We start from the raw sequence: 123,831 nt of genomic DNA, 5'->3' as shown, positions 1-123,831 counted from the left end.
GCCACTTAAGTTTGTCTATTTTCACATAGCATTATGTAACTGAGACTAATCCTTGGAAAAATGCCATGTTTGCTTTGCAGTTCCAGTGCTGCCTGTTCAGCAACATTTTTTCCAAACATAGCTTGCCAGAGCCACTTCTTTACAAGAAATAAATCACTTTTAATGTTAGGGAGAGACATATAAAGTTTATTAAAATACAGCTTGACAATCACTGTGCAAGTAGAAATGAAGATTAATGGTGGCAACAATGAAGGAGCATAGAGAGCAACGCATGAGACACTCTGGAGATGGCTCACTTTTCTTGGCATGAAATTTACAACTCCTTTATCACTTGGTTTATTTTAGCTGAATCATGAAGGTGATCTTTCCAGTAAGAAATAAGGGGAAAGTAGTTTAGGCAAAGGAAACAGCAAGAACAAGAGTATGGTCACAGAAAATCACATGGCAATTTTGATGTCACAGTGCAATACATGTGATTGCAGAAAAGGACATGCATCTATCTCAATTTCTAGTTCAAATACAAGACCCCACTTTCATCTGATATTCTGCCATCTAGATATAATACCACTGAGTTGTGTCATGCTAAGCAAATGTAACTGTGGATTACACTGTGACTTGAAAAAATGCTAGACAAATTTTTCAGAATATGATTAATTAGTGAGCACTTTGTTGATCAGGTAGGTAATTAGAGCCAAATGTCAGTGACTGTATATCAACTTAGGTTTTTATCATTTTTGTTTTTTAAATATTTGAGGGGCAAAAATGAAAGGATACAGCAGCTGTTTTTAAGCAGGTTATTAGGTGCCCTTGTGTATCAATGCCAGGTCTCTCAGCAGGGGGTGCAGAAGTTACTGGGTCTTCTGAGACCAATAATGAAGCTTATTTTTAACTCCCTCATGAACCTACTGAATAACAGTGTCCATTCAGATCCTTGACCTACCTTTCCTAATCAGCATAATTCATACTTTTACCGGATTAAATTTAATGAAGAACTTTTTGAGTGTCATCAATGTCTCAGTTACTGAGCCATCTTCTGCAAATAACACATTGATCCAGACAATCTTTACTTCACGGACCTCACAATTTGTTGGCATATAGGGAAGTGGGAAACTTTCATGAAATAGGTAGAAGTACATTTATAGATGAATGGCTAAAGAAGATGTTTTATATATATGTGTGTGTGTGTGTGTGAAATTTATGGAGGATAAATTAGGAGTTTTGGATTAACATATATACACTACTATATATAAAGCAGGTAAACAACAAGGACCTAGCATATAGCACTGAGAACTATACTCAGTATCTTTTAATAATCTAGAATAGAAAAGAATATTCATGTGTATATTTATGTATATAACTGAATCACTTTGCCGTACATTTGAAACTAACACATTGCAAATTAACTATATAACAACTTTTTTTAATGGTTACTTAGAAAAAGAGCTGTAGGAATGTTCTGTACTTGAAACTATGGGAATTGCTGACATGTTAAGAAAACACTGGAAAAATCAAACCTGAGTAGGTAATAATCAGGTAAAAGATAAGGAACAGAAAGCATTAAGGCCAGGGATGTAAGAAATGGGGACTTCCTTGGTGGTCCAGTGATTTATACTCCATGTATCCAGTGCAAGGGGCTCAGGTTCAGTCCCTGGTGGGGGAACTAAGATCCCACATGCTGCATGAGGCAACCCAAAAGTGGAAAAAAAACAACAACCCACCAAGAATAAGAGCCTGTCCTATCAGAGGACTGTGATCTGCTGCCTAGGAGCAGAGGTGTGCATTCTGCTCGAAGAAGAGGTTAAGGAGAGGGGCCCACTCTGAAGACTTTGTAGCTTATATTTTGAACATGAGGCCTCAAGTAAAAGATGGTGAGGATGAACTGACAGATTTAAATAGACATGTGGGTAAAAATGAAAACAAAAAAGAAGTTATTGTCCATCAACTAGGTGAGAAGTGATGGCTATCTGCCCCGTGTAGTGTCAGGAGGGAAGGAAGAACATGAATGGGACTGAGTGGTGGTAAAGGACTAGACAGGTTGAAGGGACTGTCTGGCTGTGGGAGGCGCAATGGAGGGAAATGAGAATGACCTGTAGGCTTTCAGTTGAATGGAAACAAGGGAATTATTTCTGAGATAGGAGATCATGGAGAAGAATTTTGAAACTTAATGTGTAAATGGTGCAGATGTCCAGAGTTGGCATGCTGGGATGTGGAGACCACAAGCTAGCTGTTGAACATGCGTTTGGTCTTGTGGGTGTGGAGTCAGGAGAGCAGTTGAGTGGTTGTGCCTGAGGAAAGCCTGGAAACACCATGATATAGCAGTGACTGGTGCCAAGTACCTTAAAACACGTCTCAGTTCAGTTCAGTTGCTCAGTCGTGTCCGACTCTTGGCGACCCCATGAACCGCAGCATGCCAGGCCTCCCTGTCCATCACCAACTCCCGGAGTCCACCCAAGAAGTGAAGTGAAGTGAAGCCGCTCAGTCGTGCCCGACTCTTTGCGACCCCATGGACTGTAGCCTAACGGGCTCCTCTGTCCGTGGGATTTTCCAGGCAAGAATACTGGAGTGGGTTGCCATTTCCTTATCCAGGGGAACCAAACCCATGTCCAAAACACATCTCAGGTTGCTCTTTTCATTTCTGAAATTTTGTGAAAGCTGCAGGGATAGAGGAATGTCGCTGCTACAACTTTAACCCTCTACTTCCTCCTACCTTTCCTCACTGAGACGGAAGGTGGCAGGAGCGTCCTCTGAGAGGCATCTTCCTCATGCACAATCCAGTATGAGCGATTAGAGAGTGAAGAGCCGGTCTGCAGGGATAATCAGGGGTGCTTCTTCCAGCTGAACCATACCTCTTAAAAGTCCATCTCTGAAGTTTCTGAAACTACTCAATCTTTCCCTGGAATAATTGCACCTAGCGAGCCGCGTGGGGCCACGCTACTTCCGGTGAGCGCAGGCGCTAGGGGCGCGCAGGCAGTGCAATGCCGGAGCTGGAAATGCCATAGAAGGGAGAGAGCACAGACTTGGGTCGAGGTCTTAGGCAGAAGTCACAGAGGCGGGAGCACAGGCTGCCATCACGGTCCAAGAGGAGGGCTGGCTGAGAATCCAAGTGAGAACGCGTGGTCAACTCGAACTTGGAGGAAGAACAGACAGGGAAGCCCAGGATGGCCCCGCCCTCCCGTCCCCGCGACCTGGGCTCCCTGACGTCTTTGGAACCTGGTCACCGGCTAGTGTCACTGACCATGAAGAAGGTCGGAGAGGTAGGAGGCTCTGTCTATGAGACGACACGAGGAGCATCTTCCTGGACAACTAGAGGTTGTGATTGACCCTGACCCATGGCCACCCTGCCTCGATCCAGACTTTGCAGGGGTCACATTTCTTCCATTAAGTTTTCCTCTGCATACTGGCCCTTGTCTTCTATTTTTGTCGCTGGTATCCTGCTCCTTAAAATTTCCTCAATAATCTCAGCGCTTGTCCGACATTCTAGCAGCAAAGAAATTCTAATTAGCAAAAAGGATAATCAGACACTGCTTCTCTTTCGATCCCTCTTGCTACTGTAAATTAGATCTCTTTTGAGGGACAATCCTCCCATTCCCAACTTCTTTAATCTATGCAAAGAAAACATAGCTAATATACAGTGCAATTAAAACAACAAGAACAGTATTCATTCCTAGTTACTGTTTATTTTTCATATAGAAAGGAAAATCAAAGTAAAAATAGGCTATTCTTATTTTCCAAGTATATTTATGTTTTTGAAAAGCTAAATCTGTCTTATATATGTGAAGTACGACTATTTTCAGCTTTTAAAAAGTGCAGAAAAATAATAATTAAAAATTTAAGTTCAAGACGTAACCATTTAGGATATAATTCTGTCTTTTTGGGCTTCCCCGGTAGCATCAGAGGTAAAGAATCTGCCGGCCAATGACGAGACACAAGAGACATGGGCTTAATCCCTGGGTAGGGAAGATCCCCTGAAGGAAATGGCAACACATTTCAGTATTCTTGCCTGGAGAATCCCACGGACAAGGAGCATGGCAGGCTACAGCCGTAAGAGTCAAATAGGACTAAACACAACAACACACTGTCTTTTTATTATTGTTTGGATTTTAATCAATTTTATTAAGTTTAGTTTGATTTGTAAAAGGGGAACTATCTCCTCACCCACCATAAAATTATTAAATGAATATTAGATCCAATTTATTAGATCATATCCTGAAATAACTCACCTGCGTATGAGTGCGTTCTTTTTTCTTCTAACAGAAACACCATGTCTTATAATGACCATTTAAAATGAATGCATATAATATATAAAATATGTATTTATTATAGCTAGACAAAACATTTTGTAAAAAATACTTCACCAAAATTTAAGAAGAAAAGAGACTTCAGGCTTTATTATAGTTTTACTATACACCACATATCCTCTTTTTACCCTTAACTTAGTCTTGTCATCTGTCTTCTGTGGGCAAACATTGTCCCATGTTCTAAACGCCAAGTTTCATTGACTGGTACCTCCCTTGCTTTGCTAGCAGATTTACCATGGTTAAGATGTAATAAACATCTTATTTAAATGAAAACATTTAATAGTAAATATGCACTTATTTCAGTTAGACAAAATATTTTAAAAAATGAGCAAAATTTAATAAGAAAGGAAGTTCATTATTTTGTTATAGACCACGTTTCCTTTTTCGTCTTCACATAAATTGCATTGGCATCTCTAAAATAAATATTGTCCCTTACCAGGTTATTTTTAAGCTCCTGTAAAAGCAAAGTAGGTAATTATCATTTAATCAAGTAGAGACAGGAGAGGAGTGAGAGGAGGAAATGAATGTTTATTGAGCATCCTTTATGTTTAGCAAGCATTGTAGGGACATGAAAATATTTACAAACAATCTGCATTAAACTGGAAGATCAGCTGAAGTATCATAGAGTTATTTATAAGTCATTAGCACCAGAAATACAGTAGATTTATCTTTGACATGTGGTATTAGATAATATCCCTCAGTTCCAACTCTTCATGACCTCATGGACTGTAGCCCACCAGGCTCCTCTGTCTGTCATGGGGATTCTCCAGGCACGAATACTGGAGTGGGTTGCCATGCCCTCCTCTAGGAGATCTTCCCAACCCAGGGCTTAAACCCAGGTCTCCTGCATTGCAGGCGGATTCTTTACCAGCTGAGCCACCCGGGAAGCCCATAAATGCTGGAGTGGGTAGCCTATCCCTTTTCCAGGGTATCTTCCCAACCCACAAATCAAACTGGGGGCTCCTGCACTGCAGGTGGATTCTTTACCAGCTGAGCTACCAGGGAAGCCCTTATAAACAATCTTCATTAAACTGAAAGATCATTTCAGTTGAAGTACCATAGAGTTATTTATGTCATTAGCACCAGAAATACAGCAGGTTTATCTTTGACATGTGGTATTAGATAATACCCCAGGCTTCCCAGGTGGCTTCAGTGGTAGAGAATCCACCTGCCAATGCCTGAGATGCAAGAGACTTGGGTTTGACCCCTGGGTCAGGAAGATCCCCTGGAAGAGGAATAGGCAACCCACTCTGCTGTTCTTACCTGGAAAATCCCATGGATATAGGAGCCTGGCAGGCTACAATCCATGGGGTCACAAAGAGCTGGACACAACTGAATGACTGCACACACATGCACACATACAATAGATGATACCTTGGTGGCTCAGAGGTTAAAGCGTCTGCCTGGAATGTGGGAGACCTGGGTTCGATCCCTGGGTTGGGAAGATCCCCTAAAGAAGGAAATGGCACCCCACTCCAGTACTATTGCCTGGAGAATCCCATGGAGGGAGGAGCCTGGTAGGATACAGTCCATGGGGTTGCAAAGAGTTGGACACGACTGAGCGACTTCACTTTCACTTTTCACTTGTTTTACAGCGTCTGCAAGTAACTATGGAGTCAATGATTTTTAGTCTTGTTATAGTTACTTACTAGAATATTTTCATAAGATTTTAATGGATATTCAATTTTGGCATCAAAATAAAATAATAAAAATAATAAGGTAAATTTTCACTGAAATCCCAATTCAGAACCAGTATGGAAAATTTTTTATGGAAATAAAGCTATCTTATACCTGGTTCTCTTGAAGAAGAAGCTGTAGAGAAAAACAGACTGTAAGTCAAAATAGGAGGAGCCAGTTAAAACAATTGATATATTTCTAATTGTCAGACATATTGTATTCTGAATAAATACTGCAGGCACTGAGGAAAAACTCTCTCATGTATTATACTTAAGATTTTGTTTGTTAATTGTTTGTTCACATACTGGGTGTAATAATATACTTTAATTATTTCCTATGATTTTTTGAACATATAGCCCAACAATAATATATAATGTTATTAAACATTTGCAATCTTCAGAATCTTTTAATTTACACACCAATAATATACAAAAAGATCTTCATGACCCAGATAATCATGATGATGTGATCACTAATCTAGAGCCAGACATCTTGGAAAGTGAAGTCAAGTGGGCCTTAGAAAGCATCACTACAAACAAAGCTAGTGGAGGTGGTGGAATTCCAGCGGAGCTGTTTCAAATCCTGAAAGATGATGCTGTGAAAGTGCTGCACTCAAAATGCCAGCAAATTTGGAAAACTCAGCAGTGGCCACAGGACTGGAAAAGGTCAGTTTTCATTCCAATTCCAAAGAAAAGCAATGCCAAAGAATGCTCAAACTACCACACAATTGCACTCATCTCACATGCTAGTAAAGGAATGCTCAAAATTCTCCAAGCCAGGCTTCAGCAATATGTGAACCGTGAACTTCCTAATGTTCAAGCTGGTTTTAGAAAAGGCAGAGGAGCCAGAGATCAAATTGCCAACATCCACTGGATCATGGAAAAAGCAAGAGAGTTTCAGAAAAACATCTATTTCTGCTTTATTGACTATGCCAAAGCCTTCGACTGTGTGGATCACAATAAACTGTGGAAAATTCTGAAAGAGATGGGAATACCAGACCACCTAACCTTCCTCTTGAGAAATCTGTATGCAGGTCAGGAAGCAACAGTTAGAACTGGACACAACAGACTGGTTCCAAATAGGAAAAGGAGTACGTCAAGGTTGTATATTGTCACCCTGCTTATTTAACTTATATGCAGAGAACATCATGAGAAATGCTGGGCTGGAAGAAACACAAGCTGGAATCAAGATTGCCGGGAGAAATATCAATAACCTCAGATATGCAAATGACACCACCCTCATGGCAGAAAGTGAAGAGGAGCTAAAAAGCCTCTTGATGAAAGTTAAAGAGGAGAGTGAAAAAGTTGGCTTAAAGCTCAACATTCAGAAAATGAAGATCATGGCACCTGGTCCCATCACTTCATGGGAAATAGATGGGCAAACAGTGGAAACAGTGTCAGACTTTACCTTTTGGGGCTCCAAAATCACTGCAGATGGTGACTGCAGCCATGAAATTAAAAGACGCTTACTCCTTGGAAGAAAAGTTATGACCACCCTAGATAGTATATTCAAAAGCAGAGATATTACTTTGCCGACTAAGGTCCGTTTAGTCAAGGCTATGGTTTTCCCTGTGGTCATGTATGGATGTGAGAGTTGGACTGTGAAGAAGGCTGAGTGCCGAAGAATTGATGCTTTTCAACTGTGGTGGTGGAGACGACTCTTGAGAGTCCCTTGGACTGCAAGGAGATCCAACCAGTCCATTCTGAAGGAGATCAGCCCTGGGATTTCTTTGGAAGGAATGATGCTAAAGCTGAAACTCCAATACTTTGGCCACCTCATGCGAAGAGTTGACTCATTGGAAAAGACTCTGATGCTGGGAGGGATTGGGGGCAGGAGGAGAAGGGGACGACCGAGGATGAGATGGCTGGATGGCATCATGGACTCGATGGATGTTGAGTCTGAGTGAACTCTGGGAGATGGTGATGAACAGCTAGGCCTGGCGTGCTGTGATTCATGGGGTTGCAAAGAGTCGGACACGCCTGAGTGACTGAACTGAACTGAACTGAACTGAACTGAATATTTTTGAACTTGTTCAAATATAAAACCAATATAGGTTTGAAAATAATCTTCATCAGTTTTTCTCTTCTTTTACACATGACTGTTGGGGAAATCAGTCTTGAATATTCATTGGAAGGACTGATGCTGAAGCTCTAATACTTTGGCCACCTGATGTGAAGAACTGACTCCTTGGAAAAGACCCTGATGCTGGAAAAGATTGAAGGCAGGAGAAGGAGATGACAGAGGATGAGATGGTTGGATGGCATCACCGACTTGATGGACATGAGTTTGATCAAGCTCTGGGCGTTGGTGTTGGACAGGGAAGCCGGGAGTGCTGCAGTGCATGGGGTCACAAAGAGTCAGACATCTGAGCGACTGAACTGAACTGAACTGTGCTATGCTGAGTCACTCATTCATGTCCGACTCTTTGTCACCCTATGGACCCTAGTTCACCAAGCTCCTCTGTCCATGGGATTCTCCAGGCAAGAATACTGGAGTGGGTTGCCATGCCCTCCTCCAGGGGATCTTCCTGACCTAGGGAATGAACTCTCATCTCTTACTTCTGCATTGGCAGGCAGGTTCTTTACCACTAGCGCCACCTGGGAAGCCTCTTACACATGACTAAACTGTAGTTAATATATCCCACTGATGCTTTACATTGGGAACTGTGGAATTAGCACACATTATCAAGTGGTAATCTTGTCATTTTGTTCATCTGTTTTTAAAATATTCTAGGTTATTTTGTACAGTTATTAACAACAAAAATTCTTTTCTAATCTCATGGTTATACTTGGATGTTATTTGTAATAGAATATGAATATAAAGGGCTATTTTTGATGTGTTCCATACTGATTATTTTTTGGCATGAGCTTCTGCTGTTTCAGCGGGCATAGGTGGATCCACTTTAGATGTGTCCTAACAGTAGATATCCACTTGCAAATAGAGAGTTCCAGAACTTTAGATATTTTTGATAAGTTGTATGCTGTCATATTATAAGTGGAGTATATTTAATATCATATAGTTTAGATTTTATATCATTTTATATAGTGCTAGAATTTTTGTATCATTATACATAGTGCTAGAATTTCCTAGCTCTTGACCATTAAAATAGGTCCTTTTGAAACTCCTGTCTTTTGAAATTACATTATATGTCATGAAGCTTTTGATTCTTATATTTATCAAAAGAGTTTTAACTAGCGATAGCAGAACAAAGTCACAGTTTTGGCTTTGAACTTATTTTTTGTAGGTAATAATATATTTGACATTTTTTTATGGGTCTTCATGGTATTCTGTGCATTAATTTAGAATTTATACACCTTTATGTCTTCTGCCATCTCAATGAACTAAATCAACAAAATAGATTTACTGATTCAACTTGATATTGAGTACTTGTGTGCTAGTTCCAGAAGAAAGTATAAATGAATTGGGAAAAAGAAAAGACATATAAATCCTTCAAGTGCTCTGTTTTCAAGAAAGTGTACTTCTAAATGAAAAAAATGAAAATGATACCTGTGACTATCAAGACGTTTGATATTAGTGTTACTGACCAGGGTTCTTGGCCTCCTTAATCAATAGAAACTGATAAGAGGCCAAAAAAGCAATTCAGGCGAGGCATTACTGGGACCCCTGCTGCAGCAGAGGGAGAAGGCAGTGGCACCCCACTCCAGCGCTCTTGCCTGGAAAATCCCTCGGATGGAGGAGCCTGGTGGGCTGCAGTCCATGGGATCACGAAGAGTCGGACACCACTGAGTGACTTCACTTTCACTTTTCACTTTCATGCACTGGAGAAGGAAATGGCAACCCACTCCAGTGTTCTTGCTTGGAGAATCCCAGGGACGGGGGAGCCTGGTGGTCTGCCGTCTATGGGGTCACACAGAATTGGACATGACTGAAGTGACTTAGCAGCAGCAGCAGCAGCAGCATAGAGGAGAGAGAACAAGCAACAAGTTCCTTTGATTGCTTGCTCCCCAAGGGGGTAGGCAAGCGGGTTCCTTTTATGGAATGAGGGTGGGAGTGTGTCCAGGGGTCCAGCTGGAGTGGAGGCTTACGTGCTTTGCCCACCCCTTTGGTGGTGGCGTGTGTGCAAGGGGCATGCACAGTGCTCCTGTCTCTTCAGAAGTGACAGTTGGATTTTTGGTCTTTTTGTATCTTATTGTTCATAATTTGCCCCAACCACACATGTGTGCAGTTATTTTTAGTACCTTATAGTTTCTTTATATTTTGTTGCCTGAGGAGACATTTGCCTAGATTTAAGCACTGCAGCAAAGGGCTCCAGGTCCCAGTTCCTAGCCTTTTCATTAATAAATAGTTTAGGGATTTTAAACTGTTCTACTGCTGTTGATCTTGTTTTCATGTTAGCATTGTATCATTAGAGTTGTGTTGCTTTAATGTTAGTAGTTGGTGTTTTAATGTTATAGTTGTGCCTACTTACAGATTTAAAGGGGACAGATCTTGGAAAGAACTTATGGAAATGTTAGAGATAAGAAAATGTCTCAAACTCACATTGTGTGTTGATGTTGGAGAAGGGTTAGAATCATAGGAACCCAGTAGTCTCAAGAATTGGTTGTTGACTGAGTAAATGATTAAAGTTGTTATTCTGTCAAGCATATTAATTATCCAGTATGTACCCAATCCAATTTGAGTGAAACAAATGATGTTTATGAAATTTTTTGTATCTGAATTATTGTGGTCAGTCTATCTTTAAATGAAAAGAATGCTCATTACCATCTTTTCACTGTAATCCTAAAACTTCATCACTGCAAAACACAGCTGTGCTGCTACTTTGACATTTATTATATTCTATAGTTTTCAGTCATTATCATTAAGAATAGGTCATGCTGATTTATTAAGGCAAGCTGAACACTATTTAAATAATAAAGTTTAAAGAGAACATAAAAAAGATTTCCTGGTTAAGGACTCCCAGAAATCTTCTTGTGTTATATCCTGTTTCTAATAGTGAGTTACTAACTTGGTTTTAAGAAATAAGATCTAAACATGCCGATTTGTTTTTCAAAAAAATTCTTCATTCAATTTAGATATTGTCCTCTATCATCTACAAAATACTTTTATTACAGTCCTTTATGGCACATGCCTTTTTCACTATTGCCTAAAGTAGAAACAGCCACTCACTAGAAACAGCTTGTAGCTCTAAGAAATAATAGACAGAAAATTCACTTCCCTGAAACTAGACTGAGGATTTTCTTTGGTCGTTAGGAAGAAACCAAAGGCTTCACTTTACTATTAGTCTCTCATTAAAACCATTGCTCAACATGACATAATTTATAAGAAGCCGCATGTTTCCTCAACATGGCAATTTTTTCAGTCTCCTTTGGAAGTGAATTATACTCATCTGTTGCTTATACTGAGATGTACTTCCTTTCTCATTCAGACTATTACAACATGAAGGATGAAACAGACACATTCACTGTCACCTAGCAGCAATGGGCTCCCCTACATGACTGGTTGCATGTGAACTGTCAGTGTTATATAAGCAGTGTTATCCTCTCTCTCTTTAGAAACTCCCCTCAACGCCAACTCCACTCCCCTCGCAACCTCCCCGCCCCATGCCTTCTGCTTGCCTTTTGTCTGTGGAATACTTTAGCCAAAGAATAAATTTAATCAGAGAAATGAGGAATGCAGAAACAAAGGAAAACAATCAAAGGAGACCAAATAAAAATAATGTAGTCATTAAGCATAGTAAAGGACATTTAGCTCCTTCTCAAAGACTAAATATAATAGTGTGAGCCATATCCTGTGAGCTGTCTTATATGTACTGAAACCCCAGATGGAAGAAGTTAAGTATATGATGACCAGACTGTACCCAGGACATGAGCTGCCATAATTCTCAGAATTGGCCTCAAAGAAATGGGAAAAGTGGACCCTGGAATTAAAGGTTAACTAATTTGGAAAACTCAGCAGTGGCCACAGGACTGGAAAAGGTCAGTTTTCATTCCAATCCCAAAGAAGCAATGCCAAAGAATGCTAACTATCACACAATTGCACTCATCTCCCTTGCTAGTAAAGTAATGCTCAAAATTCTCCAAGCCAGGCTTCAGCAATACATGAACTGTGAACTTCCAGTTGTTCAAGCTGGTTTTAGAAAAGGCAGAGGAACCAGAGATCAAATTGCCAGCATCCGCTGGATCATGGAAAAAGCAAGAGAGTTACAGAAAAATATTTATTTTTGCTTTATTGACTATGTCAAAGCCTTTGACTGTGGGGATCACAATAAAACATGTAAAATTCTGAAAGAGATGGGACTACCAGATCACCTGACCTGCCTCTTGAGAAATCTGTATGCAGGCCAGGAAGCAACAGTTAGAACTGGACATGGAACAACAGACTGGTTCCAAATAGGAAAAGGAGTATGTCAAGGCTGTATATTGTCACCCTGCTTATTTAACTTATATGCAGAGTACATTGTGAGAAACGCTGGACTGGAAGATGCACAAGCTGGAATCAAGATTGCCGGGAGAAATATCAATAACCTCAGATATGCAGATGACACTACCTTTATGGCAGAAAGTGAAGAAGAACTGAAGAGCCTCTTGATGAAAGAGAAAGAGAGTGAAAAAGTTGGCTTTAAGCTCAACATTCAGAAAACTAAGATCATGGCATCCAGTCCCATCACTTCACAGCAAATAGATGGGGAAACAGTGGAAATGGTGGCTGACTTTATTTTTCTGGGCCCCAAAATCACAGCAGATGGTGACTGCAGCCATGAAATTAAAAGACACTTACTCCTTGGAAGGAAAGTTATGACCAACCTAGACAGCATATTAAAAAGCAGAGACATTACTTTGTCAACAAAGGTCCATCTAGTCAAAGCTATGGTTTTTCCAGTGGTCATGTATAGATGTAAGAGTAGGACTACAAAGAAAGCTGAGCGCCAAAGAGTTGATGCTTTTGAACTGTGGTGTTGGAGAAGACTCTTGAGAGTCCCTTGGACTGCAAGGAGATCCAACCAGTTCATCCTAAAGGAGATCAGTCCTGGGTGTTCATTGGAAGGATCTATGCTGAGGCTGAAACTCCAATACTTTGGCCACCTGATGTGAAGAGCTGACTCACTGGAAAAGACTGTGATGCTGGGAAAGATTGAAGGCAGGAGGAGAAGGGGATGACGGGGGATGAGATTGTTGGATGGCATCACCAATTTAATGGACATGAGTTTTGGTAAACTCCGGGAGTTGGTGATGGACAGGCAGGCCTGGCGTGCTGTGGTTCATGGAGTCGCAAAGAGTCGGACCCAACTGAGTGACTGAACTGAACTGAACTGTACCTAAAAAACCAAGATGATGCTAGTCAGACCACTGATGACCAGTTTGAAGATGACTATTAAAGATGAATATGCTGTTTCTGTATATAGCCTCCCCCCACCTCCATTTCTGTCTATAAAAACTCTTGCCCCACTGACTGTCAGTTAGCGAGGAGGTGGCCTTTGGACAGATGTCTACCCTCTCGCTTGCTCAGTTGCTGGAATCTGAAATAAAGCAAACTTTCCTTTCCATCAATCTGGCCTATTTATTGGCTTTCGGGCAGTAAACAGCCAGACCCTCACCCTTTTGGTATAAATGTGGCCAAATAATTCTGATTTGTGGGATAATTTTTGAGATATTTAGTCTATAGACCCAGAAAGACAAAAATGCATATGTGTGCATAGTCATGCTTACCTAATGAAGCTGATTAGACTTGTATTTTCTCACTTATTGTTCAGTGGCTAAGTTGTGTCCAACACTTTGTGACCCCATGGACTATAGCCTACCAGGCTCTTCTGCCATGGAATTTTCCAGGCAAGAATACTGTAGTGGGTACCACTTCTTTCTCCAGGAGATCTTCCTGGACCAGGAATCAAACCCATGTCTCCTGCATTGGCAGGCAGATTCTTTACCACTGAGCCACAAAGGAAGCCCTATTTTCTCACTTCCTCACATGAAAATTTTCATTACAATTTAAAATTTAACACTCCCATTTATCGTGTTTATTGCATGCCAGGAATGGAGGGGACATTTCGTTCACTATCTTATTTATCCCTCATTACAGCCCTGTGAAGTATTAATTGATCACCTTATGTTACAAATGAGAAATCTAGGACAATGCTGGGATTTCTAGCACAAGTCTGCCCAACCACAAAGTCTGTATTCTTAGCTGCTATTTGATCAACTAAGTTCTCTTCTCAAATCAAAGAAAATATGTTAGTGAAAAGTACATTTGGGCAGTGACGTCAAGGAACATGTGTGCCAGACTTACCCAAGTCATGATTTTTGACACTCCATTCTCCTACCCATAAAATGAGGACTTCGCTCCTGAGCAGAGGTTGCTGATTGGCAGCTGTACCCTGGAGTTGTGTCTTTGGTTTGACATTCTTTATTGTTTGTTTTTAACTAGTTGTTGGCTTTTAAAATTAGAGTATTTCATAAACATTCAAAAGAAAAAAAGAACGAAAGAAGAAAAATGCTTGGTTATTGTGAAAAGAGACCATCTAGCATAATAGGCCCTTCTCCCCCAAAGAAAAATAGGCCCAAATTTTGTTAGTACAATAATCAGCTGGTGATAGCATCTCCTCTCTCTGTGTCGTCAATGCCTTTTCATGCCCTAGTCTCCACTTCTCATAGTAGTCTTGAACTAAACCACTGTCACACATTACATTCCCTGCTCTGCCTCTGTTGACATCTGAGTATGTACCCTGTCCTCAAGCCGTTATTTCCCAAACTATACTGTGCAGAGCTGGTGGGTAGGGCCCAAGATTTCCACGCAACCTTTAATCAAAGACTTTGATGAACATTATTTTTGTTTAACTTCTTTAAAAGAAATTATTTTAATTGGAGGTTACTTTACAATATTGTATTGGTTTTGCCATACATCAACATGTATCTGCCACAGGTATATACGTGTTCCCCATCCTGAACCCCCCTCCCACCTCCCTCCCTGTACAATCCCTCTGGGTCATCTCAGTGCACCAGCCCCAAGCATCCAGTATCATGCATCGAACCTGGACTGGCGATTTATTTCATATATGATATTATACATGTTTCAGTGCCATTCTCCCAAATCATCCCACCCTCGCCCTCTCCCACAGAGTCCAAAAGACTGTTCTATACGTCTGTGTGTCTTTTGCTGTCTTGCATACAGGGTTATCATTACCATCTTTCTAAATTCCATACATATGCATTAGTATACTGTATTGGTGTTTTTCTTTCTGGCTTACTTCACTTTGTATAATAGGCTCCAGTTTCATCCACCTCATTAGAACTGATTCAAATGTATTCTTTTTAATGGCTGAGTAATATTCCATTGTGTATATGTACCACAGCTTTCTTACCCATTCATCTGCTGATGGACATCTAGGTTTCTTCCATGTTCTGGCTATTATAAACAGTGCTGCGATGAACATTGGAGTACACATGTCTCTTTCAATTCTGGTTTCCTCGGTGTGTATGCCCAGCAGTGGGATTGCTGGGTCATATGGCAGTTCTATTTCCAGTTCTGTAAGGAATCTCCACACTGTTCTCCATAGTGGCTGTACTAGTTTGCATTCCCACCAACAGTGTAAGAGGGTTCCCTTTTCTTCACACCTTCTCCAGCATTTATTGCTTGTAGACTTTTGGATTGCAGCCATTATGACTTGTGTAATGGTACCTCATTGTGGTTTTGATTTGCAGAAGAGCTAACACCTATCCTACTCAAACTTCCAGAAAATTGCAGAGGAAGGTAAACTTCCAAACTCATTCTATGAGGCTACCATCACTTTAATACCAAAACCTGACAAAGATGCCACAAAAAAAGAAAACTACAGGCCAATATCACTGATGAACATAGATGCAAAAATCCTCAACAAAATTCTAGCAATCAGAATCCAACAACACATTAAAAAGACCATACACCAAGACCAAGTGGGCTTTATCCCAGGGATGCAAGGATTCTTCAATATCCGCAAATCAATCAATGTAATACACCACATTAACAAATTGAAAAATAAAAGCCATATGATTATCTCAATAGATTGAGAGAAAGCCTTTGACAAAATTCAACATCCATTTATGATAAAAACTCACCAGAAAGCAGGAATAGAAGGAACATACCTCAACATAATAAAAGCTATATATGACAAATCCACAGCAAACATTATCCTCTACGGTGAAAAACTGAAAGCATTTCCCCTAAAGGAACAAGACAAGGGTGTCCACTTTCACCATTACTATTCAACATAGTTCTGGAAGTTTTGGCCACAGCAATCAGAGCAGAAAAAGAAATAAAAGGAATCCAAATTGGAAAAGAAGTAAAACTCTCACTGTTTGCAGATGACATGATCCTCTACATAGAAAACCCTAAAGACTCCACCAGAAAATTACTAGAGCTAATCAATGACTAGTAAACTTGGAGGATATAAAATCAACACACAGAAATCCCTTGCATTCCTATACACTAATAATGAGAAAATAGAGAAATTAAGGAAACAATTCCATTCACCACTGCAATGAAAAGAATAAAATACTTAGGAATATATCTACCTAAAGATACATATTATTTTTAAAATAAATTGTTTATCTTAAAAAATAAGCTTAAAAATCATTTATCTTGAAGACTTTTCCAGCTCTAAAATAGGTAACTCTTATTCAGCTCTAACTAGAATATCTTTTCTTATTATTGTGCAGGTAAGAAAATACAGAAATTCTAAGAAGGTTTAAAATGTTTCTGTAAAACAAAAAAATCATACATTTAAAACTAAGGAAGAAATAAACAATGTGAGTGGTAAGTAGTTGTTAATAATAATGTATACTATCTTTTCATTACCTGTGAGAGATCTGCAAACTATGGCCCACAGGTCAAATCTGACTGATGGCAGCCAGTTTTTGTGGATAAAGTTTTGTTTCAGCACTGTTATACCCAATCCTTTATGTTTTGTCTATGACTGTTTTTACTTTTTAATGACAGAAGAGTAGTCTCAACAGAGATTGAATTGTCTGAATTTACTATCTGCCCCTTTATAGAAAAAGTTTGCAAAAATCTAGAGAAAAATCTGGGTGATACCCATAGAGCAGAATGGTTCTGGCTCAGCTGGGACTAAGTATATAAATTTGCTAGAGTTAAGTGATGATTAAGACACTGTTCTCCACTAAATTTCTAATTGATACATTTGCTCTGTCACAAATAACTGAATAAGATATCTCAGTAACTGTGCTTATAAATAATAAAAATATACAGAACATAGTACTATCAATTCTCTAGCATTTGATAGGCATTATGCTAAATACTTAATTTTTAATACTATCATAATGATAGGCACTAGTATATTAGTTATATTTTCCAGATAGTTTAAGTTGCAGACTTTTTTTGTTTGTTTTAATAGCAGACTTAATGTTACATTTAAACTGAGGGGTCAATGTAACAATGTAGTCCCAGGGAATATAGTGGGAGGCAGATTCTTACTCAGCCTTTAAGTTAGAGAAGGAAATGGCAACCCACTCCAGTGTTCTTGCCTGGAGAATCCCAGGGATGGCGGAGCCTTGTGGGCTGCCGTCTATGGGGTCGCACAGAGGCAGACACGACTGAAGCGACTTAGCAGCAGCAGCAGCAAGTTAAAAGGAATTTGCTGGAGGTGTATTAGCTAAATAAGGGGAGTATAGGAGAAGAAGAGAAAAGAGAGAGAGTGAGGATTTACAAAGGCCATAGGCAATCTCTAAATTTCCTGATAATTTCCTCTAATTTTATCTTCTTCTCCCCTGCAGTAAATAGATATAGATAATGAGATTGCACTGATAAGCTGCATGAAAAATAATAATACTAAAAACAGCCCAAGCCTCAGCTATTTGTTGAACATGTTCAAGTGCCATGTATGATAAGACCTTACATATGTGGTTTGGTTTAATCCACAAAGTAACTTTATTAGGCAAATACTATTAGCCCCATTTTACAGATAAACAAAGGTAAAGAGAAATGTCTTACAGAGTTACTAGATGGCAATGGGAAAGAGTCAGATTTTCAAATGATGTGCTCTCATTCCAGAAATCATCTTAACTGCTTCACCTTGTTCAGCCTCCTCAGTACAATACGGTAGCTCTCAGACAGCTGACTTCCCATGTCAAGAACTGAAATTCTGTAAAGGACAGATGACATATATACACTGCCATGTGTAAAACAGACAGCTAGTGGGAAGCTGCCGTATGGCACAGGGAGCTGAGCTTGGTGCTCTGTGATGACCCAGAGGACTGGGGTGAGGATGGGCAGGAGGGAGGCTTAAGAGGGAGGGAATATATGTATACATATAACCGTTGTACAGCAGAAACTAACACAGCATTGTAAAGCAATTATATTTCAGTAAAAGAAAACAAGGTAAAATAAATTTTGTAAAGGTGGGGACATGCAGGCTCAGAGAATCATTGCCTGTTTTGGAGCCTTTCGTTGGGCAGAATTGTGATGCCAAGTCCCTTTCTGTGCATCAAGCAGGGATTCCCTGATCCAATCAGCAGCAACCAAGAGTCAACATATTCAAACATTAGGAAATCAGGGGGAAGAATGTGACCATCAATTAGAGATTCTTGGATGCTTCTCAATTTAGGTAGTCATTGAATTATTGACCTCACTTTAGAAATCAAGAAATTAATTCTCTGAACTGTTAAATAACTTCCCCAAAGTTGTACAGCTTTAAAAATATCAGATTCCAACTTTGAATCAAGGTTGGTCTAATCCAGTAATGTTTGTTCTTTTTTTCACATCATGAAAAATTTAATTTCTTAAACCTAAAATATCAGAAAATCCAGGAATTTAACTAAGTACACTAAAGTCTTTGGTTTTTCTTTTAAGGTCTAAGCATTATTTGAAGTCTAAAAGGATTGCTAATAGATTAATCATTCATGAAGAAAAGTTGCTCAAAATTTCAAAAATGTTGACAGTAATTTTCATTTGCAGTATTCATAAAAGTTTGGGACGCTTTCACAAATTGACTTAAAATTTGTCATCCCAATTTTGTACAAACAAATCTTTAAGATGTTTTACTTTTCTTCACCTAAGATCAAATAAAATGCACTGACATTTTCAAGATAATCCTTTCTAAGTCATGCGTTAAGTATTACCAGTGCTAATTAAGCTTCAAAATTGTCATGGAAAAAAACAAAAGACATAATGTCTGATCAAAATATTTCTGAGGATTTTTACATGTACAACCAAAGACTTACTCAAATGTTAATAGCAGCATTATTCACAATGACCCCAAAGCAGAAACAACTCAAAATGCCCATCAACTGCTCAATGTATAAACAAAATAGCCTTTTCATGAAGATGGCGCCGAAGGCGAAGAAGGAAGCCCCTGCCCCTGCTAAAGCTGAAGCCAAAGCAAAAGCTTTGAAGGCCAAGAAAGCAGTGTTGAAAGGTGTCCACAGCCACAAGAAAAAGAAGATCCGGACGTCACCCACCTTCCGGCGGCCCAAAACGCTGCGGCTCAGGAGGCAGCCCAAATATCCTCGGAAGAGCGCCCCTAGGAGAAACAAACTTGACCACTATGCTATCATCAAATTCCCCCTCACCACCGAGTCAGCCATGAAGAAAATAGAAGACAACACCACACTGGTGTTCATTGTGGACGTCAAGGCCAACAAACACCAAATCAAACAGGCTGTGAAGAACCTCTATGACATTGATGTGGCCAAGGTCAATACTCTGATCAGGCCTGATGGAGAGAAGAAGGCATATGTTCGACTGGCTCCTGACTATGATGCTTTGGATGCTGCCAACAAAATTGGGATCATCTAAACTGAGTCCAGCTGGCTAATTTCAAATATAAAAGTTTTCACTATTAAAAAAATATATATACTGTATTCATGCAATGGAATATTATTTTCCAATAAAAAGGCATAAGGTACTGACAAAGCTACAGTACAGATAATATGAAAAAGTGAAGCCTGTCACAAAAGAACATGTATGATTCCATTTATATGGAATATCCAAAAAAATAAAATATGTAGAGACAGAAAGGAGATTAGTTGTTGCTTGAGACTGAAGATGAAAAAAGACTATAAATTGGCATGAGATTTACCTTTAGAGTGATAGAAATGTTCTAAAATTAGATGGTTATAATGTTTGTGACCATGTGAAGTCACTTGGTCATGTCTGACTCTTTGAAGTCCCATGGACTGTAACCTACCAGGCTCCTCTGTCCATGGGATTTTACAGGCAAGAATACTGGAGTGGGTTGCCATTTCCTTCTCTAGAGGATCTTCCCAACCCAGGGACTGAACCCAGGTCTTCTGCATTGCAGGCAGATGCTTTACCATCTGAGTCATCAGGGAAGCCTATAGTGTTTGTACAGCTCTGTGAATATGCTACCATGCATTGAATTATGCACTACAAAAACAGGTCAATTTTATGTTATGTAAATTAACAATACATCCCAATAAAACTATTAAAAAAAATGAGTTTGTATCTTACAGAAATCCAGCTTATTTCAAATTGGACTAGTGTGAATGTTTTGGACAGTTAGACAAAAATGAAATATACTGACATCTATTAGGTTGCTTTGTAAATCTATCCATTTCTTAAATAATGGAATTACTGCTCCAATATTATCAAGCATTCTCTCTGGAGTTAAAGAATTTAACTAATTACATATTACAAGTTATAATCATGAGGCTCAAAATGCTTTGGGATTTAGAAAAGGATGACTATATAAATCATATAAACAAAAACAGAAATGTCACATAGCTTTACCATCTGCTAAAACATTTTATTTAAGGCTTCCAGAAGAATCTAAATAATATACAAGTATAATCATGACACTAGCCAGACATTTCAATTATAAAGGTGTTGTATAATATATACTTTAGATGCAAGCATTATTGGTTATGTATATGAATGGCTATTGAAAGGGAAAATATACTTTTCCAACTCCCATTTAAAGTAATTTTAGTATTTGAGTCTCATTTTTAAACCACATTGTGGAAGACAGTAAGTTGAAACAAGATAATTTTCATATTAAAATAATGATTTTTTTAAAAGCTGCTTTTATTTTTGTGCACCAACCAGTCCATCCTAAAGGAGATCAGTCCTGGGTGTTCATTGGAAGGACTGATGCTGAAGCTGAAACTCCAATACTTTGGCCACCTCATGCGAAGAGTTGACTCATTGGAAAAGACCCTGATGCTGGGAGGGATTGGGGGCAGGAGGAGAAGGGGACGACAGAGGATGAGATGGCTGGATGGCATCACTAACTCGATGGACATAAGTTTGGGTAAACTCCGGGAGTTGGTGATGGACAGGAAGGCATGGTGTGCTGCTATTCATGGGGTTGCAGAGAGTCGGACACAACTGAGTGACTGAACTGAACTGAACTGAACTGAAATGATGGAACCAGATGCCATGATCTTAGTTTTCTGAGTGTTGAGCTTTAAGCCAATGTTTTCACTCTCCTCTGTCACTTTCATCAAGAGGCTCTTTAGTTCCTCTTCACTTTTTGCCATAAGGGTGGTGTCATCTGCATATCTGAGGTTATCGATATTTCTCCCGGCAATCTTGATTCCAGCTTGTGCTTCCTCCAGCCCAGCATTTCTCGTGATGTATTGTGCATATAAGTTAAACAAGCAGGGTGACAATATACAGCCTTGACATACTGCTTTTCCTATTTGGAATCAGTCTGTTGTTCCATGTCCACTTCTGTTGTTTCCTGACTTGCATACAAGTTTCTCAAGAGGCAGGTCAGGTGGTCTGGTATTCCCATCTCTTTCAGAATTTTTCACAATTTATTGTGATCCACAGTCAAAGGCTTTGGCATAGTCAATAAAGCAGAAATAGATGTTTTTCTGGAACTCTCTTGCTTTTTTGATGATCCAGAAAATGCTGGCAATTTAATCTCTGGTTCAGCTTGAATATCTGGAAATTCAGGGTTCACGTATTGTTGAAGCCTGGCTTAGAGAATTTTGAGCATTACTTTACTACTATGTGAGATGAGTGCAATTGCGCGGTAGTTTGAGCATTCTTTGGCATTGCCTTTCTTTGGGATTGGAATGAAAACTAACCTTTTCCAGTCCTGTGGCCACTGCTGAGTTTCCCCAATTTGCTGGCATATTGAGTGCAGCACTTTTCACAGCATCATCTTTCAGGATTTGAAATAGCTCCACTGGAATCCCGTCACCTCCACTAGCTTTGTTCATAGTGATGCTTTCTAAGACCCACTTGACTTCACATTCCATGATCACATCATCATGGTTATCTTGGTCTTGAAGATCTTTTTTGTACAGTTCTTCTGTGTATTCTTGCCACCTCTTCTTAGTATCTTCTGCTTCTGTTAGGTCCATACCATTTCTGTCCTTTATTGAGCCCATGTTTGCATGAAATGTTCTCTTGGTATCTCTAATTTTCTTGAAGAGATCTCTAGTCTTTCCCATTCTGTTGTTTTCCTCTATTTCTTTGCATTGATCGCTGAGGAAGGCTTTCTTATCTCTCCTTGCTATTCTTTGGAACTCTGCTTTCAGATGCTTATATGTTTTCTTTTCTTCTTTGCTTTTCACTTCCCTTCATTTCACAGCTATTTGTAAGGCCTCCTCAGACAACCATTTTGCTTTTTTGCATTTCTTTTTCTCGGGGATGGTCTTGATCCCTGTCTCCTGTTCGATGTCTTGAATTTCTGTCCACAGTTCATCAGGCACTCTATCAGATCTAGTCCCTTAAATCTATTTCTCACTTCCACTGTACAGTCATAAGGGATTTGATTTAGGTCATTCCTGAATGGTCTAGTGGTTTTCCCCACACTCTTCAAGTTTGAATTTGGCAATATTGAATTCATGATCTGAGCCACAGTCTTGTTTTTGCTGACCGTATAGATCTTCTCCATCTTTGGCTGCAAAGAATATAATGAATCTGATTTTGGTGTTGACCATCTGGTGACGTCCATGAGTAGAGTCTTCTCTTGTGTTGTTGGAAGAGGGTGTTTGCCATGACCAGTGCATTCTCTTGGCAGAACTCTATTAGCCTTTGCCCTGCTTCATTCTGTACTCCAAGGCCAAATTTGCCTGTTACTCCAGGTGTTCTTGACTTGCTACTTTTGCATTCTAGTCCCCTATAATGAAAAGGACATCTTTTTTTGGTGTTAGTTCTAGAAGGTCTTGTAGGTCTTTATAGAACAGTTCAATTTCAGCTTCTTCAGTGTTACTGGTTGGGGCATAGACTTGGGTTACTTTGATAATGAATCGTTTCCCTTGGAAACAAACAGAGATCATTCTGTTGTTTTTGAGATTGCATCCAAATACTGCATTTTGGACTCTTTTGTTGACTATGATGGCTTCTCCATTTCATCTAAGGGATTCCTGCCCACAGTAGTAGATATAATGGTCATCTGTGTTAAATTCACCCATTCCAGTCCATTTTAGTTCGCTGATTCCTAGAATGTCAAAGTTCACTCTTGCCATCTCCTGTTTGACCACTTCCAATTTGCCTTGATTCATGGACCTAACAATCCAGGTTCCTATGCAGTATTGCTCTTTACAGCATCGGACCTTGCTTCTATCACCAGTCACATCCACAACTGGGTGGTGTTGTTGCTTTGGCTCCATCCCTTCATTCTTTCTGGAGTTATTTCTCCACTGATCTCCAGTAGCATATTGGGCACCTACCGACCTGGGGAGTTCATCTTTCAGTGTCCTATCATTTTGCCTTTTCATACTGTTCATGGGGTTCTCAAGCAAGAGTACTGAAGTGGTTTGACATTCTTTTCTCCAGTGGACCACATTCTGTCAGACCTCTCCAGCATGACCCGTCTTGGGTGGCCCCACACGGCATGGCTTAATTTCACTGAGTTAGACAAGCTGTGGTCTGTGTGATCAGATTGGCTAGTTGTCTGTGATTGTGGTTTCAGTCTGTCTGCCCTCTGATGCCCTCTCTCAGCACCTACCATCTTTTTGGGTTTCTCTTTCCTTGGACGTGGGGTATCTCATCCCACATGCTGCACGGCCAAGAAAAAACCCCAGAACAATGAATTTAATGAAAATAAAGTCTTCAAAGCTCAAATATCTTAAAAACACATCCCACAGAATTTGTTGATTAGCTGATTGTATTTATGGAAAGTGCATATTAAGTCATTTTTGTTTTAGCAAGCGATCATGATATATCAGATGGTCTTATGTGCACTTGTAGGTTTATTTGCTCTGTTTTTGCTTTGGGAATCAACTTTAATTGAGGAATGAACCATGTCAATGAAGAAAATTTATAAAGACATCTATCTTTCCAATCTAGCTTGGGAGTGCTTTCCTGGGGGACACCAGTTTCTTCAGAGCCCTTATAAAATGTCCATTTTGACTCCTTACACCTCCAGTAGTCAACCATTCAAGACCTGATATGTGACCACTCCCTTTCTCCTGGATGGTATCAATTTCTGCTCTTTGATAGACCTGCTGAGATGTCGACCAAATGTGTTGAGGTATCAACTCATTAATGTTAGCTCCATGTGCTTTTTCTTATGTATTTTTTGCTATAAGGATTGAATCTTGTTACAACCAATTTATAACTCACACTGCAATATTTTAATTTTTCATCAAGGTTAAGTTAATCTGAGGGAGTATTCCCATACTTCTCTATTCTGACAATAATAATAATAGTTAATGTAATGCCCAACAGTCCACCAATTGTTTTTATTCACAATGTTTATAGAAGACAGTCTATCATTATTATTCTCACCATATAATACAGGAAATATACGTTTAGGGGTTAACACTTCTAGAGTCACCTAGATATGAGGTCAGATAGCCAAGTTTTGATCACAGGCAGTCAGTCTCCAAGGTTTGTGTACTTAACCTCAGTAACTTGCAAATAGTAAAATCCTGCCTATTTTAAGTGCCTGAGTTCTTGCCTGCTTAATAGAAGGATTGTGTCTTAATAGAAGCCTCATTTTCTTTATCATTGCATGTGTGCATGCCAACTTGCTTCAGTCATGTCCAGCTCTTTGTGACCCTATGGACTGTAGCCCGCCAGGCTCCTCTGTCCATGGGATTCTTCAGGCAAGAATATTGCAGTTGGTTGCCATGCCCTTCTCCAGGGGATTTTCCTAACCCAAGGATCGAACCCACATCTCTTGCATCTTCTGCACTGGCAGGTGGATTCTTTACCATTGAGCCACCTGGGAAGTCCTTTCTTTATCGTTACCCAGCATTTTAAATTATCATACTCACATTTAAAAAATTTTTTTAAGTGGGAACTATTTTCCTTTTTTAGGTATGTAAGGTAGAAAGAACTTGGGAAAGATATCCAAATTTGGCTTCAAGTGAGGCTTTACCTTCATTTTTTCCCCCTAACTGCTAACCAGTTGGTCCATCACCAGATTTTGAGCATTCCTTTCTTTCTCCCCTGATTTTTTTATGCCTTCTCCACTCTGCACTAATATCTTACACATATTATTTTCAGAAAACTTTCAAGAAATCTCCAAGATCATTTATCTTTGTGCTACATATTAAGATAACTTCAGGTTGACTTGTCTTAAGATGTATCAGCTATTCAGTAAATTCACTGATACTGAATTTCTCTTGTTCACAATACAAATGAATAATAATAAATGTAATAAAAAGTATTTTAATTGAAAAAACACTGTATTAATTATGAGAAAGCTACCCTTAAATTTATGGCTATCCATGTGGATCAAGTGGTAAAGAATCCATATGCCAATGCAGAAGATGCAGGCAAGAGATGCAGGTTCAATCTCTGGGTCAGGAAGATCCCCTGAAGGAGGAAATGGTAACCCACTCAAGTATTCTTGTCTAGAAAATTCTATGGACAGAGGAGTTGGCAGGCTGCAGTCCATGGAGTCACAAAGAATCAGAAGTGACTGAGGATACAAACACATACCCTTAAATTTACTATTTATGAATTTATCTTTTCTTTTATGGTATAAGCACAAGTCATTAGATTTTTTTGGTGATTGATACTTTAATATTTTAAATATTAAATATTTAAATATGGATGTCATCACCGATTCGATGGACATGAGTTTGAGCAGGCTCCAGGAGTTGGTGATGGATAGGGAAACCTGGGGTGCTGCAGTTCATGGGTTCACAGAGAGTCAGACACGACTGAGCGACTGAACTGAACTGAACTTTAATATTTTAAAGGTTGTTTAAAAGAAGATGTAAAATTGACGTATCTACCATGTATGAGAACAAATTGGTGTTTCCACTTTTGTTTTCTCTGCTTCAAAGATGAACCACTGTGGGTCACAGGCCCCTATGTGGCTGTCTCTGAAAGATTCAGAAACATTGCCTCCACCTGGGGAACTCAGCAACTGCCAGCTTGTGCCACATGGCAGTTTTTGTTCAGCACTGTGAAAGACTGCTGTCTTTTTCAAATCCCAGTGTTTGTAAGAAACTGTGAAAAGTTTTTTGTGTACTTCCTACAACCCACTCAAGGATGCATGGGATATTGTGCAGAAGGTGAGAAAACATGTGTAATGCACATGAATTGCTAGTGTTGGAACTCTGTGTTGGCGTGTTTGTGCCATCCTCTGGATGGGGTTTATGAAGCTAATGTAAATCTCAGTAAGATATTTGGTTTACTATTATTGCTAAAATGAGGCTAAGTTTCTGGTTTAAATTGGCCAGATTTGTTAAGGGTTCTTTGCCAAGATGTTTAAATCATCAAAATTATTTGTTAATGTGGAAGTGTGAACAGTTAATATCAGCAATGGTAATGTATATTGATACCATTTATCTTCTAATAATATTCAGTAGGAAGTACCTTTCTCCTTTATGATATTCTTCAGTTCAGTTCAGTCACTCAGTTATGTCTGATTCTCTGTAACCCCATGGACTGCACCATGCCAGGCTACTCTGTACATCACCAACTCCCGGAGTTTACACAAACTCATGTCCATCGAGTCAGTGATGCCATCCAACCATCTCATCCTCTGTCGTCCCCTTCCCCTCCGGCCTTCAACCTTTCCCATCATCAGCGTCTTTTCCAATGAGTTAGTTCTTCGCATCAGGTGGCCAAAGTATTGGAGTTTCAGCTTCAGTGTCAGTCGTTCCAATGAATATTCAGGACTGATTTCCTTTAGGATGGACTGGCTGGATCTCCTTGCAGTCCAAGGGACTCTCAAGAGTCTTCTCCTACACCACAGTTCAAAAGTATCAATTCTTCAGTGCTTAGCTTGCTCAAAGTCATAACCCCAGTCTAACCATTAAGCAAGTTCACATAAACCCAAATTGAAAAACATTCTACAAAACATGTAAATAGTACTATTTAGAAGTGTCAAAATAAAAAAAAAAACCATGAAAGAGTAAGAAATTGTCAAAGATTGGAGAGGACTAAGCAAGCATGAGTAATGAAGATATCCTGGACTGGGTAACTAGAACTTTTTAGAAAAGAACACTCAGGAAAAGCTGGTAAAAATCTAAACAGAGACTTCAGTTTATTTACGAGTACAGTCCTAAAGGCAATTTATTAGTTTTGACAAATGTAGCATGGTTTTTAATAAGTGAACATTAGTGGGCAAGCTGAGATATTTCGAAAAATATTGTGGGTTTTCTTTTGAAAGTATTTTTCAGTACTCTTTACATCATATTTTTTCAACACTCTTTACACATGGTACCTCAGACTGTAAAGAATCGGCCTGCAATGCCAGAGACCCAGGTTCAATCCTTGAGTCGGGCAGATGCCATGGAGAAGGGAATCAGTATTCTTGCTTGGAGAATCCCATGGACAGAAGAGCCTGGCAGGCTACAGTCGATGGGGTTGCAAAGAGTTGGACATGACTGAGTGACTAACATACTTTTTATAAAATTTCAAATAATGTTATCAATTATTTATGTAAAATTTTGCAGATGTTTCAGCGGAAAGAACCAACAATTTACCAACATTGGTGGTGGTGGTGGTTTAGTCACTAAGCTGTGTCCAACTCTTGCGACTCCATGGACTGTAAACTGCCAGGCTCCTCTGTCCATAGGATTCTCCAGGCAAAAATACTGGGGTAGGTTGCCATTTCCTTCTCCAGGGCATCTTTCCAGCCCAGGAATCAACCTGGGTCTCCTGCATTGCAGGCAGATTTTTTACTGACTGAGCTATAAGAGAAGCCCCATTAGTTTAAGAAATAGTGGCAACTGTTTAAAATTAAAAAAAAAAAAAACACAAAAACTTTTACTCTAGAGAATAGCATAACATACAAATAATTACTTCAGCAGAAATTTTATTTTGTTATTGTTTGCACTGAATTTAGAAACTCAGTATTTAAAATTTGCATTTTACAACATGCCTTTAAAATGTAAGAAATATTTCCTGTTTTATTGATATTACTACTCATTCAATTTCTCAAGCCTGAATACTCAGAAGTATTTCCCTCATTCTCCATATTTGAGTCCTCTTACTGGTTTTAGGGAAAGGGAGATGATTGTTATTTTTTACTTTTATTATACAAGTTAGTCAAACATATACATAATTATCCTCTCTGATATGCCAATAAAAGCTTACCTTGAAGTACCATTTAGACTTCACTTAAAAGTCATAGATAGCAAACAAAAATGTCACTTGATCCTCTTAAGAATTTCTTTTTTGTGCTTAGCAAGAATCTGGACAAATGTTCAATAATGATGGTGATTTGGCCACTTTACAATGCCAGGTTGCGGTGTCTGTGAGTGTCTAGGCTCTTCCTGCATGGTGACAGGGTGAAGGTCCAGGTTTAACCTTTTTATCTGCTTTTAGACCGAATAAAATGAAAAACCCAAAGGCTGAAAGAGGGCTGGCGGTAACTGAAACTTGCCCCCTTTTAAGGAGCTTATTTGGGAAAAACCTTATTACAACTACTTCAGATTTCCCTGGCTCTTCTCAGTCTCATCTTCAATGAGACTATGAAATGTTTTTTAATGTGGATATATTTCTACCCCAAACCTACGGTGATTGGGTAGGCAACAGTCAGTCATATTTACCTTAAAAACCATCAAAAAAGCAAAAATTAAGAAAAAAAATCTCATTTTAATAGTATATTCTCATGACTAGGTTTTGTTTCTTATAATTCATATGTCATTTTCACACAATTTATCTACCCTTAGCGATTTTTAGAAGCCAAATAAGAAAAGAAACATTGATTTAAGATTGTAATTGTAAAGAGTGTCATTCAAACAAAAGGATTGAATGCTTTTATTCGAATAATGCATGGAAAAATATTTTTCACATTTTACATAGTTAGCAAAATAGTCCTTGAGCTATACATGAAGAGGCAACATATCAATTGAAAATAGGCTATGAGAAATTAAGATTGTATTCTAGAAAGCCTACAGCACTCATGGAAAAATAAAATAGCATAGCTAATCAACCAACAAGGAGATAAAATGGATCATAAAATATACTGTTTGTTTGAGGCAGAAAAATGTGAAAAGTGCCAATAAGACAAACAGAAAACAACAACATGGTAAATGTAAGCCCTACAATATCAATAATCAATTAAACAAAAATGGTCTAAAATCTCAACTGAAAGTCAGAAATTGTCAAATTGGACAGAAAAGTAAGACACAACTGTGGGCTGCCTAGAAAACCCAACTTTAAAGATTTCTAAAAATGAGGTTGAAAGTGTAAGAATGGAAAAAGATATACTTAGGTAACAAAAATCACAAGGAATATGAGTGGCTAAATTAATAGACAAAGATTATAGAGCAAAGAATATCACATGGAAAGGCAGCATTCATTTCCTAGTGATAAAAGAGTCATTTGAACAATAGAATATAAAAATCTAAATCCTTAATGTACCTAATAACAGAGATTCAAAATATATGAAGCAAACTTATCCATCTTCAAGAAGAGATACACAAATCTATAGTCTATGTTGGAGATTAATACCCATCTGTCAATAATTGAGCATGTAGAAACAATAGCAAAGTGGAGGAGACTAGAAAATCCATGTTATCTACAAACTGCAAAATTGGAGGAGGCTAGGCAATCAGTATTATTCACAAATTGTACATGAAGCATTTACTCAGATATAACACATTCTGGGCCCTAAATTAAGGAAATTAGAATATTGGAAAAAGTTTGAAGTTAATTAATAGAAAAACCTACTAAACATCTATACTGGAAAAGAAAAACAGTCACAAATTAAAGACCTCAGCTTATACACTGAGCCTAGAAGAAGTACAGATGAGACCCAGAGTAAGGAGGAAACGGAAATAATGATCAGAGTGAAAATCACTGAAACAATACACAAAACAGAAAACTCAAGAAAATTAAAAGGTAGTTCTTTGAGAAATTTGAGAAAATTAGTAAGTTCCTAGCCAATTCAATCAATAAAAAAGAGAAGATAGAAACTACCAGTATCAGGAATAACAGACATAATATAACTACAGATTCTACATACATTACAAGAAAGGATTATTATGAATAACTCTGCCAACAAACTCAACATAAATGAAGCAGACAAATTTCTTGAAATACGCAAAATGAAAGCTCATTCAAAATAAATAACTTCAACGATCTAATGTCTATTCAATAAACTGTATTTCTAGTTAAAATCTATTACGCAAAACAAGGAAACAAAAACTCATGCCCAGATGACTTAGGAATTCTTCCCAACATGTAGGGAGGAAATACTACCAATTTTACACAACTCTTCCAAAAAATATAGAAAAGGGACAGCTAAACTTCTGTGCTTGCTGCTGCTAAGTCGCTTCAGTCGTGTCTGCCTCTGTGCGACCCCATAGACGGCAGCCCTCCAGGCTCCGCCGTCCCTGGCATTCTCCAGGCAAAAACACTGGAGTGGGTTGCCATTTCCTTTTCCAGTGCATGAAAGTGAAAAGTGAAAGTGAAGTCGCCCAGTCGTGTCCGAGTCTTTGCGACCCCATGGACTGCAGCCTACCAGGCTCCTCCATCCATGGGATTTTCCAGGCAAGAGTACTGGAGTGGGTTGCCATTAAACTTCTGTGATGTCAGTATTATTCCAAAAGTAAAACCAGATACAGGCATTACAAGAAAACTATAGAGCAACATTCCTCATGAATATAAATACATATGACCAAAAAAATTGCACATGAAAAAAACCACATGGTGATTTGGGCTGCAAATAACAGAAAAGAAGTAGAAATAATGTAAAAAGAAAATCCCAACACTAAGGTTTTAGGATATGTCATTGAATCTGAGGAAGAGTTAAATGGAATCCCTTAGAAAGTGTGGGCAAGAGAGCAATTCCATAATCTTAGCTGTAGGAATCTGCCTGGTGGCTCAGACAGTAAAGAATCCGCCTGCAATGTGGGAGACCTGGGTTCAATCCCTAGTTTGGGAAGATTCCCCTTGGGGAGGGTATGGCAACCCATTCGAGTATTCTTGTTTGGAGAATCCCCATGTACAGAGGAGCCTGACTGGCTACAGTCCATTGAGTGGAAGGGGCATGGGGGATATGGTGGGTTGCAAAGAGTCTGACATGACTGATCAACTAAGCACACACACAGACATTCCTATAGAGCTCCATTATTAACCTGTCTCAGGTTTCAACTCATCTCTGTTTAGTTCTAAATTCTTCTGAGAAGCAATCTGATGAACCTGTCTTTGTTCATAATGTGCTGAACTTGGCATTGGGGTATGAGTACTACCATGACAGGGGTAGACTCAATTTTATAATCCTGTGCTTGACTCTGGAGGAGGCAATTCCTAAGGAAGGGATGTCCAGGTGATTGTTATAAATTTCTGGAGATTGTAATGTTTCATTACTTAATAATGCAGACTAAAATTTAAAATCCAAAATATGAAAGATAAAATTGTTTTAAAGTATGATTCCAAATTATCTTCATTTGATCTCATTCTGAAAAGGGAAAAAAAAGTATTATAAAAGAAAAATGAGAACTAGTAAATCTTAACCTATATTAAAACATACTTCTCAAAAAATTGTCCTCTTAGATATCTATCACCTAACTATTTATCTTATCAGTTGGATAAATCTATAAACCTTAACCTTTTACAGCTGTTTCTGATGCAAATTTATACCCATGTGGCCCTGATGAAATTGAAATTGAAGGTGACTATTTGTAAGTATCAGTTTGTTTTTAACAATGTGTTTATAAACCAATAATTTCAAAAGGTTTTTATTTCCTGTAACTTACTGTATGTGTTGAATTACAGTAGTATCTGACAAATAGTCTAGTGGATATCAAAAATAAAAATCACTCTATTATGCCATTAAGAAATAGTCTTGGAACTGGCAGAGGTATAGAGAGTTGGGTATATTCATGTCCTACAGATATATGTGTATACTGGTAGAATCTTTTCATGAGAAAATCTGGCAATTCATCTTAACAGCCTTAAAAATTAACATGTATTTATTTCGAGGAATTCCACTTTCAAAATCTACCTAAAGAAATATTTAAAGTTAGTTATAGAAGCATTTTTCAAATAATATGAAAAAAATTGTACATATCCAGTTCCTGCTGGTTAATTCAATATTTTTGACACATGCATTATGATAAAATACTCTGTAAACAATATTATAATGCAAGAATACATACTTTCACCTTAGTAGTAGTCTTGGTACTTTGTACCAAACAAGCTTGAAAGATAAACCCAAAAATGTTCATGGTGGTCCCTTCCCAATCTATATTTTTCATTTTCTAATTTAAAATTTTAAAAGTTATTTCAAATGTTTAGGCTCCCTTCCTGTAACAAAAAACTCTAAGTAGTTTGTCTAATAAAATTTATGATGTCTAGCTAATAGGGGGCAGAAATTAAAATTATTTATTGAAACATTAGCCTTTTTGTTGGGTTTGTTGATAAAATATATTGATAATTATATGGTGATATACTGAATGAAAGAGGAATTGTTGACATATAATTAATATATCTGAAAAAAGTATCTTTAATGGTGAAATAGACCATATTGACGTAAAATGAATCAGGATAAATCATATAAAATTTAGATACCAGCTCTTTGTCTTTAAAAAAGTGGTAGTAGAATAATCCTCAAATAAATCACTCTGTGTTGTTTTTCTATGCCCTATTTCATTTGCAAATGGATTTTCCAGTCCATTTTCCTAGTGCTCTCTAAACAAGCAATTGTTATATCTCAAAGTCTCAGTTTGATTAGACCCTGTTATAAGAGAATCAAATAATATCCTTAATAATAGTAACATTAACCGTAAAGTATAATTTTTTCTGTATTATAGATTTGGGTTTTATCATACACTTATATTAAGTAAAATCACTTCTCCCTCTTGAATAAACAATAAATTTAAGCCACTTGTTATGATACTCAGAATATTTGTGTAATTGATTGGAAAAACTGCAGTACAAAGTCACACACAATTTGAGAAAGTAACACTTGAATGAAAATATTGAGTCAAAAGTCAACAGATAAAGCTTCAGGATAAAACAGAGAATACATTATAGCAGGTGCTTTGTTGGAATTGACAAAGTGATAATTGTGCCTTTCAAGCAGAAATAATTTATCTGTTGTTGTTTTTGAAATCTTTTTCTTTATATTTTAGCAAATGTTTTTTGATCTACATTGTTGCAAACAGTGATTAGCTTACCCAAATAGAGGATGCCAATTCATTCAAAAATTAATTTCATGATTTATTTTCTTTTCAGTCATTTGTTATCTCTTCCTAGTAATCATTTCCATAGATAGTTCTTCCTTATTTGGAAATAAATTCAACATTTTTTTTAGTTTATTTAATAGAAAATTTTCATTCAGATATGTAATTTTTCAAAAGCATATATAGTCCAAAGTAGTCTATTATTTCCTTCAAATCTAGATAATGATTTGGCCTAATGTTTAAAATGTTTGGCAAAATATTTATTACTTAGATTAATTTGAAGACGGTTCATTTGTTATTGGGATTTTGTAACTAGATATTTAACAAATAATACTTTAAAATATCTGAAATTATATAAGTTTGTTCCCCTCACATTTAGACTAAGGTCTCAGAATTTTCCAAAATCTACATTACAGAACTGAAAAAATTATTTTGTGATTATCATAAAATTAATTACAGTGAATATCATAGAAAATATTTGTATATTTTAGGACATTTAAAAAATCTTACTTTGAATATTTATCAGTCAGATATTTTTCTCTTTTCTAAAATAGAACAGAAAAAAAATCAAAAGCTATTTTGAAACATTTAGATTCCCCCAATTTAATCTTCAAAATGCCCAGGCATAAAAACTGTAAAATCTTCCTGAGTTCCTAGAGAAACTTTAAACTTTTTTAACCTCAGAATAATGAAAAGAATGACTGCTGTTTAACACTTAATATTTTTCACCCCTGCTGCTGCTAAGTCACTTCAGTCATGTCCAACTCTGTGAGACTCCACAGACAGCAGCCCTCCAGGCTCCTCTGTCCCTGGGATTCTCCAGGCAAGAATACTGGAGTGGGTTGCCATTTCCTTCTCCAATGCATGCATGCATGCTAAGTTGCTTCAGTCATGACCAACTCTGTGTGATCCCACGGACAGCAGCCCACCAGGCTCCTCTGCCCACAGGATTCTCCAGGCAAGAATACTGGAGTGGGTTGCCATTTTCTTCTCTGAATATTTACCACTAACATAGTATAATCACTTCTGTAATGAATATCTCTTTCAACCCAGAGTAATGATGGATTGGGTTATGAGAGTAACTTATAAAAGGGTAAAGCATTTGATTTTGCATTATCATGACTATTTTTATAACAGGAAATTATTAAGTAGAAATATTATTTTATTTGTTCCTTTTTTTTTTAGAAAGGATAATTGCTTAACAGAAAGTAAATTCCTTTCCTTTTCAAGAGCTAGACTTTTCAAGAGTTGTCATATTCAACATGCATTAATACAAGCTTGATAAGCTGATATATTTCTCTGCTATCAATATCTATGAGATTATGAGTCAAAGTAAGAGTATGGTACTTTGCTGATTGCTAGAGAATAATTATTTTTCTAAATGTATTTTACTTTTCCTTAATATAAATCCCTGAGTTACAGTTTTCATGAGCTTTCCCATAACACCTCTTTAAGATGACCAACTACAAATTTTCTCCCACCAGGTCAGCTGTCTGCCTCATTACCATCTCCAGCTCCAGGAAGGCCACAGGTTGTGGCGGAGCTTATTGAGTCCAGGCTTTTCTGTAGGTGTGCTTTTGATGTTTTCCCTACAAACAACTCCATGGGATTTCACATAGCTTGGTCTAGGCTTTCTTCTCAAGAAATCAAAGAAGAGCTGAAACAAGAGACCACAGTTCAGGTATTCTCTCTTTTAGAACTGGATGGTATAAATCTCAGTGGAGACAGGGTATGTTCAAGAAGTTGGATTTTCTTTTATTTTCATAAATGTGTTAATTTTAAAAAATGGATTTTAAAATTGGAAGTGGGGACGAATTGGGAGCTTAGCATTGACACATATATAGTCATGTAAAATAGATAGCTAGTGGGAACCTGCTGCAAAGCACAGGGAGCTCAGCTCAGTGCTCTGAATGACCTAGATAGGTGGGGAGGGGCAGGGAGGTCCAAGAGGGAGGTGATATATGTATACTTACAGCTGATTCACTTCATTGTGCAACAGAAACTAACACAACATGGTAAAGCAATTATACTCCAATAAAAATGAAAAACAAAAATGCTAAAAAATATATATATTCTAATATAAGTTTTATCCTCAGGATATAAAGCACAATGTTTTTCTTTTAATTTTTTTTCTTGGGAGTTGTGCCAACTCCAGTGATAACTGGATTAATCAGTAATCTTAGTGACTTTATATGAGTATCTGCTTTAGTAATTCACTGATTATTATCAATGAACCCTTATTAATTTATGTCCCTTTCTTGTTTTAAAATATAATTTTATTCTGGAAAAAAGTTTCTATTTTTTCAATGATAATATCATTTATTATCCACCTTTAAAAACATCTTAAGTACAAAGTCTACAAAACACTGATTTATGTTGAGGTTTAAATAATTAATATTTTATAGCAGACTTTTTCTCAATTTTCAAGCAAGCTTTTAAATTACTTTTTTCTGTTATATCTTATGCACAATCTACCAAAAGTTAAAGTACTTTAATAATTTATCCATATGTCTTCCATAATTGTGTTGCTAAATGACTATTTGTTAACTGTATTCATAGATATTTTGTAGTGCTTTCATCTTTTTCTTGGAGAACCCACATGTACAAAGTTTAGCCGTCGAAAGCTGAGAATTTTTTGCCAGCATTAAGGTATGTAGCAGTGGGTATAGATTTGAAAGGTTATTCCTCTGGAACTGTGTTTTCCACATTGTGATCTGCAGCTGCTGGTTCCAGAACCACATCACAGACTCCATGCTGAGACCCAAGAGTTTGTACTTTTTGAGAAATAGCTCAAATAATTCTAGTGCCAATGAGCTTTGAGGTCCTGTTACTGAACTAAAGTTGGAATATACTTGCTTTTTTTTTTTTTTTTCAGAAAAAAATTCTGTCTGCCTTGAACCAGAATCATGAAGGCAGACTTCAACCAGACTGCCTAAAATGTGTTGTGGGACGAAACTGTGCCTAAACTCTAAACATTACAGCAACTCCATGTACTCTTCTGTGCATTGCTGATGTATTTAAGGGTTTGGTTTTAATTGATCTTGTTAGTTAAAAAATTCTATTTAGTTTATAGTTTATTGCTATCATCAGCTCACTCAGCAAAACAGGAGCTATAGAGGGGAATGCCCTTTCAAAATTATTATATCTTAGAAATAAATTATATTTTAACATGATTAATTTACATGTTTTCTTAACATCAATTACAACCTGAATTGAGCACTATATCTGAAGATGGGAATGAATACCAGTTGAGGATAGAGAGCACAGTTCCTATTGTTTGTCCTATTGGATTCAGTGAGCTTGATCAGGAGTGCAAAATCTCATTAAAACTGACAACTGTTGATCAAGGTAATATGCTAAATCCATTTCATTACTAGAGTTCAAATAATAACCAATGCTTTTTTCCTTCAGGAAGTCACTGGAGTGCACACATATAATTAATTATATTGCATGTTTACATCATTTTACAACTCAATCATGTTAATAATACTGGGCCAAATTTATGATTGCCAAAGCAATCTATATTGCAGTCCATTTATCCCTCCAGGGCTCAAAGCACAAGTTAGGAAAAAAAGACAATAATAAACAGTTTCCACATTGTTATCTTTCTCTTCCTTCTCTTTTTTCTCTTTTTCCTTCTCCTCATCCTTCCACCTACTCTTCTCTTTGCTTTGTTTTCAGAGATTGAGGGACACACTGGTCTTTAAGATCTTCCAAGTCATCCCTAATGAGGAAGGTGTGATAAGTTATGCTAAAAGTTCAAGCTTATGTAACACAAATCTCATAATGCATTCTTCCCACTCTGCTCTCTAATGTAAGCTCATGTTTGAGATGTTTTGCTTTCAAAGCCTTCCATTTAAATTACTAGTTATAGAGACTGTATGACACGGTCACTGCCACAGCCACAGAGAGAGCTGAAATTCTCCCTCAGAACAAGAGAGGCTATGAGAGGACAAACTGTGTATAGTGGTGATTGGGTTGATTGGGTTTTTTTCCCCTAAGCCTCTGATATTGGGACCAAGCAAGTAAAATATAAATAAAATAATTTTCAAGAGAGATTATAACTCTGTTCATATATTAATACCTTTTTCACCATAGGGCATAAACTTTTATTTACTAAATACACCAAGTGCAATGTATCTAGGTCTTCACATCTATATTATACCTAACTAAATCAGAGAAACAAAAGGATAAAAATGCTAAGAGACTGCCTCATGGGAAGTACTCACCCAGAAAAACAGATGACTATAGAGACAGAAAAAAGAATCAAAAGAGGCTATCCCAACATGCTTGACACTCTACAGGCTTAGGTAACACCCAACTATTTCCTCGGGTTTCAGGAGCACCATAAGCAACACTTTATTTTTAAATACAACCCAGAATAAGAAATTAAACCCTCTCTTTCAGGCTGTTTGACACGTCTACTTCAAGCTATTTGCTTATTGTGTATATTTGCATAATATGCAAATTTTACTAAAGTTTATGGGGAATAATAGGAAGAAAGTAATGTGACTGACATCTTCCAAAATTGTTTTAGGCAAAGAATTCCTTCCAAGTGTACTTTAAAGTATATTTGCCTGCTCTAAATTCTTTCAACATGATAAGCACTGTTAAAATAATACAAAAACAGCCTAAATATATTCCTACATTTTAGAAGTTTATCTGTTATTTGTCAATTAAAAACAATTTCCTTTTTTTCTGGATAAAATTTATTTCATCCTGATATTCTTCATCTCATCTTCTTTAAGTATATTTTCATTATATCTCTACTCCTATAGAGCAGAAGTTGGTGTCTCCTACCTTATTTCTGGGCTTCACAGGTAGAGCTAGTGGTAATGAACTGGCCTGCCAATGCAGGAGACTTAACAGACCGGGGTTCAATCCCTGGGTTAGGAAGATCCCCTGGAGGAGGAAGTGGCAACCCACTCTAGTATTGTTGCCTGGAGAATCCCATGGACCGAGGAGCCTGGCGGGCTACAGTCCATAGGGTCGCAAAGAGTCAAACATGGTTGCACCTCTGAGCACACACATGCAGTATATTTCTAGAAAGACCCCACTGCTTTTTCACAGTCTTAAAAAGAACAGTACTTGGCCCTCATATCATAGACTAGGGGAAATTATGTCTGTGGTCTATCTAAGCAAGATATATTTCATATTCACCTTAGGGAGATGGCTAAGAGTTTAGATGTTTCTGTTATTTGTTATGTATATGGGAAAAGTATATATTCCTAGGGAAAAAAAATGCATGAAGAGAAAATTTTTTCAGGAACTTAGAATCTATGCAGTGAGCCTATCTCAGATGGACTTTGTATTCACCAATGGGATGTGAGAACAAACTTCTTTTATAGCCAGCTTTTGGTGGACTCTATCCATTTTGTTTAGTTAAACAAATTTCTAGAGTTTCTTCCTTCTCTTTTCTTTCCAAATTATTTCTGTGTGTATTTTTTGTTCCAAGGCAAAAAGCATCTCAAAGTTCTGAATATATTGGGACATTTGGACGGTGAAAAGAGACTGAGGATTTATTTCTGGTGTAGAATTACTTAGTTTTGATTTTTCTGTTTTTAAAATGAACTCTGTATCAATAATTAAATCTGCTTGGTGAACTCTGTTTCAGTAATCATTGCTATCCCTCAACAATGGATAGAGAGAATATAAGTTCAAGCCCTAAGATTTATCTGTACCCAAGGCCTAAAAGAATTAGAAAGAAAAAATTAATTATGTTTCATAGTGTTAGAATTACATTGGTTTCTTTACAGAAACAAAAAAAAATTTATATTGCTTCTAAATTATTTCCAAGAGCATATGAATTTATAACCTATGAAAAATAGTAATATGTATGTATATATGTTTACACACATGTTGATTAACTATTTGTAAAGATTAGGTAGAGTTCAATAGCTTTGGCCTATTTAGGCAGAAATTACCAATATATTTTTAAGTAAGAGTAAATAATTTAAGAATAAATTCTGAATTCACTGTTTTATGTTATTATGGATTTTGGTTGGTATTTTCTCTTAGGAAAATTTTCTGTGTATTTTGTTCACTAAAATAGGTGCAGAACAGCTAGGCTTAAATTGGGCACTGTCTTCCTGTCCCGTGGACCTTTACCAGACATCATCCTGTGCTACCGGAACCTGCAGCCAAGCTTTTGTCTACTACACTGTGGTTACAGATTTTTCACAAGATGGGAATAGAGTCACAAATATTGTAGTAGAACCTAGAGTTCATGAGAATTTCCTGTGGAACAGCTACATTTCAGACAGCATCCAGGTTAACAAATTATAAAAATCTTTTTATAAACTAAGCTTTAAAAATATGTGTATTTTATCACTATACCTTATAAACTTTTCATCTCAAAATTATTTAATGAGCTATTTCAGTTTTTAAATGATTCCTACCTTAATAACTATGATAAAACAGTAGCTGATTAAAAATTCACTGAGTTTGTTAGAAAATGTATTGTATATCTCTAAATAACAATTAATAGTAATATTTAGGGAAAATTTCTTTGCTTTTAAGATCAGAGTGAAAGATGTCCCAACTGCTTACTGCTATTCATTTACTGATCCACATATAATCACCTTTGATGGCAGGTAGGTTCCTGAAAGCTTTCTCCTTTGGTAGTTTGTGTTTTTCTTGGATTCTGTTGCTTTGTTTTAAACATTATACTATTATTTTTCTTAGTCCTCTTCACTGAAAGATTAAAAAGGAAGGCATGTATGAACATCACTGTTTTGTTTCTAAATATTTGTTCGTGTGAAATGTTTTTTGCCCTAAAATCTAGTTCTTTTTAAATATACAGAATAATTGTGAAGCTGAGTTTGTAAAAATAAAGATTCTTATAAATACAGTCATTTTAGCTTGACCATTTATTTATCATAATGATTAAATTATCTATTCTAGAGATATGTACTGTATTGCATTTCTACAAGATATTGAAATAATAATATTGAAGGTTTAGGTAAGATGATTAAGCTAACACATATAATTATTTAAAAAATTAACCACTTCTAATTCATTGCAAGGATACTCAGGGGAAAAACTGTTATAGCCATCATGAATACCTGGATGTCTGCCTTTAGAACTTAACGTAAACTGAGCAAAATGACTCAGCAGTAACCTAAACCAGCTTGCTATTAATACCTGCATAGAAGGATTTAAACTCAGTTATATTGTTTTGGGAAATACATGATATTAAGATGTTGCTAAAGAAATAATAAGAATACCTCCTCATTGAATCATAATTTTCTTTGTGATAGCAGCTCATTTTGTCTTTAAAAAATTATAATGTGATCATTAATAAAATTATTTAATATCAGCAAAAAGATATAGAGCCCCCCCACCAATAACAAATGAAATTCCAAAAGTTTGAAAAGGTATTGAAAGTTTGTAGGAGGTGACCCCACATACAACAATCTTTTATGACTAGAATTAACTTCTTTATGATTAAAGCTAAACTTAGAAGCTTTAGTGGAAAAACCTGAAGAAAGCATAGTGGCTATTAATTTGTTATAATTCAACAATATTAGCCATGTAACAACTAAGTGGCAAACCACACTCTAAGTGTTGCAGTATGGAAGTGCACAAGACAAACATCCCCTGACCTCACGAGGCTTACGTTTGTATGGGTGGAGAGAGACATACACGGCAAAGTACGTAGTGTATCTGAGGGGAAAGAAAGCAGTGTCAGAAAGAGAAGGCTGAAAGTCGGACTGACTGAAGTGATGACACAGAAGAAAAATGTACTGAGAGAGATTTGGGTGTTTATTACTACCTTGTTTCATTTAGTAACCTGCAAATAATTGTTGTGATGTATGAAGCTATTAGAATATAGATTTTCCATTCTTGCATCAAAATATATTAAATGCATATAAATAAATTTAATACATATTTAGTTTATAACATATTGTGATATTTTATACCAATTCTTAATGCAGTGGACTTCTGTTAATGATAGGATGTATGATAACTTCAGGAATGGAACATTTGTGCTTTATAAGAGTATGCCACATGATTTTGAAGTCCATGTACGTCAGGGGGACTGTGGAAGTTTTCACTATCCTGTGTCATGTAACTGCGGCTTTGTTGCCAAAGAAGGTGAAGTAGTTACTTTCGATATGTGCAGTGGTCAGCTGCATGAATCACAGCCATATTTATTTGTAAAGAGCCAAGATGTAACCAGCAATATCAAGATAAGCGAACAGTATGTATGATTCTGCACTGTTAAAAGTATTGTTTGTTTTTTTCTGCTGATGATTTTGGATTCAAATCTGAATTTCATCTATATTAAATTAGGTGCTATTATTTTTCCAGTGTTAGTTTTTTTAAGAAAATAACTTACCAATTAACACTGATCTCAGAATACATTTTTTCACTTACCACACAAATAGACACGACAAAGTTAAAACTGTCAAATCTAAAGTGCCTTAAGATTTCAATATGATAACAGTGGATTATTCATAAAAATATTTTTTATAATATCCAATAAACAGTATATTAGGCAGAGATGAAATATATAATTAAGAATAAATATTCAGTAGTAACTATTTTTGAAATGAATACAAATGATTCTGCTTCAGGAATAAACTGGTAGGTACATGAAAGAGATTAGAAAATCAAGAAATAGACCTAAGGTTATATATTTTAAAATAATACTTAATATCTGTGAGCTGATTATTTGCATTTTAAGGTCATCTTCCCTTTATCTTCCAAAAAAGTAAATTCCAGGTGAATGAAATTTAAAATTTAAATGAAAGTAGTAGAAGTTGCCAGGTCCAGCACAGCGGGTGAGAAAGACCTGAAACGGGGGCGAGCACTGTAATGAAAAGACAGACCCCTATAATTTGGCAAGCAGGGAGTCAGGGGGCCATCCTGTTGTTCATGCCAGGGGGACAAAATGGCTCCTTCCAGCCCGCACTTTTATTGGCAGAAGTCACATGAGATCATTAGGGAATAGCTACACTGGGGAGTTTGATTAGCTCGAGCGGCTCTGCTGTTGATCAGGAATACAGGAATAACTTGTTTTGTTTCCATGGAGACGGACGCAGGGGTAGGCAGTGAAGCGGGGCAGAGAGCACTTCCTGCCCCAAGAATGTCAGGTCAGCATGCTTACCAGGACAATCACCAGGACGCGGTTTGCCGCACCCTTGAGTCATGGGGCAGGTTCTGGTCTCTGCTCTGCCAGGCTGCAACAGAAAGTTTAAGTGAATGTTTTTATAGCATTGAGATGAGTAAGAATTTTTAGCATAGCTTTATATATTTGAATTGTCATTAAAAACCAAAATGCAAATCAAAAATGGAAAATATTTGCTACATATATAGAAAGCACTCATACATCACTAATATATAGTCAGCAGTCCAATTAACACGAGCAAATAATATAAATAGGCAATTCACAAAGAAATAAAACTGACTAATATGCCCAGAAGTACAAATAGTCAACAAAAAAATGAAAATGTCAACCTCATTAGTTTATCAAAGAAATGCAGATCAAACACCTCTCATGCAAGACCAAGTGTAGAAAATGTAGTTACAGTCTTTCCAGAGAACATATGTAGTATTCATATATAATAATCTGAACTTATGCATGCCATTTTTTCAGGAAATCTTAGTTCTGAAAATTTATCAAAGTAAAATAATCAAGGATGTGCAGAACCTTAGTGATACTCATTATATTTTTCCAAGAGGGAAAAAGTACAATTAATCAGTGATTAATAAAACCATTTAACCAAAACCCTAAATATAATGTTGTCACATAATAGAACATTTTGTACTCATGAAAATTTTGGAGTAAATGTGGATTTATTGACAGGTGAAGAAGATATTAATGAACTATAGGAGTGGTTTACAAAGCACTTGCATTAAGATATAATAGCTATCTCAGATTGAGTAGTAATGTAAAATTTGTTTGCTTTAAAAATATTTTTCTGCAGTGAACACTTAACTGTTTCCATACAAAGGAGAAAAGTTCTATTTTTCAATTTAAAACTTTAAAAGGGGAAGGAGAGTCAGAGGAACGAAACACAGGTAGTGTGTTTTCAGTGATCTTCAACACAGACATCAAAGCGCCTGACGTGGGAGAGGGGTGATCCGCCTGTGAGGAGGGGTGATCCTCCTGCGAGGAGGCTCATGGATGACATAGGCTCTTAAGATGATTCAAGAAACCCCCTTGCTCCCATTCCCAGTTCCCCAAGCTACTTTCTGGTATAATTTGGCTTCTGATTCTATTTACCTACTGACTGCAAGAGAATACTGATTACCCACAGGAATCCGTTCTCCTCTAGAATTATATTTATTATAATTTATTATTATATTATATATAATATTATATTATATTTATTATAATTTATTATAATTATTATAATTATTACTATATATTATAGTAAATTAATTACTCAGCAGTCTAGCTCTACATGAAATAATTATTATCAGAGATATTATTTTGGAAACATTATCCTCAACATTTCTAGCTGTTTTAGTTGTATAAAATATTTGCTTTAGTGTAAATTATTAAACAAAATATCTCAGTGAAAGGACCAATATGGAGATAAAACTTCAAGATATAAAATATATAAAGATAAAACTTTATATTTTGCTCATTTTACTAATATGCTTAGTTTTTTTTCTAATCGATCTACTCATTATTTTGTCCCAGTAAATTAGAGGAAGACATTAGAAAGTCAATTTGATTCTCATAATCATTAAACCAATAACTCCTGATTTTCCTCCTACTGCCACCAACCTCCTCTTTTCCATCTCAGTAAATGCAAACTTCTTTCCTCAATTGTTCATGTTAAAAAGTCATAGTCACTTTGACTTTTCTTTTTATATCAAGCCTCATATTTGATCCATCAGAAGCAAATTCACCTCTTGTTTCAAAGAATTTTATCTCTTTCCCTGCTACCAACTTAGTTCAAGCCACCATTCTCTCTCCCTGAATTATTTTAGATTCTCTCAAAGTTTATTCTCCATGCAGTGATTCCTTTGAAATGTTAAGTCAGACTGTATTATTCCTCTGCTTAAATCTCTTTGTTGGCGCTTCATCACCTTCAGAGTAAAACTGGCAGGCCCTACTATAGCTTGCTGCTGCTAAGTCGCTTCAGTCATGTCCGACTCTGTGCAACCCCATAGACAGCAGCCCACCAGGCTCCCCGTCCCTGGGATTCTCCAGGGAAGAACACTGGAGTGGGTTGCCATTTCCTTCTCCAATGAATGAAAGTGAAAAGTGAAAGTGAAGTTGCTCAGTCGTGTCCGACTCTTAGCGACCCCATAGACTGCAGCCCACCAGGCTCCTCTGTCCTTGGGATTTTCCAGGCAAGAGTACTGGAGTGGGGTGCCATTGCCTTCTCCGTACTATAGCTTAGAAGACCCTATATAATCTGAGACTCTTCTCTCACTGAACTCATCCACCATTCCTCCATAGGTCATTACTTTCTAGTGTTCTCTAGTGGAAGCTTTACTGTTCCTCATAAAGGCCAAGCCTGCTTCTATCTCAGGACCTTTGAACTTACCACTCCCTCTCACTGACACATTCTTCCACATATCTTCATGACTGACTTCCTTGTCTTTTCTATTCAAATACCATATTATCATAGAATCCTTCCATGGTCATTCTAAATAAAATAGTTTTTCTCACACAACCCCATAGTGTTTATCTCCCTCAATGCATTAATAGTTAATATACTTTTTTCCATTGTTTTGAAAATATACTTTTTCTCCATTGTCTTATATGATACACTTCATATTTATTTTTCCTTTTTTGCTCTCCCATAATGGAATGTAAGTATCAGGAAGGCCAGGACTATTATATTTCCAACATTTAGAAAACAGCAGAAACATAGAAGTTGCTGTGTAAACATTTGAATATATAAAAGAATATTATTTTTCTAAATTTTCATAAATATTTTAGAACTTTAAATACAAATAGCAGGGTTTTTATATCCTATTGCTTTTAAAGTTATATTCACGTAGATCTTGATAGTTCTTAAACAAAGGATTCAATTACTTTTTATACTGAATTTATCTATTTTAACCACCAGATCTTGCTGATAGAGATAATGAATAATCTTACCATGACCAGAAGGAGAGAAATACCGTAAGAAGGTCATTTGACTGTGACTGATAAAGAAATTATTTTCTCCTATGACTGAGAAGTATACCTAAGATTATGGTAGCATGCAGAATAGCAATAATGCATAAAAATATCAACAATACTGGGACAACAGCATGCACAAAATTTGATAATTCTTTCCTAAAACATGTTAAGAATTGTTTCCTAATTTAATACATTGCATTGCTAAATACATTATCTTATTACAAGGGCATTTTTTCATAACCTATTTTTATAAGAGCATTTTTTTCTGTAACGTATCTCTATGACATAAACCAAATGGCAAAAGTAAAACATACGCAGGGTGGCAGTAATTTGTTAATACTTATATTATTTGGTATCAAACATTATTAAAATATTAATTAAACCTGTATAATTGGGCACTGATAATACCTGTAATGCTATTTCTATTGGATTGAATAGTAGGTAGCACTTCTTTTAATACTAGATTACTGTTAACATCTAACAGTTTAATTAATGTACTAAATAATATTGGGGATAGACTTTAAAATATTATTTTACATATGGTTTTAATTTTGGCCTTGAAAATAATTAGTTTTTTCTGGAATTAAAGAAAATATGGTCTATTTTTTAAATCATTTTTTTCTGAAGACAAGGTTCCTGAGATTATAGAATTTGAGAATGCTGGATTCTGTAATATTTGAAAATATAACTGTGTGATGGTGAGAGTTTTGGGTCAAGGCTTCAAAGAATCACCTTCAATTAAATGTGAAGTTACTAAACTGAAGATATGTTAATTATAATGTCAAAAACAATTAAGTTCATGAGTTATTCAGGTTAATTTACTTTAGTTTGGAGTATCAATTAGCAACATAATCTCAAAGGATGTCATATCCTCAGAGAGCTGAACAGGAAAACTGTTAAGTTGCTTAACCATAAAGCTTCTCCATTCCCTAACTCTATTAAACTGTTTTTTATCATTTTTATTGAGGCATTAGCTCACTATTTCACTCACAATAAGAAATTAAAATAATATCAAATGATATCAGCTTCTTTATTGAAATGTAAAAACACGAAGAATGGCGGTCATTTTAATAGAAGATACTGTGCTTTAATTATAGGATTGAGAGATATGAACAATTCCCTTTTACAAACCAAAAAGTTAGGAATAATTGTGCTTATCCTTTGTATTTCCCTTATTATAGATTTCATATGGGAAAATTGCAAAAAAAACAAGCGTTTTTCTTTCTTGAAGCCACATAAGACAGACATGGTCACTCAGTTTGAATATTAGTGCATCAAATTATAATTTATTTTTGATGATATTTATATGATCTTCTGTTTATTTGTGGAATTTTATTTTAAGGAAAGCACTTTAAATTTAGAAAGTACTTATTACATTGGGTAAGCTAGAAGCTTACAATAGTAAATCATAATTTAGTATTTTTTTATTATTTTTCTCTCAATTCATTCTGAGATTGAGAATTTAAGGAGGAAATAACTTTTGTATGTGTCTTTGGAAAATAGTTATACACAAGAATTATGCTTATTTCAAGATTTTATGAGTAGAGCCTTTCCAAATGAGCCATGAAATATTTTAACCTCAGTGAAATAATAAGACATGTAATAGGAAATGTAATATATATTATTTCACTCACTTTAGTGTCACTCAAGAGAGTTGTCAATATACTGTTCTTGGCAGAATAAACCACATGCTATCATCACACCATATCACATCACATCAAATGTGATCATCACACTCCAATTAAGTGATATGATGAGAGAATTTTATAGGTTTATATTCTCTTGGAAAGTACATTTTGTTCTTTCAGATATACTTTTTACTGTGATATTTCTTCTCATATTACTTCCCTCCTCCAAATATCTGATAAAGAGTATACTCTGGAATTCTCTAACTCTATACAGAACTATAGGAAAAATATATATATTCACTAACAAGAACCAAAATTACATACATTAACTATTTTCTTTCTCAACCTGTTTAGAGTGTTTATGTATTTTATTTGTAATACTGTTGGATTTATTAGCATTTCTATTCCATGTTGAATTTCCTTCACACTCTGGTTGATTTTAGTTATATACTTATTTGGAAGGTATGTGATATATTATAGTGGTTCTAATAGTCGATGCCATACAAAAGGTATACACTGCAGAGAAGTGTCATTTTCTTCTCATCCCTGTGTTCCTCTCCCCATTACTCCTTCTTTCCATCCTGTTTCCATCCACTTTCCTAAAGTATCCTTTGTTTTTTTAGTTTATTCTTGTTGTATTTCTTTTGCACAGTCAGTTCAGTTAGTCAGTTCAGTGCTCAGTCGTGTCCGACTCTGCGACCCCATGAATTGCAGCACGCCAGGCCTCCCTGTCCATCACCATCTCCCGGAGTTCACTCAAACTCAGGTCCATCCAGTCGGTGATGCCATCCAGTCATCTCATCCTCTGTCATCCCCTTCTCCTGCCCACAATCCCTCCCAGCATCAGAGTCTTTGCCAATGAGTCAACTCTTCACATGAGGTGGCCAAAGTACTGGAGTTTCAGCTTTAGCATCAGTCCTTCCAAAGAACACCCAGGACCGATCTCCTTTAGGATGGACTGGTTGGATCTCCTTGCAGTCCAAGGGACTCTCAACAGTCTTCTCCAACACCACGGTTCAAAAGCATTAATTCTTTGGCGCTCAGCTTTCTTCACAATCCAACTCTCACATCCATACCTGACCACTGGAAAAACCATAGCCTTGACTAGACGGGCCCTTGTTGGCAAAGTAATGTCTCTGCTTTTGAATATGCTATCTAGGTTGGTCATAACGTTCCTTCCAAGGAGTAAGCGTCTTTTAATTTCATGGCTGCAGTCACCATCTGCAGTAATTTCTTTTGCACAGAGGAAAATATAAATTTCTTCTTTTTTTTCCCCCTATGAATGGTGGCATAATACAGATGTTCTTTTTTACTTTTGCAGTAGTCATTTTTAACAAGCTTTTATCTAGAGCTCCACCCACCCAGTCATTTTCTTCATTCACTCTAAAAGCATCTAGGACTTTACAGAATCCAATTTTTAAGAACTGGATCACTTAAGTGATCCAGAATTAAGAATGCCATCACTTACTAATAGGATTAAACCTAAATTGCTATGTTAGAAACAAATGACCCTTCATCATCCAGCTATTGTCTGTTTTTCCAGGTGTGTACTTCCTGTACTCTAGGAAAATCCTATGCTTTTTCCTGCATTACTGTTTTTTCACATGGTATGCCCCTCCAGGCTTCCTAAATGACACTCATCTATTTCTGCTCCCAGTATCCAAAAGGCAGTCTCCTTTTTCAAGAGAAATGAAGCCTTTTGAAGCCTTCCTTGACCATGCTAGTTAGACTTAGTGGCTTCTTTCTCTCATGACACCTTATTTGAATCTTGGTTACAACAATAAGAAAATGTTTTGTTTTTCTTTCTTCCATGATCTCTTTTTATTAGAATATTCTCATTCCATATGAAAGACAGTGAGTGTTAGTCACTTAGTTGTGTCTGACTCTTTGTGACTCTATGGACTCCGACCAGGCTCCTCGGCCCATGGGATTTTCCAGGCAAGAATATATTGTAGTGGGTTGCCATTCCCTTCCCCAGGGATCGAACCCAGGTCTCCTGCATTCAGGCAGACTCTTTACCATCTGAGCCACTAGGGATTCCATACAGATACTCACAAAATACTGTTGAATGGAAAAGAAAGGGAACCCTATTTATTCTTCATTTGGAGTAGGCTGTCTATACAGAAGAGTGGAGATATCCTCTGTATTCCTGGTCATTGCCTGGAGTCTTGTTTCAACACCCAAAACCAAAATAAGAGTCCATACATCCATCTAAGTGTCAATATCATGACTACCCTCTGATGATTGTTGTCATCCCCCTCTGCTGGAAGGGAACCACTGATTTATCTGCTAGGCTAGACTGTACACAGTCCCTTAAACATGGAGATGTGTTATGAGGCTCACTCTTTCAGCTTCTGCTAGCCACAGACTAGTGTGTTCCTGCCTTCTTTTTCCTGCTGACCTGTAATACTGAAACATCAGTATATTCCTATCTCTGAGCACTTAAAAACATTCCAAGGCATAAACTTTTTAAATATCTGAACCTAAATTTTAGTAATAAAATATATCCTTTTTTCTGTGTTGTTATGTAGCCAGAATATTATTCTTGCTTTACTTCTTTAGACACCAATGCATTTCAATACTGAAAAATAGTATTTAAAGTTTAAGTATGATATGACATTGAGTTACTAAATGGGGTGAATTGGTTAGAATTTATTTAGTTTTAAGTTACATAAATTCAATTGAACTAGCTTGAGCAAAAATGATATTATGAGGAAAATGCATTTTTCACAAAATCCCAAAAGGAACTTGATTGCTGAATTCTCAGGAAAAAAAAATAAATTAAAATTGGGACTTAAACACCATGAAGACTCAGTGTGTCTGCATTTGTATGTGTGTGTATCTGTCATGGTCCTGCTTGTCTCTGTTTATGAGCTTCATTTTTCCCTTTCACTAGGTATTACCTTTCTCCAAGTAATGATAAACATGGCCATCAACAGCTCCATAGCTTTTTATCTTGTAACTCAAGCCTCCAGGTTGGCTCAACATCCTCTACGGTACAAAGTTAAAACATCTGAAATAAGCATTGGCATAGATTTGGTCCACCTATGGACCAGTCAGATGTAGTCAAGGGAGGTGGGTCATGTAGGAAAATGAGAAGCCCTTTGAAAACCATGTATACGGAGGCAGAAAGGGTGGTTTCAAGTAGAAGGTGGGATCAAGAGAAGTGAAGGATTTTCTGGGTAGAAAACCAGTCTGCTATGTGTCCACTGCATTGTCAAATATGTTCCGTCTTGCTACAAAAGTCATTACTTGGGATCCATTATTTATGGCTAATATCGGTAAGTTATTTGATTTGAACCCACAAGAAGTGTGTGAGTCATTAAGAGCAATTTATATCAAATTAGGATGCATATGTATTCTGAATAAAACTGTCAATGTCAGTTTTATTTTTTCATTATGCATTCCATTATACCAGGCATGTATTTTAAAATTAATATTTTGGTTATATGTAACTCACTGGCAAAGCATTTCCATGATCTAACAGAGGTTACTTGATTTTTCATTATGCTTTCAGTTTAATAGCAGTAAATGGGTCCTTGAAGAAGCCCTCTACACATACACTGTTTCTCAAAACAGCAGGACTGTTGATTGTCAACTGCCTGCTGATGTTCAGCAGTTTAGTACCATAGATATGATGGGTGAGAAACCAATCATGAAGTGGCAAATAAAGGTAAAAAAGAAAAGATATCCTCATATTTATAAATAAAATATGTATTAAAAATTTATAATGAATTTGTAAAACTACACTTAGAACAGATTATCTGATTATAGAACTACGTATATCTTGAAGGTATCTAAAGGAAGTGAAGAGGAACTAAAAAGCCTCTTGATGAAAGTCAAAGAAGAGAGTGAAAACATTGGCTTAAAGCTCAACATTCAGAAAACTAAGATCATGGCATCTGGTCCCATCACTTCATGGGAAATAGATGGGGAAACAGTGGAATCAGTGTCAGACTTTATTTTGGGGGGCTACAAAATCACTGCAGATGGTGACTGCAGCCATGATATTAAAAGACGTTTACTCCTTGAAAGAAAAGTTATGACCAACCTCGATAGCATATTTAAAGCAGAGACATTACTTTGCCAACAAAAGTCTGTCAAGTCAAGGCTATGGTTTTTCCAGTGGTCATGTATGGATGTGAGAGTTGGACTGTGAAGAAAGCTGAGCGCCGAAAAATTGATGCTTTTGAACTGTGGTGTTGGAGAAGATTCTTGAGAGTCCCTTGGACTGCAAGGAGATCCAACCAATCCTTTCTGAAGGAGATCAGCCCTGGGTGTTCTTTGGAAGGAATGATGCTAAAGCTGAAACTCCAGTACTCTGGCCACCTCATGTGAAGAGTTGACTCATTGGCAAAGACTCTGATGCTGGGAGGGATTGGGGGCAGAAGGAGAAGGGGACGACAGAGGATGAGATGGCTGGATGGCATCACCAACTCAATGGACGTGAGTTTGCAAGAACTCCGGGAGATGGTGATGGAAGGGAGGCCTGGCGTGCTGCAATTCATGGAGTTGCAGAGTCGGACACGACTGAGCGACTGAACTGAACTGAAGTGAATGATGGTTATAGGTTCAGTAATCCCAAGATAATGACCATATATGATGGAGCTTGTCAAGTTTGTGGTCTCTATGGAAAGGACTTGTGTACTAGAAAGGTATGTCACTTTTCCATTATTTTCACATTTGCATCATAGGTTTTTTTGTTTCTTGTGCTGCTGGAATATTAATGTAGGTTTTTACTTTCATATCACAAATACTAATAGAGAAAAGCCTTTCTCAAGTTTATGTAAGATTAAATCAAAATTGTTCTTCTGCCTATAACTCCTGTTAAAATGGCTGAGTTTCTGCCTTAGAAATTTTGAAGTGACAGGTTGTTTACTCCTGAAACATCAAAACAAGAGGTTCAGGTGGAATTTTCTTTCCTACATACATTTTTAAAGTAGTAATAGTGATTTTCCAATAAAATGCTGCCTCATGGTTACTTAATCTTCTCTGTGGCAAGTGACATGCATTTAGATAAGAGTCTGTAAAATGTGAGGCTAACACTTTCAAAGGGAGTTTCTTGTGCCCTCTAAGCTCATTGAAAAATGCAAATATCTACCACTTGAGGGATAACAGAACAGCACGGCCTGGGCTAAAACTTCTCACCCATATCCTTCTTATATAACCTATATCCAGTCCACTAGGCTTATCAACAGGTTTCTTTTCTATGTCAGTTGCTGATTTAAGTGATACCATGTGCGTAATATCACTTGGCTCTTCAGAACTAAGAAGCATATAAAATAGTTTTCATGTATCTGTTGTTCGGTCACTAAGGCATGTCCGACTCTTTGTGCCCCCATAGACTGCAGCATGCTAGGCTTCCCTGTCCTTCACTATCTCCCAGAGTTTGCTCAAATTCATGTCCATTGAGTTGGTGATCCCATATAACCATCTCATCCTCTGCCTCCCTTTCCTCAGATTTAAAATTTTTTTTTCTTGAGATTAACAATCAGATCACATCAATAAGAAATTTCTGTTTTTGAGAAGTTGTTTGATTTTCTTTCCTCCAAATATTACATTTCCGTATGTCCTGAAATAATTACTTTTCAGATGTTGTTATTCACAGTTGTTTTCACCTCTTGGGGCTATTTTGTTCTCATTTTTGTGCAGTGTTCCAAGTGATGTCAAGGAGATTTGGTAGAATGAGCAAACTTTATATATCCTGGACAAAATTTGATCTTCCTAAGTTAAAAATGATTTCTACATTTATGATTCTTTGCATGTCAGCATCTCTCTCCACTATTTTGTGTAATAGTATCCATTATCAAGTATGGATGACTATGCCAGGGATCTGGTTTAGTCTGGCCATGTTCAAAGGACTAGTGGGCTCCCAGAGGAAGGGAGGATAGCTATAAACCAATCTGATTCTTAGATACACAGGGGCAAAGAGTCTGTTTTAATTTCTTTGTAAATAAAACACTTCCTGTGTGAGTTTAGCAGTAAAAAGATAGAAAGAAAAGTGATGCTTTAGTCCATGTAATTTATAAATTATGTTATAATTGTACACAGGTACAATTATATGCATTTTCTTATTCCTTTCATATTGATCAGTTCCATTAACACACAGAGGAAATTATATTTTGTTTTCTAAGATCCATTTATGATCAGAATATACAAAAAATGTTTTCTAAAGTGAAAAAAAAGTTTGCTAATCAATACAGACTTATAAAATGCATTTGTTGGAATCATCAACATATATGCTGCTTTCTTTTTATGTATTGTGTTTTTTTTTTCCCTAAACACTAACTAGTTGTATCTCGATTGGTGTTTTCCTTTTTAAAAAATCTCCATTAGGAAAATGTTTGCATTATCAATGGACTCTGCTACATTGAAGGGGATAAAAATCTTACCAGCCCTTGTTCAATTTGTAGAACTAAAATTTCAAAATTTACATGGTCATTTTTAGAAAGTAAGTTATTCTTTTTCAATTCAAATATTTAAAAACAATTTAAAATCATGAGTTACATATATGTTTTTTTAAGATGAACACTGTGTAATTTAGGATTTTTCCTAATTGCATAATTTATTTTGCTGCAAGGAAATATAAGATGAAATGTTTTTATTATATATAATGATTGTAGTACAATAGATATGGGATTTTTATTTTAATATGTAATAAAGAACACAAACCAAGCCCTATTATTCTGTGACATTCTGAGCATAATATTCGGTATGGATTATTTCTGGATGCTTTGTTCCACCTAAAAAAACTACCCAAATTATAGTCATGTACCACATAATTTCTTTACTTCTTTATATATAACCGTGTATGATTCCACATAGGTGTTCCTCACATTCTCTTTTTTCATAAGGCCAGGCATCACAAAATACAACAAGATATAATTATTCCCTGGTCCCATGTAATTTTATCTAAGGAGTCATAAAGCCTTATATTTACATAGTGCTTTGTAATGTCACCATGTATGTTACCAAATGTGCAAATTTCATTACTGTGTTAGATCATATGTCAGATGAGTCATTGCTCAGGTGCAAGACTTGGGATACTATGGGAAGACAGTGGAAATGTGGGGAAGTATTTAGTGCAAGAAACAAGAGAAACACAATGTAACTTCTGAATTGGTGTCTGTTTTTAATGGCTTTGGTATGACTGATTCATCATAAATTCACAATGTTCAAAGATATAAGGGGCAATGAATTATCTGTTCCAAGACCCCCATATTGAAAGGTGGGGAAATTAAAATCAGTGAATATTATAAGGACATACAGGGGCAGAATGGGAGTCAAAACCAAAGTTGCTTTCATCAGTGCATTTTCGATGAAAGCAGAGTGTGTCCAGTAAAATAAAAACGAGTGTTCTGTTAAGTCAGTTGGCAAGGAAGCAAACTTTCTTACTATGACAACATAAAAAGATGTTTTAAATCACTTGATGAGCATAAAGGGAACACTGTCCACAACACAGCCATGTTCCCTTAGACTTCATTCCAGTGTGGGAGCCTGGACACAAGAAGGACCTCTGAGGAGCTGAGAATTTGTATTACTAAATGCCTCCCAGTTATTGTAATTGGGGAGAGGAGTACAGAGAGGTAAGCTCAGGGGAGTCAAAAGAACAGTCCCATTACAGATGGTGAGGGAGAAAAAGAAAGGAGGTGCGAGGGAGAAAGTAAAGCTGAAAAGAATAGACAGCGAGGAAGAAACATTGAAAGAGCAAGAAGTGAGAGAGTCAACACAGAGAAGTGATTCCAGGCCAAAGAGGGGAGCATCTTATCTGGGCAATGCAAATGTATTTATGTAATATATATAACCAAAGTGCTTTTGCACTCTCATCAGTTCAATTCAGTTCAGTTGCTCAGTCGTGTCCAACTCTTTGCAACCCCATGAACCGCAGCATGCCAGGCTTCCCTGTCCATCACCAACTGCTGGAGTTTACACAAACTCATGTCCATTGAATCGGTGATGCCATCTAACCATCTCATCCTCTGATGTCCGCTTCTCCTCCTGCCTTCAATCTTTCCCAGCATCAGGGTCTTTTCAAATGAGTCAGTACTTTGCATCAGGTAGCCAAAATATTGGAGTTTCAGCTTCAACATCAGTCCTTTCAATGAACACCCAGGACTGATCTCCTTTAGGATGGACTGATTGGATCTCCTTGCAGCCCAAGGAACTCTGAAGTGTCTTCTCCAACACCACAGTCCAAAAGCATCAATTCTTCAGCACTCAGCTTTCTTTATAGGACACTCTCACATCCATTCATGACTACTGGAGAAAACATGGTCTTGACTAGACAGAACTTTGTTGACAAAGTAATCTCTCTGCTTTTTAATATGATGTCTAGGTTGGTCATAACTTTCCATCCAAGGAGTAAGCATCTTTTCATTTCATGGCTGTAATCACCATCTGCAGTGATTTTGGAGCCCAGAAAAATAAAGTCAGCCACTGTTTCCACTGTTTCCCCATCTATTTCCTATGAAGTGATGGGACCGGATCCCATGATCTTCGTTTTCTGAATATTGAGCTTTAAGCCAACTTTTTCACTCTCCTCTTTCACTTTTATCAAGAGGCTCTTTAGTTCTTCTTCACTTTCTGCCATAAGGGTGGTGTCATCTGCATATCTGAGGTTATTGATATTTCTCCTGGCAATCTTGTTTCCAGCTTGCGCCTCATCCAGCCCAGTGTTTCTCATGATGTATTCTGGGTATAAGTTAAATAAGCAGGGTGACAATATCTAGCCTTGACGTACTCCTTCTCCTATTTGAAACCAGTCTGTTGTTCCATGTACAGTTCTAACTGTTGCTTCCTGATCTGCATACAGATTTATCAAGAGGCAGGTCAGGTGGTCTGGTATTCCCATCTCTTGAAGAATTTTCTACAGTTTATTGTGATCCACACAGTCAAAGCTTTGGAAATGTCAATAAATCAGAAAGAGATGTTTTTCTGGAACTCTCTTGCTTTTTTGATGATCCACTCAGATTTTGGCAATTTGATCTCTGGTTCCTCTGCCTTTTCTAAAACCAGCTTGAACATCTGGAAGTTCATGGTTCACGTATTGCTGAAGCCTGGCTAGGAGAATTTTGGGCATCACTTTACTAGCGTGTGAGATGAGTGCATTTGTGCAGTAGTTTGAGAATTCTTTGGCATTGCCTTTCTTTGGGATTGGAATGAAAACTGACCTTTTCCAGTCCTGTGGCCACTGCTGAGTTTTCCAAATTTGCTGACATATTGAGTGCAGCACTTTCACAGCATCATCTTCCAGGATTTGAAATAGCTCAACTGGAATTCCATCACCTCCAATAGCTTTGTTCATAGTGATGCTTCCTCAGGCCCACTTGACTTCACATTCCAGGATGTCTGGGTCTAGGTGAGTGATCACACCATCGTTATTATCTGAGTCGTGAACATCTCTTTTGTACAGTTCTCCTGTGTATTCTTGCCACCTCCTGTTAATATCTTCTGCTTCTGTTAGGTCCATACCATTTCTGTCCTTTATCGAGCCCATCTTTGCATGAAATGTTCCCTTGGTATCTCTAATTTTCTTGAAGTAATTCTCTAGTCTTTCCCATTCTGCTGTTTTCCTCTATTTCTTTGCATTGATTGCTGAGGAAGGCTTTCTTATCTCTCCTTGCTATTCTTTGGAACTCTGCATTCAGATGCTCATATCTTTCATTTTCTCCTTTGCTTTTCATTTCTCTTCTTTTCACAGCTACTTGTAAGGCTTCCTCAGACAACCATTTTGCTTTGTTGCATTTCTTTCCAAGTGGATGGTCTTAATCCCTGTCTCCTGTACAATGTCACAAACCTCTGTCCATAGTTCATCAGGCACTCTATCAGATCTAGTCCCTTAAATCTATTTCTCACTTCCACTGTACAGTCATAAGGGATTTGATTTAGGTCAGACCTGAATGAACTAGTGGTGTTCCCTACTTTCTTCAGTTTCAGTCTGAGTTTGGTAATAAGGAGTTCATGATCTGAGCCACAGTCGGCTCCCAGTCTAGTTTTTGTTAACTCTATAGAGCTTCTCCATCTTTGGCTGCAAAGAATATAATGAATCTGATTTTGGTGTTGACCATCTGGTGATGTCCATGCGTAGAGTCTTCCCTTGTGTTGTTGGAAGAGGGTGTTTGCTATGACCAGTGCGTTCTCTTGGCAAAATTCTATTAGTCTTTGCCCTGCTTCATTCTGTACTCCAAGGCCAAATTTGCCTGTTACTCCAGGTTTCTTGACTTCCTACTTTTGATTCCAGTCCCCTATAATGAAAAGGACATCTTTTTTGGGTGTTAGTTCTAAAAGGTCTTGTAGGTCTTCATAGAACTGTGCAACTTCAGCTTTTTCAGTGTTACTGGTGGGAGCATAGACTTGGATTACTGTGATATTGAATGGTTTCCCTTGGAAACGGATAGAGATCATTCTGTCGTTTTTGAGACTGCATCCTAATATTGCATTTTGGACTCTTTTGTGGACTATGATGGCTACTCCATTTCTTCTAAGGGATTCCTGCCCACAGTAGTAGATATAATGGTCATCTGACTTAAATTCACCCATTCCAGTCCATCTTAATTCCCTGATTCCTAGCATGTTGACATTCACTCTTGCCATCTCCTGTTTGTCCACTTCCAATTTGCCTTGATTCATGGGCCTAACATTCCAGATCCCTGTGCAATATTGCTCTTTACTGCATCGGATCTTGCGTCTATCACCAGTCACATCCACAACTGAGTGTTGTTTTTGGTTTGGCTTCATCCCTTCATTCTTTTTGGAGTTATTTCTCCACTGATCTTCAGTAGCATATTGGGCACCTATCGACCTGGGGAGTTCATCTTTTAGTGTCCTATCTCTTTGCCTTTTCATACTGTTCATGGGGTTCTCAAGGCAGGAATACTGAAGTGGTTTGCCATTCCCTTCTCCAGTGGACCACATACTGTCAGACCTCTCCACCATGACCTGTCCATCTTGGGTGGCCCCACATGGCATGGCTTAGTTTCATTGAGTTAGACAAGGCTGTGGTCCATGTGATCAGACTGGCTAGTTATCTGTGATTGTGGTTTCAGTCTGTCTGCACCACATTCAAGGTAAGAGAAACCCAAGTAAGATGGGAGGTGCTGATAGAGAGCATCAAAGGACAGACAGACTGAAACCACAATCACAGACACTCTCATACCAAAGCCTGAATTCTGGTACCTGTCAATTTTACATTTTCTAAGAATGGAATCTAATTTATTTGAAATATTTTACAAAATTTGTGAAAGTAGGTAATAGCATTTTTAAGAGTTCAGAACTCATCAAAATGGATCAGTGGTAGCTCTCTGCATCACAGTTTCTCTCTGCATCACAGTTTCTCTTTTCTATGCAGGTTTAAAAGTTAAATGTTTTCTCTGTTACAGAAAATCAACCCCCAGTGATTCAAATTGTGCAATATAGATTACAGACATTTTCCGGGGAGAACTTTGTGTACCATTTCACAGCTTTTGATCCAGAAGGCTCTGACATTCATTTTATCTTGGACTCCGGCCCCAGAGGAGCAAATATATCCTCTGCAGGACTTCTTATGTGTAACAAACCCCCCAGAAATTAACGCTGCACATTAATGATGACTGCAATGCTGAAACTAGAGTCATGATTGAGGTAGTATTTATAACTGTACAAGTTAATAAATAGTCTTAATAGCTACATTAAATTTAAAATAGAAATTGTTCAACACATCATGGAAAATTTAACTGTCAAAATTTTAACTATTTTTTGGCAAATCTGAAACCTTAGAGAAAGTCTCAATTTTATGTATCTAAATTACTAATTCCTAGAGCATTTTCTTCCGCACTTAACCGTAACAATAAAAATGCATTCTTGTCCACCTTTGTGAAAGATCTGTGGTAAACCTAAGATTGCTAATTATGTCCTTTTCTTTCAAGTCAAGTAGTATTAGAGGTTGAATTAGATATCAGGATTATAAATTTAATCACTCAGCTGTATATCCAAAACTAACACAATATTGTAAATCAACTATATTTCAATTAAAAGGGTTATAAATATTAGATTTGAAATAGCTAGTTGCAAATTGTATTTTCTTTTACTTATTTTGTTTTGTATATTCACATGAAACTTGGGATACACTCATACAGAAGTAATGGTATGGAGGACGGTTATGTACTATGTCATGTTAACTAAATAACTTAAGTGACTATTTCCTCTCTAGATCTTGGCATAAGTCAGGTGACTAACTGCTTTCCACTTTTAAGATTTTTATTTTTCCAGTTGTTTGGCTTACATTATAGAAATTGATCATCTTGTGACATTTTCAAAATGTATCCCCAGCATTCATATTTTGGCTATGTTCTTGAGTGTGGGCATAGTTTTATTAAATTATCTTTAAAAATACTATTTTACATTAGATGTATACATATAATTTTGCATAATGTGTGATATGGTCCTATTAGCACATACAAATACATGCTTGTCATGATTTCTCAGATATAAACTGAAGATATTTTACAGCAAAATAAAGCCTTTACTTTTTGTTTATTTTGCAGGTGACTGTGATGTCTTGTGATTGCTTAAATGGGGGATCATGTGTGTCTGACACTAAATTTCCTCCAGGAAGTGGAGCATACCTATGTGTCTGCCTGCCTGGTTTTCATGGAGATCTTTGCGAAAAGAATGTCACTGAATGCCAATTGAACCCCTGTGGTCTTGGCAGATGCATTAGAGGTTTACACAGTTATTCTTGTAATTGTCCACCTGAGCTCAAAGGTAAATTCTGGTTCCTCATGAATGAAATTCAGATGTGAATAAATTAGAAATGAAAGATCTTTGGCTTTCTATGTAACCTACACAGTACTCAAGCAAATGTATGATCTTAAAAGATTTTAATGCACCCCTTAAAATTCTAGTAGAATTCATCACAAATACATTTGCTATCTGTAGCCTTTTTAAAGTGTACATTGCTTATGTATACTCTTAAATTTTTGTTCACTTTTATAGTTTGGCAATATTCTATGTCTATATTGTATTTTGCAGGTTCCTAAACCGTCTAGTCAAGGCTATGGTTTTTCCTGTGGTCATGTATGGATGTGAGAGTTGGACTATGAAGAAGGCTGAGTGCTGAAGAATTGATGCTTTTGAACTGTGGTGTTGGAGAAGACTCTTTGAGAGTCCCTTGGATTGCAAGGAGATCCAACCAGTCCATTCTGAAGGAGATCAGCCCTGGGTGTTCTTTGGAAGGAATGATGCTAAAGCTGAAACTCCAGTACTTGGGCCACCTCATGTGAAGAGTTGCCTCATTGGAAAATACTCTGATGCTGGGAGGGATTGGGGGCAAGAGGAGAAGGGGACGACAGAGGATGAGATGGCTGGATGGCATCACGGACTCGATGGACGTGAGTCTGAGTGAACTCCGGGAGTTGGTGATGGACAGGGAGGCCTGGCGTGCTGCGATTCATGGGGTCACAAAGAGTCGGACACGACTGAGTGACTGAACTGAACTGAACTGAAACACTTCTATCTATATTTGGTAGGTAGAAATATATTTAAATGTATTACTATTGAAATATGATATAGAATAATAGAGAAATTTCCCATAAGAAATATAAAAATTATCATCTAAGAATTTTATTGATAATTCATTTACTTAAAAAAACATCATGATGTAAGAGTTGAAATCAAATTGAAATGTTAGAATACCTGTTAACTCATTAATATCCTAAAACGTCTGATTCCAGAAACTCCAGATAAATATGACTAACAACTTTAATTTCCCAAGGCTTAAAAAAACTCATACCAATATTTTTTAATGAAAATAGATATAAATATTTTTAAAAAAATATATATATATATAAGTAAAAGTCCAGCTATTGAGCTGATGTTTTCCTTGAAGTCATCTATTTTTAACATTTTCCTAGAACTTAGCAGGACGTTTAGGTGTCTTTTAATTTTCTTCAGCATTTTAAAATATCAGTTTTATTTTTGGGGTTATTTTGCCATGCCACACACTACTTTTGAAAGAATTCACATGTTGATTTCTTCATGAATTTTACTGTAATAGGGGTTACCATCGTTAATGACTATGAACATATTCATTCAAATAAGTTGTTAAACATTTCAAAAAGCAACACTTCCACACAAAAATTGTATTGAAGAAAGACTGACTTTCCTAGAACACTGTAAAATTTCAATGGATTTTTATAGCCAATGCTATAACTGGACTGAATAAGTTGTCCTTTAAGCTAAGCAGGCAACCATCCTAATAACTTCTTTAAAAGATCGTTGAGTATTTTTTAACAAAGTACAAATTACTGCTATAATATGGTAATTTTTGCTTTGAAATATTAATGGCCTTCTTAAGTCTTATTTATAGGGTAAAGCTTATATACTTAAGGATCTTGCATTATGTTAAATAAAATCTAAATAATAACCTTATATTTAAATGCATAGTCGATTTTTAAATCAGTACTCTTATTTCCTTTTTTATATGACAGGCTTGGGGAGTTACCAGGACATACATAAAGAGTAAAAGAAATCAATCTTTGATTTGACATATAGTGTTTTTCGAATTAACACTTTGAATTCTCAATGTATATTTTATTTAGGCTAAAGTTGCCAGGAAGATGTTGATGAGTGTGAATCCAGGCCTTGCTTTCCAGGAGCAGAGTGCCTCAATACTTTTGGTTCCTATCATTGCCATTCACATCCAAAAGGATTTTTTGGTGATGGAAAAACAGGTCATGGTAAAAGTCCCCATCTTCTAGCACGATTTTTTTTTTTTTGCTGCATTTAATTAATTCAAATCACTCAGTTCCATTCTCTCTTGTACTCATGCATTCATTCAGTACCATGCACTAAGCTATTCGCATAGGATACAGAAATATATATCTTCTGACCTAATAGGTTAGAGTGTAGTAGCAGGAAATGTAATTACATAGTTCAGTATGATCTGTGTCTTTCAATAAAAGTGTCTAGAGAGAATAGTAGGAACACTACAGGGAATCATGTCTACCTTGAGGGATAATGAAAAGTTTTTAAAGGAAGTATCACTATAGCTGAATCTGATGTTTCTAATCAAGAAAGAGAGAGACAGTCTAGGCAGAGGAAACAGCAGGAGCAAAGGAACAGAGGCATGGACTATTACAGCACACCGTGGGCACTGTGACTAGCTCAGTGTGCTTGGAATAGAGAGGGTAAGGGGGCTGCTACAAAAATCAGGGGTATGAGGTGGACAGATGAGTGACAAACGATGAGAGACATGATAAGGTTTACATCTGAGAAACCCTACCTAAAAGCACTGTGGAGGACAGATCAGTTACAGGTAAGGAACTGTGCAAGTGTGCGGATGGGTAGAAGAGTTAACAATATTACAAACATAGGGCTTCCCAGGTGCCACTGGTGGTAAAGAACCTGCCTGCCAATGCAGGAGATGTAGGAGACCTGGGTTTGATCCCTGAGTCGGGAAGATCCCCGGGAGGAGGAAATGGCAACCCACTCCAGTATTCTTGCCTGGAGAATCCCATGGACAGAGGAGCCTGGCAGGCTACAGTCCATAGGGTCACAGAGTCAGACATGACTGAAGCGACTTGGCACGCATGCAGGAAGGGCGTGAAGATATTCTGACCTAAGATTAGGATGAAAGAGACACTAAAGAAGAAATTTGATTCTATTTCTTCAGACTCACAGACATGGAAAACAAACTTGTGGTTACCAAAGGGAAGAGGGAGGTGGGGAGGGACAAATTAGGGGTGTGGGATTAACAGAAACAAACTACTATACTTAAAATAGACAAGCAACAAAGTATACTGTATGGCCCAAGGAATTACACCCACTGTCTTATAATAACTTATAATGGAGTATAATTTGCAAAAATACTGAATCACTAAGCTACACACCTGAAACTGACACAATACTGTAAATTAACTGTTGTTGTTTTTGTTCAGTTGCTCAGTCATGTCTGACTCTTTGCAACCCCATGAACCGCAGCACGCTAGGCCTCCCTATCCATCAACAACTCCCGGAGTCCACCCAAATCCATGTCCACTGAGTTGGTGATGCCATCCAACCATCTTATCCTCTCTCATCCCCTTCAACTCCTGCCCTCAATCTTTCCCAGCATCAGGGTCTTTTCAAATGAGTCAGCTCTTCGCATCAGGTGGCCAAAGTATTGGAGTTTCAGCCTCCACATCAGTCCTTCCAATGAACAGGGACTGATCTCCTTTAGGATGGACTGGTTGGATCTCCTTGCAGCCCAAGGGACTCTCAAGAGTCTTCTCCACACCACAGTACAAAAACATCAATTTTTCAGCACTCAGCTTTCTTTATAGTCCAACTCTCACATGCATACATGACCACTGGAAAAGTCATAGCCTTGACTAGACAGACATTTGTTGACAAAGTAATGTCTCTGCTTTTTAATATGCTGTCTGGGTTGGTCTTACCTTTCCTTCCCAGGATTAAGCATCTTTTAATTTCATGGCTGTAATCACCATCTGCAGTGATTTTGGAGCCCAGAAAAATAGTCAGCCACTGTTTCCCCATCTACTTCCCATGAAGTGATGGGACTGGATGCCATGATCTTCATTTTCTGAATGCTAAGCTTTAAGGCAATTTTTTTCACTCTCCTCTTTCACTTTCTTCAAGAGGCTCTTTAGTTCTTCTTCACTTTCTGCCATAAGGGTGGTGTCATTTGCATATCTGAGGTTATTGATATTTCTCACAGCAATCTTGATTCCAGCTTGTGCTTCCTCCAGCCAGGCGTTTCTCATGATGTACTTTGCATATAAGTTAAATAAGCAGGGTGACAATATTTAGCCTTTATGTGCTCCTTTACCTATTTGGAACCAATCTGTTGTTCCATGTCCAGTTCTAACTGTTGCTTCCTGACTTGTATACAGGTTTCTCAAGAGGCAGGTCAGGTGGTCTGGTATTCCCATCTCTTTCAGAATTTTCCATAGTTTATTGTGATCCACACAGTCAAAGGCTTTGGCATAGTCAATAAAGCAGAAATAGATGTTTTTCTGGAACTCTCTTGCTTTTTCCATGATCCAGTGGATGCTCGCAATTTGATCTCTGGTTCCTCTGCCTTTTCTAAAACCAGCTTGAACATCAGGAAGTTCACGGTTCACGTATTGCTGAAGTCTAGCTTGGAGAATTTTGGGCATTACTTTACTAGCATGTGAGATGAGTGCAATTGTGCAGTAGTTTGAGCATTCTTTGGCATTGCCTTTCTTTGGGATTGGAATGAAAACTGACCTTTTCCAGTCCTGTGGTCACTGTTGAGTTTTCCACATTTGCTGACATATTGAGTGCAGCACTTTCACAGCATCATCTTTCAGGATCTGAAATAGCTCAACTAAAATTCCATCACCTCCACTAGCTTTGTTCATAGTGATGCTTTCTAAGGCCCACTTGACCACATTCCAGGATGTCTGGCTCTAGGTGAGTGATCACACCATCGTGATTATCTGGGTCATGAAGATCTTTTTTGTACAGTTCTTCTGTGTATTCTTGCCACCTCTTCTTTTTTAAAAAATTTTACTTTATTTTACTTTACAATACTGTATTGGTTTTGCCATACATCAACATGAATCCGCCACGGGTATACACATGTTCCCAATCCTGAGCTCCCCTCCCACCTCCCTACCCATACCATCTCTCTGGGTCATCCCAGTGCACCAGCCCCAAGCATCCTGTATCCTGCATCGAACCTTGACTGGTGATTTGTTTCTTATATGATATTATCCATGTTTCAATGCCATTCTCCCAAATCATCCCACCCTCTCCCTCTCCCACAGAGTCCAAAAGACTGTTCGATACATCTGTGTCTCTTTTGCTGTCTTGCATACAGGGTTATCATTACCATCTTTCTAAATTCCATATATATGTGTAAGTATGCTGTATTAGCGTTTTTCTTTCTGGCTTACTTCACTCTGTATAATCGGCTCCAGTTTCATCCACCTCATTAGAACTGATTCAAATGTATTCTTTTTAATGGCTGAGTAATATTCCATTGTGTATATGTACCACCTCTATGACCCACCTCCCAGAATACTGGAAATAAAAGCAAAAATAAACAAATGGGATCTAATTAAAATTAAAAGCTTCTGCACAACAAAGGAAACTATAAGCAAGGTGAAAAGACAGCCTTCGGAATGGGAGAAAATAATAGCAAATGAAGCAACTGACAAACAACTAATCTCAAAAATATACAAGCAACTCCTGCAGCTCAATTCCAGAAAAATAAACGACCTAATCAAAAAATGGGCCAAAGAACTAAATGGACATTTCTCCAGAGAAGACATACAGATGGCTAACAAACTGATGAAAAGATGCTCAACATCGCTCATTATCAGAGAAACGCAAATCAAAACCACAATGAGGTACCATTTCACACCAGTCAGAATGGCTGAGATCCAAAAGTCTACAAGCAATAAATGCTGGAGAGGGTGTGGAGAAAAGGGAATCCTCTTACACTGTTGGTGGGAATGCAAACTAGTATAGCCACTATGGAGAACAGTGTGGAGATTCCTTAAAAAACTGGAAATAGAACTGCCTTATGACACAGCAATGCCACTGCTGGTCATACACACTGAGGAAACCAGAATTGAAAGAGACATATGTACCCCAATGTTCATCGCAGCACTGTTTTTAATAGCCAGGACATGGAAACAACCTAGATGTCCATTAGCAGATGAATGGATAAGAAAGCTGTGGTACATATACACAATGGAGTATTACTCAGCCACCTCTTCTTAATATCTTCTGCTTCTGTTAGGTCCATACTATTTATGTCCTTTATTGAGCCTATCTTTGCATGAAATATTCCCTTGGTATCTCTAATTTTCTTGAAGAGATCTCTAGTCTTTCCCATTCTATTGTTTTCCTCTATTTCTTTGCATTGATTGCTGGGAAGGCTTTCTTATCTCTGCTTGCTATTCTTTGGAACTCTGCATTCAAATGGGTATATCTTTGTTTTCTCCTTTGCTTTTTGCTTCTCTTCTTTGTACAGCTATTTGTAAGGCCTCCTTAGATAGCCATTGTGCTTTTTTGCATTTTTCTTGGGGATGTTCTTGATTCCTGTCTCCTATACAATGTCAGGAACCTCGGTCTATAGTTCATCAGGCATTTTGTCTATCAGATCTATTCCCTTAAATCTATTTCTCACTTCCACTGTACAAACATAAGGGATTTGATTTAGGTCATACCTGAATGGTCTAGTGGTTTTCTCCAGTTTCTTTAATTACAGTCTGAATTTGGCAATATTGAGTTCATGATCTGAGCCACAGTCAGCTCCCAGTCTTGTTTTTGTTGACTGTATAGAGCTTCTCCATCTTTGGCTGCAAAGAATATAATCAATCTGATTTTGGTGTTGACCATCTGGTGATGTCCATGTGTAGAGTCTTCTCTTTTGTTGGGAGGGTCTTCTCTTTTGGGAGAGGGTGTTTGCTATGACCAGTGCATGCTCTTGGCAGAACTCTATAAGCCTTTGCCCTGCTTCATTCTGTACTCCAAGATGCCTGTTAATACAAACTTGGATCTTTTATTGTTGCTTGTTGTTTACTTAGTTTGTTGCAGACACAAAAATCAATAACTATAAAAGTAAATAAAGTGCAGTTCTTATTCTTGAAGTTCTTAACTAATGTAGGAAAGAGACACATATGTGTGAAGAACAACATTCTAGGAAAGAATACAGGTGGTTGACATTGATTGAGTGCGTGAGTGTGACCATAGGAACATGTTAGGTCTGCTGCCATAACAGAATACCACAGACTGGGTGACTTAAACAGCAGAAATTTGTTTTCTTTCAATTTTGGAAACTGGAAGCTTGAGATGAAGTTGACAGCAGGGTTGGCTTCTGGCTTCTCTCCTTGGTTTGCAGATGGCTGCCTTCTCACTGTCACCTTACAGGGGCACTCTTCATGTGACTCCTTCTCTAATGAGGACATCAGTCCTAAAGGATTCATGCCCTATGACCTCATTCAACTTTATTCCTTAAAAGTATCTCCAAATACAGCCACATTCAGGATTAGGGCTTCCATGAATGAATTTTTGGGAACACTGTTCAGTCCCTTAGAGAAGCATCTGCTGAAGAGGTGATGTTTTAAGCTAGTTCTCTGATCTAATTTGCAAGGAGTTCAATGCACATTTTTATATGTTGTTATTCACAGTGCTTTGCTTTTATAAGTTTAACTATGATCTGTTTTTCATGTATACATTTATAGTTGAAATACACTTTTTAAATGAATTTACTGCACATACTGTGGTTGTCACAAGGTCTGACAACAGTGTAACTAAGGAAGAGGATGGTATATATGCCAATTAGAGACAGAGGAATGTTAAGCCAAAAAATGGAAATGCCTTTATTAAGTAATTATTTTAGTTAGACTCTAATGACATGTATTATCTCTCATTTGTTTTCAGAATATTCCCATATTTACCTCTCAGGAATTTTTATTTTCAAAAAGTTCTTCTAAGATTATATATGCAGATGACACCACCCTTATGGCAGAAAGTGAAGAGGAACTAAAGAGACTCTTTTTTTTGGGGGGGGGAATATTTGAAAGATAATTTATTTTATATTATATAATTCATTTGATAATATAAGAATGTCTGTGCTGTGCTTAGTTGCTCAGTCGTGTCTGACTCTTTGCCACCCCATGGACTGTAGCCCGCCAGGCTCCTCTGTCCATGGGATTCTCCAGGAAAGACTATTGGAGTGGTTGCCCAAGCCCTCCTCCAGGGGCTCTTCTCAACCCAGGAATCGAACTGGGGTCTTCTGCATTGCAGGTGGATTCTTTACCAGCTGAGCTTCTAGGGAAGCCCATATGAATGTCTGCTGCTGCTGCTGCTAAGTCGCTTCGGTCGTGTTCGACTCTGCGCGACCCCACAGACAGCAGCCCACCAGGCTCCCCCGTCCCTGGGATTCTCCAGGCAAGAACACTGGAGTGGGTTGCCATTTCCTTCTCCAAAAGAGACTCTTGATGAAAGTGAAAGAGGAGAGTGAAAAAGTTGGCTTAAAGCTCAACATTCAGAAAACTAAGATCATGGCATCCGGTCCCTTCACTTCATGGGAAATAGATGGGAAACAGTGGAAACAGCGTCAGACTTTATTTTGGGGGGCTCCAAAATCACTGCAGATGGTGACTGCAGCCATGAAATTAAAAGACGTTTACTCCTTTGAAGGAAAGTTATGACCAACCTCGACAGCATATTGAAAAGCAGAGACATTTCTTTGCCAACAAAGGTCCATCTAGTCAAGGCTATGGTTTTTCCAGTGGTCATGTATGGATGTGAGAGTTGGACTGTGAAGAAAGCTGAGTGCCGAAGAATTGATGCTTTTGAACTGTGGTGTTGGAGAAGACTCTTGAGAGTTCCTTGGACTGCAAGGAGATCCAACCAGTCCATTCTGAAGGAGATCAGCCCTGGGATTTCTTTGGAAGGAATGATGCTAAAGCTGAAACTCCAATACTCTGGCCACCTCATACGAAGAGGTGACTCATTAGAAAAGACTCTGATGCTGGGAGGGATTGGGGGCAGGAGGAGAAGGGGATGACAGAGGATGAGATGGCTGGATGGCATCACTGACTCGATGGACATGAGTTTGAGTGAACTCCGGGAGATGGTGATGGACAGGGAGGACTGGCATGCTGAGATTCACGGGGTTGCAAAATGTCAGACACGACTGAGCGACTGAACTAAACTGAACTGAAGATTATATAATGCATTTTACAGATTATCCTTTTTCTTGCCAATCTTTTGAATTCTCTTGTTTACATTCTAGATAAGTGAGTCATATTGTATTAGAAACAAATTATACAATTATTTAAGGTGATTTTAGAGAAACTTCGGGTTGGAAGTGATCATTCCAAACTTATATTGTATAAATTTCTGGTCATTCATCATCTACTCAAACCCTACTCAAATGTGAAACTGTTTCATAAGACCTTTTCTTCTTCACAGTGCTTTCTTTATAACTCTTCTTTTATTCAGTAACACTCTATTATTCTTGCATGTTTCTAATTACCTTTCTTTATGCCTTTGCATACTATGATGTCAGCTGTTTATCTTCCAAGATATTATTGCATTTGTTCATTTTGCAAGGTATTGTTAATTATTGCAATATAGGAAATCTATCCTAATTTTAAAGTTATTCATGTACCCAGTTGCCTTATTTAACACTCTATTTACACTCTTCTATGGTTTATTCTTGTCTTGATTTTGTCGGTAAAACATAATATTTTTTGCAAATTGTGAGTTTGTCTCTATTTACTTTTTTATAGTAACTAAGATTTAGTCTAAATTTATGATGTACCAACACTAAGAAAATATTTTAATACATTATTTCATCTGATTCTCATAATAGTTATATATAGTAACTCATTTCCATTTTACAAATGAGTAAACAGAGGCATTGATGGGTTAAGCAATATGTTTACAGAGTTCTTAAATTTACAGAGGCAAAACTTGAACTTGAGCAATCTAACAGCCTTCTTCCAGCTCTCAAATTTATGTTCTGACTGTAGTGGCTGGGACCTCTGGTGCAAAGTGTGCAGGAATGTTTCTTAATGGTTTTAGTGGGAATTCTTCCATGTTTTGCCCCTGAGTATGATATCACCACAGGTTTCTGTTAGAATTTTCCTTTTATTGGTTGCTTTCTCAAAATTCTCTGGTTTTAAGTCAGGAGTGGGTTTTACATCTTATCAAATGCTTTTTCATCATCACTATGTGCTATAACTTCTGTTCCTTGGATTAACTTCTTCAGAATGTTTTAATAATTTTCTTTTCTATTTATTTAGTTTTGGCTGTGCTGGGTCTCTGTTGCTGTGAGGGCTTTTCTCTGGTTGTAGAGAGCAGAGGCTACTCTCTAGTCATGGTGGCCAGGCTTCTCACTGCAGTGTCTTCTCTTGATGCAGAGCAGTCTCGAGGGCTATCAGGCTTCAGTAGTTGTGGTGTGTGGACTCAGTAGTTGCGGTTTGTGGGCTTTAGAGCATAGGTTCAATATTTGTGGTGTACAGGCTTAGCTGCTCCATGGCACGTGGGATCTTCCCGGAACAGGGATTGAACCCCTGTCTCCTGCATTGGCAGGCTGATTCTTTATCACTGAGCCACCAGGGAAGCCCTTTCAGACTATTTTTTTTTAACAAAAAATGGATGTATCAGATTACTTTTAAACATTATACTGATTTTTTCACTTATACCTTAATACAGTTATGTTAGTTGAGATACACGTGTATTTGATCCTGATGTGATAATTAACTACACAGCTGCACTTGATTTATCCTAAATAATAGTATTTCATTTTAAATTTCTGTGTGTTTAAAAAAAAATGCTGACTATAAGATTATGCCACTCTGATAAAATGCTGATGTTTCATCTCTTTGTGCACGTTGCAACAGTTTTGCAAAATAGTCTTTCCTTGAAATTTGGTAAAAAAAATTTTTTCCATTAGATCAGCTGTCCTGTCATCATTTTAGGAGGTTATTTTAGATTGTTTTTCTATTTCTTCCAATGTAATTTTTCTGTCATCTACTCTATCTCTTCTTCAGTTAATCATTTATATTTTGTAAAAACTCATTGAGATTTCAAATTCTTAGTTTAAAATTGTATGTATTATTATATAATTTAAAATTATTTTATGTATCTTTCCTGTTTTCTTATCTACAGAGTTGTTTAGTTTTATCTTTCCATTGTTTGTTTCTGGATAAAACTTGCCAAAAATCATGTTTTTCCAAATAATCATTGAAATTTGCTTTTCTCTTATCTGTTTATAACTTTTCTTTTACTTTTTGTTGTTTTGTAAGAGTTTATTTTGGCCCCTGATCCTTTACATAATGTGTACTTGAAATTATCTATCTTTATGGCCTACCTTATCTATATTGTCTTTTTATGCAGAAATATTAAAATGTTATACAAATACTTCTATACTGCTTCATATTCTGTTATCTTGTATATCTAAATATAAGTTCTCAGAAGGCAGGAATCATGTGTTGACTTTTTAATGCTGCAAGACTCCTAGAATAGCATTTTTACATATAATAGACTTTAAAATTTTTTTTTAATTGAAGTATAATTGCTTTACAGAATTTTGTGATTTTGTCTTATATCAACAAGAATCAGCCACAGGTACACCACGTCCCCTCCCTCCAAGACCTCCCTCCCATCTCCCTCCCCATCCCACCCTTCAGTCTATCTCAGAGCCCCTGTTTGAGTTCCCTGAGTCATACAGAAAATTCCCACTGGCTATCTATTTTGCATATGGCATTGTAAATTTCTATGTTACTCTCTCCATACACCTCCCCATCTCCCTCCTCTCCTCCCACCGTGTCCATAGGTCTGTTCTCTATGTCTGTTTATCCACTGCTGCCTTGAAAATAAATTCATCAGTGCCATCTCTTCAGATTCCATATATATGTCAATATATGACATTTATATTTCTTTCTCTGACTTACTTCACTCTGTGTAATAGGCACTAGTTTCGTCCACCTCATTAGAACAGATTCAAATGCATTCCTTTTTATCACTGAGTAGTATTCCATTGAATATATGTAACACGGCTTCTTTGCCCATTCATCTGCTGATGGACATCTAGGTTGCTTCCATGTTCTAGCTATTGTAAACAGTGCTGCAGTGAACATGGGGTACATACGTCTTTTTCAGTTTTGATTTCCTCAGGGTATATGCCTAGGCATGGGATTGCTGAGTCATATGGTGGTTTTATTCCTAGCTTTTTAAGGAGTCCTGATACTATCTTCCATAGTAACTGTATCAGTTTACATTTCCACTAGCAGTGCAAGAGCGTTCCCTTTTCTCTACACCCTCTCCAGCATTTATTGTTTGTAGACTTTTTGTTGATGGCCATTCTGACTGGTGTGAGGTGCTATCTCATTGTAGTTTTGATTTGCATTTCTCTAATAATGAGTGATGTACATGTAATAGACTTCAAATGAAGGAATGAAATACCTAATGTTAAATACTACAGAAAGTGTTAGTCACTCGGTCGTGTCCAACTCTTTGCATCCCCAGGGACTGTAGCAGGCAAGGCTCCTCTGTCTGTGGAATTCTCCAGGTAAAAATACTGGAGGGGGTAGCCATTCTGCTCTCCAGGGGATCTTCCCCACCCAGGGTTCAAACCCAGGTCTCCTGCACTGCAGGCAGATTCTTTACTGTCTGAGCCACCAGAGAAGCCCTCTGTAGGTAGAGCAGAACATTAATAAATATTATGCTGTGGCTAACATTTCTTTTTCTTTTTTGGTTGTTTAGCCATAAATTTACAGCAACTGTCAACAGAACATTTGCTACTTGGTGCGAGCTCAATCCACAGTCCTGCAACTATGAAAATGTTCTTGGCTGCAACCAACAACATCTCACTGCTGCTGCTGCTGCTGCTTAGTTGCTTCAGTCGTGTCCGACTCTGTGCGACCCCATAGATGGCAGCCCCTCGTCCCTGGGATTCTCCAGGCAAGAACACTGGAGTGAGTTGCCATTTCCTTCTCCAATGCATGAAAGCGAAAAGTGAAGTGAAGTTGCTCAGTCGTGTCCAACCCTCAGGGACCCCATGGACTGCAGCCTTCTAGGCTCCTCTGTCCATGGGATTTTCCAGGCAAGAGTACTGGAGTGGGGTGCCATTGCCTTCTCTGACAACATCTCACACTTCTCGTTAAAACCAGTTACAACTCAAATTACTCATTCAAAGAAGGCTATTTCCCATCAGATATCAGATTTTGAACATGTGTCTCATACCCCTAGTGCAAACCATGGTCTGGAGGAGTTGGCAGCTCCTACGAACAACCATAGTTCTTTAAGCATTAACCTGAACAGTTCTCACGGTAAAGTAAAGGATGTTACCCAGAGTCTCATCCAAACAGAGGCAGGTCTGCCCAAGGTTACATACAGTATAAAAGGATAGGTTTACATCCTCACTTACTAGAGCCATCACTGTTTTGTCAGAAAAGCCTGGATTAACCAAAAGATCAAGTTGTGCTGAATCCCTTTGCTTTCTTGGTGTTTCCTGTGTGCCAGCCACAGATGGTCGCTTCCAGTGTGGATGCTGCCCCTTTGGATATTACGGAGATGGTATCACTTGCAGAGGTAGTGTGACAACTCTTCAAATGGCACAAAGAAAACTATCTAGCTCACTTTTAAGTGCTTAGGAAGATACACTTTTCTATGTATTAAATTTTGTTTACTCCATTTAGTTCACTAACTTCTATTCATTTTATTTATTATTTGGGTATATTCTCTTCACATTTCAAAAAAATTAACACGTGTTTCTCAAATTTTTAATAATGTTGGTATTAAAAACATTATACTATACAACACATTACAAATGTAAGAATTAAGTACCTACTTGTCCTAGGGCCTTTGGAAATATTTTGTTTCAACTATGTAATATAATCCACAAGGACTCAATGTACTAAGTATTATTTTTCCCATTATACAGAAAAGAAAGCACAACCTTACAGGGCCAGCTGACATTCCTGGTAGCAAGCAGCTAGATATGAAATAATGGTATGAATAACACTGTGGTCTGGGTTTTTTTCAGCTCACAGATCCTGCGTTATTTGTATAAATTAAGTTTCTCTATAATTCCTCCAGCTCTTAAGAATGAAACAAGTTAGGAATCACTGTAATTTTGAAAGGATTGTTTACTTCTTTTCACAATCATCAGCATAGTTTTCTTTGATACAAATAAAATTTCTGGCTTAGAAGTTACTTTCTAGTGTTCATATTGTCTTTTTTCTAATGTTTTGATTTGTTTGAGACCAGCTTAAGCAACAGAGCTGTTACAGTGTTCCTTTGTTCTGAGTTACCTTGAGGAACTTCATTTTTTTCTTTTTTCTGTAGGAATAATGATAATAACCTTAAATCCTTACATGTTGATAACATAAAACTCCTTTTTATTAGCAAGTAAAACAACCTCAATCATTTCAGCTACTTCAAAAAGTGTTAAATGCCTAATAGAGTATATTGGGTTGTCAGAGAAGCTTTAGAAATAAGAACATATAATAAGCTTATGATGTGTTCCTGGCATTTTGCTCTTTGACATTCTGATTCTCTCTGCCATTCACCAGCATTTAGCTAATTAGTATCTGAAACTAAACTGCTCTCTGAAAGACTGTAATCCCTTTTATGGTTAGCAACCATGTTCAACAACAGATTTTCTATGCAACTAATTTCCTCATATGGTGTATTTTTCTTACCCTATTAATCATTTACCTCAGTCATCCTGGTAGTAAAACAAATATAAGGGGAAAAATAATTTTGTAAATGTATGCAGTCATTATTGTTTAATAGCAATTTCAAATTTTCCATTTTCAGAGAATTTTACTTTTATTATATAATTAAATCTATAGGCAATGTGTATACACTGTATCTACAATTCAGCCTTTTGCCTTGATATTTTTTTCATCCTTGGGGAAGAAACAGAGTGTGTTGCCCCAAACATATGCAAATATAAACCTGGTTACACTGGTTCTGACTGCCAAACTGAAATGATTAAGTATAGCTTTTATTAGTTTGCATAATAAATTTAATTGATAATATTTCTAAGCCATGAGCTTTATTTTTTACAGCTGTATGTCATCCTGACTGCAAAACCTATGGAAAATGTATTAAGCCTAACATCTGTGAATGTCCCCCAGGACATGATGGAACAACCTGTGATGAAGGTGATAATTCAAATTAAAAATCAAATAATAAAACCAAAATAATGTAATCTTTTAAAAATGTCTTAAAGGTAATTCAGTTTTACTATGTACATATTAATATATATGTATGAATGCTGGTGAAGGAGTCTAAGTTTTGTTAATGCTTATTAAAAATAATTTATTGAAGATTAAAAACATTTAAATTTGCCAAATCAGAGAGCCAAAAAGCAATAGCTCATACATCTTTGGTAAAAGTATCTGCAGAAATATTTTTTTGATATTTAGTTATATGGAACCATATCCCTATAAATATTTTAGCTTCAAACAAAGGATATCTGCCTATTGAATAATTTCTCAAACATCGGTCCAAGGAACTGCTATTATCAAATAATTAGAAGGTATCAGGTAGTAAAAAGAAACCTAAAAAATCATTTTTTAAAACATATTTATAGCCATATAATTTCATTGCCTTGATTGAAATCTTAAATGGAGAGTTTAGGAAATAGCATTCCTAAAATGGATAATACTTTAAAGAAAAAAATTTGTTATTTTTTAAGTAATATTTTTAAAGAATACATGTTAGTAGATTGTACATATATAATTATTAATAAACTGAGAGCCATGTTGTGTTTTCATGGCAAGGCAAGGCACAAATTAACAAATTACAGTAAACACAGAATGAACTAATGTCCTAGTGGTGTGGATACGACACATTTATAGTCTTCAGGCCTCAGACCTCTTTACTTTCAAGTTTGAGCAGGACAGTTGCTGTCAAGCATGAATGAGACTACAGTAGACCATCTACAAGTACAGTCAGCACTTGGCATTAAGTAATGGTATTATTGTTATAAGACACGTTACAGAAAGTGCAGGAAAAAATATGATCTTTACTTTTCATTAGGTCACAACCCTTGTGAGCCCAAATAGAAGGAAGGGAAGATGGTATACATATTGAAAGCCACTGAATAAATTAGGCAGAATATGGTTAAAATAAGTATAAGGAGCATATACTGTGTATTCTATAGGATTTCAAAAGAGGGAGATAGACACTGAGCTGAAAACAACATGAAAGGTTAACTGTTAATAAGCAAGACTTAAAATGTGAGGCTGTGTGTGTGTGCTTAGTTGCTCAGTTGTGTCCAACTCTTGCGACCTCATAGACTATAGCCTGCCAGGCTCCATGGGATTCTCCATATGCAAGAATATTGGAGTGGATCGCCATTTCCTTCTCCAGCGGATCTTCCTGACCCAGGAATCACACCCAGATCTCCTGCATTGCAGGCAGACTCTTTACCGACTGAGCTATGAGGGAAGCCCAAAATGTGAGGCTGGAGATGATTAAATATATCTTTCAATTTCTTTCATCCCTTATATGCCATGAGCTCTTTCTATATACAAAGTAAGGCCAGATTACTTGGCTCATTTTGGAGTTTGATGGAAGATCCATCTGAGATCTGGAGAATCTCATAAATATATACATGACTGGGTATTCTCCTAAACCTCCTTTTCTTAAAATGGGATTGGGGTGGCACAATGAAGTTCATGTTTTATGCCATTTCTCTGTATTTAATTATATATATATTTTTTGTATAGATGTAGTATTTATCTCTATACTCAAGTTTTATAGAGTATATGAGTACTGCCCATTATAAAAAAGGTCTTTTATTCTTTTTATTTTTAAGTGTTAAATTCCTAACCACAGGTATTTCTCATGGTGTTTTTGTAATGAAAATACATTTTTTCCTAATTAATAGAAATAATCTTAAATTGAATAAGGATTGTTGTTCAGTTGCTCAGTTGTATCTGACTCTTTGTGACCCCATGGACTGTAACCCACCAGGCTCCTCTGTCCATGGGACTCTCCAGGCAAGAATACTGGAGTGGGTTGCCATTTCCTTCTCCAGTGTAAGGATCAGAAAACAGAAAACTTAAGATCATTTCTCCATTATAAAAAGTACTAATAAAAGAGAAGTGAGACTTGGGGTGCCTAGAGTGACAACTCAGTAGCAGTGAGCACCCAGGACCCAGAACTTGGTTTCTAAATACTATTCTCCAATAAAAGGAACCAGAAGGAAAAAAAAAAAAAAAGAGGAAAGGGGGCTTTTAAAATATAAATGCTGAAAATGTTCTCTTGTCCAAATTCTAAATCAAAACTTTCTTAAAATTGTTTTAAGGAAACAAGGAGAAATATAAATCTTAAAGGTATTCTCTACAGATAATAAGACTTTAGCAATTTGAGTGAATAAACTTAATTTATTCCAATTATTACTCACAAACTAGTAATTTTTGTATTGCATCTGACTCATGGGAAAAGTTTTTAAATAAGAGCTAAAAGTCTGTCTGAATGTGCGCATCTGTTATAGATATGGTAATTTTACGCCTCTGAATGTCAATGCCAAAATTAATTTTTTAAAAAACCTCTAACTGGCTAAAACAACCAAGATAAAATAAAATTCTAAAAAATATAAACTAATCCCCCAAATTTTCAAGCTCACACGATCTGGGATTAATCTTTAATGAATAAACACTTGATTTAATTAAAATAAGCAGGTCTTTAAATTTATAAACATTAAATATAAAACTGTTATTTTACTTAAAATTAAATAAGCTCAAACTAGCTCTGTTACAAAATTTGTCAGCAAGATGAATAGCTTGGGATGGTGACTGACTTTGTCTAATTGCTCATGAAATTTTCATGAGTGATCTAAACATAATTGTTGGGAACAAGTGATTTACGTAGACCTTAACGGAAGAGGACTTTAGACTCTTGCTGAGTAAGGCGAGTTAAATGATGAGAATTCATCGAATGGCTAGATCATTTGCAAATAAGATAAAATATTGAACATTAATTGCTAAACTGCTAAGTTGCTTCAGTCGTGTCCGACTCTGTGTAACCCCATAGATGGCAGCCCACCAGGCTCCCCCATCCCTGGGATTCTCCAGGCAAGAACACTGGAGTGGGCTGCCACTTCCTTCTCCAATGCATGAAAGTGAAAAGTGAAAGGGAAGTCGCTAAGTCACATCTGACTCTTCGCAACCCCATGAATTGCAGCCTACCAGGCTCCTCCACCCATGGGATTTTCCAGGCAAGAGTACTGGAGTGGGGTGCCATTGCCTTCTCCAATTGCTAAACAGTCAAAGTTTATTTATTTTTGTCTTATTACAGAAAATCTGAAGATGTTTGGGTCTTATAGTAAACATGTTTTAAACCACATTGAAGAAAATATGTGCTGAGGCACTATATGTTCCTAGAAATTGTGAAATATAATCCTAAATTTGCTAATAAAATATACTGGTAGAGAAAAAAAAAAAGCCAGAGAAAGGAAACTCAATCATTAACTAGAAAAGGTTCAGTCTAAAATAATGGATATTATTCATTTGCTAAAATCTTTCAGTTAATATTGTTTTTATACAAAAAGTGTTACATTATTTTCACCTATAAATCTATCTGAAATCAGCTAAATTTTTCTTAGTGTTTGGAAAATTTCGAAAGGGGAATCTGTCCACACATACCTTATTACCAAAACAGAATAACTGGACATTCACTTTTACAACAAAAACTAAAATCTACTTAATCATCACTTAAAAAAATTAAATTTAAAAATTTATAGGCAAGTTTGCCTTTGTATTACTATTTTTAAATAACTGTATTTAGTTATCACATTAGGAAGAAGTATGAAGCAAGAAAAATCTTATAAAAGATACAAACATCAATTTCTGAACTCCATGGAACAGAACCACATACATAGAAGTTACTAGTACACTGTATTCAGGATTATCCAATACGTATTCTTGAAAAAGCCGAAGATTTATTGTTAAAAAGGTTTTTTCCCAGGCCCTGACAGGAATAAGTCACATATAAAGCTCTATGACCTCAGTAGGTACCCCAAAGTAAACTTTATAAAGTTTTTTCTAAAGATATGACCAATTGTTGAGTTTTTCTAACCTCCACAAGAACAGGTCTTATTTTGAGCTTGGTTTTGACTTATTTTCTTGTTTTTTTTCCCAGGTCATTTCACTCTTTACTTCAGAGTTTGGTGGAACATAAGATTAGATTCATAATATTTGCACTATCACACTGAAGGCTCCACTGGTTATGAACACTTCACCAATATATTTCCAAGAGTGCTAACCCACTAGCAACTTATGGCTATAAGCATTGTATGTTATGATTTAGAAATGGTGGTTTTAACAACTTGCAGTTGTGACCTTTTATTTTACTCATTTCTCTGCCTTATGTCCCCATAGATCACACACACATAATGCAACATATAATAATTGAATGTGTGATATTCACAGATTGCTGCCATGTGTTCTTTGAGCTATCTGCCAGCCTCCCTGTAAGAATGGTGGTCACTGCATGAGAAATAATGTGTGCACCTGTCCTGTAGGAGACACTGGTAGGAGATGCCAAAATAGTAAGACACTACTAAATATGTTTGCCAGCTACAGGTAAAGCAAACATGTTAAATAGCAAAACTACTGATATTTAAGGACTAATACTTCATCCCTTTATTTCTAGGTATCTGTGTTCCCATGTTCATTAATGGAGGAAGTGTGTGGGACCAAGCCTTTGCTCTTGCCCTTCTGTCTGGACAGGGAAACAGTGCAACACATGTAAGGGAAATGCCCTTAAAATGCTCAAGTCCACATGGGAAAGTAAAGCAGGACTTCAGACAAAGGGCATGTTCATTGTTTTTTGTTTCCTTGCTTTTATTTTTCCTCATTTAGTCCTACTTTAGAATTTATTTATTTTTAGAATTTATCTCTTTTATATCAATCTTCTTCCATTTCCCTGTGCAAAGCAATCCTCCATCCATTGGTTTATTACTGGACTTGCCTAAACTTCTAAATCAAAAAGGTCCTAATTTCCTTACAAAAGATGTATGAGCTTTCCTAAGAAATTCGCAATTAGCATCAGTTGCATCAGTGTTTCAGCTTTAAAACTGTTTTCCATAAATGTCTCTTGGAATGTCAACATCAAACAAACTCTTCTGCCTTATATTGAAATAAATCACTTAATTAAAAAAATATATATCTTTTAAAAATAGAGTAAAATTCCAGTTCCTCTGAACTCTTTCTTTCTAATTAGCAGAGGTACAGGGTATCCTGTATTTTCCAGTCTATCCAATACAGTTGCTAGGATAAATGACATGTATTTAAGTCTTGTCTCAGTTATAAGTAGGAGTCAGGGGAAGTTTTTTTTAAAAAACTACTGATTTCTTGGCCCCGTCTCAGACCAGTTCAGGTTTTATTGCTTTCCTCCTCCTGAGAGGTTTTATTGCTTTCAATCTAGTTTTTGAGATGATGGCAGTTCTCATTCAAATGCTTCATTTTTTCCATAAAAGTCTAACAATGGGAAAAAGTTAAGGGGAAAAATTCTTTAATTATTGATTTTTAACTATTCCTCACTTTTCTTTAATGAAAATTGTTGTGGCTTATGGTAGGACTAGTAAATTAAGTTTTAAACTTCTATTTTCATTTGCGGCAATCTGCTTTCAGAAATGTAAAAATGGTGGTGACTGTATTGCTCCTAGCATATGCCACTGTCCTACCACATGGGCAGGAGCACAGTGTCAAATACGTAAGCCTACAGAACTCACTTTCTACTCTATGTTCCGAATTTGAATCTATTACAATTATTAAATAAAGTATAGCTTTAAGAGAAAAATATATAGAAAAATAAATCCCAGTATGCTGATCCATTAAAGTTTTAGAAATGGAGGGATGTCTTATCCATTTCTATACCTATTTAAAAGGAATGTATGGTATGTTATATTAATGTTTTGTGTAACTTAGAAAGATCCAAAGTACAGTCTGGGGGGTGTCAGTGAATTCCTCTTAGGTGGACTTAAGAATTTTTTTTTTCATTTTAGAAGATCTTTCTTTCTTTTTCTTCCAGTTTTATTGCAATATAATTGACATTCTGCACTGTATAAGGTGTACAACATAATGATTTTACCTACAGACATCATGAAATGATTATCACAATGTTTAGTGAATATTCATCTCATATATGTGTAACATTAAAGAGTTTTTTAAAAAAGTATCTTTCCCTTGTGATGAGAACTTTTACTCTCTTATAAGCTTTTGTATATAATGCACAGCGGTGTTAATTATATTTATCGTGTTGTACATTCCATCCCCAGTACTTATTTAACTAGAAGTTTGTGGCTTTTGACTGCTTTCCTCCAAGGGGGAATTAGATGAAGAAGGTTTTATTATATAGTTTAAATGTTTTTCTATATTATAGGGTAGATAAATATCTATCATGGAAATCAGAGAAAATATGAAAAACTTTTAAAAAATACATCTCTCCAAATTCCTTCACCCAGAACTAGTTTCTGCCTTGATTTTCTCATCTTAGCTATTTCCACTTTTAGTCATAAATTTTTACATAGATGGGATCTCATGCTATAGAGAAAACTCAAATTTTATGCAATTTTGAAACTTGAAATAACATCTTAAAATATTAACAAACATTGACTTAATGGGAAAAACAGAAAATCTCCTCAAAGTACTTTCAAATGTTCAATAACTACATAATATCAAAACTGGTAAAGAAAATGTATTATAAACTGAAATTACACAATTGTAAAATGACTGTACTTTTTTTACTAAAAATACCTGCTCTGCTTTTCAGTATGCTTGAACCACACTCATTTCCATTTGTCAGAGATTCTGCATATAATTTTTATGACTCTTAGAGTTTATTTTATTGTTAATTACTACTCACTTCTCAATCTAGTAAAATATTTTCAAAGAATTCATTAAGTGGTAGTGCTTATGTAAGAAATATATGCTCAAAAATCAGTCTTTCACATTGAAAGTTAGATGTAATAAAATGCTATAAAAAGGAACACTCAACCTTGATTTGGCCTACTTATTCTGGAGAGGGCTTGTGTGGACTACGAGAGAGAATGATGAGATGCTAAAAGCACATTAACGTGAAAATATGCTCCAGTGATTGTGAACTCAGGTACTCTGAGCACAGTGTGAAGATGTGTTTTTGCACCTTGTAGCTTTTGTGTGAGTTTTTAAAAGTCTCCTTCCTCAAAAATGCTTTACTTCTTTCTGTCTGGAAACTGTCTAAATATTGATGATATTATTTATACAAGTTGTTTTACTGCCATCTTCTGGAAAAATTGTTGTAATAAATATTAAATCTATGATGTCTGTGATATGAACAGTGTTTAGTTAGCTGTGGAACCTCGTCCTTTACACAACCTGCTCAACTGTACACAATAGTTCTGATAAAAACATGCCTTTCAATGTTGCATTTATACTAAAGGGAGTATTATTCTTATATATGCAAGCTTCAAATATGAGCTATTTAAACATACTTCTCCCGTGAAAAATAACTGTATTGTACATAATTTTACATTATGCCTATATTTAGTCAGTATCACTTAAAAGTGTTTCGGAGTCCTTAGAAACATAATTTTAAATGATATATTAAATTCCATAATATAAATACTATAATTCACTTGACCTTTCCTCTCATGTTGAACATTTCTGTTATTTACAAACTGCTACTATTATAAGAATTTTTCTCTATAGGTGGGTAGGTAGGTAAATGATAGAGGAAAGAAAAACAAAATATAAATAGATATTGAAATAGATATAGGTATTTTAAAACTGCATAGGAAGAGACTTTTAAAGAAGAAATTTCTAGCACAGATAATATGAAAATCTTTAGGAAGCTTCCAATAGAGTTGTTTCACATTAAACTTCCATTAGTAGTACATAAAATTGTCTGTTTTTCCATATGTTGGTCAGTACTGAGTTGCCCCTTTTAAATTTTCGCTAAAAAAGTTTTATTAAAAAGCAAATTATGAATGCTGATTTGAATCTCCTCTCTAAAGAAAACAAAAAGATATGTTTTAAATACTTTAAAATACAGCCAATGAAAATGTTTGCTTTAATAATATTGATATCTTTGTGAAATAGTGAAACTGTTGTGTTGCGTTTGGGGGTGCTTGGTCTTTTGATGTCTGCATATGTGGGTGTTTGCATACTGGTTGCAGAAACATAGTACTGCAGTTGGTCATTCATTGATTCTTTAGAATCAATGGCTTTTGGAATTGTCTGAAGCATTTGTGTTAAAAGACAGTAACTGTAAAAACTTGTGTATTACAGCAATTTGCAATCAAAAGTGTCTTTATGGAAGCAGATGTGTACTCCCCAACATATGTTCTTGCCTCACTGGAGAACAAAGAATATTCTGGAGTCAAAAGTGAAAAGAATATAAAGGTATTTTACATTTTAAACAAAGAATGTATGAGATATTGACACCTGCAATCAACTGGGATATTCAGATACAGTAATTTATACCTATTTGTTAATGCTTTTTGTTCTGTTACTTCTAAAATAGAAAATATACAAGATTTTACTGTTTTCCTCTAAAACTAGAAATCATATCATTTTTGTGTCATTATAGAGTTATCTTGTTACTCAGAATTTTCATGTGCGCTTATGGAATTTCAGCATGTAGATAACAACCATCAAACATTATGTAATATTTCATGACACCAGAGCTGAAAGAGAGCAAGTATTTCACAATATAGATTTAAGACACTAATAATTTATATTTGGTCAAATGCTAGTTAAAAAGACCACCTCTACCCTTAAAAAAAATTTCACCACCTTTACATCAGGGAATCACTACTTCATTGTTGGGGGGGAAGCGTGTTTCTAAACATGTTCGGTGGATCATATGCCACTGAAGCATTGAATATACTCATTTCTTTCCTTGATGATAGTTCTCTCTTCATTTGCGTGCATGCATGCTAAGTCGCTTCAGTACTGTCTGGCTCTTTGCAAACATATGGATGTTGCCTGCTAGGCTCCTCTGTCCACGAGATTTCTCAGGCAAGAATACTGGAGTGGGTCGCGGTGCCCTCCTCCAGGGGACCTTCCCAACTCAGGGATGAAACTCACATCTACTCAGGGATGCAACTCACATCTCTTGTGTCTTCTACATTGGAAAACAAGTTCTGTACAACTAGCACCACCTGGGAAGCACCTCTCTTCATTTACTTGATGTATGTTCAGTTGTGTCCTACTCTTTGTGACTCTGTGGGCTGTAGCCCACCAGGCTCCTCTGTCCATGGGATTTTCCAGGCAAAAATAACTGGAGTAGGTTGCCAAAAAACCATTTCAGGGAAAACAATTTTTAAAACTTTTCATATCATTAGAATTAGGATTTCTTTGTATTTTGAAAATCAAGAAAGCAATAAGACTTTCTTGCAGTTTCTGAAGCCCACCTCGCCCAAGTAAATTATAAGGCCAGTGCTATGTAAATATCTATTTAAAAAGTTTCTATGATTGTAAAATGCACTTGTAAAATGAAACTGAATTTTTTAGGCCTCCAATCTTAAATTTCTAAATATTACGAGCCAAGGTATTTTTTCAGTCCTGATTCCTACACAATCACCAAAAAAAAAAAAAAAAAGAAAAGAAAAAGAAAAAAGAAAAATTGCAGCAGAACTCTCCAAAAAGTTTTTAATCTATTGGTTTAGGTCCTAAGTTGTGTCCGACTCTTGTGACCCTATAGACTGTAGCCTGCCAGGCTCCTCTGTCCATGGGATTCTCTAAGCAAGAATACTGGAGTGGATTGCCATTTACTTCTCCAGGGGATCTTCCCCACCCAGGGATCAAACCCAGGTCTCCTGCACTGCAGGCAGATTCTTTATCAACTGAGCTACTATCTATTAGATTTCCTTTTAAAAAGCAATTATATGCTATTTAACACTTCAAAAAATCCAAGGGTCTTGAATATCAAAGTACTCTGGAGTACATTATATTTTGAAAAATGATAAGGAATTTTATTCCTGAAGATACTGAATCAGACTGGCTTGGTGGCAAAGTGGATATGTGTATCTATCTTTCTCTTAGCACTGGTGTTCCTCATGGAAGGATACGATCTCCGTTTTGAGAAAAACAAGATCATAATAGTATTATGGTTTGAAAACCAGAAAACAAAAGTTACTGAGTATTTGACCAGCTATTATTGAGAAAAATAAATATTTTAATATAAAAGTCTGAGTTTCCTGGATTTGAAGGCATTCTGAATATACTTTGAAATTTTTTTATGGCACAGAAAACCCTATGACCTCAAAAGCTTTCAAGTCCACTTTGACATACTAAACTACTTCCCTATGTTCTATTTTTATGTATTTCTTTACTATCTGAATCCTTCCTCATATGACTACTCGCAGATCATCATTCCCATTTATGTTTCTGAGATCCGTCTGGAACCATATTAGAAAGAAAAAACATGAGGTCATGGGGCAAATGAAACAAAAAGAGTTAGCTCAAGGACCACATGTCCTGCTCTATTGTAACCTGCTCTTCCAAGCTCTTACGGGTTGCTAGAATTTCAATGAAAGAGACAAAGAATTACTGGCTAGAAAGAAGACACGGAGAAAGAGGAAATGGGGAAGGGAAGTGCTAAAGAGGGTAATTTGATGAACAGCTTTGAGAGATTTCATAACTTGCTGCCTAACTGCCAAGTGTATTTCCTACATCCCTGCCACTTGTTTGCTCTGTGACCTCAGGCAAGGTATTAAATCCCACCCAGAGCCTTAATTGTTTTCATCTGTAATATGGAGCTCATATGGGGTTGTCATAGGATTAACGGAGAAGGCCACGGCACCCAACTCCAGTACTCTTGCCTGGAAAATCCCGTGGATGGAGGAGCCTGGTGGGCTGCAGTCCATGGGGTCGCTGAGGGTTGGACACGACTGAGCGACTTCACTGTCACTTTTCACTTTCATGCATTGGAGAAGGAAATGGCAATCCACTCCAGTGTTCTTGCCTGGAGAATCCCAGGGACGGGGGAGCCTGGTGAGCTGCTGTCTACGGGGTCGCACAGAGTCGGACACGACTGAAGCGACTTAGCAGCAGCAGCAGCAGCAGCAGCATAGGATTAAATATGTTAAAATATGTGAAGTACCTAGAACAGTGCCTGGTATGTAGAAAACACTATGTAAGTTTGTTGGTGGTTACATTGAATAGAGGAATAGAGAGAGGTGGAGAAAGAAAAGGATGGACAAAGAGACTTGAGAGGAAATTTTGCAATACATGAATGTCAAAAGTCTTTTCCTGGAGAATATAAAAATACTTATTTGGTTTTATTGAGCATGGATATTTCTTGAATATAACCCTTTACCAAGATGGAATCATATACAACTGTATGCAAGCTCCATTAAGTCACAGGTATTTTGACATTTAAATATGATCTTGATTAGACCTCAATTTTGTGAGAGCAGTTCTTAGTCTCTAGTGCTTTATGTCAGGAGGAAGAAGGTAGCAAATAATGAGTCAGAATTATCTAGTTTTCTAATATTTTTTGAAACTTAATTTCCCTCTTTCTACTGTAGGCCAAATACCATTGAGTAATATCAAGTATAAGAATGGACATTTTTATTCAGAAGAAGTTGAAGTTAACTATTAATACTTGAAGTTTATTTGAACATCATTCTTAAAGCTCTTTTAAAGGTCGAAGAAACTAATAAAAACAGACTGGTCTTAGTTGGCATTGTTGGAGAAAAGGAAAGGAGAAATCCAGATAATCAAAATTTTACTTTGACATGCGATTTGTTATTAACATATTGAAATGATGTTTCTGACACTCACAATATTTAATACACTGAATATTTTCCCTGTCTTTACTGCGACAGTGTCTTTATCATCTGGGACCAGTCAGCATCACAGAAGGCGTCTGACATATCCAGATATAAAGTGTTAATGCAAAATTAGGAACTCTCAGGACTGTTGCAAGAGCCTTGGTGGGGATGGGGGAGGCTAGGGAAGAGGTCAGGAAAGCAGCTGCTGAAGGTCAGAGAAACTGAGAATGAAGATGTCACTTTAATTCCAAGCATCTAATAGCAAACACCTTTGAAGAAATAATGGCTTCCTATTCATGTCCAGCTTCTAACTCTCTGGAAGGCTCTTTTCATTGGTGAACTCTAACCCAGAACCACACAGAGAAGGGATTCTGGAAAATGTAGCTCCTAGCCTTAGGAGGAAGTGACAGTGATGCCAAGGGAACAAAGTGAGCTCACACGGGACATATTGAAAGCTCTGCATTTTACTGCTTTGGACTATATTCTGGAGATAAAGCTATTACTTTTCAGTGATAAAAAACCATGTTTAGTTTGGTCTGTTTATTTTTCATCTCTACTCTTTCTGCTACTCTGACATGTACCATTTCTGGAGAGCAGGGAAGAAATAATGGAATTTGGAGTTTTACAAGACTCACTTGGTCACTGTGCTTTCTGTGTAAAGGTCTTTTATTCATCCATTCTTTTCAGTACCATGATCTATTTTGATGCAGAAACGAGAGACACGGTCACAAAATCAAATCCGCCTCTAAATATCAAAAGAGATTTCAATACTTCATAAAAGAAAATTAGATTGACATGATTGTTAAAGAAGTGGGAACGTCAGCAAAGAATATACAAATAACTGAAAGCTCTATTTCAGAGATGCAAATAATTATACATTAACTAGAGTTATAACACTTCTTTTTTTTCTATTATATTTGACCTCAAACTTCATTATCTTTTTCAAAAAACATTTTAATTTGAACATGTCTATTAAATCATATAAGTTTACAAAACTCATTTTTTTTTTAATGGAAAGACTAAGCATTCCTAGGCCATGTCTACAATTACAAGACAAAGTAAGACATTGTTAGAATAAAATTATTGCCTAACTTTGGTAAGAATCTAAGCATTCAGTGTCAGAATTAAAGAGATTTTATCATTTCACCTTTGCTGAAAGATAAAGAATCATTTAAGAGAATATAACATGTTTTACTGTCTTATTACCAAAAATATAGAAATACAAATGCAATATAAATCTTTAATAATTTGTATGTGGTTAAATTTGTAATCTGTTGTGAAAATAAGTGCTAGAAAGAAAAAAAAGTACTTTAGATGAAAGTAAATAATTTTTTAAAGTTAATAACTAGAATTAAAATTCCTATAGAAGCTGTAATAATGAAATAGCTATATTTTTTATATCTGCTTCTGCCTTCTTGGATCAGTATACAGCATTGCAATTTTATTAGTAACCTTACTAAGCTGATCTTCAATGTATATTTTTTATAGTTATAAAGTTATAATAGCTCAAGGATTTATCCTGAAATGTCTAAACCAGGATTTTAAAATCTTCATAAATGTTTTCTAGATCCACACCAAGACTCTCAAGCTGCAATTAAAATATTAATCAGTAGACTATGCATTTATAATAGATTTAATGGACCTGTATAGGCTAATAATCAAGAAATGCTATGGTTTACAGCTTACAGATTTTATATAAAAGCACTCCTTATGAAAGCTAATGGCTCATGCAAATGGAAGTAATGTTTTAGAAATATAATGTGAATTTTGAAAAGCAAGTAATTCGATAGATTTATGAGAAGTAATTTAAGTTTTTCTTATTTCTTGGTTATATTTTCACATCTAGTAGCTTGAAAAATCTTTTATCCAAAACCTATTTGGAGAATATTTTGAAGATAATGAATGTTTGAGAATTTAAGCAAAAGTACTTCAACATGTGTAACTTCCAGTGTTTACGTCATCTTCTGAAAAAGAATTCTGATCTTAAACATTGTTTAATATGCCTGGCTATTTTGTGTTTATTTATGTTAACATTTAAATGAAATATCTGAATTATCAAATATTCTTAACCTTTCTTTGACCCTCTAGAGTTGGGGAGACCTGGGTTTTAATTCAACCCCAAATCTTCATGCCATCTTTTCCCAGTTATGTGGACTTGCACAAAGAGCTTCTATATTTAATTCCTTCATTTGTAAGATAGGGATAAATAATTCTCATTTCAGAGACTAGCTCATTTAAATTTAAAATGAGATAATTATAAATAAATTTTCACTATGTCATCTAATAAATGCCCAATATATGAGTGTTATTATATGTTTTTTGTTGCTAAAAATGAATTAGTGGAAGCACTAGGCTGAGGAAAAGATGACAGACTCCTCTATTTGGGTTTTTGGTTTTCCAATGATTATTGTATATTGGTATTTCTTGTTCCTGACTAAAGAGTTTACTTTTAAAAAGCACTGATTAAACAATATGTAAGTCAAAAGCAAGATAAAATAAGTGGATGTAAATTTTCAATCAACTCTGGCATACATTTATTTAAAATTGAGGACAGTCTTGTCCATCAATGTGGAAACAAACTTAACCTCAGCTGTCAATCTTAAAAATGTTGTAACTGCCAGATGGAATTAGCAGAGTTTCACCTGCAGATGGTGCTAGATCCTCATTTCCCAGATAGCACACACGCAATGCAAACCGACCACTGGGTAAGACAGCATTTTAAACATTTAATGCAGACATAACATCTTTCAAAAATAAATTTCTTCACTAACACAGCATCGGTCTTTCTTGTGACCTAGACATCTGTTACACCTGGTGATTAATCAATAATTTCAGCCACTTGGCTGACTGCCGTTAACAACTCCCATTGCGCTAGTAAGGGATGAATTGCATTTGAAGATTTAGTGACCATCTATACTCATTGGAAAAGACTCTGATGCTGGGAGGCATTGGGGGCAGGAGAAAAAGGGGACGACAGAGAATGAGATGGCTGGATGGCATCACCAATTCGATGAACATGAGTTTGAGTGAACTCCGGGAGTTGGTGATAGACAGGGAGGCCTGGCATGCTGCAATTCATGGGGTCGCAAAAAGTCAGACACGACTGAGCGACTGAACTGAACTGAACTGATATGAGATTTAAACTGCTGTGAGAATTATTAGGGTAAGCAGAAAACCTTTGTTTTTCATACGTACACTGAACTTGGAAAAGTCTAGCAATGAAAATGGCCAGTACTTTCAGGTATTTCAAAGTTATAATTTTTTCTCCTATTATTGACAAATAATCATAAGTCCCATATGTGGTACACCCTGAGAGGAAAAAAAAGGCTTTGTAAAGGATGATGGTTTCCTGAATATACTGCTTCTTGGCACTATAATTTTATCTGAAGTAGGCAGGTTCCCCCTAGCTATATGTCTTATATATGACAATACCTGGAAAGTCTTTGACTTGAGAGACTAGAAACTTGAGAAAAGTATTAAGACTTACTGGACACAAACAGTATACTGAAAGTAATTCCACTGTATTTCCCAGCTCCCTCAGATAGGCAGAAAGATAAATAGATCATATACTATACATATATATAGTAGATTCTGATATTAAACTTAAATCTTGCTCACCAAGTAACTGTGGCCCTTGCTAATGTGACCAAGAGATACTGTTAGGACCTAGTTTAGATTCTCATTCTAAGATCTCAGGATCTTCATCTGCATTTTCTTTACTGTTTTGGTTCAGTTCTGCCTGAGCTGGGATGTTCTCTCTTGGTTGAGGGCTCTGATTATGAATCAAAGAAAATTCTTAGGGTTTGTGTTTCCATGCCTCCAAGTTGTGTTTTTAGCCATCAAGACCTGTCAGTGTATGACAAAAACCACTACAATATTGTAAAGTAATTAGCCTCCAATTAAAATAAAAAAAAAAAAAGACCTGGCATTTTTTTCTAGGGGCGATCTTGATGATAGCCCCCTGTTAGTTTAAGGAGACGGCAGCTTCAAGGTGCTTCATCTATGAAGCAACCCCTTTGTTGCCATATCAGTGTCCTCTGCTGATGCACTCTCACTGATGACTTGCAATTTCTGAGGACTCCAGAAATAAACAGGACTTTTGTTCAAATTCTTTTTTGTGACAATAGTCAATTCTTCCTTTGGAGCTGACCTGAAATCTATCTCCCCATATTAAAGATTCAAGCCATTTTCAGTGTAATGTCATCATCAAAGCACCCTGCCTGCACATTACAAGTGAAATAAATAAAGCATCAGAAATGCTATGGATAGTCTGACCCCTTCATTTTCTACACAGTGGGCTGCAAAGAAGAGTAGAATGGTTCAAACCAAGAAAAAACCACAAAGCAGTAGCAGAACTTGGAAAAAAAAAAACCCAAAACTGGGGCACCTTCTCATAGCATTTCTATCATGTCTCACATGACTGATAGAAAAATATTCTGAAAAATATTTTAGTTTTCTTTTTCTCCCCAGAAAAGAAGAAACAGCTGTAGGAAATGGAAATTGACCTTACCAGAAATAAAACTTGAACTGCTCATTTTGAGGGTTGGCATACGGCTGTGTGCTTGGCTCTGCAGAGCAAGAGTGGGATTTTTCTAGAGCCATATGGTTGGAATCAAGAAGGGCAATGAGTTAAAGCAGACAGAAGGCAGTTTATGGGTAATGACAAGGTCCTGAAGCATAATATATGCTAGAATGTTTCCAATCTTAGATTTACATTGAAAAGGAGGGGGCTGCCAAGAGATGCACTGAGGTATTTTTCTCCTGAAATGAGAAAACAAGGATCCCAGACTGTACTACCTGTCAGCTCTGCTTAGATGACCTTACCTTCCAGTCACTGTTAAACCAAATGATTAAGAGAAATGTCCTGTTTCTAATTGTTTTGAACATCATGATAAGTCTTCCAAACCAGTATCTATTGAGTTTCCACTGAAACAGAAAATTCCTTCATTAACCCATACAGACAGGTTGATAACAGGCTCTGCCAGTCTATATTACTAAGCACTAACTAACCTAGTGAGACAACTGACTAGAAAGGGAGTTGTTTCATTCCTCACCCCTCAGGGAAAACTAAACTGACAAGCATGGTTGAAACCATGATGGATAAGCAGTTTGTGACTTCTGACAGAATTCTCGTACTGAAAATACATATGTGAGATTTTAACTAATTAGGCCTCAAGCTCTTTGTAAAAGCCACATTGCAATTAATTAAGATGCTACTCATTATTTTTCAAAAAGCAAATTCTTTATCATAATTCACAAAAGTGTCAGAGAAGACTAAACATTCTAACAGTACCATATTATAATTTTTAATGCTAAAATAGATAAAATATTTAAGACGAACTTTGTTATTTTTAAGCTGTTCATTTGACTTGAAATTGACATACTGTTATGACTACTTTAGCTAACATGTAATTATAATTGAGTTAAACGAAAATTAAAATCAAGATTTGTAATATTTCATTGTGATCCAAACTTAAAGAATTATCACATCCACTTTTAAGAGCAATGCTACAAAATGGGACCTGTCAGTGGAAATCTTGAGAGATACAGCCAATTAAGATAGTACATAAAAATTTTAAATAATAACCTCTGATATACTACTCTTTTAATAATAATATTTTAAGTGACATCAATAGAAAAATAGTTATTATATATTCAGCTATGAAATTTCTATTGACCATATGAAACAGTAAGTCACGCAGAACTTAATCTCACATCTTTGAAAGATGGCTACATTAAATGAAAATATGAAAAGGCAAGCTTTTAGACAATCCTACTATACTCATTTTAAAATGTGTTTGCATGCACATATGTTTTTAATAACAACATTTCTATGAAGACATAATTTTTTTAATTGGTTACCTTAAGAAAGTATGATTAGGAGATGAGGATTGATTTATACAGATGTTACTTATTACTTCTTATATATATTTGTACCATCTGCTTAAAATTTTTATTGTGATCTTAATTTTGTAATGTATACTTTTGCAGAATCTTCAGTTAGCTTCAAACAATGCTGCTCCCTTGAAATACCAAGTAAGAGACATTCAGAATAATATGAACTGAAAATCAAAGGACTACTGCATAGTTTATCTTAATTGAAAAGGGGCAATTAAAATTAATTAAAAATTTAATATGTTATTTTAGAAAATTTCAGTTGTGGTACTTTTTTCAGAGTAAAAAAATTTCCTAACTCATTATTGCATATGGATTTAAGTTGTAAACTGTTGTATTTAAATTAAGGAGAATGGTTTACAGTCCTATGAGTATTATCATAAGATTAAAATTAATTGCTCAGAATTTTCAGCTGAGGCCAAACTGGACAGCTAATCAGTCATAAGCTAATGTTATTAGCTTGATTCTTGTTATCAAACTGTCTTGTGATAATACCAGGCAAGTGGGTGGGCAAAAAAAAAAAAACCCTCCATATAAAAACAACGGAACCAAGTTCTTTTGTTTGCAATAGTTCTAACATTTACAGATCACATTTACAGCAAAGACTTGAGTTTATTACCTGAATAATTCTAGTAAAAAGCTTACATGTGCTTAAATTCATGGGACCAAAAATCCACAAAGTATATCTTCTACTTATAAGTTTGTTACAGTGCCTTTTATGTGAAAATTTTGGAGCCTTTAAAAGATGGAATTAACTATATCTTAAAATGAATGAATGAACACTTTACTTTAAAGACAGAATTAAAATGCACCATATATAAAATCTGAAGTACAGAAGAATGAAGTAAACTTTCCTCTAAGAGTCATAAATCAGATAAAATGCAATGGCTAATTTTAGTAGAGTCTAAACCTATCAAGTGTCAATCTTGACTAGGTACAGCTTTTTGTTTTGTTTCAGAAAATGATGACTATCTTTCTTTTTGAAAAAATGTGCGATATTTGATACATACAAAAGAAAATGGCACTGTATCTCTGAAGTTATAAACAATACCAAAACGGACACCTACAACTCAATTAATTCAGAAATATGCCAATGACAACACAGTTGCACCTATTTCTGTTCTCCTTTTCTAATCTTGCTTCTCCTCACTCCAAATTATTGTCCTGTATTTTGTGTTCATAACCTGTGTTGTACATGCATGCTAAGTCGCTCCAGTCGTGTCCAACTCTTTGAGACTTCATGGACTACAGCCTGTCAGGCTCCTCTGTCAATAGGATTCTCCAGGCAAGAATTCTGGAGTGGGTTGCCATGCCCTCCTCCAGGGGATCTTCCCAACTCAGGGACTGAACTTGCATCTCTTATGTCTCCTGCATTGGCATCTGGGTTCTTTACCACTAGCACCATATTAGACAACCCCTGAGACGATCCCCAATGACCACCACTTTTTAATATTAATACCCTTATGTGATCCCCTTCTTTTGAGGGTGATTCATTTCTAACCAACAGAATATGACAGGAGGAATGACTGTCACTTCTAAAATTAGGTATAAGATACCTAACTTCTCTCCCTACTTCTACATCCCCTTTCCTTTCTCTCTCTCTCTCCCTCCACTCTCCTCATTCCCCCTCTCTTCATCTCTGAGAAAAGCCAGGTACCATGCTACCAGTTTGCCCATAAGAAGGCCTATATAGCAATGAACTGAGGGAGGCCTCCAGCCAACCCAGTAAGAGCTGAGGCCTCAGTCCAACAACCCAGGAGGAACTGAATCTAGATAAAAACCACAAGAGTGATTTTTGAGTGGATCATCCCCAGATCAAGCCTTAAGATGACACCATCATCCTGACTGAAACCTCAAAAGACACCATGAGCCAAAACACTTAAACCACACCTGAATTCCTGACCCACAGGTAATGTGATATAAGAAAATCATGTTTTTCTGAGTCACCATTTTTTGGAATAACTTGTTAGATAACAAATGTTTTATCCTTACCTTTATAAAGTTTTGATACAGAGCAAAAAGTTTATTAACTTCTGTTAAATCCAAACTTTAAACTGTTTTTTTCCAATTCTTCATCCTGTGAATTTATTATCTGCCTAATCTTCTTTAATTTAGAAAGGTACTGAAATATTTTTTTTTCTTTTTTGTATTGGCTTAGTTCTCCTTGTAATTTTATCAAATTTCCCTTTATATACTTGAGGCCATTAAATCAGATGCCTATAAGCTTCTCACATACTCTTTCCTTAGTAGCATAACATATTGGTTAAGTGAATGGACTCTGGGGACAAACTGGCTTCTGCATTTGAACCCTTATCTTATTTCTTACAAGCTGTGATCTGAAGCAAATTATTTAACCTCCATCCCTTTACTTCCTCATCTAAAAAAAAAAGGAAATATAAATAATGCCTACCTGTTGGATTTAAATGTAGTTTAAACAAGTTGATACTTTTACACAGACAACAATAGTTGACACAGAACTATTGGTAAATCACTATATGTTGTGACTTATTTATCCTTAATGCTTTTTGCTTAAAGATGATTAAAGGTTAGCTAAAAATTATTTTGAAAGCTATTCATCTTTATTTAATTTTTCCTGAAAAAAAATATTTATCTGGCTAATCATTTTCTACTGTACTTTCAATGCTTCTTTAGCCTTAAGTTTTATGTGTGCCTCTGGAATTCAATGCAAGGCTGATTTTTTTTTTTTTTAACTACTAGTCATTCTGCCTTTTAATTGGAGAAATTGTGCATCATGAATTACAAATATTTTGACTTATTTCTTATCATTTTGGTTTTTCCTAGGTATTCCACTTCTGCTATATTTTCTCTCTTCATACTTTTGGATTGAGATGCTATATTTGTTTGGATTTTGCTTCCTCTTTTCCCTTTAACTGGCCTGGGCATAATATATATTTTGATCTTTATGATTATTGCCTTTGAAATTTGCAGTTGAAAAACAAAATATAAGTCACTCTTCACTCTCATTTCCAAAAATATAACTTTTTCAACATTTAATTCCTGTCAGTCTCTTTCCAAGTTACATGCTATTGTTTATCTTCCTTTATACTCTAATTTAGAAATTATTACTATTAGGTATAAAGACAACATTTGATTAAGTGTTTAGTAATTTGCCTTCCATTCTTTCTTGCCTCTTGACCTTCATTTTGGAATCATTTTTTTCTCCCAAAGTACATTCATTTTGAAGTTCCTTTAGTAAATTTCTATTGATGGTAAATATTCTATTTTCATGTTAAAGTACTATTATGATTCCCTCTTACTTGAAAATAGTTGTGCTGGATACTTAATCCTAGTTTTATGGTTATTTTCTTTCTATGCACTGACACTATTACTTCACTGTTTCTAAAATTTATCTTATCAACCTAATTGTTGTTACTCTGTTTTATTCTGGTTATCCTATTCTTCTTTATTTGTTCTGTAGTTTGACTACAAGGTGTCTAAATGTCATTTTATTTTTAATTTATACTGCTCAGTAAGTATTATATTTATTGTATCTATGGATTCATCCAATACCTACTCAGAAGGTTGTTATAAGCATTAACTTAATTAATGAAAGTCAAGTGCTATGAACAGTACTTTGTACATAATTGATACTATGTCTGTGTTTTATTGTTACTGAATAATGATCACTTTTATTATCCTCTCCTTAATATTGCCCGTCACCACTGCCATTACTTGTATTCTTTCTTCTAGGACATCCATTAGGAATATAAAGCACCTGTCCATTCCAGTCTAAATGTCAATTAAATAATCTTTCCTATTTTCCAAATCCTTGCTTCTCTGTGCTGCTGGATAATTTTGCAGATCTATCTCTGAATCACTAATTATCTTTTGCTGCTGCTGCTGCTGCTGCTGCTGCTGCTAAGTCACTTCAGTTGTGTCCAACTCTGTCAGACCCCATGGATGGCAGCCCAACAGGCTACCCATCCCTGGGATTCTCCAAGCAAGAACAATGGAATGGGTTGCCATTTCCTTCTCCAATGCATGAAAGTGAAAAGTGAAAGTGAAGTTGCTCAGTTGTGTCCGACTCTTCGCGACCCCATGGACTGCAGCCTACCAGGTTCCTCCATCCATGGGATTTTCCAGGCAAGAGTACCGGGGTGGGGTGCCATCTGCTGTTTAATCCATAAGTGTTGGTGATTAGGCATTCTGTGCCTGACTCTGTACAGTGCATTTGATCTTTACAGTGTCCCACCTAGGCTCCTTCCCTATAGTTCCCGGTGGAGCCAGTACAAGGGGAGCCATCAGCAGCAGACCTAAGTTCGGCAGGAAGAGGAGGGAGATGTCAGGTACTGAGTCCCCCCTTGTCTCCCCGTATTATCATAACACTTTCATTTTAAGAGAGTTAACATTTTACTTCGTTATGAAGCTGGGATTTATTCTTGGTATATGAAAGGCACAAAAGGTATTTTTTCTTAAACAAATACTGAATTGCTTTCTTCTGAATCATGACAATTCCAAAATAACCAGGAAAAACAAATCATTTTGCATCATCTAAATATTACCATGCCCATCATCACTGAGTATTTTATGTGAAATTGCTTTAAGAATGTTAAAGATAAATAAGCAAATCTTTTTTCAATCTAAAGAAGAGAAGCAGAGCAATTCTCTTTAGATGTATCACATCTGGTAACAGAATGGGAATTGTTGAATGAAGATGGAGAATCTGATTACAAGAAAGGAAAAAAAAATGTTTAGAGATTTGGCATAATGTGATGTAAAGTTTTCAGAAAAGGAAAAACTAAAAACTGCCAAAAAGTGAATTTATGAGCTAACATGATTTTTTTCCCATCTGAAATAAAAGACAGATGATAATCATAAAAATCCTTTGCTACTTTTCCATATATTTTATTACTTATTTACATGCAACCACTACAACATTAATGGCATACATAAGGTAGAGAGATTGTGAGTTAACTTATAAATTTAAGAATAACAATTCTTAAAAGAAACTACTTACATACTGTACACAAAAATCACTGCATTGGCACAAAACTTCTTCACCCCATTTATATTTAAAAATTATTCCCTAACCAGCTAAATTTATAATAAACTTGAGAATGGGCACTGCCATAGCCCACACTTCAGTTTTCCTGCAAAGTTCAGTAGACGCGTGTGTATATCATTTCCAGAGCATCTTTTCTCATTCTCAACACCCCTACTTTGAGTTAGTAGCAGGAAATCTTAACCAAGACTCCCCAGTTCTATCTAATGATCATTTTACTAGTGTTAACCTGTCAAAGTCTTGAACAAAGGTTCTTGAAACAGTGAATAACTAGGTCAATTTGGTCACTACAAAGCACCTCTAATAATGTTTGAGCTTCCAAAGATCAACAACCATCCACAGCTTATTCTTGAGCATTCCATCTGACCCAACTGTGCTTTTTAACCATCCTACAGTGACAGAAATAAAATAGTTATGAACACTAGGATGACAACGGCTTATCTTAATATGAGTGCACCTAGTTATTAGGTCAGAGAAGGCAATGGCATGCCACTCCAGTACTCTTGCCTGGAAAATCCCATGGACAGAAGAGCCTGGTCCACGGGGTCACTAAGAGTCAGATATGACTGAGCAACTTCTCTTTCACTTTTTACTTTTGTGCATTGGAGAAGGAAATGGCAATCCACTCCAGTGTTCGTGCCTGGAGAATCCCAGGGATGGGGAGCCTGGCGGGCTGCCATCTATGGGGTCACACAGAGTCGGACACGACTGAAGTGACTTAGCAGCAGTAGAAGCAGTTATTAGGTCTAGGATACTTTATTATCTGTATAAAGGTAATTAACTATAATATTTCAGTACATATAAAATACAGCTCAACCACTAAATTATAGAACATTTAAATCAGGAAAAAGTCTAACGAGATCTGGTCTCTAAAAATTCAAGAGTCTAGAAAGCACGGTTGTTCATGTTTTGGAGGTGGCAAACAAATCTTGCCTCAGAGAGTGTTCAGCTCAGTTCAGTCACTCAGTCGTGTCTGACTCTTTGCAACCCCATGAACCACAGCACACCAAGCCTCCCTGTCCATCATCAACTCCCGGAGTTCACTTTAACTCATGTCCATCGAGTTAGTGATGCCATCCAGCCATCTCATCCTCTGTCATCCCCTTCTCCTCCTGCCCCCAATCCCTCCCAGCATCAGGGTCTTTTCCAATGAGTCAACTCTTCACATGAGGTGGCCAAAGTACTGGAGTTTCAGCTTTAGCATCATTCCTTCCAAAGAAATGCCAGGGCTGATCTCCTTTAAGATGCACTGGTTGGATCTCCTTGCAGTCCAAGGGACTCTCAAGAGTCTTCTCCAACACCACAGTTCAAAAGCATAAATTCTTCAGCACTCAGCTTTCTTCACAGTCCAACTCTCACATCCATACATGACACAGGAAAAACCATAGCCTTGACTAGACAGGCCTATGTTGGCAAAGTAATGTCTCTGCTTTTGAATATACTATCTAGGTTGGTCATAACTTTCCTTCCAAGGAATAAGCATCTTTTAATTTCATGGCTGCAGTCACCATCTGCAGTGATTTTGGAGCCCCCCAAAATAAAGTCTGACACTGTTTCCCCATCTATTTCCCATGAAGTGATGGGACCAGATGCCATGATCTCAGTTTTCTAAATGTTGAGCTTTAAGCCAACTTTTTCACTCTCCTGTTTCACTTTCATCAAGAGGCTTTTTAGTTCCTCTTCACTTTCTTCCATAAGGGTGGTATCATCTGCATATCTGAGGTTATTGATATTTCTCCTGGTAATCAGAGAGTGTTACATTTATCTAAAGAGAAATCCTAAATTCAAGAGGAACGTGTCAGTGTATCTCTTTATAAAAGATAACATTTAAATGAAAGTTTGCTTCAAACCTACAAGGTATACACTGTATGTCTTGAAGTGGTGAGGACTTGGCAAATATGAACACTTATAAAACCAAACCCAACATATTCCAACTTTATATAACTTGATAGAGTAAAACATGAAGGAGGAAATGTGAAATAGCACTCTCTGTGTTGCAGAAAGTTAGGGAAAACAATGAACAAATGTATCCGTCTTGAAAAATGTATAACTAGACTCAGCAAACTAGATACTTTTTATCAATTATTAAGGATGCATGTAAAGGGAATTTTTCAGCATACTTTCCTTCTCCCCTCTGCCTTATAATTTTAAAGGTTCTTTGTTCCTTTGATTTATTGTTCTGTTTGTGCATTCCACCCCGAGTCATAGTTAGGGGACAGCTAAAATTAAGGGACTAAGGAATTGTCTGTCAATCTTTGCCCCTTGGGTAGAAGGCTGCTATACAGAAAATGAAAAATGAAACATCATTAAGAATAAATTGTAGGTTTTGAGTATGTTCCTTTATTCTCAAAATGGGTTTTCTTTTTTGAGAGTCATCTCTTTCCATTTGAATTGGCTTGTATTATAAGCTGATTGTGGCATTCTGTTTTTGTCTGAGTCTGCCCAGATGTTGCTTCCATTTACAGGGGGAAAAAAATCTACTTCTAATACAAAGTTCTGTATTTTTAAGTCCCATCTGATGAGTTGAGTTTCAAAGTCCTAGAAAATTCTTCAGAAACTTGTGATTTTTTTCTTTTTAATCTGCACTTTGCTTTCTAATTTGAAAAGAGCTTTTGTTGACTTTTTTATTAAGCTTTAAAAGTTTTCTTGCCTTTGGCTAATCAGCTAAGTTTTACATTTCAAAGTATCATCTTCATGTTAAAAATTGCAATGTGACTGCTATTTAGTTTTGAAATATATGAATAGCTTTATTTTCACATTTTTGTTTCCATTGAATATTACTGCAGAAGGATAAGTTTCTCTGGAATTATATTTAATTATAAATATAGAATACCATATATAAATATGAACTATATCATATTTATAACATTATAATTATTTTAACATTTATAATTATTCATGGAAGGGAAGAGGAAAAACTAAAACCTAATCTTTTCATATCATTTTGAAAATCAATTAACTAAAATGCTAATTACATAATAACTCTAAGTTAAATCAAAACAATGGAGTTAATGTATATATTTATTAAACCACTCAAAAGAGAATAAAACCAAAAGGAGCAATGTGTCTATCACACATGATATATTTCTTACCCATTTTCATTTGAGGGAGGAAAACTGTTGGCAAAATCATGCCTTGGGTAGAAGAGAAGCTAGGTTTTATTAGCAAGTAGCCCAAAAAATGGAGCGGTAGGAAAGAATTTCTAAGGCCAGTTATTGCAAGGAAATCACTGGGATCAAAGTCAAGAATCTGCAGAAGCTGTTTGCCCACATTTCAATATCCAAATATAGGAGGAATGAAACATCTTCAGGTAAGCCCTAGAAACTTGTGGAAGGCTAATGCCCAAACTCCTGACATGGCAAGCAGAACTGTATAAGGCGGGAAAAGGAGAATAATGAAGACTCTTCAATAGTGCAGGCACTCTGACATAGTATGGCCTCCTTCAGATCTTGTCCAAACAGTCAGGGTATCCTCCTTCCTCTCCAAGTTTATCTCTTCCCCCATCCTCTCAGGCTGAACTATTACTTGCAGTTGAACTACTGAAAAACCACTGACCAACTTTTATAGCTCTTTTAATTTGGGCTCAAGTTTCATTTTCTTAATAGTAATTTACTACTCCTCCAGATAGCTTGAGTATCTGCATTTCTTAAGCCTTGTGCATATTTTCAATGTCTGCGTTGTCATACTCTATTTAATCATTAGCCTCGTATATAGGAGATGATCAGAAAATGTCAGGTGGATTCATGAAGGAATCAGCAGAGCATTTTAACTATACTAACTAAAACTGACACAAGATTTTTTAGATTAGTACTTTTTAATAAGCACTTGGTTATTATGATAAATCAATGCTAATCTTTAGAGTATCACATTCTTTTTTCAGAAAACATATAACTTCTAGAAACTAGCTGTAATTAAAAAAAAAATAGAAGTGATTCTCATATTAACTTTTACTCATTCAAATGCTGTTATAGGTTTTTACAAGAGGCCGGATTCTCAGGTACCCAGTGCGAATTGTTGGCTTATTGTCATCATACTAAAATCTGATAAGCATGTAGGATTTTTGTCACAAAGACTCTGAGGTCAAATCACAAATCTCTTTATAAGAATTCTGCTCTCGGGAGGTGGGGGGGGGGTTCATGTTTGGGAACGCATGTAAGAATTCGAGATATTAAAATTTAAAAAATAAAAAATAAAAAAAAAAGAATTCTGCTCTCCCTGGGACTGGGAAATATTTCTCAGAGGGAAAAAATATAAACACCAACAATTTTTAGATACAAAGTATTATCTATCAATGAGAAAAACTAAAAGCTGTCTAGGTTCTAAAGTACCCTAGACAACTGCAGAAAGAAGCTGCAAAAAATTTTTATGTGTACACAGTTCACTCTACATCAGAAGAGGAAATGATTATTTTACATCTTCATAATGGGTGATGTAGAGTTAAGAGTGTTGATTGACATTATTATTTTCTTTCACATTATTCTGGCTTGTGCATATCATCATCACAACTTTTAAATTTTTGTGTGGTTGTCCACTGGTATTTTTTAGCGCTTTTTCAGTACCAAGATGGAAAGAAATGACACACAATCAATGTACAGGAGGTGAAGTTCTTTTAAATACTTTCGAGTTGTTCCACTATGCACTGCTTTAAGAACTGGACGATGTAAGGCTGTTATTTTCTTCCTTCCATAACTTAATGGCAATTAACACCAACAAACCCCACAATCTTTATAATAACGTATCTCATATCTCTCAAGTGCTAGTAATAAGCCTATGCATCACTTTCCACCTGAATGTCATCCCAATTCACCACAAATGAAGGTCTTGGTGATGCTACAGAATCCCAGGCACTATTTGTCACCAGCAATGGGACCCTGTTGGCATTTAATTTAACTTCTCCTCAACCCAAGTAGACCCTAAAACAAGGATTTGAGTGCAAGTACTCTACTGGAAGGTGAACCCAGGAACACATTTAGGCTAGTGGAAAAATGAGACAACGAAGAAAAGTTAACTAAGAAATTTACTACTACAGTCACCTTGAGCCTGATCTAACAGAGTGGACTCACAGTTCAAACTTATTCTTTGGAAATATGAGGAGTTTTCCTGGCAGTCCAGTGGTTAAGATTCTGTGTTTCCATTGCAGGGGTTTTGGGTTCCATCTCTGGTTGGGGAACTAAGACCTTGCATGCTGCCACCAAGAGAAAAGTGAGAGAAAGAGAAGAAAAAAGGAAACGAGAATCTAAGAGGGCAGTGGTGGGTGAGTGTGCACTCAGTCATGTCTGCCTCTTTGTGACCCTATGGATCCCATCTGTAATGGGCTTCTCTAGGCAAGAATACTGGAGTGGGTTGCCATGTCCTTCTCCAGGGGATCTTCCTGACTCAGGGATCAATTCCACGACTCCTGCATCTCCTGCATTGCAGGTGGATTCTAACTGTTATACCATCAGGGAAGCCCAAGGGGCAGTGGTATTTATCTACAAATTCCCACTACTGTAGTCATTGTTTGAAGAATGTTATGGGAGACTGAGAGACAGGCACTAGTTAACTTGCATTCCAGTTTGCATGGACAAAGCAAAGAAGCCAGAAAAATTCCTCTGGCAAATAAATGTACATGCTGATGATCAGAAGTAGGGCTTATATATTATGGTAGTTCTAGGAGTAAGATTGAGGAGCAACTAGTAATAGCACTTCTTGATTTATTGATATATAACCCAAAAATGTCAAGAGCATATGTCAAGAAGGCTGATGTCAGCTGCAATGATGCAAAACTTGTTGATCCATTACTCAGTTTCTAGACGTAAGCCATTTCTCATTTCCAATTGAAAGGGATAGTGGGTAACATTAAGGGAGGACTCTGTCACACCACAGCATGTATAGGACATAGTCCCCCCATCTGCCCAGAGGGATCCATGACAAGTATCCATATAGCTGCACATGGAAGGAAGTGGAAAATGGCAATTCTTCAAGGACTATTAGTAATAGTTATAGGGCTGAGCTGTAACTGATACTTAGGATCCTTTTTGTGGCATAGGAGTTACAGTAGACAGCATAAGACCATGGGCTCCACTGGTTGTACTATATACCTTATCACCTAAAAGCGTCCAAGCTAGTAACATTTTTAATGGCCTCTTAAATGCCCAACTTGAGTCTTCAGCCTGGATGCCCAATCACTCTGAGTGGTTGGAAGTTGGGATACTGTTCTTCAAGATTCAATATATACTAGCTTCATTTCAAGCTACACAGCTTGTGGGATCTTAGTTCCCCAACCAGGGATCAAACCTGGGGCCCTCAGAAGTGAAAGAATGGAGTCTTAAGTGGAGTCTTAAGTCTTAAGTGAAAGCATGGATTCACTGAACCACCAGGGAATTCCCAAGATTCAGTATATACTTTAAGCTAAAAGCCACTGTGTGGTGATATTTTCTCAAAAGCTTAATACCTAGGGCTGGGGCCAAGGTATGGGCATAAGAATAGGCTCCCTCATCATCACTGCTACTAACCCACTTGGGGAATGTTTGCTCAACTCTTCCACAACTTTAGCCTCCACTGGATTACAGACACTGGTTTCGGAAGGGGTACGAGATGGAATGCTTCTATCAAGGGACACAGCAAGGATTTGCCACTAAATCTACAGCTTTGGTTGCCACCTAGACATTTTGGATTCTTGGTACCAAAACACAAGCGGGCAAGAGAAAGTCACTATCCTGGGAGGAGTAATGGGACATGGTTATCATAAAGTGATAAGGTTGGTGCTAGTGACAGGCACAGGGAAAAATATGCCTGAAATTTAGATGGTTCTGTTGGGTAACTCTTCCTGCTCCATCATCTCCAGTGGTTAACTGTGAATGTACAATAAACCATGCACAATCAGTTATCACATGGGTAAGGAAAAAACTGAAAAGTGTGATGCTAGATTGATAAAAACAATTTTAAGATACTAAGGAAAAACTATTTCTAAATTAATCAAAATTTATAGAAATTTAATCATTATCCTTATTTTACCTGATTATATGATGATAATCCATTATCATTATGGAATATGATTTTTTAAATTAGAAAATGGGTTATGGATACTGTACAATAAAAATGAGGCAAGTTGTATATACAAATCCACTTTTCTTTAATACCAGAACTTGTTTGAAAAACTACAGTGTAATAAGTCTTTAATTGAAAATTGAGAAATTTATTTGTTAGAGAACACCTATTTTTAATTTCTAAGGTTATTAAAATCAATTCTGTTTCACCATATCCTTTCATTCCACTTCATAGCACTCATATTGAACCCGGCAGGGCTTGGACAATCACAGCGAGTTGGTTATTATGCAGCCACACTTTAAAGTCTGTTGGCTTATTATGTAGCCATTAAGAAGATTGATTTTTTTGTAAAGTAATTTTTGTATTTCTGATTGAATCTGCCCATGAATTTATTTTTCAGTTGTGGGACACATCAGAGTTGTATGGTAAAGTAAATTAAGCCTAATTTGAAACCTCATTTAAACCACTGTTTTATATTTTAATACATTGAACTGATTTTCTCCTGTGTGAGGCAGGAATTTGTTTTAGATATTGAAGTTTTGCTTCCATTGCTATGCTGACTAACTTTTACATCTCTGTAGATACCTTCTCCATCTTTCTCTGTGCCCCAGGGAGCTGAACCTAGTAGGCATCAATTTCCTTGCCCACAGGCTTTGGCCTCAGCCACTGAGACAAAGGCAGGAGATGAGAGAGAGCTGGGGGCAGGGCGGGGATTAGTGTGAAGATATTCATTCTTCCATATTCCCCCATGTTGTTTGTGGTCAGCAGACACATCACCTTCTCTATAAGCCTCCTTCTCCAGAATCTGATCATTGCTACCTCCCCTGTCTCTTTCAATCTATGGCTAGTAAAGGCACTCTGGCTGTTAGTTGCACAGGCATAGCATACCACGCCCTCCTCCGCCCGACCTTGATTTTTCTAAACTATGCTCTCACCATCCTAAAGAGTCATTTTGCTAAACTCTCCTTCACTGTCAAACCTGAATCCACACGTGTGTCTTACCAGGACCCTGACTAATGTAATTACTTTAAATATATTTCTTTTCCCTATTACAAACACCATGTTGTTATTTGGTTGCTAAGTTGGGTCCAACTCTTTGCAACCCCATGGACTGTAGCCTGCCAGGCTCTTCTGTCCATGGGATTTCCCAGACAAGAATACTGGAATGGGCTGCCATTTCCTTCTCCAGAGGATATTCCCGATCCAGGAATCAAACCCACGTCTCCTACTTGGCAGGTGGGTTCTTTACCACTGAGCCAGCAGGGAAGCCCCCAAAGCTAGAAAAGTTATAAAGGCCAATAACTGCTTTGAATTCATAACTTACAATTATTACAGTTAACTTCCTTGGACACACACTCCTTCACTTATAAATCCAGGATGGATGACTAAAGTTTCAAACAAAAGACCCTTTTCCCTACTTCCTCATATCACTTTTATGATCAGTTTACCTTGAACTTCTTTTTTGTATTTCTCTCCCCTCATGCTCTCCGCTTTCTCCAAGTGAACCAAGGATCATACATACTGTATTTTCCCATTACATTAGCCCTCTCTCCAACTAAAGCCTAGAATGACAAAATCTGCTAATTTGGAAAAATTTAAAGTGGTCTTAAAGTTCTACTTTTAAGCATACCTTAATCCTCTGGATCATGGAAAAAGCAACAGAGTTCCAGAAAAACATCTATTTCTGTTTCATTGACTATGCTAAAGCCTTTGACTGTGTGGATCACAATAAACTGTGGAAAATTCTGAAAGAGATGGAAATACCAGACCACCTAACCTGCCTCTTGAGAAATCTGTATGCAGGTCAGGAAGCAACAGTTAGAACTGGACATGGAACAACAGACTGGTTCCAAATAGGAAAAGGAGTACATCAAGGCTGTATACTGTCAACCTGCTTATTTAACTTGTATGCAGAGGATATCATGAGAAACGCTGGACTGGAAGAAGCAGAAGCTGGAATCAAGATTGCTGGGAGAAATATCAATAACCTCAGATATGCAGATGATACCACCCTTATGGCAGAAAGTGAAGAGGAGCTAAAAAGCCTCTTGATGAAAGTGAAAGAGGAGAGCGAAAAAGTTGGTTTAAAGCTCAACATTCAGAAAATGAACATCATGGGATCTGGTCCCATCACTTCATGGGAAATAGATGGGGAAACAGTGGAAACAGTGTCAGACTTTATTTCTGGGGGCTCCAAAATCACTGCAGATGGTGACTGCAGCCATGAAATTAAAAGACGCTTACTCCTTAGAAGAAAAGTTATGACCAACCTAGATAGTATATTCAAAAGCAGAGACATCACTTTGTCGACTAAAGTCTGTCTAGTCAAGGCTATGGTTTTCCCTGTGGTCACGTATGGATGTGAGAGTCGGACTGTGAAGGAGGCCGAGCGCTGAAGAATTGATGCTTTTGAACTGTGGTGTTGGAGAAGACTCTTGAGAGTCCCTTGGACTGCAAGGAGATCCAACCAGTCCATTCTGAAGGAGATCAACTCTGGGATTTCTTTGGGAGGAATGATGCTAAAGCTGAAGCTCCAGTACTTTGGCCACCTCATGCAAAGAGTTGACTCATTGGAAAAGACTCTGATGCTGGGAGGGACTGGGGGCAGGAGAAGGGGACGACAGAGGATGAGATGGCTGGATGGCATCACTGACTCAATGCACATGAGTCTGAGTGAACTCCGGGAGTTGGTGATGGACAGGGAGGCCTGGCGTACTGCGATTCATGGGGTCGCAAAGAGTCGGACACGACTGAGCGACTGAACTGAACTGAACTGAACTAAACGAATATGATCAGTTGTCTACTGGGCATTTTACCAAGTTATCTGAATTAATATGCTCAAATATTGTCTTTATTTTCCTTTCGTCTTGCTACTTTTCTTTAATAACAAATGACAGCATGATCTTTATCAAACTAGAATTCATGTTCATTCCCAACCTCTCCATTTTTCTTTCTCTGACATCTAGTAATAATGGTTATTGTAAGGATAGCACCAAGCATGTATTGATTACTCTAAATCAGTACTCTACTTATTTTATGTAACATTTACAGTAATAGCAAATATTCATCAGGAATTATATTTATCATATACCATACTGAGTTCTCCATACATACACCCACTCCAGTGTTCTTGCCTGGAGAATCCCAGGGATGGGGGAGCCTGGTGGGCTGCCATCTATGGGGTCGCACAGAGTCAGACACGACTGAAGCAACTTAGCAGCAGCAGCAGAACATATTTTGGAGAAGGCAATGGCACCCCACTCCAGTACTCTTGCCTGGAAAATCCCATGGATGGAGGAGCCTAGTGGGCTGCAGTCTGTGGGGTCGCGAAGAGTCGGACACGACTGAGCGACTTCCCTTTATACTGAGTTTAATTTGTATTTGTTCAGTCTTCATAACATCACTTTGATGTTAAACGCTTTTTCCACTTTTCCAGGTGATACTGAAGTACAGTAAGTTATTAATTTCCCAAAGTTAACACAGATCATAGCTGGCATAAGTTTGAGTTCAAAAATGATGCTATTAACTACCACATTACTTTCTTTTTCTAATGCCATATGGGAGAAATATCCAATTTCACAGATGAGAGAACTGATTTCCAAAGATATTTAATTAATTGCCCAAGATCACACAGCTAGTCAGAGGTGAACATAGGTGTTACACACACTTTTTCTTCCAAAATTCCCGGAAGCATAGTTTTCATTAAAATTTGCTCATAGGTCCTTCAGAATTTTTTCCTTCTAAAATGTCCCACAAACTTCACTATTTGAGCAAATTTGAACAATAAAGTAATACTTATGAGCCATTTTTAAGATAAAAATTGTGAGTACAACTTATGTTCTCCAAACACCATAAGCACCATGATCATTCAGCTAGGAAACAGAATAGCAAAGATTACAACTTAGACTGTCTCACAACAAAGCCAGCTTTTTAATCTATTTCATGTTATTATCAAACCCTATAGAAAAATAACTCTTTAAATTTCCCCTGTTTCCTCTCCATTTTTATCACTATTGCCTCATCACTTCTCTCTTCTCCAGTAAGGTCGTAATTGTTTTTCCTTCTTCCTCTCTCATCGCTCCCAACCCATCACCCACGCTAACTTTTTAACAGTTTTTCTATCATTAAAATCAAATTACAGGTAGAGAATATTTGTATTGAACATCTCTGGTAAGGGACTAGTATCCAAAATACATTTTAAAAATACCTTGCAACTCAACAATTGAAAGGTAAATGACCCAATTAAAATGTAGACACAAGATCAAGAGAGATATCTTTCCAAAGATGATATATAAACATCCGAGAAGCACATGAAATGATAATCAATATCACTAGTTATTAGGGAAATGCAAAGTCAAAACCACAAGGAAATACCGCTTTACACTTAACCACAATGTCTGTACTCAAAAGGGTGAACAGTAACAAGTGTCAGTGATGATGTGGAAATACAGGCATCTTCATAAATAGCTGTTGGGGATGTAAAATGGTGCAGATGCTTTGGAAATGGATTCATTGTTATTTTTTAAAAAAGTAAACTTAGAGTTATATTACCCAGCTATTCCAATTTTCAGCATAGACTCAAAAGAACTGAAAATATATGTTCATATAAAAAGCTATACTCAAATATTCACGGCAGCATTATTAACTTGAAAATACAATAGAAACAATCCAAATGTGCATAAATAAATGAATAAACAAAATGTAATATATGCATAAACTGGAATATTATTCAGCTCTGAGAGGAATGAAGTACATGAATGAACCTTGAAAAACTATTCTCAGTAAAATAAGTCATTCACAGACACATACTGAATAATTCTGTTTACATGAAATGTCCAGAATAGAAAAAATCTATATTACCAGAAAGTAGATTAGTGGTTGCCAAGGGTCTAGGGGAGTAAAGAGTAGGGGTGAATGCTAATGGGTATGAGGTTTCTCTTGGGCCAAGTCTTTTGTAATATCGTAGATTATATTACATTTACTATATAAGTCAAAATAGACTTAGCAATGCTGTCGGAATAAACCATGGTAAAATCTAAGTAGTCTAACACAAAAAGTTAATTTCTCATGAATGCTGTAAGAAATATCTCATATTTAATATCATTTACTAGAAAGAGTATAATTCATCAAACCACTGATGAAATGTTAGCTGTATCAAACAGCGAATGAAAGAAAAGACAGGTATGTTTTAACCGTCCTTCCACTGACAGCATCCTCAGTAAAATATATATTTATAGGATAGGTTACATTTGGCCATTTGGTTTTTTTCTTTTTAAAAAAATCCTTTAACTAATAGATAAATTAGTATAAAGCCCTGAAAATTCATTGCTGTTTAATGACCTATAAAGGCTTTGTCTTCTTAATTTAAATGTATTTTGATGCCTAATTAAAGATAAAATAAGGCACTCTCATGCATTTAATTTTCATATCATTTTATGACTACAGGAAATAAAATTCAATTTTGTAGTCAGCCTGCTAATTTTTGTGGTTTAGTAATAAAAGCTTAGATGTAATGGAAATATGTAGTGATTTACCTTGCAAATGATCAAAATAATCTATAAAGTCATTATTTTTAACATAAATTGTTAAAATTCATATTTTGTTACTCTGATAAACAGTCAGTTAAGACATTAGTTATTAAACTTTAAGGGGTATTAAAAAGTCCCTAGCAATAGCTCAAATTTCAAACTTGTTATATTTTAAAAATATTTTTAATTGTATAGTGAGACAGAATTTGAAGATAAAGAATATATTCTTAACAGCAGGATCAATCCCTTGGATAGAAAAGATATAGCTTGGTCTATATGATATAGTTTAAGGGTGTTTCTCCAAGTACATTCCTACTTGCTACTCTCTCTTAAATTCCAATTAATGATTCAGTCACCGAAATATGTGTTGGTTGTTCAAAGACCTGTGAATTCAACAGTGAACAAGAACAAAGACTCTGTCCATTTCCCTGAAATCTTAGTCATTCATTATCACCTTAATAAGGTTTGCCATATATATTCATGCTGTCTATACTATTATTAACTTAATAATCTTCTTTAAAGTGACTTATTTTACTTAAATCTATACAAGAAAGAAATCAGTTCAAAGCATATTAAACAGGTGGCATTTGCTCTTAATAGACTGCAATTGTAAAGAAATTAATATGAGAAAACAAAATAACTGTATTAATTAATAGATTCCATTTGATAATGGCTATAGCCCTGATGATTCTGAACTTGAACAGAATACTCTCTCCTTATTTAAAGGAGGAGATCAAAAACTGTTTGAGAAGTATTAAAGACTACAAAAAAAAAAACAACAAAAAACCTGGAACTTTCCATATAATCAAAAGAACCACAGAGTGATTTGTTTTTTAACATGATGTCTCAACACAAATTATGATCACTTTGGAGAACAATTTAAACTCCACTAAAATGGATTCCCTGGCTATAAGGATTTGTCCTCCTGTGAAATCTTTTTCTTAGGTACAAAATATTCTATACAGATTACTTGTATTGTGAAAGTAACTGTGTATTTTAAGTGACCTCATAGGATAGGAAGTCTTTTCCTGAGGTATTAAGACTCTGAGTAGATTATAATGGAAGAGACCCACTGGGCTCAGGCCTCAAATCTCTGATATTTTAATAAAAGGGAAAAGAAGAGAGAGGTCAAAAGTAAAATGAAAGAATATTTAACTATTTTCACAACTTCAAATCACCTAGGAAGTTTAAATAGGATAAACAGCAGTTCTCATTTTCAGTTTATAAAATGGTTTAGTTAAGTGGGCAATTAATACATTTTAAATAATTAGCTACTATATTCCCAAATTAAACTTCATTTTAATTACTTAACTGAGGTGTAACAAATATTACACAGGCGTGTTGTATATTTATTATCTCATTTGAAAAGAAAAATAAATCCAAGCTGGAATTATTGTTAAGGGGGAAAACACTGTCATTGCTGTGTTGGACAGTCTTTGTTTGCTCAACTAGAGATACTCCTTACTTATCTCCACCCTACTCCACATTCTGAAATACTGAACTTGTGTGGATTACATCAACAAGCTCCCTTGTCCTCTGACATTCTATTCAATTGGGTAAGCCCAGCAGAAGTTTAGGGGAAGGGAGGAAAATGAGATCTGAATGTACTTTTTCTTCCTGGCTTCCTTCTTGTGGAGTGAAATGTGTTGGCAAGCCCCTTGACTAAAGACCTCAGCTCCTATTGAGAAATTTCTCTCGAAACAGCCCTTTTTGTCTTTTTGTTCCTTCTGTCCTAAGGGTGGTATTAGTGCCATGATTCACTAGTCTCAGGTGCAGTACAACTTGTGGTTTCCCTATGCTTTATCCACATGCTTTTCAAAAACAGTCATTTTTTAAAACACTCTGCAAATTACCCAGCTTGGATGTATTACTTTATTATTTTCCTCCTAGGCCGCTGACTAGCTCAAACCGCCATTTATCTTCCGAAGAACTTCAGTGGTTTGGGGTCAAGTATTCAGCCCATAAAATTAATCTTTCATAAGAAGACCTAGTTTTAAAATGACATTTTCTTATAATTGTTTTATATTTCAAAGGAAACAAACACTCTGCATTATTATTGAAGATTTGTGTTCCTGTTCTCTATTTCATCTTACAGTTTTTTAGGAGGAAAAAGGTCATTGACTAAACCACAAAAGATTCAAAAACACCTAAAATACATTATCTGATTGAAAATACATATTAAAATAAATTTTCTCTTGCAGGAGATTCATTTTCAAATTTTAATGACTAGTTCTGGCTACTATGGAGTAACCAGGAACAAATTTAAACTCCTATCATGAATACAATAAAACTGGAAAATTTTATATGTATATAAAAAATTTTGTAAGCATTGAAAAGCTACCACCCAGGGCTATTTTGGTCCTTGAGAGAAGAGAGGATGAGGTGAGCTCTACACTCATTGGCTTTTTAAATGAGGCATTTTCCAAACTGTTAGCCAGGAAAATAGAACACAATCAGAGAGTGCTGTCTCACTGGGTGGAGAAAACAAAAACCAGAGTTCTGTGTTACATAACCAGTTGGGATTAGAGGATCAGAGTACTAAAGAGAAGAAGACCAACACAAGGAGGCCAAAAATATAGCATTAAAATTTCCCTCTGGGAAGGGAACCCTCCTACACTGTTGGTGGGAATGTAAATTGGTATAGCCACTATGGAGAACAGTATAGAGGTTCCTTAAAAAACTAAAAATAGAGCTACCATATGACCCTGCAATCCCAGGGTATATATCTGGAGAAAAACATGATCCAAAAAGATACATGCACCCCAATGTTCATTGCAGTGCTGTCTACAATAGCTAAGACATGGAAGCAATCTAAATATCCACTGAAAGAGGAATGGATAAAGAAAATGTGGTGCACATATACAACGGAATTTTACTCAGCCATTGAAAAGAATGAAATAACGCTATTGCAACAACATGGATGGACCTAGAGAGTGTCCTATTGAGTGAAGTAAGTCAGACAGAGAAGGAGAAATATCATATGACATCCCTCATATGCGGAATCTAAAAAGAAATGATGCAAATGAAGTTACAAAACAAAAACAGACTCACAAACATCAAGAATGAGCCTATTGTTGCTAGGGGGAAGCATAGGGAGAAGGGATAGTTAGGGAGTTTGAAATGGGCATGTACACACTGTTATATTCAAAATGGATAACAACAAGGACTACAATATAGCACTTGGAATTCTGCTCAGTGTTGTGTGGCAGCCTGGATGGCTGGGGGTTTGGAGGAGAATGGATACATATATATGTATGGCCAAGTACCTTCGCTGTTCATCTGAAATTATTACAACATTGTTCATTGATCATCTATACCCCAATACAAAATAAAAAGTTTAAAAAATCATAGCCCTCTGGTCTTTGGCCAGCTCATAAAGTTTGCATGTTTATTACGAAATACTGGGAGATCTAGCAAAGAACAGCGGTTGGGATACTAAAAGTTTTGAGTAGAGATTTTAGAAGCTTCACAGACTGGATTTTGGGCCCATTAGAACAGAAATTTTTTCCAAACAGGGTTTTTCATCTAGAAAGGTCAGCCTTGCAATTGAGGACAAAAAGCTAGGAGTAAAAGGATAACTAGCATCGACCAGGACTATAAGCTCTTAAATTAAGCCATTCAAAGTAGAGGCTGGTAATTTACTCCTTGCCAGAGGAAAATATGACAAAATATAGAGGAATATATATAATCATAAACTCCCACATAATTCAAATGTTTATTACACAATTATAAATTACTAAACAAGCAAACAACAGGGTGTTGCTCATATTCAAGATGTAGGTTCAAACCCAGTAATGATAAAGGAAATGGAGCTGCAGAAAAGGACTTCAAAGTTACTGTGATTAATATATTAAAGATAATAGAAAATAATGAGGAAATGAATGAAAAATGATCTTTTTTAGAACTTCAGTCTATAAAATTATCTTAATGGACATTTTAGAACAACAGAACAGCAAAATATAGTATCCGAGATTAATAACTTATTGAATAATTTTAACAGCACACTGAACAGAGAAGACAAGATCAGTGAGTATAGATAGAGACTGTTGTCATGCTAAGTCATGTCCAACTCTTTGCGACCCCATGGACTGAAGCATGACAGGCTCCCCTGTCCTTCACTATCTCCCAGAGTTTGCTCAGATTCATGTACATGGATTCAGCGATGTTATCTAGCCATCTCATCTTCTGCCACCCACTTCTCTTTTTGCCTTTAATCTTTCCCAGCATCTAGGTCTTTTCCAATGAGTTGGCTCTTTGCACCAAGAAGCCAAAGTACTGCAACTTCAGCATCAGTCCTTCCAATGAGTATTCAGGGTTGATTTCCTTTAGGGTGGATTGGTTTGATCTCCTTGCAGTCCAAGGGACTCTTGAGAGTCTTCTCCAGCACTATAATTTAAAAGCATCAATTTTTCAGTGCTCAGCCTTTCTTATGGTCCAACTCTCACATCTGTGCATGACTACTGGTAGCTTTCACTGTCCAGCCTTCCCTGGTGGCTCAGATGGTAAAGAATCCACCTACAACGCAGGAGACCTGGATTCGATCCCTGGGTTAGAAAGATTCCCTGGAGAAGGGAACGGCTACCCACTCCAAATTCTGGTCTGGAGAATTCCATGACCTGTTTTTTCCATGGGGCAGCAAAGAGTCAGACACAACTGAGTGACTTTCCTCTTGACTATCTGGACATTTGTTGGCAAAGTGATGTCTCTGTTTCTTGATACGCTGTCTAGGTTTGTCGTAGCTTTCCTTCCAAGGAGCTGGCGTCTTTAATTTCAGGGCTGCAGTCACCTTCTGCAGTGATTTTGGAGCCCCGGAAAATAAAATCTGTTACTGCTTCCACTTATGGTCCTTTTATTTGCTATGAAGTGACGGGACTGGATGCCATGATCTTAGTTTTTTAAACATCAAGTTTTAACCCAGTTTTTTCATTCTCATCTTTCACCCTCATCAAGAAGCTCTTTTAACCCCTCCAAAAATGTGTGGGGATCTTCTCTAAGGCTGTTGCCTTCAGAAGTTTCTCCTTTTCATACTAGGTCTGCCTCCCACAATTCATCAAAAGTGACATTTAAGTGTTTGTACCAGCTTGTAGCTACAGCAGCTTCTGTCCCAGGAAACTTTATCTTATCTATGATTTTTTATGTTTGCCTGTCTCTCCAAGTTTTGGTCAGTGGTTTGCCAGTTTCCCTCCCTGTGTTGGAAAGATCCCCTGAAGAAGGAAATGGCAACCCACTCTAGTATCCTTGCCTGGGAAATCCCATGGACAGAGGAGCCTGGCAGGCTACAGTCCATGGGGTCTCAGATTCGCACATGACTGAGCAACTTACACTTTCAATTTTCACTTTGCCTTGTAACCTCAATTCTTTGATAAGCCTAAGATAAGTCATTGATTTTCAGATTTTTTCCCCATCATTTTTCTTATAAGGGTAAGAATGATGACTTCTAATCTTACATGTCAGAGTTGAAACTGGAAATCTGCATACATCTTTAAATAAATATTTTTATTTTATAACATTAATATCTTTTTCAGAATTTATCTCTTAATCCAAAACTAAAATGTCCATAATATCAAATAAAGAGACATTTCTCAGAACGTCCCTTTTACCTTTTTCTTTTTTTTGTCGTTTTTTGAGATTCAATCTCATCCAAAGGAGATACTATGTCTATACTCGATTCTTTCATGTGTCTCTACTACAATTTCGTATGACAATCTTCTCAATAATGCATATTTAAATTTAAAAGAACCCAGAGCTATATTTTAAATCACAGACAAAATTACTCCAATATTGGTCACAGACTTAAATGTGAAAGCTAAAACAAACAAGCCTCTACATGAATACAAAGTAAAATATATCCACGTTAGCTATAAAAATAACGAGATTTGTTAAAATTAAGAACTTCAGTTCACTAAAATAAATTATTAAGAGAATGAAAGATAAGACAAAACAGAAAATAACCTCAACATATAGGTATCAACAAGCTCATATCCAGAACATATGAAAAATTCCTATTAAATGAGAAAGAGGTCATTCAACTGTTAATGGGACATTAACAATACTTCCTAAGAGAGAGAATATCAAAGTGGCCAATAAATGTATATAAAAAGATCCACAAAAAATTAGTTTTCAGAGGACTACAAGTTAAAACCACTCCATGTCCACCAAAATAGGTAAATTAAAAAATATCAAGACAATAGGTGAAGGTGTGGAGCAAATAGAACTTTTCCTGGTATTAGCAATCTGGGAAAATATCTACCTTTTCCAACAAATGCCTAACATAATCTTCGACCTACCGATTTCAATGAAAATCAGGTTATTACTGATACACCCAACAACCTATATGAATCTTACAAACTTAATGTCGAGCCAGACACAGGAGTATGTGATATATGAGCCTATTTACAGGAAGTTAAAAAAGAAACTAAAATGGTGATAAAATCAGGATGGTGGTGTATGTGTCCTGGGGAGTACTGTCTGGTTAGCAACATGAGGGAATCTTTAAGGAAGTCTACACTGTTTTGTATCTTGATTAGGGTAGTGGTTATATGAGTGAATCAATGTATAAAACTATATCAACTGTATCTTTACAATTTGAGCACTTTATTTTGGGTAAGTTACATCCCAATTTTTTAAAAAAGACACACTGTCACTTCCAATCAACTGAAATCAATATAAGGTTGAAATGTTTGCTTCTTGAACAATCAATTTTTTTTGTCTTGCTGCACAGGCCAAATAGAAATATTATCTTCAAAATATAAAGCACATTTTTCTTTAAAGTTTAAATGTTAATATAAGTTAAAATGCTAATATTATTTTTCATAATAATAATATTAAGCTTCCTTTTGATTGTTCATGTTGTAAAAAACTGAATCTACCTCCTGCCAAGCTATACAGAACCATCTACTCCATTTATTTACTTTTTTTTTGTCAAATATTGAGAAGTGGCAGTGTGGCACTAGCCAAAGATTTAAAGCAAACACATTTCTAGTTTGAATGGAAGTTTCCATTGCAATATTGTTCTCCAACTAAAATGTCTAATTTGGTGGTCCCTTCATTGACTAGTGACAAGTCCTTTAATTAAGAACAAAAGATCATAACTACCAGTTAACGCTTTGTATATAGTTTTCCTTAAGTTTGCAGAATATTTGCTTAGTACTAGTCAGTCAAATCCAGCTAAACAATTTAGCAATAGTGTAGCAAACCAGAAATCTAAAGATATGGAACAAGGGGAAGTTTACATTAGTTTAACAGAAATACAATCTGTACACAATATCAATTTTCATCTTGGGGATTTTTATTAATAATGATGGATCAGCCATTTGGGAGTGATTATAGCAGAAAGCTCCTTATATTAGGAATCTGGCATTAACACTATTTAATTACAGAGCACTGGCTGAAGCTTTTAACTTCCTTCTACATACAAAGTAAAGTGTTATTTCTAAAGTTATTCCATCCTATTGTTTACAGAAAGTTCCACAATACCTTCTTAATGAACCATATTATGATTTCTCCATAGTAATCACTTACATAGGTGCACTTATTAGAAATTTAATTAGATTTTCATTTTATGCATAGATGAGTTCTTTGCTAACTATGAGGAAAAGAGAGCCATTTTGCTATATGTGGCAGTGGCTCAGTGGTAAAGAATTCGTCTACCAAGGAGATGCAAGAGGTGCAGGTTTGATCCTTGGTTTGGGAAGATACCCTGAAGTAGAAAATGGCAACCCACTTCAGTATTCTTGCATGGAAAATTCCATAGACAGAAGAGCCTTGTGGGCTACAGTCCATGGGGTCACAAAGAGCTGGACATGACTGAGCATGCACGCACCCCCTACTTTAAGAAAACATCATAGCTTCTGGGGCTTCTCTTTAAACTACTAGTGCAGCTCTGGAATCCTCATTACTTCTCTTTCATGTCCCTAGGTCTAGACTTGTATTAAGCCACCAAATATTAGGGAGCATGCTATCCAGCCGTATAGTGGTCACAGATCACTGTTACAAGTTACATAACAAATTTAAACCTCTTTAATAAAATGTGGTTTTCTGTTCCCCCATTCCCAATAAAAGAAAGAAAAAGAACACATCATAGTATGCATTAGATTTCACCATTCTCTCTCCCTTTTTCATATGTAGCATGAAAACATTCTATATTTTGATTAGCATAGAGACTGACTACATTATGCTCATTGCTGCACACTGTGTCTGGTTATAAAACTACTCATCTAAACCAGTAATTTATTCTCTGCTGCTGCTGCCCCTAAGTCGCTTCAGTTGTGTCCGACTCTCGACCTCATGGACTGTAGCCTGGCAGGTTCCCCTGTCCATGGGATTCTCCAGACAAGAATACTGGAGTGGGTTGCTATGCTCATCTCCAGGGGATCTTCCCGACCTAGGGATCGAACCTGCCTCTCTTATGTCTCCCGCACTGACAGGTTGGTTGTTTACCATTACTGCCACCTGGGAAGCCCCCTGATTTCCTCTCAGTCCTATACGAAAAACTGTATGCTGAAAAATGGTGAGGGCTCTGTTACATAATTAGATCCAGCTTGTCCAAATATAAAAGATACAAAAAACAAAACTACAAACTGTTAAATAAAATATTTTCTACTTTTGTTAAAAAACAGCTATAGCTTTATAACAACATTTTTTCATGGGATAAAGGAACAGGAAAATTAATAGCACAATTTCAAAATTAGTTTTATTTCTTGACAAACAGCATGATGAAGACAGGCAGCCTGGAACTGAGCAGCACAACTCCACACCACTCCCAGAACTCCAGCCCTGTCCCCGCTGAAGGGAACAATATGAAGCAGCTGGACTGCACGCCTCTCAGGAGAGCTTGTCCTCCAGAACTCAAGCTTGTACTTCTCCATTTTCTAATCAAAGCATAGAGCTTTTGTTTGCTTTTGAACCACTCAGTCTTATTCTATTGGCACAAGTGATACCAGGCAGGAGGCCCCCACCGGTGATCCTAACCACCCATTCTGTCCTAAAGTTACAGGAGATCACTCTGAGGGGTCATCAAACTCAAGGGAAGAGGCTCCTGAGCCCCAAACCCCAGCGAAACAATCTGGGGAAACAGGCTCCCCTTGAGTATGCATGTGAACCTCTTTCCGACCAGAAGCTTCTCTTCCAGAACAAAACCCAAGTGTGACCAGAGATACTTGGGCCACAGCAGTGAGTCTCAGTGTCAGGGGACACTTGCCTACAGGTAAAAGACCTAGATACCTTCACTTTAAGGAAAATATGCCATATGACCATTATTCTCTTATTATTTGGGCCATGTATCTTAAATTGTCTGATGCCCTTTGTTTCCAAAAGGTAAGACAAAAGTTGGTCTCTCAGGGATACAGAGAGTTCTGGCTGAGGCCTTGGGACTACCACACATATCTAAAGGCAGCTGGGGAAAGTCCCGCTGCTCCACTGGGGTGATAACAACGTCTACACTCAACAGGAAGCATTTACAGAAAACAACCTGTGTCCCTCAGTGCCCCTCAAGAATGAGGAGCAGGGCAAATGGCAGAAGGGGGTTTTTGTCACTAGCAAAGCCCATCAGTAATACCCAGAAAATAAAAATAGAACGTGGGTGAGAAAATAAAGTCTAACCTTTTTCTCGTTTCTGTTGGCTTAGTCTGGTTTGATTTGTTCACAGGAAGCCGTGTGCAGAGGCCTCCTGCTCAGCAACTCGGTCCAGAGTTCTCAGAGTGCAATGGCGACCCCTGACACCTCAGTTCAAGATGGCGGCGATGGGCTGTGCGCAGAGGTGCTGCGCCTGCGCTGCCGGGAGCCGCCAGCAGCCAACAGCATGCCCGGGCCAATCTGCGAGAACTCCGCCCCTCCCTGCTAACAAGGAGATCACACCAGTCAATCCTCTAGGAAATCAACCCTGAATATTCACTGGAAGCACTGAAGCTGAAGCTCCAATACTTTGGCCACCTGATGTGAAGTGTCGACTCATTAGAAAAGACCCTAATGCTGGGAAAGATTGAGCGCAGGAGAAGGGCACGACAGAGAATGAGATGGTTGGATGGCATCACCCTGCTGACAAGACCCCTGTAAAGGATCCCCGCAGCAGCTTGTCAGGAAGAGCACATATTGTAAAGCAGGCACTTGCGTCTCCATTCTTTGATCAAAAGAGGAAGCTTTCCTTTGTCTGGAAGAAAAGAAAAAAGAGAGAGAAGAAAGGCAGGGAAGGAGAAAAAAGAAAAGAAAAAGAAATGAGGTATCTCCTTATGCCACCTGCTGCCTGCGTGCTAAGTCACTTCAGTCATGTCAGACTCTTTACTACCCTGTGGATTGTGGCCCGCCAGGCTCCTCTGTGCATGGAATTCTAAACTGAAGTGGATTGCTGTGCGTTCCTCCAGAGGATCTTCTTGACCCAGGGATTGAAACCGCATCTCTTGTATTTCCTGTATTGTCAGGTGGGTTCTTTACCACTAGCCCCACAGGAGAAGCCCATGCTATCTGGTACATTCCTGGAATTTTCTGCCCACATGATGATCTCAGATCCTACCTCTAGGAATCTTTTTAAAAACTCTTGGAAGAAGTCTGAGGCTGAGGCAGTTTTAATTGAGACTTTTCAGAATTTTCTGTGTTCCACAACTGAATATGATGATGGCACGTTCCCTACCTCCAGTTCCCCCCACTCCACCATCCATTGTTCCTCCTTGTCTCTTCCCACCCCAGTATCACTGCACACTTGAGGGGTCTCCAGTGCCACAAGGCACCCTCACAACTAGGATCCATAGACATCTTTGCTAACAGCTGTCTCTCTACCCCTAGGGTCTAGGGAGGAAGACGTCCACTGTAAGCAGGTCAACAGGAAGAGAGACTCCAGGAAAGAGCTCCCATAGGGATGAAGAATGGACTCAGGGATTGTAAAACAGCCAGTCGAGAGACCCAGGTACCATGGTATTGTTTAGAAGGTGGAACACCGTCTCTGGGTGGCCACATACCCTTGGTCCTATGGGCTGTGATGTGGCAAACAGCAGCTTCTGCATTTGCTGGAGTAGACACCCCTCTTGTCCAAGTCTAAGAGTTGTGTTGATCCCAGTACTACTGGACTGGGACTTCCCTCGTGGTCCAGTGGCTGTGACTGTGCCCCCAGTGTAGGGAGTCCAGATTCAGTCCCTGGTCAGGGAGCTAGATCTCACATGCTGCCACTGAATTCACAGGCTGCAACTAAAAGTTCGCATGCTCCCACTAAAACTCCCACATTCCGCATCTAAAACCATTCTACATGAAGTAGTTTAAGAAGATCCCGCATGTCACAGCAAAGATAGAAGATCATCGGTGCCGCAACTAAGACCCAGCACAGGCCAATAAATAAATGCATACATAAATAAATAAGAGAATGGCTATCTTAAAAAAGTACTACTGGAATGGCAAAATTTAGGAGGTTCAACAGGGTATTAGGATGTAAAAATATTAACTGTGTACAATATATCAATGCTGTAAAGAAAGGCAGAACATTGACAAGAATATTCAGTGAATGGAAAATAATCCTATGACCGATACTTGCAGTTCTTAGAACACAAACATGTGGGTTTTGTGTTAATGTCCTCCTACCTCTCTTTGTTCCTTCTTCCCTCTCTCGGGATGAGGAACCTGTTCAAAACCTGGTGCAGTGTTGTCCTACTCATAATTACTCTCCTCAAAGAGGTAACCTTACTTTTTTTCCTTTCCTCCTCACCCCTGGAAACACCCTGGTTCTTAAAGAATGTGATGTCAGCTAGGTGAAAGGGAAAAGGCAAGGATAGGAAGAGCACTCTCTTCCACAGTGTCCTCTCAGAGGAGTTTTTATAGGCAAAACTCACTGGAAGAAATGAGTCTTTCGTTGGTGGAGATCTGGTATTAGAGAGGAATATTTGTTGAAGAGACTGTTTGGGTCAATGCATTTTGTACATAGCTACCTCAGTGGAAGTTAGGGACAGTATCAAAATCACAATGGTACATTTTGGAAAATATGAGGATAACAGGACTGTGAAGATATATCTTTTAAACTAGGAATATTAAACGTACTATCACATTGCATAAATTATGCTGGTGATGGAGGAGAGGATGAAAAGAGATGTATGAAAATAATGTGTACAATTTTTACTGGGAAATAAACAGAGAAAACATCATTATAATTTCTTCAGTGTGGAAAAAAAACAACTAAAATCTTAGGTGTCCCCTTCATAAGAAAAAAATAGCAAGTGTTTCTTCAAACTCTTTTCAGACATCTAAATCTTAAGGGTCTATTCCAGATTTTCATTTTTCTATTTTACAACCTAGGAATGACTTTTTAGAGATGCTATTAATGACTCCATTCTCTTTCACTAATATGAAATTATAATTATTTCATTGGAAATCACTACTATATATTATTTTATACTTTATTTCTTCCATAATTTTGTTCATATATTAGTTTCATACAGTACCTACCTTACAAGACATTATAAGATAGGAAATTACCAAGAGAGATTTAATGTAGAAATAACAATGGTATATGGTGTCCCTACCTATTCATTTGTGCTTACATAACTTTGGAGGTGCTCAAAGGGTTCCACAAATATTGAATCATTAAAGCTTAGTACTCCTGTGAGGTGCACTTGGCTATTATCATTATAGTCTATTCTTATTCAGACAAATCAAGTGTCCCCTGGAGTGCCGCTGAATGGCTCCTGCAGAAAGCGTAGGCTTTTTAATATTCAGTATCTGAGAGTTCACATTTCAGCTTTGTAAAATTAGCTCATTTTTCTTAGGATTGTCTCTTGTGAATTACTGGCCATTATCCACTTAGGATAGTGGAAAGTAGCATAGCAGAAATAGGGCTCACCGAGCTTTTACCAAGCCTTCTAGGTGAAGGCCATCTTGCTTCCTTCTAGAGATACAGGGTAGAGACAAAGTAGTTGAGAGATGCAAAGTAACCAGTGCGTGGTTTGCTTCCCAACACCATGTTGCCTGAACAGAGAAATAGAGATAGTATCACCTGGAGATCGTATCACCTGGAGATCGTATCACCTGTATTATTCAGCCCAGGCCACAGATCTGTGGGTTGCTTTTTGGTTTTTTGTTTGTTTATTGTCACCACATCCCTTGCCTGATTTATTTTCTTTCTGTCTCTATACCCCTAAGAACTGAGCGACACACCCCGATTCATCTCTGTGTCCATTTCAAATGTACTGGGTGTTTGGCAGAGATGCTTTGCACTTGTCTTTGAGAGAGGTGTGCTTTCAGAGATATACAGTGGCAAACCACCCTCAACCAGCCCTGATTTCTCTATAGGAATGCCTGGAGCCAGGAAGACTACAAAAGCCCAGGCTGCCTGCAGCTACCCCTGGAAATCTCCACACTTTTCCTAGAGCCCTAATTACCTGTCTGCCACTTACTGCTTAAAAGTCATCCACTTTCATCCCTTCAGGAGAAGGTGCTTTTAGAGCATGAGCTCCCCTTTTCCATTCTCTGGTCATTGAATAAAAGCCTGTCTTGCTTGCACCAAACTCAGTTTTATTATTGGCAATATGAACCTGAGGAGATAAGAACTTTCTGACCAAGCCAGAAGGCTTCAGTTCAGCTAGGACTGTAAGAGAGAGGCTGTCTAATTTGGTAACAATAGGTCTGATCTCACAGGTTAGGGCTCAGTCTTGTAAGACCACCCCTAATTTAGACACCAACTGAAATCCTGGTTGTGATATGTACTTCTGACTCATGGGCTTAAAACATGTTCCCATGACCGCTTCCCTGAATTTAGTAATTTGCTAGAATGGCTCACAGAGCTCAGGGAAACATTTATCTATGTTTACCAGCTTGTTAGGGCTTCCCAGGCTTCCTAGGTGGTGCTAGTGGTGAAGAACCACAGGCAAATGCATGAAATGTAAGAGACACAGGTTTGATCACTGGGTTGGGAAGACCCCCTGGATCTTGGGAACCCACTGAGAATCCACATAGACAGGTGAGACTGGCA

The 123,831-nt window shown here is 36.9% G+C and overlaps 1 protein-coding gene and 1 pseudogene across 1 annotated transcript; both read left to right on the top strand.

The window, feature by feature from the left end:
- Nucleotides 1–19,241: 19,241 nt before the first annotated feature.
- LOC138439682 (large ribosomal subunit protein uL23 pseudogene) lies at nt 19,242–19,733 on the top strand (annotated as a pseudogene).
- Nucleotides 19,734–24,142: 4,409 nt separating this feature from the next.
- Nucleotides 24,143–119,730, top strand: VWDE (von Willebrand factor D and EGF domains). The gene is given in 29 exon segments (XM_069587575.1): nt 24,143–24,236; nt 24,239–24,372; nt 26,141–26,216; nt 26,219–26,371; nt 31,876–31,953; nt 34,927–35,171; nt 36,002–36,089; nt 36,641–36,790; nt 39,495–39,712; nt 39,962–40,035; nt 41,400–41,645; nt 46,126–46,295; nt 50,677–50,842; nt 51,720–51,819; nt 53,501–53,615; nt 58,543–58,713; nt 58,716–58,783; nt 59,686–59,905; nt 67,360–67,504; nt 72,884–72,968; nt 74,491–74,622; nt 74,706–74,805; nt 79,107–79,202; nt 79,307–79,336; nt 79,339–79,398; nt 80,270–80,368; nt 82,924–83,000; nt 83,002–83,037; nt 119,536–119,730. Coding segments are annotated over 29 exon segments (3,621 nt in total).
- Nucleotides 119,731–123,831: the final 4,101 nt, after the last annotated feature.

Source organism: Ovis canadensis, chromosome 4, assembly GCF_042477335.2.
Source record: "Ovis canadensis isolate MfBH-ARS-UI-01 breed Bighorn chromosome 4, ARS-UI_OviCan_v2, whole genome shotgun sequence".
NCBI lineage: Eukaryota > Metazoa > Chordata > Mammalia > Artiodactyla > Bovidae > Ovis > Ovis canadensis.
Note: the sequence above shows the minus strand (reverse complement) of the source record. Positions and strands in the feature narration are given on the sequence as shown.